Below are 117110 nucleotides of genomic sequence, written 5' to 3' on the forward strand. Positions count from 1 at the left end.
AGTGAATCAACAAATGCTCCTCATACATTAACCCTTTCATTTCTGGGATCATTTTTGTGAACCTCACCTGTACTCTTTCCAGTGTGTTTCTTACATGTGGGTCCCACAACGGCTCACAATACTCTGAATGTGATCTGACCAATGTCTTATAAAGCCTCAGCATTACATCCTTGCTTTTCTATTCTTATCCTTCTACCAAAGTACATGGCTATGTACTTATCAAACTATATTTCATCTGCCACTTCTTTGCCCATTCTCCTAATCTGTCAAAGTCCTTCTGCCTACTCTCTGCTTCCTCAGCACTATCTGCCCCTCCAGCTATTGTTGTATCACCCACAAACTTCATCACAAAGACATCAACCCTGTCATCTAGATTATTAACACATAGCATGAAAAACAGCCGATCCAAAACTGAGCCCTACAGGACACCACCAGTCACTGGCTGCCAACCAGAAAAGGCCACCTTTATTCCCCTTCTTTGCTTCCTGCTAGAAATGTCAATCTTCCATCCATGCTAGTATCTTTCCTGTAATACCACAGGCCCCTATCGTATTTAGCAGCCACATGTGTAGTATCTTTACGAAGAACTTTTGCAAATCCAAGTAAACAGCATCCACTGACCCTCACAATGCACTGGAGGAACTCAGCAGGTCAGTCAGCATCAGTTTGAAAGTTAGTCGATGTTTTGGGCCGAAACCCTTTGTCAGTACTGAAGGAAGAACTTTGGGGAGGGTTTGAAGAATGCAGGTAGTTGAAAAAAACAGTAATTTTAAAGACAAAGGGGTGGGGGAGGGGAAGCAGGGAGGTGATTGGCAGGAGAACAATGCAAAGTAGTAGAAGGAGGCGGAACTATGAGGGAGAGGATGTGAAATAGGGGTAGGGGAAGGAAGGGAGAGGGAATCACCAGAAGTTGGAGAATTCTATGTTCATTCCAAAGGGCTGGAGACTACCTAGACGGTATATGAGGTGTTGCTCCCCCAACCTGAGTTTAGTCTCATCATGGCAGTAGAGGAGGCTATGTATGGACATACCTGAATGGGAATGGGAAGCAGAGTTGAAGTGGTTAGCTACCGGGAGATCCTGTCTGTTGTAGCGGACGGAGTGGAGGTGCTCGACGAAGTGGTCCCCCAATCTGCGTCGGATTTCACCGATGTAGAGGAGGCCACACCGGGAGCACTGGATGCAATACATGACCCCAACAGATTCGCAAATGAAGTGCTGCCTCACCTGGAAGGACTGTTTGGGGCCCTGAATGGTGGCAAGAGAGGAGGTGTAGGGACAGGTGTAGCACTTACGCTTACAGGGATAAGTGCCGGGTGGGAGATCCGTGGGGATGGACGTGCGGATAAGTGAGTCGCGGAGGGATCGATCCCTGCGGAAAGCGGAGAGGGGTGGGGAGGGAAAGATGTGCTTAGTGGTGGGGTCCTGTTGAAGGTGGCGGAAGTTGCGGAGGATAATGTGCTGGATCCGGAGGCTGGTGGGGTGGTAGGTGAGGACAAGGGGAACTCTGTCCCTGTTGTGGTGGCGGGAAGATGGGGTGAGGGCCGAAGTACGGGAAATGGAGGAGGTGCAGGTGAGGGCATCATTGATCACCGTAGAAGGGAAACCACGATCATAAAGAAAGAGGACATTTGAGATGTCCTGGAATGGAAAGCCTCATCCTGGGAGCAGATGCGGCGGAGACGGAGGAACTGAGAATAGGGAATGGCATTTTAGCATGAGGTGGGGTGGGAAGAGGAAGAGGGTGACCCGAAACGTCGACTAATCTTTTCAACTGATGCTGACTGACCTGCTGAGTTCCTCCAGTGCATTGTGAGTGTTCGACAACAGCATCTGCAGATTATTTTGTGTATCCACTGACCCTCCTTTGTCTATCCTGTTTGTTACTTCCTTAAATAATTCCAATAGATTTGTCAGGCGATACTTCACCTTAAGGAAACTATGCTGATGATAAATGTAAGCTTCTTTAATCAATACATAGAGGTCCCATCTACAGAGAGCACAATACTGGATCTCCTCTTAGGGAATGAGACAGGGTAAGTGACAGAAATGTGAGTAGGGGAACATTTTGGTTCTAGTGATCATAATCCCATTACTTTCAAGATTATTATGGAGAAGGATCGAACCGGCCCTAGGGTTATGATTCCAAATCCCCAAAGGCCTATTTTGATGGCATCATAAGAGAGCTGGCAGGTGTGGATTGGGCCAGGCTGTCCTCTTGGTAAGTGGGAAGCCTTCAAAACTGAAATATTGAGAACTTGACATTTTTATGTTCCTGCTACGTCAAAGCTAATAGGGTTATAGAACCTTAATTTTCGAGGGATATTGAGACCTCGGTTAAGATAGAGAAGGAGGTGCAGATCAGGTATAGGCAGCAAGGAACAGATAAGGTGTTTGAAGAGTAAAATAAATCCAAGAGAAAACTTAAGAGAGAGAAGTGGCATGCCGTTGCCCTGGCAGACAAAATGAAAGAGAACCTCAAGGGCTTCTACAGATATACTGTATTGAGAGCAAAAGAAGAGCAAAGGATAAATAAAATTGGTTGTTTTGAAGATCAGTGTTGTCATCTATGGATAAAGCTGAAAGAGATGGGGGAGATCTTGAATGAATTTTTTGCATGTGTATTTCCTTGGGAGACATACAGACACAAGGTCTATAGAACTGGGGCAAAAAAGTAGTGATGTCATGGACTGTATCCAGATTACAGAAGAGGTGCTTGCTGCCTTGAAGAAAATGAGGGTGGATAAGTCCTCAGGCGTGTCAAGGCATCCACTCAGACTTCGCAGGAGGCTGGTGTAGAAATTGCAGGGGCCCTGGCAGAGATATTAAAAATATCCTTAGCCATGGGTGAGTTGCCAGAGGACAGGAGGATAGCAAATTTTGTTCTGTTATTCAAGAAGGGCTTTAAGAACATCAGTTGGGGGTAAATTTTTGGAAGGTATTCTAAGAGACAAGCTACATAAGTATTTGGATAGACAGGGACTGATTAGTGATGGTGGACACGGCTTTGTGCATGGTAGGTTGTTCCTAACCAACCTTATAGAGTTTTGTGGAGGATATGAGGAAGGCTGATGAGGGAAAGACAGTGAATATGTCTACATGGGCCTTCACAAGGCCTTGGACAAAGTCCCACATGGGAGGATGTTTCAGAAGGTTAAGTCGCTTGGCATTCAGGATGAAGTGGTAAATTGGATTTAACATTGGCTCAGCAGAAGAAAGAGCAGTAGTAGGTGGAATCCTCTCTGACCAGAGGCCTGTGATTAGTGGTCCGCCACAGGGATCAGTGCTGGGTCCTTATTGTTTAATGATTTAGATGATAATGTAGAATTTTGGATGAGCAAATTTTGTGGATGACAGCAAGCTAGGGGTATAGAGGAAGGCTATCAAAGGTCGCAGTTGGATCTGGACAAATGGGATGAAAAATGGCAGATGGAATTTAATACAGAGTTGCAATTTGGGAGGACACGGCAGGGTAGGACTTAGACAGTAAATGGTAGGGGCTGAGGTGTCCAGTACAAGGGGATCTGGGAATACGTACTCATAATTCCTTGAAAGCGGCATCACAAGTAGATGGGGCCGTAAAGAGAGTTTTTGGCACATTGGCCTTCATAAATCTGAGTACAATAGTTGGAATGTTATGTTGATGTTGCAATTTGAAGTATTCTGTGCAGCTCTGGTCACCTACCTACAGGGAGGTTACCAATGTGGTTTAAAGAGTGCAGAGAAAATTTACAAGGGTGCTGCTGGGACCTAAGGATCTGGGTTATAGGGAAAGATTCAATAGGTTAGGATTTTATTCCCTGAAGTGTAGGAAAATGAGGGAGATCTTCTAGAGATACAGAGGGTTTTTTTTTTTCGTCTGAGGTTGGGTGAGACTAGAATTAGGTTAATGGTAAAAGGTGAAATATTGAAAGGCAGCCTGAGTTGAACCTTCTTCACTCAAAGGGTGGTGCGAGTGTGGAGCAAGCTGCCAGCGGAGGTGGTGGATGCAGGTCCAACTGCAACATTAAGAGAAGTTAGTATAAGTACATGGATGAGAGCAATATGGAGAGCACTGATCAGGTAGATGGGACTAGGGAGAAAACAGATTGGAACTGACCAGAAGGGTCTGTTTCCGTGTTGTAGTTCTTTGTGACTCTATGAATAATGTACCGTAAAGCTGACCATTTGTGAAAAATGGAAGTTATCTGAAATTGCTAAAATCAATACTGAGTTCTGAAGACTGTCATCTGCCCAGGCAGAAGATGAAGCACTATTCCTCAACTTTACATTCGGCCTCCTTGAAACAGCGTAGGGTGCTGCAGTCAGAGTTGGGCTGGAATTGAGAACTAAAGTGAAAGAAACTTGAAGATTAGGGCTATCCCTGCAGACACAATAAAGGTACTCCACAAAACAGTCACCAAACTGTGTTTGGTTCTCCAGTGCTAACAGCATATTATGAAGACCAATGCAGTACACTTGATTTGAAGAGTTACAGATGAACTACAGCTTCAAGTAAAATGCTGCTTCATCTGGAAGAGCTACCTAAGCCCTTGGAGGTGTGCAGAATCAGCTACGGAATTGCTTCAAATCAGTGGACTGGGCTGTGTTCAAAGACTCATCTGTGGATCTGAATGAATACACCACAGTTGTCATGGATCTTATTAAAACAGTTGTCAAAAAGTGCGTCCCCACAAATTCATTCAGTCTCCCCCAATCAGAAGCCCTGGATGAACCATGAGATCCGTAATCTGTTAAGGGCCACATCAGAGGCATTCAGGTCTGGTGATCAAGAAAAGTACAGCTCTCCAGAAAGCCATCTCACGGACAAAGTGGCAATACCAGACTAAATTTGAATCAACAAAGGATGCTCAACAGTTGGGGCAGGGCTTGAATATTATTACCCCCTATAAAGTTAAATCACACGACATAGGAACAGGGTTTCGCTTCCAGATGAATTCAATGCCTTCTATGCTCACTTTGGCCAACAAAATGTGGAGGAACCATCACAGACTCCTGATGATCCTGTGATTTCAGTCACTGAGGCCAACGTGTGAGCAGCCTTCAGGAGGGTGAACCCATGAAATGTATCTGCCCCTGACAGGGTACCTGGTCAAGTACTAAAGACCTGTGCTGATCATTCAGCTGGAGTGTTCAGTGAGATCTTTAACCTCTCATGTTGGCAGTCTAAGGTACCCACCTGCTTCAAGCAGGCTTCAATTATACTGGTGCCTAAGAAGAACGTAGTAACCTGCCTCAATGACTTTGGTCTAGTAGCACTTACATTCACAGTGATGAAGTGTTCTGAGAGGTTGGTGATGAAACATAATAGCTTCAATTTGCCTTCTTGAGGAAAAAGTCCACAGCAGATGCCATCTCATTGGCTCTTCATTCAACCACGGAACATCTGGCAAGCAAAGATGCATACGTCAGGAATGTCTTTATCGACCGCAGCTCAGCATTCAATACCATCATCCCCTCAAAACTAATCTATAAACTCCAAGACCTTGGCCTCAATACCTCCTTGTGCAATTGGATCCTTGATTTCTTCATTTGCAGACCGCAGTTAGTTCAGACTGACAACATCTCCTCCATGATCTCCATTAGCACAGGTGAACCACAAGGCTGTGTGCTTAGCCCCCTGCTCCACTGTCTTTACACTTATGACTGTGTGGCTAAGCACGGCTCCAATGCCATACTCAAGTTTGCTGATGACACCACTGTCAGAGGTCGAATCAAAGGTAGTGATGACTCAGGAGGGAGATTGCAAATCTGGCTGGGTTGTGCCATTGCAGCACAAGAGGATCAGAGGTGGAGAGAGTGAGCAACTTTAAATTCCTTGGTGTTATTATTTTGGAGGACCCATCCTGGCCCCAGCATGTGAATGCAATTACAAAGAAATCATGGTAATGTGTCTACTTTCTTAGGATTTTGCTAAGTTTCGGCATGACATCTAAAACTTTGACTAACTTCTATAGATGTGTAGTGGAGAATTTATTATCTGGCTGCATCATAGCTTGGTGTGGAAACACCAATGCCCTTGAATGGAAAATCCTACAAAAAGTAGTGGATATGGCCCAGTCCATTATTTGTAAAGCTCTCCCACCATTGAGAATATCTACATGAAACACTGTTGCGGGAAAGCATCCATCATCAAGCACCCCCACCATGCAGGACAAGCTCTCTTCCTGCTGCTTCAATCACAAAGAAAGTTCAGGAGCTTCAGGACTCACACCACCAGGTTCAGGAACAATTATTACCCCTCAACCATCAGGCTCTTGAACCAAAGGGGATAACTTCATTTGCCCCATCATTGAAATATTCCCACAACTTATGGACTCACTTTCAAAGACTCTTTATCTCATGTTCTCAGAATTTATTGCTTATTCATTTATTATTATTATTTCTTTATTTTTGTATTTGCAGTTTGTTGTCTTTTGCACACTGGTGAACACCCCAGTTGGAGTGGTCTTTCATTGATTGTTATGCTTATTATTCTATTACGGATTTATTAAGTATGACCGCAAGAAAATGAATCTCAGGGCTGTATACAGTGCCACCTGTACTTTGATAATAAATTTGCTTTAAACTTTTAGTGAGGTGGACTATTGGAATAGGTAATAGCTGAAGAGGAAGCCAAAGAAAGTTAAGTTTTGCTGCAGCATGAGGACTTTAATGAGATGACAATCCAAGTCGTGTGCTACTTTGGTGCCAGCTACTCCTGACACTACAAAGCTTTTATGCAATCTACAAAGCAGAAGCTTCTGTGCAGCTCCAACTACTCTTTATAAAGCTCAACAACATCCTGGGCTTGACTTCTTTTGTACACACCACCAAAGACAATCATTCCCTCCACTATCGTCACAAAGTGGCTGCAGTGGGGCCTGTCGATAAAATGCACTGTGTTCATTCACTTAAGTTACTCCAACAGCACTTCCCAAACTTGTAATATCTATCAATAATGACAAAGTCATCAGGCAAATACAACCACCATCACAAGCAGGCTTCCCATTAACAATCCCATTTGCCAAAGTAATTTAATGGCTCCTTTTTTGCCCTGACATCAGTAGTGGGAAAGTTATCGGCAGGTATTATAAGGGACCAGATATTTGAGTATTTGGATTGACAGGGACTGATTAAGTATGTATTATTATGTCAGTAAGTCAGTATGACTTTGTGCATGTTAGGGAGTGACTAACCAATTGTACAGATTTTTTCGAGAAAGGTACCAGTAAAGTTGATGAAGGCAACGCATTGGATGTTGTCTACATGGACTTTAGCAAAACATTTAACAAGGTCTGCATGGGAGGTTGGTCAAGAAGGTTCAATTGCTTGGCATTGAAGATGAGGTAGTAAATTGGATTAGACATTGACTTCGTGGGAGAAGCCAGAGAGTGGTAGTAGATGGTTGCCTGTCCAACTGGAGGCCTGTGACTAGTGGAGTGCCACAGGGATAGGTGCTGGCTCCATTTTTGTCAGCCATCTATATCAATCATCTGGATGATAATGTGATTAACTAGATGGCAAATTTGCAGATGATGATACCAAGATTGGGGGTGCAGTGGACAGTGAGGAAGGCTACCATGACTTGCAGGAGGATCTGGATCAGATTTTTAAAAAATGGGCTGTAAAATAGCAGACGGAAGTTAATGCAGACAAGTGTGAGGTGGTTGCACAGTGAACAGTAAGACACCGTGGAGCGTGGTAGAACAAAGGGATCTGGGAATATAGGTCCATAACTCATTGAAAGTGGTGGCACAGAGAGATAGGGTCATAAAGAAAGCTTTTGGCACATTGGCCTTCAAAAATCAAAGTACTGAGTGCAGGAGATTGGATATTATGTAGCAGTTGTATAGGACATTGGTGAGGCCTCATATGGAGTATTGCGTGCAGTCTTGGTCACCTACCTACAGGAAAGATGCAAATAAAATTGAAAGAGTTCAGAGAAAACTTACAAGGATGTTGCGAGGACTGGAGGACCTGTCTTATAAGGAAAAACTGAATAGGTTAGGACTTTATTCCTGGAACATAGAGGATCGAGGGGAGGTTTGATAGAGGTATTCAAAATTATGAGGTCTATAGATACGGTAAATGCAAGCAGGCTTTTTCCACTGAGGCTGGGTGAGAAGCATCTTTCCTCAGAGGGCCTTGAGAATGTAGAATGAGCTCCAAGTGCAAGTGGTCCATGTGAGCTTGATTACAACGCTTAAGAGAAGTTTGGATAGGTACGTAGATGGCAGGGGTATGGAGGCCTATGGTCCCAGTGCAAGTCAATGGGACTAGGAAGTTTAAATGCTTTTGGCATGGACTAGATGGGCCAAGGGGCCTGCTTCTGTGCTGTGCTTCTCCTACTCTATTTCTGGAGTACAGTTACTTTCAAGTCAGCAGCTAATATATTTTTCAGTTCTGAGGAGACAAGGATATCCCAGGACAATAAAACTGAAGTAAGCCCACCATGAATGGTAGAGAAGGTTCAAAGTACTAAACCACCTTTACTTGCTTTGTTGCTTCCACCTCCAGAACACTCTGGCAGTCTGGCACTGATGTAGAGAGAGGAATTACAAAAGTCTTTTCAGAAAATATTTATAAATCTGATCTTTTGTACCATTTTAATAGTATTTTTTTCTTACACCAATTATTTCTTACCCAAAACTTCACAGTTAAAACATTTTTACATGAAGTCAGTCTTTCATTCGATCAAAAATACAGTCAGAACATTAACAGCCTTTGACACAATTATTTATAGTGTATTCAACAAGTCAAGCCAACTTTCAACAGATTAACTGTTAACACAATTCACATCTTAATACTGCATTTTTAAACCAATTACTTTTTACCTGAAAAAAAATCAGGTTAAGTAAATAACATTTTGCACTAAATGATGCAAGATGATCAACATTTCTATTTCAAAACAAAAGTGAAGATGATGCATGTATAATTCCAAACAAGAGGCTATTTATATGCAAGGTTAATTAATGAATGGCAGAGAGAAACAGGCCTTCATCACACAAATCATATTGCAATTTTACGAGGAGTGATTGATAAGTTCGTGGCCTAAGGTAAAAGGAGTTAATTTTAGAAAACCTAGCACATTTATTTTTCAACGTAGTCCCCTCCTACATGTACACACTCAGCCCAGCGGTCGTGGAGCATACGGATCCCTTCTTTGTAGACGTAGTCCACAGCAGGGGTGATTGATAAGTTCGTGGCCTAAGGAAGGTGCTGAGTTATTTACTTCAAACTTTCTGCATTATCATTCAAAGAGTTGAACTGCACAAGCGTGTAATGAGGTGTCTTGGACCTCCAGGTGGTCCATAGCAGGGGCGATTGATAAGTTCATGGCCCACAGTGGAAGGAGATGAGTTATACCGCTCTCGTTACATGCACGTGCAGTTCAACTCTTTGAGTGAAAATGCAGAAAGTTTGAAGTTAATAACTCATCGCCTTCTACCTTAGGCCACGAACTTATCAAACACCCCTGCTGGGGACCACTTTCTGGAGGTCCAAGACGCCGACTTCTACAAAGAAGGGGTCCGTATGCTCCACGACCGCTGGACTAAGTGTGTAAACGTAGGCGGGGACTATGTTGAAAAATAAATGTGCTACGTTTTCTAAAATTGACTCCTTCTACCTTAGGCCACGAACTTATCAGTCACCCCTCGTATTTTAATTGCATCAGTAATTTATATTTGAGTATTCATTGCAGATCCACTGGCCACTGACAAGACTTTTTTGTAATTGACAGGTTATCCGATTAATTATAACAAAATCTCAGGGTAGCTGGAGACTATTTTAGAGGCATCATGCTGAAGCTTTCAAATAATAAGACTTCTTAAGGAGATCGATTCAGAGTGGATCAGATTTCTTAATACACTCACAAAAAAGTATTCACATCTAATACTGTGTATCAACATACAAATGATATGTGCTTTTATTTTAAAATCTATTTAAACATTGTTATACAAGAGCATTGATACTGAATCAAATTCCTAACAACAAAATTGATCCAGAATGTAAACGGCAGCACAATCCCGAGGATTGACAAGTTATCTGTTGCCTCTTCTTGAGCTTGCAGAACTTTTAAAGGGATCATATTCGTCCTGGGTACAAACATAATGCATTGATAAAATTAGTCTCACTTTGTAGAATTTTGTACAATCAGAAATTGTAATCAGTTAATAGCTGCAACGTTATGATATCCAGAGTTTGAAATCTAAATGTATTAAATATCTGTATCTTAAAGGGACAACTTAAACACTGTGGTCATGCATGGTGCATGGTCAATCAAAGGTAGATAAGCTGTAACATCACTTCATGGAAAAAAACTGTATGTGCCTTAAAATAATAAAAGCAGATAGTGAGGAAGAGGCAAAGTGCTGAGATATGACAAGTCTCTTTACATCAACATTACTGTTTCAGTTAACTCAATTTATTCACAGCAAGTTAACTACATGCACAAATTTCCAATACACTCAAAAGTTTGATTAAGCCTATTAAAAGAAAAAAATTTATAAATCATTGTAGAAATATATTATTTAGTTCCAACAACTTCTAAATTATGTAACTTTAAGGGATAGCTTGAAGTTAACAGAATCACCCTATGACTGAAACATTTCTTTATATGGCTTCAAATAACAACTCTTCAATTTTGGTACTATGCCACTACAATTTGCATTTATGTCAGGCTTTAATATAGAATATTTAAAAATCTGGGTTTTTCACAGGAGTAAGAAAAACCGCAAAGCTGAAGGAGAATAGATTGGAATTAAATGACAAACCTTGATCGAATAGTTCGATTTTAAACAGGGCTTAATGCCAGAAATAACATCCAGTTATACTATCTTTTGCATTTGTAGATGTCCCAAAGTACACCATGATTGATTAAACATTTCTTAGCTGCCGCTGCTTATACTGGCAAATGTACCAAAGTTCCACAAGGGATGACAACATCAGGACAACCTTGATCTTATGGAAATAGCACAGTGGAAACATCTGGAAGACTTTTATTTAGCATTTCAGCTATAAGAAAGAATCACTTAATGTAATAATTTTGTTAATCCATCAGTTTGAATTCTGCACCTGGGTCTCAGGTGTGGGCACAGGAGATAAAAAAAAGGAAAATCATTCAGGTTGCAGTAATAGACCAGTGGACAAACAACAACCTCCCCACATACACTGCAAGTAAAAATTACTTCTGAGGTAATGCTTGGGGTGGTGGGGGAAGAGAGTCGTTTCCCCTTGTCTGGGAAGGCAAAAACTACATCTTCCCTCTCATGCTACGTCTGAATCAGTATTCAGGGAACATACTCGGCCCCCTCTAGATCATTGTTAAAATTCGTTCTCTCTGTTCACCACTCTCCATAGGTTATCTGCATTTAAGTAATCTAAACAGAGCTCTGTTTCCTTCCCCCATTTGCATATTTGTAACCAATGCAGAAATACTTGAGGCTCATTGCCCATGAAACCCAGCAGCACTGGGCAGCTCCCTCAATCGTAGGACTCTGCAGAGAGTGATGTGGGCAGCCCAGAGCATCTGTAGTTGTGAACTTCCCATGATTCAGGACATTTACAAAGACAGGTGTGAAAAAAGGGCCCGAAGGATCATTGGGGACCCGAGTCACCCCAACCACAATCTATTTCAGCTGCTACCATCTGGGAAATGGTACGTCAGCATAAAAGCCAGGACCTACAGGCTCCAGGACAGCTTCTTCCACCGGGACATCAGACTGGTTAACTCATGCTAATTTGAGTGTATTTCTATGCTGCACTGACTGTTCTATTTATTATAAATTACTATGATTGCACATTGCACATTTAGACAGGCGTAATGTAAAAGATTTTTACTCCTCATGTATGTGAAGGACGTAAGAAATAAAGTCAATTCGATTCAATTCAGCTCTTGCTAAATTAGTATTAAAGATTTCTAGATTGGAATTGTAAAGTGATCCTGAAACAAATTTAAGAGCCCAAAAGATAATTGGTGACAAATGATGCATAAATGCCTTCTCGTCCAGGCTAGTTGAAAATTAATGAAAACTACTGTATACATTTAATGCATCAAACTCACATACAAGGACTTAATTGATAAATAGATCCAACCACAATCATGGAGGTTTCTCTCAAGGCAACTGTTGTCTACACTGCATCAAAATAATCAGTCTAACATTGAGTCTAAATGTTGTGTTAAGTGTAAACACTGGACTCGCCATATAACAAAACTAAATGTGATACTCATCCAAATCTATTTCAAATATAGTACAGAAATACAAATATCTATTATAAAAGTACAGCTGCAAGCAATGGTTTGCACAGTCAATTAAAAATGCACTGTAAGAATACAAGTTTATGCACAGTTTATGATATACATTAAGTAACAAGATAAAGCAGTGGAAGGCACATGCCAAGTATCAAAACAGAACGAGGAAATCTGCAGATGCTGGAATTTCAAGCAACACACATAAAAGTTGTTAGTGAACGCAGCAGGCCAGGCAGCATCTCTAGGAAGAGGTACAGTCGACGTTTCGGGCCGAGACCCTTTGTCAGGACTAACTGAAGGAAGAGCTAGTAAGAGATTTGAAAGTGAGAGGGGGAGGGGGAGATCTGAAATGATAGAAGAAGACAGGAGGGGGAGGGATGGAGCCAAGAGCTGGACAGGTGATTGGCAAAAGGGGACATGAGAGGATCATGCGACAGAAGGCCCAGGGAGAAAGAAAAGAGGGAGGGGGGGAAGCCCAGAGGATGGGCAAGGGGTATAGTGAGGGGGACAGAGGGAGAAAAAGGAGAGAGAGAAAAAGAATGTGTGTATATAAATAAATAAACAACAGATGGGGTATGAGGGGGAGGTGGGGCATTAGATAGTCTCTAATTAATAGTCTCTATGGTTAAGAAGAAGTTAGTTTTCATTAAATGACACCATGAGTCAGTTATCTCACCCTATATTCTTAGGCAAAGGGTAAATTAATGACTAACTGAACTGTTTTCATATTTTATAATGACACATAGTTAACAATGCTCTTTTATTCAGGAATTTTAATAACACAACAATTTGTTCCAGGCTAACATTTTCAATTCCATATATTTAATTAAGTCTGGTTTGGTTTGTTGTTAAGTATAATTTACAGTTTATTGAACTTTGAGCCTTAAAATGGAGTTTGTTTTTAATATTAAAGTTAAGAAACTGAAATAAGACTCATTTATAAATTTAATAGGATATGTGTGCGGAAATTTGTGTTACTTATCAAGCTGGCATCTTTTATTAATGTAACAACATCAGTCATCTCATTCCATATTCACATGCTGGAGGAAATCCAGTCACAACTCACTAATTCCCTTGCAGCAGAGGATTATTAAAAAGCTGCTCCTGAGGGCAGAGAATTTAAAAAAGAATCAATGTTAAATTTGAAAAAAAAAATAGCTGTGTCACTCAAAACACCATAGTTGTGACCAGTGACCCAAATCAGAAGATTGTGAATGGCAAGTCCTGCTCCAGATATTTGAGTACAGATCTGTGCCGACAGTTCATTGCAGCACTGAGGGAGTGTTGCACTGTTAGAAGGGCGACCTTTGAATGAGACTTCAAACCAAGACGCCACATGGCTCAAACTTAAATGCTACGAACACAATGGGATTACGTTAAAGTAGAGCACAGGAGTTTTCCCCAAGTGTCGTTGTCACATTAATCCCACAACCAATATCACAAAAATAGATTACTTGATTATTATATCTCATGGATCTCATTGTTGTTTATGGGATGATTAAAATTCACCCTCATTTCTACAGACAATTTACTTCTTAAGTACTCCATTGACTCTACACCACTTTTGAGATATCAAGGTGTCATAAATGTTTTTGTTAACAATATGCAACTATTTTCACAGTGGTTCGAACATAGGAACAGGTTAAAATAATAGAGACTACAACACCCATATAATGTAAACTAAAAGACCCCTGAATTGCAGAAGTAAAATTATTTCTTTTCTACTGCCTGTGGGAAAAAAGAGATACAGGCAACAGAAATGAGAGACTTCAGAAGGCTCCTTGGCACCTCCTATACAGACCATGTCTCAAACGACGAAGTACGAAGAACCATCACCCAGCACATGAGACTCTACAAAGATCTACTGTCCACAGTAGAGAGGAAACTGAGATGTTATGGCCACATAACATGATCAAGTGGACTATAAAAGACTATTCTGCAGGGAATGGTGCAAGGGAAAAGAAAAAGGGGCAGACAGAGGGAGAAATGGGCAGGTAACATTGCAGAGCTACAACCAAGGCACTCGTCCACAACTGTGAGAGATGGAGACAACTCTCATCTGTGCAGCGCTCATCTGTACAGCAACCCCATGGCCCAGGCGGGTTGCGGGATACAAAACTGTAACGTAACGCAACCATAAAATTATTTTAATTGACTGCAGCCAAGGATCCTTTTAAATGGCACAGAAGCCACCTCATGTTTATGACACAATTAAAAACTAGTAACGGATCCTTCCCAGATTAAGACAGGGTTCTGTTCCCAATACATGCTTGTACCTCAAACAGTTCTTAGAAATGAAAGGAACAAAAGCATAATGTGGAAGAGGGTCAAATAAAAGTCATGGTAGAAGTGTGAGCAGGCATAGGAAGAGCTGGTACCAGCCAGCTTCAGCAGCTGACCGCGTGGGCAAGTGAGTCTTCTCGGTGCTCTCAACTCTGTTTGGACCAGTTGCTGCAGCTCAGGGGTTGGGTGAATGGGCAAAGAAGGCATGCAGAAATGCCCACTTCCACCCAACAGAAGACACCTGCAGCCATGCCGATCCATGCCTATCCATCCTGACAGTCTCCCAAACAGTTGTTCGTATGGATGGACTGTCTATAAATCAGGCATCCATAAACTACAAAGCAGGCAGAAGAAAAGTGGTGCACCCATGTACAGGGTGCAGAGGGCTCTCAGAGAGATCACAATCTCCAGATGGTCAAAGGCCAATTGGATTTGTCACCCAGCCTAAATTCCAACTGCCTACGTATCCAGGCTAAATGAAAGCATCTGCTTTCCATGTTATCACTTCTTTCTTATTTTTGAATGGAATGGGATGCCAGCACAGTGACAGGGTGGACATACGTCCCTACCAAAGGAGGTGTAAGGCACTCCTTCCCTCCACTAACCAGCAGGTCACCCTTGGGCAAGCTGCTTAGCCCCTCCGATCGGGGTCATGTGAGACCACGGGAGCAGGTGGTGGGTGGTCATATGAGCAGCTGGTGCAGATCACAAGTTGTACTAATGTGACTTCAGACGCCAGGCAGACAATCTCTGAAGAGTGTTAATGGCTGGAGTCATCCATCTTGTAAAGACACTGCCCAGAAGCCGGTAATGGCAAACCACTTCTGTAGAAAAATTTGCCAACAATCATAGTCATGGATAGATCATGATTGCCCACGTCATATGGCACAGCACATAATGATATATAACCATAATTTTGTGCTGAATTTGGCTGAGAAAAGCTACTTCTATTATCCTAATGCACTGGCTCAGTCCTTCAGGATATCGCAAAATATTTCACAGACAATGAATTACATAATTAATATCCAACTTTCAGATGGGAAGAGAAAGTCAGCTTTGGTACAGAAAAAAATCTGAAGTAGCAAAGGAGATGAATTTGCCAATTAATCTGGTGTAGGACTGGATAAGGAGTAAAACTTGTCCAGAATAAAAGGGAACCTGCAGAAATCTGACCCAGAATATTTCATATCCATCCAATTAGGCAGCCAAAACCTCAATTTAGGGCCTCATTTAAAAGATAAATAATGTAACAATGCAACCGTGAGTATACTTTTCAAGTCATTTATTCAATTAAACAATCAACGTGTGTGACAACTTGAGATAAAATGCACTGTTACATTTAAAGTTAAGTGATTCTTCAGCAACGTGCAAAGTTACTTATGCTTAGCAGTAACTCAGATTACGGGTGAAGGAATCCTTGATTAACAACTTGCCTCTGTACGTCAATACAAATACATATCACAAAGAACTTCAAAGGGGTTTTCAAACATTTTAAATTAAACTATAGAAGGAAATAACTAAAATGGCATAGGTTTTAAAGAATGATTTTTTTAAATAAACTCTGAAATAAAGCTGTAAATGCTGGAAACATCAGGGTCAGGCAGCATTCATGGAAAGAGAAAGGTTAACATTTTAGCTTGAAGACACTTCAGCCCAATTAGAGTGTATCAACCCACTTACATTAACCCACCCCCACCATCACCACATTCCACCAACTTCTGCAGGTTCGACCTCTCAATCATGCACCAGTTCCATTTGACCTACAAAGCCAGTGGGAGGAAAACTAGACCAGAGGAAACTCACACTGTCACAGAACGTGCTAACTTCACACCAGGTCAACACTGAGCCTAGGCCACTGGAGCTGAAGGAAAGCAGCACAACCAACTGAGCCACACTGCCATCCTATCAGAACCGGGAGAGTGAAAACAAAAACAAGCTAGCTTTAAGTTGCTATGGGTGGAGGGTAGGGTAGGACAGGACAGGATAATGGGAATATTTCTGACAGGATGGTTGTTATGGTCAGGTGCTGTATAAAAGGCCACCTGGCTGCTAAGATCAATGAGAGCAGTTGGAGAGAGAGAGAAATCAAATAAAGCCAGATATAAAAGCCATGAATTGCTCATTACAGGTGTTGCAGAGAGTTAAAACACAAAAAGAAAATGCTGAATACGCCACTTGCTATCTCACCTCTCGGCTTAATTTAATGTTTATAAATTTGCTCTTAAGGACTTTTAAAAAAATTATCTGGATTCCTTTCCATTGCTTTAAATGCCCTGATCATCTGAAACATTTAAAAACTGTTCAAATATATTTTTACAGCAATAAATTGCCAAAGAGGTATCAGGACATTTCAGGATCATGACTGCTTACCTGAGATCTAACTGCTTCTGTGGAACAACTTCTTTGTCAAGCTTCAGGGATGAATGGGTCCCACAGAACCAGAAAAATAAATCAAGCATGAACCAATCTCATGGCTTCAGTCTTCCTAATAGTTAGATAGGGGAGAATTCTATTCATCCAGGGCTGCCATACGCAATGTAACAATCAGAGACTGTGGCCGGATTGAGAGTGACATTGGTTAGTTAGAGTTTTTTTTATTATTGTCTAATGTCATCAACAGACAGGATGTGAAGTTGAAATAGGAGAGCGCCAAGGCACTCTGACTATGAAACGAATGGAACCAGGCAAAACAGAACTACCCAGCCGAGTGACAGGCTTTGGACCACAATGACATCAACTGTATCAAAGCCAGCACACAAACTGAAAACAAAGTTTACCACAATCACACCAAATAACTTCTGCAGCTTTGATAAGAATCAGGAACCTGCTTGGAGATATCCAAATATAAAAGCTGAAGGAAATATAGATTTTGGAGGATGGATTTATGGGATTGAAAGAGAGGCTGGAGACAGGTCAGTCGTTTAGAAGCTAAAGGAAACAGCAGTATATTTGAGGTTTTGAAAATGGAAAGCAAAATGGATGAGGAAGGTTTAAAACAGAAAAAGGCACAAAAGGAAACCATTACCTTGATTAGTTTACAGAGAAGATAAATAAAATTACCTCATCATCGTCTTCATCATCACAAAAATTTACTCCTTTAGAGGAGTTTTGTGGGCCTCTCTTACTGAAAGATTCTGACGTACTTGAAGTCCTTTACAAATGAAATAAGAACAGCAACTGTATTTAGTTTCCTTACCACATAACATTCAAAGGAGACTATGTTGAAGCCCAAATAAGATTAGGGTTTGAATGTTTTTGTTTTAATGCATGCACCTAACAGTTAATACTGTATATTGGCGATAAATGTACATCATGCAGACTTTACATTAAAAAGATTACTGCTTATGGCTATCAAAACATGAACAGAATTGCTCAGCAATCTGCACCTATCTGTAGGATACACTGATCATAACTTGATTTTTGAAAGAAAGCCGCAGGAGTAACAGCATGGGCAGAACTGCAATCAGAAACAAGTTATGTACAATTATGTCAAACTGAACAAAATATAAAAATAGAAATTCCTAGCTACCTTTTCCTCTTAGGTCAGAGGTTCTGACAAAATAGTCCTTGTGCCATTCTCTCATTTTATTTTCATAAGCTAGTCCAATTCCCATGAATGAAATACAAGGGCTGCTTTAAAATGGAACTATTTAACAAAACAATTAGTTCTATCGTTTACTCCTAAGTTAGTGTCTCTGGGAAAGAACCTCATTTTCTCCAAAAGACATGAAACTTGGAGCAGATTCATAACCCATCAACCATAGCGTCCATGTCAAACAACACCAGGTACTTGTAAAGAAAAATCTATTCTAAGATGCATGTCAAAGGACAGATGAAGGAACTCAGCTTAATAAAAACACAGACAATTTATGGAATAAGAATCAGGTGTAATATCTGGCATTCTATGTTGTAAGATATGTCGTTCTGCAGCAGCAGCACATTGCAATGCAGAATAACAAAAGCTATAAATTACAGTAAATATTATTGTGAAAAGAAACTGTAAATAACACATGTGTCTTCAAGCTCCTTTACCCCCTGCTTGATGGTAGCAATGAGAAGCCATGTCCTGGGTGATGGGGGTCGTTAATGATGGATGCTGCCTTTTTGAAGCATCAATCCTTGAAGACAGCCTGCTTGCTGGAGAGGCAGGTGCCCAAGATCAAGCTAGATGAGTTTACAGCTTTCTGATCCTGTTCAGTGGCCCCTCTATACCAGACAGTGATGCAACCAGTTAGAATGCCCTCCACGGTACACCTGGAGAAATTTGCGAGCATCTCTGGGGACATATTAATACTCCTCAAACTCCTAATGAAACATTGCTGCTGTGCTTCTTTGTAATTGCATCAATATGTTGGGTCCAGGACAGATCTTCAGAGATGTTGACATTGCTCACCCCTTCCACTGCTGATCCCCCGATGAGGACTGGTGTGTGTTTCCTCAACTTCCCCTTCCTGAAGTTCACAACTAATTCCTTGATCTTACTGACATTGAGTGCAAAGTTGTTGCAACACCACTCAACCAGCTGATCTAACCTGATCTGAAATTCTGCCAACTATAGTTGTGTCGTCAGCAAATTCATGGATGCCATTTGGGCCACACAGTTGTGGGTGTAAAGAGAGTGGAGCAGTGGGCTAAGCACAAATCCTTGAGCAGCACCAGTGTTGATTGCCAGTCAGGAGCAGATGTTATTTCTGACCTGCACAGACTGTGGTCTCTTGGTGAGGAAGTCAAGGATCCAGTTGCAGAGGAAGGTACACGTTTGGGAGTTTGTTGATTAGAATGGAGGGTATGGTTGTGTTGAATGCTGAGCTGCTGTCAATAAACAGTAACCCAACATAGGTATTGCTATCATACTAGGACACCATAACAATATTTCTGGGAGCTGCCAGAGAAAAGTCAGTATTATGAAAAACTCTTTAGTACGAAATCTGTTACATTTAAATTGCAAAATGCACACTCAGTGGCAACTTTATAAGGTAGATCTGCACACCTGTTCGTTAATGGAAATATCTAACCTGATAATCATGTGGCAGAACTCAGTATACAAAAACCATGTAGACACGGTCAAGATATTCAGTTGATGTTCAGAACAAACATCAGAATTGGGAAAAAATGTGTTCTAAGTGACTTTGACGGTGGAATAATTGTTGGTGCAAGACAGGCTGATTTGATTATCTCAGAAACTGCTGATCTCCTGGAATTTTCACGCACAACAATCTCTAGCATTTAGGAGAATGGTGTGAAAACCAAACAAAAACAATCCAGTGAGCAGTACTTTTGTGGCCAAAAACATTTTTAATGAAAGAGGTCAGAGGAGAATGGCCACACTGACAGAAAGGTGACTGTAACTCAAATAATCACACATTACAAAAGTAGTGTGAAAAAAAGCATCTCTAGATGCATAACATGTCAAATCTTGAAGTAGACATGCTACAACAACACAAGGTCACAAATATAAACTCAGTGGCCATTTTATTATATACCTCTTGTCTTTGTAGCAATTCTATAGGTAGAATTAATGCAGTAGTATATAGAATTTGGTGACTTTTCTTACACTGCAAGAAGTGGTTGAAGTGCCTATTACGACATTCTGGCAGATAAGCGAAGACTTTCTTGAAAATAGAACATATTACATTAATGCAAATTGACTGAACTCCTGCTTTTCCCACCTCGTGGGATAAGTTTCTGCTTTACTGACAACTGGGAAATATGGGGAAAGTTGCTCTAAATCAGCGGTCCCCAACCACCGGGCCACAAACCATGCGTTACCGGGCTGCGAGGAAACGATATGATTTGGCGATAGGAGTCAGCTGGACCTTTCCTCATTCCCTGTCACGGTCACTGTTGAGCCATTACGCACGCGTCATCCATGTCAGCGCGGGAAGGAGATCAACTCCTCGAGCTTGCAAATGGTGGCGGGCTGAAAAGCATATTTGACATAACATCTCTGCAGGCATTCTGGATCAAAGTCAAGGCTAAATATCCTGAGGTAGCCACGAAAGCACTGAAAACGTTGCTTCCATTTCCAACATATCTCTGCAATGAATGCAACGAAAACTAAAATGCGGAATAGACTGGACATAAGGAACCTCCTTCGAGTATTGCTGTCTCCCGTCACTCCTTGAAAGGACCGTCTTGTTGCAGGAAAACAAGCCCAGGGCTCCCACTGGTTCAGCGATATTGGTGTGTTGCAACGATTTTATATTGTCATACGGGGAAAATATGTGCTGTGTGTTTAATATCCAAACGTTACTTAAAATGTTATGATGCTATTGACTTATATAACCATATAACAATTACAGCACGGAAACAGGCCATCTCGGCCCTTCTAGTCCATGCCGAACGCTACTCTCACCTAATCCCACTGACCTGCACTCAGCCCATAACCCTCCATTCCTTTCCTGTCTATATACCTATCCAATTTTTCTTTAAATGATAATATCGAACCTGCCTCTACCACTTCTACTGGAAGTTCGTTCAACACTTACTTCAAGTTCCCCTGATAATTGACTTATCGCTATATTCATGCGAGGAAAATATGCGCTGTGTGTTTAATATTAAATTCGTTAGAGAAACCTTTTTAGAAACGAAATTGAGTGTATTAGCCACTTATCACCTATATTGCGTTCGTGATTAACAACCCCCCGAACAGAATCGCCAAAAATGATCTGTAGAAAAAATGGGCACATACACGCATGCGCAAATCACGCATGCACACTGGTGCCCACGCAAGGCTTCATGGTCATTGTAGTCTTTCTCGGGGGTAAACCCAACGTATTTGACTGCTACTCTTGTTCGTTGGCAACCCTACCACCCCCACCCCCCCCCCCGCCCCCCGGACAGCCGGTCCGCAAGAATATTGTCAATATGAAACCGGTCTGCAGTGCGAAAAAGGTTGGGGACCCTGGCTCTAAATAGTTTAGATTTCATGTTGTTCGCTTAAAAGCATTTATGACATCACAACTTTAGAATCTTCCATGGACCACAGCAACTTGCTTAAATAATCAAAATTATTTTTCTGCTTGTATTTAAAAGATATTCACTAATGTATTCAAGAATATTTATTAATAAAGTTGAAAATAACTTGATAATAAACAACTGAATGCACCTGGTCCTCCACCTCTGTGCAACTACATCTCAAAGTCACTGAAGCTAACAGGAACTATTCTGAATGTTTACATTTTACACTGGTGTTCTTAATTCAATTTCTAGGGATATCAGGTATTTATAACCTGTTTAAGTTCATGATCAATTTAAAAGCGTTCTTTATATGGTTTCAATCAACGAGCATTTGGAATTCTCATTATTACATTGAGGGATTGTTATTAATTTCATCGATGAGACTGATTTTTTTTAAATCATCTTTAAAGATGATAGAAAATCTGATTTAAACTCAACACAGCATGCCTTTAAAATCCAAGATGTGTTGTGGTAATTTGAACATTTTCATCTGGACTGTACAGATAAAACAAACACAAATCCTATCTTTGTATTTTGGTTCAGGTTTGCTGCTCATGCACATTTTTTATTCACAATATTTCACAAAAGCTGGAACCAGAACTTATTCTAAATTGAAAATGCTTTTCAATTACCTTCATTGTTCTTAAAATTATTACTATCTCCTCAAAACAGAATGTAAATTATATTACATTATATTTATATTAAATATCCTTCAGGGAGAGCAATGGAATACTATGGCTGCTGTGAACATCATCATCAGTTACTATGTTTTTTTTTGATATCTACTTGTTGTCATGCATGTTGATTTAATTTTAATTTGCATTAAGTACATGTAAAATATAACCACAATTTTACATTAAACCAGTACAATGTTATAACTTTTAATGTATCAGGAAGGATGTATCTCTGAATTTCCAGTAAAATGTACTTATCATTAAAAGTTATTACCCCACAGTTTTGAAGACATACATACCTTTGATTTGGCTTTGAAGAACTACATGAAGAAACAATTTCCATATCTGAATCATCACTACTTATAACCTGCAAAGTGCAAAAATTAACATATGCCCATTTTAAAGTTCTAAATATCTGTAAGTTTATACATAATTTTGATTATACTTAATTTTGTGTTTCTGATGCCATACTGCAAAAATAAAGTTTGATTTTAAAAAGTGTGGATTGCTAAATATAAAAGCTTTTGCAGAAAATTATTTGCCTCAATAATTACACTTTGAGTAAAATCTCAGTATGTTGCAAAATTCAGTACCAAAGTTAAATGTAGTGAAATGTTCACTTTGTAATGAATTATCACGCAATTTCAGTTCACAAATAGCTGATACTGTGGCAATATATGAGAACCCTGTAGTTTAAGTACAATCATTCCCCATCACCACCAAGGGAGGTGGATGTAATAGCCTCACGGATTGGATTTACGAACCATGGAGTATATGAAAAGAGAGCATAACCCTACGTGCTCTTAGTTTGCTATGTCAGCTGACAAATTTATTACTCCTGTGATTTTCCTTAAAAAAACATACTAGAGCTTTCTACACTTGTTTCCTACTTCTCTCTGAGGCCATTTCTTCTTTTCCCTTAACTCATACCTTTCAGCTCTTTTGTCCTTCACTTCAGAATCAGGTTTAACACAATGACGTATGTTGTGAAATTTGTTGTTTTGTGGCAGCAGTACATTGCAATACATAATCATAAAAGAACTAAAACTTGCAATAAGAAATACATCTTTTAAAATTAAATTAAATAGGTAGTGCAAAATAAACGAGCAAACAAAAATTGAGGTAGTGTACATAGATTAACTGTCAATTCAGAAATCTGATGGGGGGAGGGGGAGAAGATGCTCCTAAAACATAGAGTGCACTTTCTCCTTAGCTGTTACACTTCATTTTGCATTGTTGTTTCACCCTATTCCAGCTCAATGCACGATGTAATAACTTAATCTGTATAAACAGTATGCAAGACAAGCTTTTCACTGTCCCTTGGTACACATGGCAATAATAAACCAGTACCAATTATAAACAAAAAAAAAATTCCTATAGCTAGGTTTTGGCCTTTGCTGATTATTTGCTTATTCGTAAGGCCACTGTAGGAGCCATGCACCTGTTTTCTGTGTTGCGCATTTATTATGTGTATTATGGTATCTAGTCACGTGAGTAGGGGCATGGTAAAAGCAAGTTACATATCTGTGCTTTATTCTGGGCAATTTGGAGCTGGAGACCGACGGATGTCAGATCTTTTTCTGACTGCTTAATTTTCACTTAGTTACGCTTAATTTTCATTGCTTTAAGATTGGATAAGGGTGTATTTAAGGCAGAGCTTGATAGGTTTTTGAGTGGACACTACATCAAAGGTTACAGGGAGAAGGCTGGGGAGTGGGGCTGAGGAGGGGAAAGAAAGGATCAGCCATGATTGAATCGCGGAGCAGACTCGATGGGCCAAATGGCCTAATTCTGTTCCTATGTCTTATGGTCTTATGTATGTTTGGTAGTTGCTAATAAGGGATCAAATGCAGTTCTTCAACTTTTGTAACATCATTACTAGAGTAATTGGAGGGTGCGTCATACAAGGATAACAACTCGTGTTATGTCAGTAACAGTGGCAAATGATTTGCAATAATTGGCCGCTATATTCTGTCAACAAAATATTTCAATAGTTATACCAAACAAATATCAGCATTCGGACATGACTGCGAAATTAGAAGCACTGCAGCCAGTAGCAGCTTGTGGCAAGCAACCTTTTGTTGATTCATTCTGTGTATTTGGGTTTGGAACACAGTTTAGAATGGTGTTTCGAATCACTCAGGGTAGACACAGACCCCAACAATCAAAAACCTGCAAGTATGCACAAGCAAAGATCACCTCACAAGTAACTTCTTTTTTGGAAATGATCCCTAGTCTAGCAGACGACCTGGAGCATCATTGTGTCCACTTTAAAACATTAATCAAGCCAAGCAACTTTAGTTCACAAAGTGGAGGACACCAAGCTACTTCACAAAATGGCGATCTCCATCTCCTTTGACCTCATGGCAAGAACAAAGACAATTGGTCTGTCTGCTTCTACTGTCCTTGATTCATTCAAGTTCACTGATTTGTGGACTGTAGTTCTTTCTGGCCAACAGTCTGGTTCACACACTTGGAAAACAGCACAAGTCAAGCTGGATGCAGTGACCTTGAGGTCAGGACTAAAAGAGAAATTAAACTTACTGGGAAGCTTTGGGAACTACAACTGACAATGTTCGGAAGGACTACTATAAAATTGTTAAGAAGATTAAAGATTTAATGCCGTTAATTAGAAGTCTTTTACAAGAAAAGCAAAATGTCTCGCGAGTGCAGTCTCATTCGGATGATTTAAAAAAGTCTTCATGAAGATGTTGCTAAGCAACATAACTTGCTGTTGTCTTTAATGTCTACCTCAGAGCAAGATAAACAAAAAGCTATGTAAATATTGATACTCTTATTAATACAGTCACGGCAGCGGCTGAGCAATGGTTGAAACAAACATATGATGTTGAAGGTCAAATTGTTGGAGGAAATGAAAATATTTATAGAGCCACAGGGCATGCTTTGACTACGTATAAAACTGCTGATCTTCAGGATGACATGCACCCTGAAGACACTGCATCTAATGTGCGTGCTAGCAGAGCATCCCATACATCTGATACCTCCTTGGCACGCATTAAAATGGAGGCCAATTTATCTGCATCATTCGCACAGCAACAATTATTGAAAGACAAACATGCGTTGGAAGAGCAAGAGGAGCAGCTGTGAAAAGGAAAAGAGCAGCTGAAAAAACAGTTATGGAGACGAAAGGAGCAGCTTAAGTTGCAGGAAAAAATTGTAGCTAAGATGTTCAGAGTGAAAACGATGAAGGCTTTAAGTGCTACGGGACCTAAACGTGCTCCAGCAGGACAGTTCTATGATGTGAATTCCTATGTTGACATGGCACAGAGAAAATCCAACATACTCGATGTCAATGTGGATACACTTGCTCCTCAAAAGTCTATGAGCCCTGAGCTTGGATGCCTAGGGGTAGTTCAGGATGTTCACCCTCAGCCTGCACCAAGGAGGCACTCTGAACCTATGCCATATCCAATAGCACAAGGTGCTTCTAAGGACATTAATTTACAGTTTGATGACACTCGTGTTTCAGATGTCAAAAGTCTAAATAGTACACCGGAGGTCATAAGGACGAAAAAGGAAATAGCAAGCTTAGTGGTGCAATACCAACACACTACTAAAATACTGATTCAAATCATCGATGGCGATCCACTGCAGTCTCATTCATTTATGAGAGCTTTCAAGAATAGCATTGAAGGCAAGACTGATAATTATGACAACCGACTCTATTTTCTTGAGCAGTTCTTTACAGATCGCCCTAGAGAGACTGTCAGAAGTTGCTAGTAAGCCAACCGGATGTTAGCTTATCTAAAAGGCTTTTACTATGAGAACATTTTGGTAATGAGCATAAAATTGCATCAGCCTATGTGGAAAAGGCTCTTTCTTGGCTGCATATCAAATCAGAAGATGTGAACATTCTTCGAGACCACAGCCTTTTTCTTAAGAGGCTATTGTAATGCAGTGGGAGATGTTCGGTATATGCGAGAGCAGGACAGGCTGATTAGTATATCAAATGTAAAGAGGTTGCCTTATATGATTAGGGATAAAGGGATTAGGGATGTTCTGCCTTTAAGGCTACTTTCACCAACCTTGCTGAGCTTATCAAAAAAACAAGTGAAGATTTCTACACATCCGATGTATGGAAATATATGAGAGACTACACCACCAGCAGTAAGCAAAGGTATGAACAAGACTAGGTCACAAATTCGTTCGAAAGCTGAAGGGCAAACACAAGGAAATCTACAGATGCTGTAACTTCAAACAACACACATAAAAATTGCTGGTGAACGCAGCAGGCCTGGCAGCATCTCTAGGAAGAGGTAGAGTCGACGTTTCGGGCCGAGACCCTTCGTCAGGCCTTTCTCTTCACCATTTACACCTCGGATTTCAATTACTGCACAGAGTCTTGTCATCTTCAGAAGTTTTCTGATAACTCTGCCATAGTTGGATGCATCAGCAAGGGAGATGAGGCTGGATACAGGGCTACGGTAGGAAACTTTGTCACATGGTGTGAGCAGAATTACCTGCAGCTTAATGTGAAAAAGACTAAGGAGCTGGTGGTAGACCTGAGGAGAGCTAAGATACCAGTGACCCCTGTTTCCATCCAGGGGGTCAGTGTGGTCATGGTGGAGGATTACAAATACCTGGGGATACAAACTGACAATAAACTGGACTGGTCAAAGAACACTGAGGCTGTCTGCAAGAAGGGTCAGAGCCGTCTCTATTTCCTGAGGAGACTGAGGTTCTTTAACATCTGCCGGACGATGCTGAGGATGTTCTACGAGTTTGTGGTGGCCAGTGCGATCATGTTTGCTATTGTGTGCTGGGGCAGCAGGCTGAGGGTAGCAGACACCACCAGAATCAACAAACTCATTCGTAAGGCCAGTGATGTTGTGGGGATGGAACTGGATTCTCTGACGGTGGTGTCTGAAAAGAGGATGCTGTCCAAGTTGCATGCCATCTTGGACAATGTCTCCCATCCACTACATAATGTACTGGTTGGGCACAGGAGTACATTCAGCCAGAGACTCATTCCACCGAGCTGCAACACAGAGCGTTCCTGTCTGTGGCCATCAAACTTTACAACTCCTCTCCTGGAGGGTGAGACACCCTGAGCCAATAGGCTGGTCTTGGACTTATTTCCTGGCATAATTTACATATTACTATTTAACTATTTATGGTTTTATTACTATTTAATTATTTATGGTGCAACTGTAACGAAAACTAATTTCCCCCGGGATCAATAAAGTATAACTATGATTATAACTGAAAGAAGAGATAGTAAGAGATTTGAAAGCGGGAGGGGGAGATCTGAAATGATAGGAGAAGACAGGAGCGGGAAGGGATGGAGCCAAGAGCTGGAAAGTTGATTGGCAAAAGGGATAGGAGAGGATCATGGGACGGACGGGAGGCCTAGGGAGAAAGAAAGAGGTAGCGGGGAAGCCCAGAGGATGGGCAAAGAGTATAATGAGAGGGACAGAGGGAGAAAAAGGAGAGTGAGAAAAAAATTACTAACAATAATAAAAGATAAATAAGTAACAGATGGGGTACGAAGGGGAGGTGGGGCATTAACAGAAGTTGGAGAAGTCAATGTTCATGCCATCAGGTTGGAGGCTACCCAGACTGAATATAAGGTGTTGTTCCTCCAACCTGAGTGTGGCTTCATCTTGACAGTAGAAGAGGCCGTGGATAGACATATCAGAATGGGAATGGGATGTAGAATTAAAACGTGTGACCACTGGGAAATCCTGCTTTCTCTGGTGGACAGAGCGTAGGTGTTCAGCGAAATGGTCTCCCAGCCTGCATTGGGTCTTGCCAATATATAGAAGGCCACATTGGGAGCACCGGACGCAGTATACCACCCCAGCCGACTCACAGGTGAAGTGTCACCTCACCTGGAAGGACTGTCTGGGGCCCTGAATGGTGGTGAGGGAGGAAGTGTAAGGGCATGTGTAGCACTTCTTCCGCTTACAAGGATAAGTGCCAGGAGGGTGAGAGGGAAATCGGTGGAAAGGGGTGGGAGGGACAAATGGACAAGGGAGTTGCGTAGGGAGAGATCCCTGTGGAAAGCGGGGGGGAAAGATGTGCTTAGTGGTGGGATCCCATTGGAGGTGGCGGAAGTTACGGAAAATAATATGTTGGATCGGAGGCTGGTGGGGTGGTAGGTAAGGACAGGGGGAACCCTATTCCTAGTGAGGTGGCAGGAGGATGGGGTGAGAGCAGATGTGTGTGAAATGGGAGAGATGCATTTGAGAGCAGAGTTGATGGTGGAGGAAGGGAAGCCCCTTTCTTTAAAAAAAGGAGGACATCTCCTTCGTCCTGGAATGAAAAGCCTCATCCTGAGAGCAGATGCGCTGGAGATGGAGGAATTGCGAGAAGGGGATGGGATTTTTGCAAGAGACAGGGTGAGAAGAGGAATAGTCCAAATAGCTGTGAGAGTCCATAGGCTTACAGTAGACATCAGTAGATAGGCTGTCTCCAGAGATAGAGACAGAAAGATCAAGCAAGGGGAGGGAGGTGTCAGAAATGGACCAGGTAAACTTGGGGGCAGGGTGAAAGTTTGAGGCAAAGTTAATGAAATCAACAAGCTCAGCATGTGTGCAGGAAGCAGCGCGAATGCAGTCGTCGATGTGGCGAAGGAAAAGTGGGGGACAGATACCAGTATAGGCTTGAAACATGGACTGTTCCACAAAGCCAATAAAAGGGCAGGCATAGCTGGGACCCGTACGGGTGCCCATGGCTACACCTTTAGTTTGGAGGAAGTGGGAGGCATCAAAGGAGAAATTATTAAGAGTAAGGACTAATTCCGCTAGACGGAGTAGAGTGGTGGTAGAGGGGAACTAGTTGCGTCTGGAATCCAAAAAGAAGCGGAGAGCTTTGAGACCTTCCTGGTGGGGGATGTAGGTGTACAGGGACTGAACATCCATGGTGAAAATACAGCAGTGGGGGCCAGAGAACTTAAAATCATTGAAAAGATTCAGAGTGTGAAAAGTGCCACGAACATAGGTGGGAAAGGATTGAACGGGGGGGGGGGGGAATAAAACAGTGTCGAGGTATGCAGAAATGAGTTCGGTGGGGCAGGAGCAAGCTGAGACAATGGGTTTACCTGGACAGGCAGGTTTGTGGATCTTGGGTAGGAGGTAGAAATGGGAAGTGCGGGGTGTGGGAACTATAAGGTTGGTAGCAGTGGATGAGAGAGCCCCTGAGCGGATGAAGTTGGTGATGGTGTTCTAAAGCTGATGGGAGCAGCTTTGCCACCACTGTGGCCTCTGTGGTGGCCTCTGTGAAAAGTGAAGCTAAATCTGAGCCCAGAACTGATGAAAAGGGTGCAAATTCGATCTAAGTTGTGAAAGAATCAAACAAAGCAGCAAGAAATGCCCTGGTTTCTATTGGCCTTACAGGGGCTGGTGATCATGATTGTTATAGGCATCCATTAGTCTCATGAGACCATGGATTTGCGCCTTGGAAGGTTTCCAGGGCGTAGGCCTGGGCAAGGTTGTATGGAAGACTTGCAGTTGCCCATGCTGCAAGTCTCCCCTCTCCATGCCACTGATGTTGTCCAAGGGAAGGGCATTAGGACCCACAGCTTGGCACCGGTGTCATCACAGAGCAATGTGTGGTTAAGTGCCTTGCTCAAGGACACACACGCTGCCTCAGCAAAGGCTCGAACTAGCGACCTTCAGATCACTAGATGAACGCCTTAACCACTTGGCCACACGCCAACACACGATCATGATTGTAAACTTTCTATATCAGGTGAAGTCTAAGAGTAACAAGACAGTGGTTGCTTATGCTTTCCTACATCAAGGAAGTACAGCAGTGTTCTGCACAGTGAGTTTCATGAACAAGGTCGACCTGATAGGAAGAGGAACACCCATTTTCTTATCTACCATGGGTCAAGACAAGGTTGCGAATAGCTACATCGTTTCAGGATTGGAAGTGGCTAGCCTAGTGTAAACTATTGTGAACCGCCTAAAATCCGTACGCAGGAACGTATGCCTGTCCAGAAAGGAAACATTCTTGTCAGAAGATCTTCAGGAATGGTCTCACCAGAAGCATATTCATTTGCTGGAAATGGAGTCAGAAATTGAGCTGCTGATTGTGGAGAACGTGCCTGAAGCATTGGAGCTGGTGCAAGTGATTTGCAGTGTTAATGATGAACCCTATGCAATCAGAACAATGTTGGGATGGACTGTTAATGGACCATTGAAAGGAGACCGTGGTGGTGGCAGAAGAGACCACGCTCGGCCAGAGCTGACAGTTAACAGGATTTCAGTTTTGCACTTGGATGAGCTTTGGCAGCAGCAATTCAAGAAAGATTTTTCTGAATGTAGTCAAGAAGGACAATCTGGTCTGTCAAGAGAAGATCACGATCCAGAATAGACCACTTACCAGAAAGAAGATATTTATGTGAATGTTAAGATTTCATGTCTCATGTGTTTTGACAGCATGTAGCTGTAATTATTATTATAATAATTAGGGGGCTGGAATGTAGGAGCCATTCGTCTGTTTTCTATCTGCATTGTATTTGGTCTTGCGTGGTTATTACGTGTATTATAGTAACTAGTCATGTGAGTGGGGCTGTGGTATAAGCAAAGGGAGTAAGTTACATATTCGTGCTTTGTTCTGGACAGTTTGGAGCTGGGGACTGACTGATGTCACATCTTTTATTAACCACTTATGCTTAGTTACGCTTGTTTCATTGCTTCAAGACCGTATACGTTTGCTAGTTGCTAATAAAGGATTGAATACAGTTCTTTGACTTTTGGAACATCATTACTGGAGTGACTAGAGGGCGTGTCATACAAGGATAACAACCCGTGCTAGGTTGCCATCAGCGGCAATTGATTTGTTAGAACTGGCCGCCACAGTCATCATTAACCTTTAATGTCAGTGCCACTTTCCTGTCCTAAACCTACACCTGTAGTGACCCAGAAAGCCGTCTTGAACGTGCAGTGACTGTCCATGGCCATGGCCATGACCATGACAATGCTGGGTTGAGAATTCCAGATATTTACTATCCTCTAGGTTTCTTCCCATCTCAGTGCTGAATGACCATTGCTTTAATTTGAGATTGAGATCTCTTGTTTGAAATTTCGCAGCGGGGAAATAGCTACTTTTTCAAACCCTGTATATGTCAATGGAAGAATGAGAGCTAATCTTAAATGCCCAAACTGCTTAACTTCCCTATATAGGTCAAAATCTTCTTCCCAGGAACCAATCTAGTGAACCTTCATTGAAATCCCTCTATTGTCAACATAATCGGAGTTATGTAGGGAATTACCCTTACGCACAATATTTCAGGTGACCTCTCATCAGGGCTCAATATGATTGCAAATGCTCTTGCATTCAATTTTTTTTGCAATAGAATCATATAAAGATGACTTTTTGGTCATCTTTACTACTCCATCTCCAAAGAGGTCAGTTTCAAATCCCACTCCCTTCCCTCACCATCAGCCAATCCTCAGCCCAAACGAGTGAATACAAAGCCACTACTTCAATGAAAATGATGAAAACTATAGGACTGGAGGAATAGCTTCCCAAACCAAGATAAAAATTAAAGTCTGCAGGAAAGTAACAGGGCAGAGCTCAATGAAGAGGAGGACAGCTCAAAAGTACAAACAACTTCTTTCTTCCATTGCCCCTCCCCACTCTTTTTTTCTCCTTTTAGATCCTGCTTCACCCTGTTCCTTTCCCTGGCTGGTTCCTTATGTTCCCCATCAGCTGTCCAACTGACAGAATGACTGTACTTAACTCCTGTTTCCCAGCAACATTGTATCAAGTTGAAAGCATTAAAGATAAATACTAAATGTTTAACAAGAGATTAAATACTGTACCTCTATGGGTGGGGTCCATGCTTGCCGCTGGCTTGCTGCTTTAAAAGCTGGTAAAGAAAAATTTGGTTAGTGGTAATGTTCTGTACAATGGTGGAAAGTTGTATTCTGCAGCAGCCTTGTGTAAACAAGCAGCTTCAAAAACTATAATTATTTCAACAAAACTAGAATACATAATTTACATTGATGTCCGGCAAGACTGCTCAAGATTACCACACTTAAAGCAATAAACTTCAGTATTGAAAAGTATCTTTTCAGCATGATTTGTACTACTTCAACAACTCCACAGATAAAATTGGCACGCATCCCTTATGTGTTTATTTTAATGTAAGGAAGGAGTATTGTAGGAAAGGCGGATGAGCTTAGGGCATGGATCAGCACATGGAATTACCACATTGTAGCCATTAGTGAGACTTGGTTGAAGGAGGGGCAGGACTGGCAGCTCAGTGTTCCAGGACTCCGTTGCTTTTGACGTGATAGAGCAAGAGGGTGGCATTGCTAGTCAGGGAATATGTCACGTCTGTGCTCAGACAGGACAGACTGGAGAGCTCATCTACTGAGGCTATATGATTAGAACTGAGGAATAGGAAAGGGGTGACCACATTAATTAATATTACAGGCCACCCAACAGACTGCAGGATTTAGAGAAGTAACTTTGTAGAGAAATCACAGACTGTTGCAAGAAACATACGGTTGTGACAGTAGATGATTTTAACTTTCCACATATTGGTTAGGACTCTCATTCTGTAAAAGGGCTGGATGGGATAGTTTGTCAAATGCGTTCAGGAAAGTTTCCTTAACTGGTACATGAAGCTCTAGAATTCCTATTAAGGAATGAGACAGGGAAGGTGACAGAAGTTTGTGTAGGAGAACGCTTTGCAGCTAGTGATTATAATGCCATTAGCTTCAAGATACAGTAATTATGGAGGATAGGTCTGGACCTCAGGTTGAGATTCTAAATTGGAAAGCGGCCAATTTTGATGGTATCAGAAAGGATCTGGCAAGTGTGGATTGGGACAGCTTGATGTCTGGCAAAGGTTTACCGTACTTGGACGGCCTTCGAAAGTGAAATTTTAGGAGTAGAGTTTGTGTGCTCCTGTCAGAACAAAAGGCCTTCATAAACCATAAATCAATGTTTTGAGTACAAGAGTTGAGATGTTATGTTGAAATATATAAGATGTTGGCAAGGCTAAATTTGGAGTATTGTATGCAGTTTTAGTCACCTCCTATAGGAAATATGTAAATAAGATTGAAAGAGTGCAGACAAAATTTACAAGGATGCTGCCAGGACTTGAGGACCTGAGTTGTAGGGAAAGGCTGAATAGGTGAGGACTTCATTCCTTGGAGTGTAGAAGAATAAAGGGAGATTTGATAAAGGTCTACAAAATTATGAGTATAGATAAGATAAATGCAAGCAAGCTTTTTCCACTGAGGTTGGATGAGACTAGAGGTCACAGGTTAAGAGTGAAAGGTGAAATGTTTAAGAGGAACACGAGGGGGAACTTTTTTTACTCGGAAAGTGGTGAGAGTGTGGAATGAGCTGCGAGCAGAAATAGTGGACGTGGATTCGATTTCAATCATCTAAAAAGAAATTTGGTTCGATACATGGATGGGAGGGGTGTTGGGGGCTATAGTCCAGGTGCAGGTCAATGAGATTAATACGTTTGTAGTTTGGCATGGACTAGATGGGCTGAAGGGCCTGTTTCTGTGTTATAGTGTTCGATGACACTATGAGCCACATGGGTGAGTAAGGGCCGAATCCAAAGAACAAGAATCTTATGGTAACTAATTTTAAATTTACTTTCATTGAATCAGTTATTGCATATAATAAAAATAATGTTACGTAAACATAATTAATATCATGTTATGTAATAGCACTATTTTATACGTTCTATAATGAAGATAACTACATCAGGAAAACAATGGAAAACAAAGAAAAAGCTTGGCATAAAAGAATCACATATTATACTCCAATATACAAGGCATCTTCAGTGACTGGATTACACTCTTGTCTACCTTCTGTGATTAGTACACTTTTTGCTTGTGTAACTACTGGAGCCTTGTATGCCTTGCTGCTGCTGGGAGCCTTTGATTCTTTGCTGGTTTCCCTTCCACTGCTTCCTAGTGAGTCATAAGAGAAAATCATGTTAGCTTATAAATTTCAGATTATTATATCATAAGCACAAAAAAATGTTGTGACCCCAGAGTAGCCCAAAATTATTTTACTTTGACAGCAGCAGTTAAACAAGACAAAGAAATGTTTTACGTGCATGATTAAGCATTTTGCATATCAAATTATAAATGAACATACTGTATATATAGTTGGCCAGTTAATCAAGTTACAATTCTTTTAAATGCAAACAATTCTGATTGCTTTGGAAAATAATTAATAATGAATCAACTAATCAAAAGAAAACATATATAGACAATAGAAGTTACAAAACAATCTGATGTTTAAATTTCAAGGTAGGTGAGTGACAGTGATGTTGGTCTGGTGCTTGCCTGCTTCAGAAATCACTGTATATCTAGGATTTCACAGCACTTTTTCCAAAGGTGCAAAGGATGAAGTGCATTCTCGATAAAAAAAATATGCACAGTGCTCTTATGAGACAGAAAGAAATATATTTATATGATTACGACATAAAACATAAAATATATAACATTATTTATTATCATTGATATTTGAAGGCTGTATGTACTATAAAAATTGGATCACATCTGTTGACTGCTCTATGGATGGTAACACTGCTTCATGTGCAAATTGACAGAAGCTGTCTCTCAAAGAAAACTACAGTGCAAGACATTTTCTTCAATAAAACTTGTTATAAATACTATTTTCCTACATCTGAAGTGTGAGAGCAAGAGATGTTTGTACATGGCCATATGGACATGATTAAAATTGTTAAGACTTCAGATGCTGACAAAATTAGACTTGAAGCTGATATAGAAAACAGCCACAAAAGGTGGCTTATAATGTGAGAACTCTCTTCAGGCCTTCAAGTGGTATTTGAATCAGATCATGAGTTGGAAAAAGTCTGCATTAATTTGAAAGTACATAGAACAATCAGTACAGAACAGCCACAGGCCATACAGCCCACAATGCAAATCGAGACTGATCCATCTGTCCAGTACGTGGTCTACATCCCTCTGGTCACCACTGTCCATGTACACATCTAAATGTCTCTTAAACAGGCTATTTCATCTGCCTCTACCACCTCTCCTGGAAGAGCAATTCAGATATCCACTACTCTCAGTGGAAGAAAAATTTGCCTCATTAACTTTCCTCCTCTCTCCTGAAAGCTACATCCACTCCATCTGTTCCAAGCCCAGGCACATTTCGGGAAATCTGATCACTTGGCTGTCCTCCCACCTGCATACAGGCAGAGGCTAAAGAGCAAGGCTTCAGAGATCAGGACAACAAAGTTTCGGTCGGGGGGGGGCGTCGGGGTGTAGGGAATGCTTCAAGTCAGTGGGCTGGGCCATGTTCAATGACTCATCTGTGGATCTGAATGAAAACACCATGGTTGTCACAGACTTTATTACAGCAGTTATAGATGAGTGTGTCCCCTCAAAATCATTCACCAGAAGCCCTGAATGAATGATGAGATCGGAAGTTTGCTGACAGCCTGATCGGTGGCATTCAGGTCTGGTGACTAAGTAAGATGCAAGAAGTCCAGGTACAATCTCCAAAAAGCCATCTCATGGGCAAAGTGGTGATTCCGGACCAAACTTGAGTCACTGAAGGATGCTCAACAGTTGCAGCAGGGCTTGAATGCTATTACCTCTTACAAAGTGAAACCAAGCAACATAGATGACAACAAGGCTTCTCTCCCAGGTGACCTCAATGCCTTCTATACTCGCTTTGACCATCAAAACAAGGAGGAACCATCACAAACTTCCACAGCCCCCGATGACCTTGTGATTCCTGTCTCTGAGGCCAGCAAGAGAGCATCCTGCAAGAGGGTGAACACATAGAAAGCATCTGACCCAGACAGGGTACCTGGCCAAGTACTAAGGACCTGTGCTGATCAACTGGCTGGTGTGTTCACCAACAGCTTTAACCTCTCACTGTGGCAGTCTAAGTAAACACCTGCTTCTAGCAGGCTTCAATTATACAGGTGCCGAAGAACATAGCCACCTGCCTCAATAACTATCATCCACTAGCATTAACATCCACCGTGATGAAGTTCTTCCAGTGGTTGTTGATGAAATATATCAACTCCTGCCTGAGAAACAACTTGGATTTGCTCCAATTTTGCCTACTGTCACAACAGGTCCACAGCAGATGCCATTTCATTGGCTCTTCACTCAACCCTGGAACATCTGGATAGTAAAGATGCATAGATCAGGATGCTCTTTATCGACAACAGCCAGCATTCAGTACCATCATCCTCTCAAAACTAATCAATATGCATCAAGACCTTGGCCTCAATACCTTCTTGAGCAATAGGATGCTCCATTTCCTCACTTGCAGATCCTGGTCAGCTCAGATTGGCAACAATATCTTCTCCACAATCTCCATCAGCACAGGTACACCACGAGGCTGTGTGCTTAGCCCCTCACTGTACTTGCTTTATACTTATGAATGTAAGGCTAAGCACAGCTCCAATGCCATATTTGTTTGCTGAGGACACCATCATCATTGGTCAAATCAAAGGTGGCGATGAATCAGCATATAGGAGGGAGGTTGAAATCTAGCTGAGTGATGCCACAACAGCCACCTCTCACTCAATGTCAGCAAGACCAAGGAGCTGAATATTGACTTCAGGAGGAGGAAACCAGAGGTCCATGAGTCAGTCCTCATTGGAGGATTGGAAGTGGAGAGGGTCAGCTGCTTTAAATTTCTGGGCCCAGCACATGAGTGCAACTACGAAGAAAGCACGGCAGTGCATATACATCCTTACAAGTTTGCGAAGATTCAGCAAAACATCTAAAACTTCGACAAACTTCTATAGATGTGTTGGAGGGTATATTAACTGGTTGTATCATGGCCTGGTATGGAAACACAAATGCCCTTGAACAGAAAATTCTACATAATTAGTGGACACAGCCCAGTCCATCATCGGTAAAGCCCTCTCCACTACTCACCACATCTACATAGAGCACTATCACAGGAAAGCAGCATCCATCATCAAGGAACCCCACCACCCTGGCCATGCTCTCTTTTCACTGCTGCCATCAGGATGGTGGTACAGGAGCCTCAGGACCCACAGCACCAGGTTCAGGAACAGTTATTACCACTCAACCATCAGGCTCTTGAACCAGTTGGGATAACTTCACCGAAATGTTCCCACAATTTATGGATTCACTTTCAAGTACTCTTCATCTCATGTTCTCCATATTTATTGCTTACTTATTTATTATTTTTTTCTCTTGTATTTGCATTGTTTGTTGTCTATTGCATTGTTGGTTGTTTGTCCATCCTGTTGGGTGCAGTCTTTCATTGATTCTATTATGTTTCTTGGATTTTCTGAGTATGCCCGAAAAAAAAAATAAATCTCAGGTTGTACATGGTGAGATACATGTACTTTGATAATAAATTTAACTTGTTTGTTGTATATCACCTTGTTTTCGACATTTCCACCCCAGGAAAAAGACTCTTGACTCTCTACTCCATCTACGCCTCTCATAATTTTATACACTTCTGTCACAACACCTGTCAGCGTCCCACACTCCACAGAACACTATCCAAGTGTATTCAGCCTTTCCTCCAACAGTCTCAAATCCAGATAACACCTTGATGAATTTCTTCTGCATCCCTTCCAAGTCCTCCACATCGTTCCTGTAGTGTGTGTGGGAACCAGAATGCTCCAAATATGCCTCACCAAAGTTTTAGACAATCGTAACATGACTTCCTGACTGTTTAGTCAACACTCTAATGATAAAACAACTATGTCATTCGCCCGCTTCGTTACCCAATTTATGTGCTGCCACAATCAGGGAACAATGGACTTGCCAGAATAATCCTCTGTTAATCAGTAATCGTAATGGTCCAAATATTTAATGTACACTTTCTTTTTACATGAACCTCACAGACCAGAAGCATGTTTAGCCTATTCATGGTTGCCCGAAAGCCCATTAAAGTACAGTGCTGCTTATATACTATTAAAAGCAATTCCTAACATTTGGTCTGACTGATTATCTGGAGCGATTTTGATTACCTGAAGTGATACTGATTACCTGACTCAACCAGTTTAGAGGAATTCCCCGAACATAGCACCTTATGAGAGATTAATAAATGAAGTTATGACAATGAGGATGGGAAGAAGTGCTTGACAATGATGGCACTGTCAGCATGTTCTGGGGTCTGGCTTGGTGGACCAGCTGACAACCTCCAATCTGGCAATTTTTTGACATTTGTAAAAATGTAAACAACTCTTACTGCCCCCTCTTCTAGATCCTCCTCTTCCAGTGGAGGAACTCTGTTTTCTGGTGGTGCCTCTTCCACGACCTCTTCCTCGCCTGCTCGTAGATCCCAATACATTTTCATCAGAGTCTGCAACGTTTTCTTCAATAGTTTCCATGTAATCCATGTCATCATCACTCTGAAATGATGAGACACCTTTTTCTTCAACCCTATGTGCCCTAGTTCGAATGATTGCCTTTAAATAATGGAGGGAAAAATACTGAATCAGGAAAACTATTTATTGCAATGGCACAAAGCAAGAATTAAGCAACCAGATCATGACATTTATGTTCAATTTACATTTAATTCAATTTGAAAATAGCTTAAAAAAAGTTGATTTCACAATTTAATCAAATTTCCAATTAATGTGAAAGCAATTTTGATTACAAATTGAAACAAGTTTCCACATTGTCAAAACTTTGACTTAATTGATCAAAAGTTTATTTAATGCCGTGACTTAGAAAGTAGCCCAGACTGCTGGAGAATGCGGGAAGAGATCTTTGCATTATCCATTAGTACACAGGCCAGCAACAGGTCATTGTAAAAATCTGGATACATACTGCAGCTTACGAAGAGAAAATCAGCCCAGTGAGTGATGTCACCTTGCTCAAATTCAGAAGCAGGGAATGAGAAAAGTGCCAGATATATTATTTGAAGGCTAGAAAAAAACTATACCAATTCAAAACAAAATACATAATACATACTTCTTTAACTTCTTTATCTTCTTCTGCTGTGTTACTTTTTCTCATTTCACGAAATTGCTTTACCTGAAAGTTAAATTGATCAGAGACAAATCAGTCTGTGCGATACATTCCAAAAATGATCAAATCTATGCCTAGCCCAAAAACCAGACCAGGTATTCTCCCAACATTAAACCAGTCAAGTATTACCTAGATGTTTAACAGACAACTTTAATTATGCAACTTCTGAATCATATTAATCAACTTCATTTACTAATAGGCTTATTATATTAATAGACTTCTAAACATACTAATAAACTGTTTTCTCAGCATTGGAGAAACTGGATAATACAGACAATGCTGTGGACAAAGTATACAGACATCTTGAAGGGCAGAGGGGATGTAGGGGAAGGAAATGGAGTGAGCTGGGAAGATCTGATCAGAGGGGAGAGGAACATGGAAATGACTGATATGAAAAGGAGCAGAGCAGTCTACATGGAGCTTTAAACAAGTTAGAGGAAGAGGCTGGGGAAATCAGAATGCCAGGGACAAAACTAGGAGGACCAAGGAGATAAGAAGAAAACTCAACAAGAATACATCAGTGGGAGTGGTGTCCAATTCCCTGAGGAAGGGGCAGCCATTGGAATCATGCCCAAGTAGTTACAGGTCTAGGAACTCACCTCTCAAAAGTGCACCAGCAGGCTAAACAATTGCAACTGTACATCACATCCAAGCCTGAAAATGCCAACACCTGATATGCCTGTCTGCACAATGTCAGCACTGTCGTTTTGACAACAGTCATAAGAGAAAATCAAAACTCCACACAATTTTCCCTATAAAGAACTCAAAGACCAACAGAGCAAAAACCACATATCACATGTGAAACCAGCCAATGTGGCACCTCCTGCATTTTGCCAGAAAGGTAATATTTCATGGGATTCCTAGATAGTGAAAGCAGACTGGCAATGAAATTACAATGGGTATCAAACTAAATTAGATCATATCACCACCTAATACCTATACACTTTAAAGTCATCAGAAGTTGCAGATTACCAATCAGAGTGAAAGCTCTCCCTAGATTTGCCAGCATTCTCGGTATAATTCAATAGGCAATGCATTTATCAGCATTCATTGTGACAGTAATGAGATGTGCATCACAGTTTCAGCAATACGGAGTCAACCCTGTCCTCTAGTGCCATCTTTGTGGAGTTGGCACATTCCCCATTTGAAAGTCTGGGCTTCTTCCAGTCCTCCTGTTTCTTCCCATATCCCACAGAAGTCCAACTTGATTGGTTAATTAACTAAAGTTATAGGAGTAATAGGATCTGAGGGAATTTGATAGGAATAGGGGGGCAATAAAATGGGATGTGTCACATTGTTGTGAACTGATCCTTATTGGGCTGAAGGACCTGTAACCTTGTTGACTATCTTTGATTCTAACAATAACCCAATCTGGAAAAACTTGGCAGATATTCTAACTCCATTTGACTAATTCTGCTGACCCTATACACACATTTTACTGCAAATTTTCAGAATCATTTGTACATTTTACCTATAAATGAACCTGGGGACAGTAAGTTGGCAGGGTCTCTCTATGACTAAAGTGACTTCAGAATGGCATGCCTACAGAAGTAGGAATGTCAGTCCTCTGTGTCGGCCTCAAATCAGAGCCTCTAAACAAATGGATTTATAGTTGTGGGTCAAACATAAAATGCGAAAGGAGACCAGGATAATTCCTAGCTGGATCCAAATAATGCTGTAGATCAGGTAAGGTGATCTATCAGGGGTGCTCTGAAAACTTTTCAGTACAATTCAATTGGATATTGTTCTTTTGCAGTTTTTTTCTGTTAATCACTACATAATGCAATATTTATATTTAACAACTGCTCTAATATCTTGGAGAAGGTTCAGGAGCTTGAAGACTCGTATGGCCAGATTTGGGAACACCTTCTTTCCAACTGTGATAAGACTGCTGAACGGATCCTCACCCGGATCTGGGCCGTACCTTCCAAATATCCGGACATGCCTCTCGGTTTTTTTGCACTAACTTACTTCCCATTTTTCTATTTTCTATTTATGATTTATAATTTAAATTTTTAATATTTACTTATTTTTAATATTTAATATTTGTAATCCAGGGAGTGTGAAGCGCAGAATCAAATATTGCTGTGATGATTGTACGTTCAAGTACCAATTGTTTGGCAACAATAAAGTATGAAGTAAAAGGTCATGAGCAAAAGGACTGTTTGTTTTACCAGTTACAAAGCTCACTTGCATCATCTACTGGCACAGTCAGGTTACTACAACCTCCCTCATTGATTATTCTCCATGAAACTGAGCAATATTGGTATTGCTTTCTGATCACAGATACCACATTTGATTCCTATCCTGTCTTTATTCAAAATCTACTTAACTAACTGTGCACCAGACACACTGGACAATAACCAGGAACTGGAGGCACCACCAATCTTAGATCCAAGTAATTTATTGCGGAGTAATGTTTCTTTAGGAAGCTAAAGGCATAGTTTCTTTTATTGCTATCAACTTATATAAAAAAAATTAAACTGAAAATTATTAGTTTTCCAATCATATACCTCTGATGTAGAGCTTTTCCCACGTTGTTATGGTTCTTGTCTCAACTCCATATGACCGAAGGGTTATAAATTCTGGTGCAAAACTTTCTGAGACATCCATAATCAGACTCTGTGTTTCAAATCCTCTTACAAAACTGCAAAACTGATCATTAACTGATCACCCTTTTCTTCCTTCAGTTAGTCCTGACGAAGGGTCTCGGCCTGAAACGTCGACTGTACCTCTTCCTAGAGATGCTGCCTGGCCTGCTGCGTTCACCAGCAACTTTTATGTGTGTTGTTTGAATTTCCAGCATCTGCAGAATTGCTCGTGTTTGCGTTTTTAAAAAAACTGATCACTAATCCAGGATCATGTTGGTACCAAAAGTAAACCCAACTTGATTTAATTCATTTCAAACTATATTCTTAAATGCCTCTCTCTCTCAACTGACATGAACCTACTGCCTTGCTATTGCAATGGAGAGTATCCATTTAGTTATCTCTGCTGTTATTCCCATCAAGCTAATTCCCATCCTAGTTCTGATGTACTCTCTGTTTCTTTCTTATATAAGCTCATTTTCTCTTTTAAGCTGATGTTATCCTTGGGACACTGCTACCTTATAGTGTTCCAGACAACGTCTCATGAATGCCCTAATGAAGCACAACCTCCCTACTTTTGCATTCAAGTCCCAAGCCATAAACAGTAATAATTCTTTAGTTTTCCAAATTTTATGTGGTACCTGAGTACTCACCCTTTGTGAGTCATGCACTAGAATCGGAAATCCTTCTGCACCTCAGAGTACTATCATTAGTTACATTTTTTAAAAAATAGTTCCTGCAAAAAAGCTGGAGCTTCACATTTTTCTACTCGTTAAAGATTTTCTGGAGTCAATCATGAAACAATCTGGATTGCAACTTGTCTGGTATTTTGAACTGCTGCACAATCAGTTAATGTGCTCTTCATGAAGGCACCTCTTAGCTTTAGAGAAAAATTATTAAAATTAAATAAGGGCAATTGTATGAGCATCAAAATATCTAAAACTGAACTGAACAATTAATTTAAGGGATCAGTGAATTTCAATGAAATGGCAGAGGGTCTTTCAGAACTCACAGAACATAAACAGTCCAATAGGAAAGATAATTCCATGGGATGACCCATCATATGATGTTAGGTCTGACATGAAAATACCAATGCCCTTGAACAGAAAATCCTACAAAAAGTAGTGGACACAGCTCAGTCCATTATGGGTGAAGCCCTCCCCACAACTGAGCACAACTACACAAAGAAAGGTCACGAGAAAGCAGCGTTCATCATCCAGGAGCCCCACCACCCAGGCTATGCTCTCTTCTCACTGCTGTCATCAGGAAGGTGGTACAGGAGCCTCAGGACTCAGACCACCAGGTTCAGGACCCGTTATTACCCCTCTACCATCAGGCTGTTGAACCAAAAGGGATAACTTCATTTGCCCCATTACTAAACTGTTCCCACAACCTACGGACTCACTCATATTTGTTGCTTATTTATTCATTATTATTTCTTTACTTTTGTATTTGCAGTTTGCTGTCTTTTGCATATTGGTTGTTTGTCTGCCCTGTTGGGTGCAGTCCTTCATTGATTCTATTATGGTTCTTGGGTTTACTGAGTATGCTCGCAAGAAAATGACTTTCAGGGTTGTACATGGTGATATATACGTTTGTATGTATTTTGATAATAAATTTCTTTGAACTTTGAAGTAGCATCAAGCTTAAAAGAAATGTGATTGGGCAAACTGAGACAGTGGATCAAAAGATCAGATGGAATACAAAATTGACTATAAGAGTGAAGAAAAGAATTAAGAATATGAGATAAATCTAGCCTTAAATACAACACAGATAGCAAAAGTTTCTATTGATGTTAAAATTATGTTTAATCCTATAGAGAATGAGAATGGAAAATTAATAATGAACATCAAGTAGATAGCAGATGAATTAAACAGGTATTTTAAAGTAAAAGATTCAAAGTAACATCCCAGAAGTAGCATGGAAACGGAAGACAGGTAGGCAGTTTAGAAAATTCAAATCAGAGTAGCACTAAGCAACTAGTGCAGTAGTCTACATGAATATCTCTTCTCTGTACCTCTGTATCACTCTTATCCACTCAACTTTTGGCAGAGTGGATTCAGACATAGCTTCCTTTCACAATCTATTATCTCCAGAGGGTCCACAAACCTTTATACCTCTGCCCCACATATTCCAAATTCACCAGGGATCCACCTTCTGACCACTTTTCATCTGCAGACACGTCAGTTTTCATTGTCAAAATGAAGACGGCAAGCTCTACTCTCCAAAGTCCCTTATAATTGCCTGCCCAACGTTCTGTCACATACGATATTTTACAACCTATTGGCTCCTTCTACAAATATAGAGAATTTTGAACAATTAAAACCAATGCACCTTGTCACAATGCTACAATAACATCCAAGTAAAAATGGAAAGCATAGAAAGGCATAAAATCTGCAAACTTTATTTTTCTCCAAAAAAATCTCAGGCTCAAGCTGTTTGCAACCGCAGCATTCATTGCAAACCTTACTTCAAACTCCATATTCTCTAATATAAGTTACATATAGTTTCATAACCTTCCACATCTCTAACCTTGCTTTATCGGATTTTCTGCAGAAAGCTAGAACATACCAGTTTCAAATCTATTCATGCTCTTAACCCATTTCTTCATTGTCTTCCAATGGTTTCTTGTCACCAAAAACTCACATTCATTGTATTCATATGTATTTGATTTTCTGAACCATTACTCTGTTGGATCAGATTACAGACACTACACTTCTTTCTCCGTCTTCTTTCCTCACCAATATACCCTATTTCCTAGCTTTTTCACTTTCACCACCATTGGCAGCTATACCTTCAGCTTCCTCAGCTGTAAACAGTGGAATTCTCTTCCTAAACTTCTTCATAGCCCTCACTTTCTGTAAGACCCAGATTAATAACATAACACTCCACTGAACAAGATGTTGCTGATTTTCTGTGATTCAGGTTACATTTAGTTCACTTATGTTTACTTTGGGATATTTGTCTAAATTGTTGCATTAAAAAATGCAAACCAGCATTTTCTAGTGCAGATTGTTATGGTAAAGCAATAGAACTACTTACTACTTCATCAATCTTGTCCTCGATACCATCAATATGCCGCTCTTTCAAAAACTGTTGAGTCTTTTCCAATTGTAATTTTACGATGATATCAATAGCATCTTTTTCTTCCTTGTCAACAAACTCTTGCACTGCTTCTCCCATGCTCCTTTCTGTTAGCAGTGACAATTGGATACTCTGCAGTGGAGGAAAGGTAACGTAAAGATACATTTAAAGTTTAAAAAAACAAACAGAATCAGGTTTATTATCACTGACATATGTCATGGAATTCGTTGTCTTGCAACAACTGTTATGATTAGAACTGAGAGAGAGGAAAATGTTGCACAAAGAAATGAACAAACATGGTATTTGTGAACTTCTGGAAATAGACAAATGAGAGTTTAAGGAACAATTGGAGAGAAACTTCAAATTGCTCTGCATTACTTGTCTTTAACTCACATAAATAAGAAAAGCTGCACCTGTGCACCAACAAGCAGCACAGTGACTTTAAGCAGTTGGATAAGTCAGCTTGCTCCACAATGTTGCCATACCATGGGATAAAAAAAACATTTTTGTGACAGTCAGGCACTCCAGTTAATAAACGTGGAAACAATTCAGAAAGAAGCCCTGAATGTTCAAATTATTACCCCTTCTAAGAGATGGGCTAGAACATAACTTCACAGGAGTTACTGGGATTCAATTTTTTTTACTTTACCCAGTGATGCTCATAACATTGTCCTTGGCTTTTGGAATTTCAACAGATAGATACATCCCAGCAGCCTGCAGACATCCCACCTCTCCCGGAAGTTCCGGGAGTCTCCCACATATTGTGACGAGAATATACATAGATTAAGATGTTAGTTGTCCTGTGCTGGCACCAGTGGGATCAGCAGTTGGTCTGCCACCTGTCTTCAGGAGAAAGAGAGATAAGGAAAACAATGGAGCAGCATTTGGAGATGTTAATGAAGGGACGGGAGAGTTTAACGGAAGGAGAGCTGTCAAGATCGGCTCCCCCTTTGAACCCTGAACTGTTTGAAGTGATGGACAGGCGATACCCCAGCAGGGGGATAAAAAGGGACAGGTTCACTAAGGCAACACACACGACACCCCGAGGTAACGAGACCCTGGAAGCGGTGCGTCTCCCACAAGTCGGTGGGAAGTTTTGGACGGCTGGTCGCGGGACAAGCCATAGACACACAGGGTGGAAAGGCACGATCGGCGGGAACCTGGTGTGTGTCCACCCTTGCCTGGGTGCCAGGTTCACCGCAGAGAAATGATCGTATTTGGAAATGAAGGGGTCACGGTCGGTGACCTCAGATGACATCACAAAGGGCTCGCCCGAAAGCTGATTGCGAAGAATATCGAAGGTCTGTGTGGAAGCCGTTTGAATATTCATTCATTTTGCTCTCTCTCTCCTTCCCCCCACTGTCCATCTCCCACAGCAGCGATTACTGCGAACTGAACTGAACTAAATTGAACTGAACTTTGCGTCACTTTGAAACTGGTCATTTACCCCTAGACAACGATAGAGTTTGATTGATCCTGTTATCTTAATTCTGTGTACATGTGTCTTTATCATTGCTGAACTGTTGCATTTATTATCCTTTTGATTAGAGTACTGTGTTGCTTGTTTCTTTAATAAAACTTTCTAGTAATCCAGACTCCAACTGAGTGATCCATTTCTGCTGGTTTGGCAACCCAGTTACGGGGTACGTAACAATATTAATAGTGGCTCCCTGACGCCCACAAATTATATACAATGTCCCAGAAATTGATTTTTTTGAGAGCGCGCGAGAGAGCGCGCAAGTGAGCGCAAGAGCGAAAAAGCAAGCGCGAGAGAGCGAGCTCAAGAAAGCAAGCACGAGTGAGAGCAACCACGAGAGAGAGAGCGAGAGCAAGAGCGAGAAAGCAAGTGCGAGCGAACACAAGAGCGCGCGAGAGCGAGAAAGCAAGTGCGAGAGAGCGAGCGCGAGAGGGACGAGAGAGTGCACAAGAGAGCGAGCGTGAGCAACGAGCGAGAGAACGTGCGTGCGAGAGGAGAGAGCAAGAGTGAGAGAGTTCCAAAAGAAGTCAGAGTGGCAGAGTGTTCCAAAAAAAATATAAAACGTACGTCATCCCAGATGACACTAAAGTGTACCCCTGCCTGATAGGGGTCAAAAATAATGACAGTGTTGCTCACTGCACTGTTTGCAACAGTGATTTTTCTATTGCCCATGGGGGGTTAAGACTGTAAAAGACACGTGGACGTGAGTTTAACAGGTGTCATTCGTTCATTAGCATAGCTAACGTTATTTAAACTAGCTGGCTAGCTGCTAAGGAGCTACTCTATTGCAGACATTCCACCTCTCCCGGAAGTTCTGGGAGTCTCCCGCATACTGATAGTGCTACCTTCCTGAAATGAGTTTTTGCAGGGTGGGATGTCTGAACCTGTATTAATGTAGGCAAGGAGGGAGCCTGAGACAAATATCATTTTCAATCGAAGCTAGGAGGAGATTACCTTGAAAGACATCAGCATCACTGAAAAGTGTCATATCTGACCTCAATGGTTCAAATAGAAATAAATCTCAAACCCTTCACCTGTATGGATTTTCTAAAAAACGAGAGCCTACAAATTAACTCCTCTGTACAGGGTGCCTGAGCCAATTTTGTGAGAGCTCCTCAGATGATAGTCTGACACCAGAATCCCAAGTTGTTATTTACAGAATAAGCCTTGAAGTGGAAATTTGCTCTTTCATCAATAATCCACCACCATTGCAAATAAAGAACATCACAAAGGGAGAGAGGAAAGCATGAATGTGTAGCAATTAATGATGCTGCCTCAGTTTCTGAAACTCAAGTTCGATCCTGACCAGGGATGGTATGTGGAGTTTGCATGTTCTCCCTGTGAGAGCTTTCATCAGGTGCTCCAAATTGCTCCCATTTCCCAAAGATATGCTGGAAAATCAATTGGCTAAGTAAAATATCCCTTAATATATTTAAGTGGCGAAAAGAATTGAGCAAGATTTGAGAGACATGTGAGAGCAACAGAGAAATAAGGAAAGTGAGTGAGACTAATGAGACTACTCTACTGAAAACTAACATAGACATAATTAAAACAATAACCTTTCTCAGTGTTGTGCTAAGTGATGGGGTACATATAGTAGTGGAGGAGGATGGGGTGTCTCACAGGGGAAAAAGGGGATACTTAGGGAAATGGCAAAGAGAAGCAAAAGTATAAAAGGGAGAAAGCGATTAGGGACAAGGAGAGAAGATCTAAGGTGCACAGCTTAGAGGCAATCAGTGAATATATTATTATAGGCAGAGTGATACCAATGGATGAATGAGGGGAAGGAGGAAAAGGGATGAAATGAGGCAAGAAGGCATCAGTCAAGAAGATGGCTAAGGGTGAATGGGAAGACAGATGGTTATCTCTAACTCCCCAGCACTGGCCCAGAAGAAAGGGTACCTTTTAAATAATGCTGATGCAGTCCACAACATTCTAAAGACAGCTTTAATGTGCAAATCCCAAATCTCATGTCATTTTTATGACTCTATTACACTCAAATCAAAATGCATGCTGCGCAGCATTTCATGTATTGTGCACCTTCAAGAATACCCATACACTGGTACCTTATAAGTAAAAGGATCAGCCTTCCTTTACACATCAGCTACAACCATATTAATTACCCGATTACATCGCACATGAAAGCACTGCTATAAGAACCAAATCTTTGTGCTGTTGTTAAAGATTTGATATGTGTTTTTGTAACTTACCAGACAGGATGGATAATATGCAGTGAAGATTTTATATTAAATGTGAAATGAAATAGCAAATTGCCAAATATATTTGTTAAGGCAGCTGAAGTAAAGCTTCAGTATTCTAGTGGATTGCTCTAATACAAAGTGAGTTGATCACCTGTTCTACCTATTAGCATGTAAATACTCTACAAGCTAAGAAAATGGAGAATAATTCTGATTATAACCAATCATAGATTGTCAAATACTATCAAGGTTGACATGATGGAGATGAAATAAAGAAAAAAAACGACAGCTCTCTATGATACTGGAGGTCTATTTAATACAACCAAAATGCTGAACACTGAATCCTTTGCCTCATTTTTTCCCCACCAAAAATACACAAATTAAATAGAACGTGCCAAGGACACAGATGAATTGACAAGACTTCCCAGTCATCTGTCATCTCTGAAAAAAAACCTCACCATAAAAATCTAGCAATATTCTTGGAAAGGGACTTATACTGAATCCTGCTACTGTAATGCTTAAAAATGCTGAATACTCATGTTAAAATAGTTGGAATACCACACAATTTCAAAAATAGCTTAAATCCATTAATTTTAAAATACTAATGCAGGAAAATAACAACGCACATACATAAAACTGAGTTTTTGGGTAAAGATTGTAAACAGTAATGACTTGGTACATCTCTAGAAGTTCACGAATGGACTATGTAACAGCAAAAAAACCTTCACAAATCCATCGCAGCAGCTGCAGAATTTGAAGACAATATACTAATACAGAAAAAATTGATGAAAAGCAGCCTTTATTTGTATCTATATTGTTCTTGCTCTTTGCACAAAAAAAATCGGTTTTTCATCACCTTTACATGTATCTAAAACAACCGAACAAAAACAATGTAATTTCACAAGTACTAACTGCAAAAGGCCATTAACAAAAAATGGATTTTTTAAAAAATCAGTGGGATTAACTCTAATCGTTTTAAAATAGACTATTACTTTAAGGCAGATAAAGAAAACTATATCTTAGGGATTCACTTAATGAAATTCAAAAATGTTTTTTTAAACATTCTATAACTTTTGCTATGAAGGTATATTTATAATTGACAGAGTTTCAAAATGAGATTAACTTACTTTTTCGGCCGTCTCAAAATACTGTTTCACTAGGTCCTCCACTCTTAATGTCATCCCTTCTAAAGATGTATTTGTAATTTTCTCAAAATTAATCTCTGTATCTGCTGCAAAATCAAAATAAAACATTGTCAAACTCCATCACTCTCTTTCCATGAATAGCCCTCCATAAAACAAAGCCACTACCTTGAGAGGAAAAAGAGTTAAGACTACAACTACTTTCATGCCAAACAGAAATAAAACAATGATAATAAATCTGATTAACTGTAATTAAGATAACTGCAAGGCTTATGGAGCTCTATATTATTTAAGAATAAGTAGCACAGCAATGTTGAACAAAGAAAAGGTGGGCAACTAACCACAGATTATTTGAAATTATTGGCCAGTTTATACTGTTCCATTGTTTATTTCATATGATCAACACCCAACCTTTCATTTCTTTTCTTTTCAATTGTTCTATTTCTCTATGAAATACAAGTTCTTCTGGTAAGATGGCAGTGGGTTCGAATACAGCAGTCTCTCGGGGGCCAACCGAAGTTGCACTTTTCTTTATAAAATATGTTTTTTAGTTTAATTGTTAAACTATACTGCACTCTAAGAACAATGGGTTCAGTGGATGGACTGGGAGAGGGCGGCGCTGGCCGACAGGCTGAGAAAAGGCAAAGCTGGCTGACGAGCAAGAGAGGGCTTCATGGGAGCTGCCTGTGTTGCTGCTGCCTGCTACTCAGAGTTGATGCACGAAAGCAGCGTGCAGTGTAACTGTGACTGTCTTGGGTGTTTCTCTTGCAATTTTAAGACCCTGTTGGATGTTGATAATGTGAGATGCCGCAGACCTGTTTCCCTTGTTTGGTGGCTAGACAGGTGACAAGGCAGCAGCGTAGCCTAGGCTGTAGCGAGGACCAGGCCTCAAGCACGCTTGCCTGTTGCTGCAGTCTAAGTGAGACGATGCTGGAGGCGGTATGGCGTGCAGTCTGTGTTCAGTTGGGAGCTGGCCTCTCCTGTTGGTGCTGCCCTCCAGTGTTCGGCTGGTAGAAGGACAGGCTAGATTGCCAGGAGCTGTACCATCAATTTGCACGTTGCTTAGGAACTTGGTCCCTACATGTGTTTTCTTACGTAACAATATGTGTGTTTGTTTTCTCTCGCACTATTTTGAAAATACGTTAGGCACTTGGGCCCCAGAGGAACACTGTCTCGTTCGACAGTATCCATGTATGATAATAAATCTTCTCATCATCAAAAATTAAATATCACAACGATCCTTCCTCAAGTTTGAATATTCAAAAGACTGTAAAACTATTAGACTAAGTGTTACATTTTTCTTGCTTTTCAATCTCAGTGTACTGCTTTTTCTTCCCACTCTATTTCACTTTTGATAATTTGTTATTGAATTATCTCGTTTCTTAAGTTTATTTCTATCTCATTCAGTTTCATTATTTAAAATTACCAATTGTTAACTTTGCAGAGGTGTCCAAAAAAACCAAATATATTAATACAAGTAGGAAAGATGCCTTGTGTATTATGTTCCTGTTCAGCAGATGTTTAAAAATTTTAAAAAATAATGTACCAAGCTCCAAATGACACCATCAGCATGGTGCCAGACAGAAACTAGGAGGCTTTACTTAAGAACAAGCTGTCAAGATAACAACATAACTTGAACCATGTGCAAATCTTCATGCTGCCAGTATGAGCCAAAACATTCATCTTCATCCCGAAATTGGTAATACATTCTACAGCGCAGACCCTTAATTTTTTGAAACTAATAAAAATAGGAATCTATTAAAATCAAGAGATGCAGACTCTGGTTAATTGAAATAAAAACATAAAATTCAAGAAACATTCAGCAAATTAGGCAACATCTGTGGAAAGAAAAACTTAATAGCTCAGGATTGAAAACTAGAAACTAGGAAACAAGTTAGTTTTCAGTAGCAGAGGAAGTAGGAAAGGGATATATAGAACAAAGGGAATATCTCCGATAGAATGAAGTCAAATGTAATAATGTCAGATTGGATTAGCAATTAGGATCAAAATATGCTTCTTGTGTAAAATTTGCTAACTCAGGTATTCACAGCATACCAATCAAAAAAGGAAAACACAACCAAAATATTGACTGACAAAAACGGCCAGTTCTATCACCTTAATTTGGAGAATTTGGTATTGGGTTCTATGGCCAGAATGTGCTATGACAGAAGATGGGGTGTTGTCTCTCAAGCATATGATGTGCCTCAATGTAAAAGTGTAGGAAGCCAGAGACAGAGGTGAGAGTAGGAGTGGATGGAGACTTAAAGTGACAGGAAAATAGAATCTTCAGGAAACTCATTGTCTACACTTGAGAAAGCAAATGGAAGTGCTCTCCAAAATGATCACCAATCTACTTTGGAGAGGTCATATGCAAAGGAGACCACAATGAGCACCAAATGCAGTAAATTAGACATATTACCAAGATTAATTTTGCAATTTGATTACAATAAGCCATTACAAGCATTAAAGTAGAGGTGGAAAACAAGACATGCACCCAATGCCGATAAAGGAAAATACAAAAAAAAACAAATGAATAGCGATTCTAAAGCCTAACTTCAAAACCCAACACAACGGTTTAAAAATTGGATTTGATGAAAGAAAGAACTAGATAAATTGCTATCAGTAAAAGTGTTACTTAATCAGAACACATTCCATTCAACTCAATAAAGAGTTACTAAGGTAAGCAGTCATGGCATTTATTGCCAAATCTGTCCATCAAGTCTCAGTGAAATGCCATGTTATCTTAGTTTTATTGTTGAGATCTAGAAAAACTTAAGAAATTCAATTCCTCAATGAAGTGTCTTAATATTGTTGATCAAGCAACTAACAACTGAAATTGCCATAACATGTCTTTAAAAGGAGATTACCACACAACCCAATTCATTTGGATTAAATACAGTCAGCAGATTGATGCCAATTTTTTGATACAGAACATAGAAATCTTCAGCACATTCCAGGCCCTTCGGGCCACGATGTTGTGACAACCATGTAACTTACTCTAGAAACTGCCTAAAATTAACCTACTGCATAGCCCTCTATTTTTCTAAGCTCCATGTACCTATCCAGAAGTCTCTTAAAAGACCCTATTGTATCCGCCTCCACCACCATTGCCGGCAGTGCATTCCACTCACCCACCACTCTGTGTGAAAAACTTACTCCTGACATCCGCTCCGTACCTGCTTCCAAGCAGCTTAAAACTATGCCCCCTCGTGTTAGCCACTTCAGCCCTGGGAGAAAGCTTCTGGCTATCCACACAATCAATGTCTCTCATCATCTTGTACAACTCTATTAGGTCACCTCTCAACCTCTGTCGCTCCAAGGTAAAAAGGCCAAATTCACTATATTGACTCTTTTAGTTTTAAGCCTCTAAACTATTCCCAAACTCCTCCACTAACAGAAATATGAACGCCTCCTAAAAGTCTCAGAGAAGATTCTGCAACCCGATTGGATAAGGTTCTTCACCTCGACCAGAGGATATGTAGTGCCTTGTAAAAGTATTCTGCCCTCAACCCCTTGTTCACATAAATGAGCATTACAACCAGAGATTTTGATCAATTTAATTGAGTTGATATTTGTGAATCACATGCTCCCCCTCACCACAGTAGAGCCCAAAAAACAAGGAAAATAGTAAAGCATGAAAAATCAAAAATTCAAAAACTGAAATGTCAGCAGTTCAAAAGTATTCACCCCCACTCTGCTTAGTACTTAGTTGAACCACCTCTTACAGCTATTAAAATCAGTAGTTTAGTTTTGGACAAGTCTCTATTAGCTTCGCACAATGTGATTAAGCAAGATTTGCCATTCCTCCTTGCATAACTGCTCAAGCTGTGCCAGGTTAGTTGGGGAGCGGCACTGGACAGCAATCTTCAGATCTTACGAGATATGTTCGATCGGGTTAAGGTCAGAACACTCAAGGACATCAATTTTCTTCATTTGAAGCCACTCCATGATTGTTCTGGCAGTGTGCTTTGGGTCATTGTCCTGCTGAAAGATGAATTTCCTCCCCAGTTTCCTATCCTCCTTACTCTTCTCTTTGGGGTGACCTTTTAGGAATTTGTACAACCACAGGGGCATAGACAAGGCAAATAGTCACAGTTTTTTTCCCCAAAAGAAGATAGTCAAAATAAGGAAGTCTAAAGTCTAAAGGGCAGAGGTTTAAGGTGAGAAGGGAAAGATTTAAAGGAGACCAACGAGGCAAGCTCTTCCACACAGAGAGCAGCAGACCAAGCCGCCAGGTAAAGTGGCAAGTGCAAGTACAATTAAAACATTGAAAAGACTACTTGGACAGATTTATGGATAGGACAGTTTCAGAGGAATACAAGCCAAAAAAGCAGGCAACTGGGACTAGCTCAGGAAGGTACCTTGGCCAGCAAGGGCCAGTTGGACATGCTGTATAACTCTACGACTCTGTCACAGTTATAGGCAAATAATAGTGTACAAACTCCAGTAATAGGCACACACTAGTGTACAAACTCCACCACAGTTACAGGCAAACACTAATGTACAGACTCCATCATAGTTATAGGCACAAAATAATGTACAAATCCCAGTTATAGGCAAACACTAATGTACAAACTCCATCACAGTTATAGGCAAACAATAATGTACAAACATTTGTCATCAACTACAGAATGCAGGCTTACATTTTTTATCTTTATGTTCTCTCTGCCGGAAAAAGTGAATGACGTCCTTGGGGTTCGCCACTCTCTCAACAAATCTCTGGCTAAATCGAAGAGTATTGAAAGGTTCAAATCCACCACTGTAATCCACCTAAACCATATCAAGACAAGGAATTGCAAAGCTCAGCACAACTTATTTTTCATTATCTGATAAACTGCCTGGAGTATTTTTGAACACCCAGCACTCTGCTTTCTGATAATTTTAGATTCATAAATAAATTAGCTTGTTTAAAATTCCAATAACAGCTGCTAATAATAAATTAGATGCTGGATGTTGCATACAGCAGCCCCGCTGATAGGTTGCTTGTCAGCCAAATTAAAGCAATAGTGCAACAAAACCTCAATATTTGTACACAAACCAAATACAGCAAAATCCAAAATTATGAATCCAAATTTTTGACCAAGAGCACTTTGATTATAATTCTTAAAATTGACATAAAATTTCATTATAAACCATTATAATTCATTAATTTTCAAATGGTCCAAACTTTAGAAGAGAGGTGCAATTATACAATTCCCTTCACTACCTGAAGGCATGCCAGACATTAAATGTTTTCAAAGACACATTATTATTTGGAAAGTACATGCAGAGGTGTATTGAGGCAGGTGGAGGAAGGATGTAGGCCAGTTGTAGGAAACTACCACTAGCTGGGGCAGCATGGACTGGTTGGGCCGAAAGGCCTGTATCTGTGCTATACTGCTAAATGACTATGATGCTTGAAGTATAATCACTGTTGAAAGATAAGAAATTATTGACTTGGTTAATTTATTTAATGCATATATGTATAAGATCAATCCTGTGCTATTCTGACAAGATGCCATTATTCTCCTTCATCTTATTATGAAAACGCCAGAAAATTAGAGCATACAACTTTGTTCTACCAGCCAATAAGATCATAAACTGGCCAGCTCAGTTATTAAGGTCCGTTGATCATGAAAAGGCTTTCAAATTTTCTCCAATTTACTACTGCGAAGGTCAAAATGAAGAACTTCTTAGCATCAAATCTACTTTTGGATTTTCCCAATTTATACTTATTTCCTCAACTCCGTAACTTATCTAGATCAACTTGTCTAACACATTGATTAATTCAAATTCATTTATATTTTTTTCCAAAAGTAGTTCTTAGGGAAATCTCTTCAAAGTTTCATGATGTATCTCTCAAGATAAAAGCCCCAATATCTTATCCTGTTAGCTGAACGTCCTTAAACTGCTGGATCTTCCACTAAATCTTCACTAGGATTTTTATGTTTCTCATTAAAACAGAATTTGAAATGAGACCCAATCAAGATATTTTATCTATAAACAGACCAATGATGAAACAGGCCTTCTGGGAAAACTTCACATTAAATCATATATATGAAAGCATCCTATTTCATACCACATTGGAGTTCTTTTCCCCATCTCGTTTCCATTAATACCATAAAAGCTGATATACACCTTCAATGACACATGAACTCCAACACCCAGATTTTCTTCTAGAAACAACCTTGAACAACTCATCCTATAGAAAAGAGTGGTGATCCACTTAATACTTAATCAAAATGGAAAAATCCTTTGGCACCTCTGTTCTTCATAACTAGCTCTATTTTTTAGAATGTGTGTTTTGAATAGAAACTAAACCAATTAAGCAAACTAACCCTCAGTCTTATTAGAGGCTTTTCTGGCTGACGTGGATTCCCAATGCGTTCTCTTTCAGCAACATCCAATAATCCTTCCACCTAAAAGATAAAATACAACAACAAAATGAAGACTGATTAATGTTCCAAAATAAATAATTAAGAACCTTCCAACCATTCTCACCATTTTAACCTTATTCTTCAACTACTCACCATGAAATCATAACCACCTATGCTCAATATTCAATGTACTGCCATCACCTCCATCTATATCCAAAGTCACTGCTAAGCAGAAGCTCTACTAGAATGTACAGGAATGCATGCTGGCTTCTGCATGAGGCCTAATTCAGAGAATTGTGTACAGTTTTGGTCACCTACCTACCGGAAGGATGTAAATGAGGGTACAAAAAAAAAAAGGATGTTGCTGAGTCTGGAGGACCTGAGTTATAAGGAAAGATGAAAATGTTAGGACTTCATTCTTTGGAATGTAGAAGACTGAGAGGAGATTTGACAAAGATATACAAAATTATGAGGGGTATAGATAGGGTAAATGCAAGCAAGCTTTTTCCACTAAGTTTGGGTGGGACTATAACCAGAGGTCTTTCAGCAGGTCAGGAACTATCTATGGAATGGAAGGAATTGTCAACGTTTCAAGGTTCACTTGGACTGAATGGAATTAGACAGTTATTGAATGAAATCATTAACTTTGGTCAAAATAGTAAAATTAATCACATAATTCCAAATCTTTCAGTTCCAGTGCTTTGGATTTAAAATTAATTTGTCCGTTAATGTAGCTCTTATTATCCTTTTAACCATTTCTTCTCCTTGTTCTTGTATACCTTGCCAGCTACAAGAACAAGAAAGCTCAGGCCTTTGCTAAAATATTTCAAGAATCAAGAATCCTGCAACACCATAAAGAACTCTTGCTCCAGTTATTTTTTTGGTATATGATCAGCATCATCTTTTGTGGGCCGAAGGGCCTGTAATGTGCTGTACTATTCTATGTTCTATGTTCTATGAATGATGATGATGAAGTGGCCATTGCCTTACCTTTGCCTTACTCTCCATTGCCTTACCTTCTCTATACAGAAAGCTTCTATTTTCTGTGTGACTTTGGGGTGATCTGGGTTAAATATGGCAGGATGATCTGCCAGGACAACATCCTCAATAAAGAACTGACGAATTGTTTTCAAAGGAATTTTCTGCATATTCATTTTCTTTCCTTTGATTCGCAGCAATCCAATATGCCTATATGAGAGAAATAAATAGCCATAAATATTGGAAGCACAACATTCATATATGGTAACCATTTAAATGATATTAAATGATAGTTAAATGGTATTCCATATCAATATCACCTAATACCTGCACATAACTGAGTACTATGTGGATGAAGTTTAGTATTAATATCAGAAAGAATTATACAGTACATGCCACTGGTAAGAATAACAGCAATTTAGCACAGAAGTCAACGTATGTCACTGGATTGGCACTATGACTTTTGCAGCCAAATTATTTTTTGCTTAGTCAATGAAACTTTGTGGTAAGCACGCAGATACAACATCTGTTTTACTTTTGGGTAACAACTGGATGTTTAAGATGGAAAGCTCTGTAGCATTTAATAGAAATATTTTGCAACCAATGGATGGACCCAATAAAATAATATAATTAGTTTTTTGGACTGTGTCTGAAGAAAAAAGTGCAACATTTCCATTGATTCTAAGGAACCTTGACACATGACAGCTCAAGGTGAAAACTGAATATTGGGGATGGTACCGAGAACGAGTCCATGTACCGAGGACATACACAAACCTTCATAAGTATTGGAAAATGCACACCACCTCACAAGTATCTAACTGCCCTGTCAGTCATCTGGGCAAGAATTTGTATTTTCAAACAGGCTTCATCAGCCACCTCAGAAGCCACAAAAATAAAATGGAAGCAAATCATCCTCCATCCTAAGGAATTGCCACAAAATTAATTTTGTCCATCCATCCACTGACTTAACAACATATTCAATAAATCATGATATATTCATATCTCAGAACATTTTAATAATTATTGTGGGAGGACCATTTTGCATTGCAAATGGGCCACCACATCTATTTGGTTCAGTAATGTGTCTATTTTGCTAAATAATAGAATTATAAGCTTTAACCTGAGCTAAAACATTAAAATCTCATCTCAAACACAGGAATTAAAAAGGTCGTAGGAATATTATCATCTCATGTTATACTTTCACCTGTGTCAAGCTAATGTGCAGAGATTTCCAACCTAAGTACATCATGGAAGCTCTACATGAGTTCAAGAACTAAGCTTGGAACTCGTTCTTAAGGAAGTTAGCGATAGACCATAAAAATAACACTTCTAAATCATATTTTTTACACCTATTGCTAATGCAACAGAAATAACTATTAACTCTTCACCCTGTGCTAAAAAAGCTGTAACAATCAAAAACAAGATGCACACTTTTTTACAGCTTCTCCTGGAGAAAGGGAAGTGACAACAGAGCTTCCAGGCTGTGAAACATAGAACAGCTGTTGTTCATTTCTTGTGGGAGCTATTTTACATTCATGCTCATGTCCCCAAATGACAAGGTCAAGGAAGTCATCCAAAAATTGCTCTGGAATGTAACTTGTAGCTCCATGCTTGCTCCTGTTTGAGAAACACATAATTACAAAGTTAGATTGCGCTCAGTAGTAGAGATATTTGAAAGCACAATATTAACTTTAAATTATTTCACTCTTTTAATCTATCAGTGATAACTACTGATGAAAATAAAATTATTCTGAATTTTTAAATTGACCATAAGACAGGAGCAGAATTAGACCACATGGCCTGTTAAGTCTGCTCCGCTCGTGAACAAATAATGACTGGCTTATAAGCCTTTGATTTCACTACAGAATTTAAAAGCACATTGATATGAACATCTCCTTGAAGACAGTTTTTTCTCAAGTTTGAAATTGCATCAAAAAGAACAGTACTAAAGACAGACCCTGAAAATTACGTACTTCAAACTATTTGGGATCCTCTATATTAAATGATATTCCACACATCCAAACCCTACCCATGTCAAATTATCTATAAAATTTCTGAGTATATGTTCCTGTACAAAATGGCCCAAGATTGAAATCCCATGCAATGTTTTGTAAATCATTATGAGAACGAAGCAGGAATTAAAATTCCTTTTCACAAAGATGTTACTGAAAATCTCAACTGGAGCAGCGTTTGGGATTATACATTCTGTACTTGTACATGCTTTCACTTAAAGGAGAAATTTTATTCAGTCAAATTCTTTTAAGTTGCTTATTAATGTCACTTTTCACCAAATCATAAAATGATTGTTTTCTTGCCTATTTTGATGAATGACAAACATGTTAAACCAGCTGTCTTCCTCTTCCTTTGGCCTCAGCATTGTGACCTGTTTATTTACAAACATTCGGTAGAGACGTTCATCTGGAATGGCTCCTACGAATTAAAGCACATAAAGCACTTCACCAAACTACCAACAGAATTTCATGTTCAATGCGGTGTACATTACAAAATAACTTTGAGAACTACAATGGTATTAACAGCCTTATTTCTGCTTAATGTGTTATTACATATTATCCTGAATATCTTCAGTTAAATGAGTCTCATAAGCATTGTTGTCAATATTTGTTCTCCACTGACATTTGTTTCTTTTCCCCCTTACAACTTAATTAAAATGTTAGATATTGCAAAATCTTGATATCTTGACCCAATTTTCTTAAACTGGAATAGTTATCATTTGCAATAAATCTGATTCATGATTTATTAAATTTCAGTATTCAACCTGAAAAGAAAACTAAAATTAGTCTTCAGTCCCGAAGTGTTAGCCTAAAATTGGCAGTTGACACATTTTGAACAATGGAAGATTTGAAAATTTTGGTAATGATTAGTCAGTACATTAGAGTGAGTAGTACTTTTTTCTTCATACAAGTGATTTCAATTTCAGTCACGCAGATAAAGTGGTTGGCAAATGAGAGAAAATGAAGGCAAACAATGAGGAGCTGAACTGAACTGCAGTCAGTTACATCCACTGAGAAGACTGACAAGACAGCGATGACAGAACCAAGGTTTGTAGTTCAGGGAGAAATAAAACATTCTGATACCTGAAACATCAACTACTTTGCTTTCCACAAATACTGGCTGACCTCCTGCATGTTTGCAGCATTTGTTTTACCTGATTTCTAGCATCTATAGTTTACAGATTTTCAAGTTTGATGGCTTTGTTTAAAATAGTATAGCTTCATTCTTTGGACCAGCATCCAAAATCTCATTCCTCCCCATCTCCAGAAGAAGCAATCCAGACTGCAATATTACTAAGTGTTTGTGGGATGAGTGCAGTTCATAGAGATATCAAAAAGCTGGTGGTGAACTTTCTCTTTGAATGCATGTGGTTAAGGTGCTCCTACTATTTTGTTGTGAGTATAAAAATATTAACCCAATAATGATAAGGGATTGTGATTATGAGTCTGAAGGGATCTTTGAATGGCCATTGCTTTAATTTTACATTAAAGTTTTGAGAGAAAAATGCATTGAAGTTGTCACATAACAATGCACCAATATCTAGTGCACAGATTGCATCTACTCATGGGGATGTTCTATTCGGTTTCTAACTTGCTCTTTTGGATGACTACGAGACTTTGAGGGATAATTAGGTAAGATGTTCCTTGCATTTAAACAAGTTCCTACTATGCTTCAGTAATCTAATGTTGAAAAGTTGCTCTTTTTAAAACTCAGGTCAACTGTGAAAGAAATTGATATAGTCAAAGAAAAATCTGGGTACTTTATTATTTATTTATTTAGAGATATAATAAGCAACAGGCCCTTCCAGCCCAATAAGCCACGCCGACCAGCATCCTATCTATTTAACACTAGCCTAATCACAGGACAATTTACAATGACCTATCAATCCACTACTGGGTCACCTTTGGACTGTGGGAGGAAACCAGAGCACCCGGAGGAAACTCACACATCTCACAAGGTTGAACATACAAACTCCTTACAGTCAGGGCCAGAATTGATCTCCGAATTCTGGAATGCTCTGAGGTGTAATAGCTGCCATGGTGCCAGGAGTGAAAATGTAAATGTAAAAGAATTCTCACTACAGGTGCACATTCCTTTATCAGAAATTCTGAAATCCAAAAAGCTCCGAAAACTGAAGTTTTTTTCGCTAACAGCTGACGTCACTCAGGTGTGACGTGGCAGCACTAGCAGAGGCCCCCAGACGTCAGTTGTGGCTCAGCGCTCGTACTGGTTACACGTGCATTTGCTGTTCGCTGATATTTTGTGTTCACTGTTGACTTTCGTGTTTAATTTCACTATGAAAATGTCAAAAAGCGCAGCAGATACCCCTATGGGTAACAACGAGAAAAAGAGAAGGAATCTTCTCTGTCAATAACTTAGAAAGTGGAGTTATTGCAGAAGCTTAATCGTGGTATGTCTGTGCGGCGTCTTACTGAAGAAAATAGTGTCGGAATTATCACTGTACATGATTTAAATAAACAGAAAGACAAGTTACTGAAGTTTTATAGTGACAATGACAGTGATGTTCTACATTTATTCTAATAAGTCATTTACCATGTGTTTGATTCGGTTCGTTTGAAGCTGTATATTTTTATGTTTTATTGAATGTTTTTGTTGGAAATAAAATCTCTTCTTGTCATTATTCCCTAAACAATACAGTACAACAATTATTTACATAGCATTTACATTGTATTAGGTATTATAAGTAATCTAGAGATGATTTAAAGTATACTGGAGGATGTGTGTAGGTTTGGTGCGCCGCTGGGTCCTAAAGTCCACCGCACTTAGTCAGATTAAATAAGGGACTCGAGCATACATGTTTTTTGGTATTGGCGGGGCAGGGTTCTGAAATCCATAAAATTCTGAATTCTAAAATGTAACTGGCCCCAAGGATTTCGGATAAGGGATAGTGGACCTGGATTAATCATGGAAACTTCTTAAAAACCTATTTATGGTTGCATCTTTAACAACAGTGGTCCCCAACCACCGTGCTGCAAAGCATGTGCTACAGGGCCACAGGGAAACGATATGATTTGGCGATATGAATGAGTCAGCTGCACCTTTCCTCATTCCCTGTCACGCCCACCGTTGAACTTTAACGCACGTGAGATTATCAGTGACCCAAGATGTGCAAAGGAATAGGTCTGTGACCCATTTGTGAATGTTTCCGGTGAATCATCCATGTCAATATGGGAAATAGATCAACTCCTCGAGCTTGCAAATGACGGTGGGCTGAAAAGTAAGTTTGACGTAACATCTCTGCTGGCATTCTGGATCAAAGTCAAGGCTGAATATCCTGAGATAGCCACGAAAGCACTGAAAACGTTGCTTCCATTTCCAAAATCATATCGCTGCGAAGCGGAGTTTTCTGCAATGAAAACTAAATTGCGGAATAGACTGGACATAAGGAACCCCCTTCGAGCATCGCTGTCTACCATCACCCCTCGATGGCACCGTCTTGTTGCAGGAAGACAAGCCCAGGGCTCCCACTGATTCAGCGATATTGGTGTGTTGCAATGATTTTATATGTTCATACGAGGAAAATATGTGCTGTGTGCTTAATATCCAAACGTTACTTAAAATGTTACGATGCTATTGACTTACAAGTGACTTACAATTCAGTGGTCCCCAACCTCCAGGCCGTGGGCCAATACCAGGCCTCAAAGAATGCACCCAGCACATCTTTGAGAAAAAAGCCAAAATAAACAAGCTAATTAATTAGGTGCTGCCAGGCATGTAAATGTTGGCCCAGAACAGAGGCGGTTGCCGATTGCGTCGCCTCTGATCTGGGCCGACATTTATGTGCCGGGTAGCACCTAATCAATTAGCTTGTTTATTTTGGCTTTTTTCTTAAAGGTGTGCTGGGTGCGTTCCGACCACCGCTGTACCGCTGCATTCTTCGCAGTAATGTATCGGTCCGCGGCCCAGAGGTTGGGGACAACTGTTATAATTGACTTATCGTTATATTCATGCGAGGAAAATATGCGCTGTGTGTTTAATATTAAATTCGTTAGATAAACCCCTTTAGAAATGAAATTGAGTGTATTAGTCACTTATAAGTGACTAATAGTTGACTTATCACCTATATTCCGGTCGTGATTAATAGCACCCCCGCTCCCCCCCCCCCCCAGGTCGGCCAGTCCGCAAGAATATTGTCAATATTAAACCAGTCCGCGGTGCAAAAAAGGTTGGGGACCCCTGTTTAACAAGATAAATATTTAACACTTGTTTCCTGCTGTCTCAAAGTGTCTGAAGAATTCTTTTGCTCCTTGAGGTACAATTAAGTTCATTGCCACAAGTTTAAAGTTGTAATATCAAGTTTACTTGTTCTTTTTTGGTAAACTGGCTGCTCTATTACTCTATATTTCAAAAACAACTCAGTATAAACCATAATGGAACTTCAGGAAGAAAGAACTTAGAACCTAGAACAGTACAGCACAGGAAAAGGCCCTTTGGCCCATCACGCTGTGCTGAACCAGCCAAAAAGTAAATCAAAACCCCCCCCCAAAAAAAATCCCTTCTAGCTACACAAAGTCTATATCCCTCCATTTTCCTATCCAAGTGTCCCTTGAAAGCCTCTAATGTATTTGCCTCTATCGCCATACAGGCAGTGTATTCCAGGCATCCACCACTCTCCGAGTAAAAATTTACCCCTCACATCTGCTTTGAACCTACCCCCTCTCAGCCTAATTGCATGCCCTCTGGTCTCTCTCTCCTCAGCTCCAAAGAAAATAGCCCAGGTTTGTCCAGCCTCTCATGACAGCACACGCCCTCTAGACCAGGCAGCATCCTGGTAAACCTCCTCTGCACCCTCTCCAAAGCCTCAATATTCTTTCTATAGTTGGGCAACCAGAACTGTACACAGTACTTCAGATGTGGCCTAACCAGAGTTTTACAAAGTTGCAACATAATGGCTTGACTTTTGAACTCAATGTCTCGACTAATAAAAGCAAGCATTCCATTATCCTCCTTAACCACCCCATCACCCTGTGTAGCCACATACACGACCCCAAGATCTCTCTGCTCAGCAAAACTGTTAAGGGTCTTGCCTCTCTCTTTCCTACTCCCTTCCCTCTGAAATTCTGTATCTCTCCTCACCATTCAGTTTCCCCCCCCACCACTCTCCCCTACCCTCCCTCCTCATCCAGCACCTGCTCACCTCTATTACACCCCACTGTGCCATCTGCCTCACTCTTCCCTTTCTTGTTCTTACCCCACTATCTCTTCAGTCGCCCATACTGAGTACCCACACTTCCTTTTTCTCTATCTCCCTCTCTTTTTCTCTCTCCCTTTCTCTCTTCCTCTTTCTTGCTCTCTCTTCTCATTCTCTCTCTTGCCCTCTTTCTCTATCTCTCTTCCCCTTTCTCTCAATTGCCTCCTTCTTCCTCTCTTTCCTCAATATGTATCCAATCGGTTTTCTTCACTTGCTGACAGCCCTAAGCAGCAAGCTAAGATGGCAGACTACTGCTGGACCATATTTGGAACTTATACTACTAACAGAGACTTTGGAAAAATGTCCAGTAAGTATTATCTGGAGGGTGTGGGCTTACACGGAGGGTGTGCAATGCAGGTGATATTATGTTGCAGGGCTCTCAGCATTATGGTGGCTTTTCACTTGAGTGGACACAGAATGCGATGCAAGGCCTGTGCTACACTTTCCACTTCTGATCAAGTACTGCTGTTCTGTATCCGAAAATTTTAATTATGTACCCGCTGGATAAAGAAAGCAGGCTACTTGGCTTTCTGCAGCTTCTCCCATTCACAAAAAGCCTCCCTGTGAGGGAGATTACTCTCTAAATAATCGAGTTCACTGGCATTTGCAGTATTGGTGACATTTACAGAGGGAGCTTAAAGTCACAGCTTTCACTTTCGACAGAACTTTGCACTCACTGGAAAATACAAACCAATTGTCAAACTTGTGAGGCCCATCATTTAACAGGGCTATGAATTTCAATAGCTCTCCTAATATCATTTTCATATTTCTTTTAACACTATGCTGTACGATAATTTCCATATTTCTCCATTAAACATTATACATACCTGACCTTTCAGGACGACTTTGATTACACATATGCTAATTGATTAGACTGAATATTAAAATTCACCCAAAGACAAATATTATTATAATGTAAAATGTGAGTTCTATAGTTACAATAGTACTGGCTACACAAAGCAGCGACATCTTGGCAATAGGAAATGCCCCACTCCCTGCACCTATACCCCACCAGGAGGCATGGAGGCAAACTGGTGCCCAAGGGTGGGGAATGACTGAGGTGGGTGGTGGAAGCTGTGACTTTGAACCCGCATTTAAAGCACATCATCTCCCAAAGTCTGTATACACACTGTGCAAAGCTGTTAAGTTGGTATCATTTGGAGAAGCTTGCCTTTCAATATTTAAAAGACAAACTGCAAAACTGTATAAAATCCAAGTAATTTCTGTCTGCAGAGAGCAAGAGCAAACTTTCAGTTTATAATAAACCATGGTTATACACCTATTCAACTAAATCAATAGCTTTGCTTCCCTAAGCTCGAGACTCACCTAACCCATAGAGGGCCAGCTTGGTACCTCCTTTCTGAATCAGAATGGGGCTAATGTCAATCTTCTCAACTGACATAGAACGCCCAAAATGGTTCATTAATCCCACACAGCTCAAGAGATCCAAAGCACACAGTGCATCAGCCTGCAACAGAATTGAAATATAAAGAAAGTCTCAGCTGAAGATGGCATACATACACCAAGTGTAATCCCCAGTAGCAAAGCAAATGAAAGATCTAATCATCTCTCCTTTGCTTTAATTTCCATGATTTCACCCATTAAAGTGTAATCCCCAGTAGCAAAGCAAATGAAAGATCTAATCATCTCTCCTTTGCTTTAATTTCCATGATTTCACCCATTAAATAATGCCTATCTGGGTTAAATGTTTCAGAAATTTTAATAGATAAGCATTGCACTTACAATTTATTTCAAATAAATTCAGAATTGAAAAGTGCATTTAAAGAAAGAATCCAAGGCCTCCTCAACAGTTACGACTATTGAAAGTACATGGCACAGATGGGACAGGATGAGAGGAAAGGAGGTTGGAAGCGATGAAAACTCTGAATACATTCGGCACCCAGTTCCAGTCTGAAGTGGATCACAGGACACCTAATCCTAGCAGGTAGACCAGCATTTTAAAAATGTTAATGAGTCTAGCAGTTCATAATTCAAATTAAAAACAGAAAAAGCTGAAATACTCAGTGGATCTGTGAGCAGTTGTGTTAAGTTAACCTTTCATATGAAACATTCTTTCCACTAACTCCTTTGTAACATTGGCTAAAGCCCATTGATAGGACATTACTATTTCTTACTTAGATAATTAAACTCTATTCAACAAACCAGACTAAATTACTCTTATTTGCTACTATAAGCTGATGAGATGGACAATTTCTTCTTTTATCCAACTGGATCCATCAATATAATGGAGACTGCCCTGCTCACAGAAATAATCTCCTCAAAGTGTAGCTTTTAATGCGAGCGGTATCTGATGTACCAAATTTACAGCAGTAGGAAAGGACACTGCCAAGAATTGATTGATCATTTGATCCTGAATGTGTAAAATAATTAAAAACACAAATCTTACCCCTGTAGGGTCGTCATGGTTACCATGAATACTGAAAACAGGAATGGAGATATTTAAATTTCCATCTTGATAGTTTACCCAGGGAAACCTGAAAAAAGTAAAATAATTTATAGTTATAATTTGAGTAACACCAAGTTTCAGTTTTAGATTTAAGTTGATTGCCTTCTCTTACTCAATCTATTAAAGCTTCAATGGTATTCTAATAAGACTTTCCCAGCATTTCAGTCAGATCAACCATAAAGCATCTAGAGTTTTGACTGAGATTAGTTATAGCATACTTGAAAATAAGAACATCGCAAGTAAAAACAAAGTGAAAGTCACCTCATTCTCCTATATAAATGCACTTCTGACAGTAATGCCATAATCAGCCCACGGCACTAAAGTCAACTGCAGTTCATTGAACAGTCAGCTAAAATTAATTAAATACAATACAAAAGGGAAATTGAACCACAGAATCATTTTCAAACTATTTGAAATTAAAGTTTGTACAGTATTAAGTAAATGCAGCTGAAGTCTTAGTCTTATTTACAGTTCTGTGGATAAGCACTAGAGTAGTTGATTTCAAATGGATAACTTGCAGTATATATGAGAATACATTTAGGATTTTCTACCAAAATAAAGTGAACAGTAGGAGCAGTGGTTATCATTATTCAGAGGTCACTGGTAATCAGCCAGCATCAGTCAGTTGACAGTGCTCTCCAAATCAGAAGATTATGTTACTCCAGCAACTGAGTTACAACAAAGAATTTGGCACAACTTGTGCGATATTGTTAGAATGTTGCACAGCTTTTTCTCTGGTGGAGAAAATAAACCCCAGAAGGTATTTTGAAAAAGTACAGGGAAATTGTTTCCAATCTCTCAGCCAATTTTACCTTTCAATCAATATTATAAACTAGGTTAACCTGTCATTATTGTATTGTGGTACCTTGCTGTGTGTAAATTGACTACACATATGACTATATGCCAAAAGTAATTAAGTTATTATAAGATGCTACTGTAAATTTCTGAGGCTATGAAAACAATATATTCATGCAAGCTTTGTTTTCCCATTTCAAAATAGAGTCCTACCAAATTCATCTCCTGAAACTGTGAGTTTAAATTTATTATGTAACAAAATTGCCAAGTTTTTTGTCACTGTTCAAAACTCCTTTCCAAACATTCATTTGCTGAGAGTATTATTATACTTACTTCATATTTTGGAAAAAACTACAGTAAATAAATCATGTATAAAAATGTACTTACTTACTATAACCAAAATTAACTGACTGGTCACTTAATATTTCAAACTGTACTGGAGTGTCTCCCATGCAGTATTTCCTCATTAACTCCATACAGGTATGTAAAGTCTTCCGGGAAGGTTTGTTGTCATGAAAGAGATCTCCACCCAGCAGTATAAAATCAACCTAAGAGATGGAAAGAAATGCAAGCTAATAATTTTTTTTTTGGTTTAATCTTGTATCTACGTCAATAAATGTACATTTTCCAGAGCTATTCTTAGTGGGTACATGGATTGCTCAGGGAAACGTTTTTTGGCTGTGATACTCAAACAATGCCATGACAACATAATTTCATGCTTTAGCAGCTGGGCTGGGATCTACATATGGATTTTCACTGAGTAGAAGTCTTTCATCAAAGTTTTCAATGCAGAAACTAATTTAACAACTGATTTCAAAGCGGCACTTATGAGGACAAGTGACTATTTCTTGATGATACTCTAACAAAACCTAATAGCTTCTTATTACTATAAATAGAATTTTGGCATTCTTAAAAATGTGTTACATATGTATAATTAAGCATGAAAGTAACTAAACCTTACTTCATGGTAAATTTGCTTCCTAGCGGTCAGCCAGATACAGTACACTGCAGAATATATATCAATTAGATTGAAATGTAGAGAGAACAAGTTTACAAATGATACAACAATTGGCTACATGGATGATAGTGAAGAGAAGAGCTCAAGGAAAACATGGTATGTCTTGTCAACTGGGCAGAGTAGTACAGTAAATGAAAGTTAATCCAGGGACGTGCAACATAAATGCATTTGGCTGAACATAAGAGTTCTGTTGGGGGGGGTTTGAAATAGGTACCTGCAGAACAGAAGAAACTTAATTGAAGAGTATAAAACAGTGAAGGGACATTGGCTGAGAGGTAAGTTAACAGGCTCTGGACAGCAAAGGCACAGGTAAAGTTTCTTGCATTTTGTTTTCAGCCTCAGAGAATTCAAATGGCAATTAGGGCAGCGGCATTTCCTTCTGTGGGATGTGGGATATCAGGAAGACTTCCAATGTCCCTGGAGACTTCATCTGTACAGAGGTGCGTCCAGCTGCAGCTCTTGCCTGAACACATGGAGGAGCTGGGGGTAGATATGGACAAATTCAGGACCGTCTAAGATGTGGAGGGTTTCATAGACGAGTCTTAGCAAGGTAGTCTATTTTTATTTTATTTGGAGATACAGTGCGGAACAGTCCCTTCAGCCCAACGAACCGTGCTACCCAGAAACCAACCTATTTAACCCTAGTCTAATCACAGGGCAATTTACAATGACCAATTAACCTACTAATCGGTACTAAATGGACTGTGGGAGGAAACCCATGCGATCATGGGAAGAATGTACAAACTCCCTACAGACAGCGCTAGAATTGAACTCCAAACTACGACAACCCACACTGTAATAGCGTCGAACTAACCACGACACTACTGTGGCGCCCCACCTAATGTACAGGCAGAAAGCAGTTAGGCAACCATCAGGAAAGGTTAAAGTAGCAGGCTGTTAATCAAGATTTCTCTGCGGCTATTCCTCTCAAAAAAAATATACCACTTTGGATAGAGCTGGGGATAGTGACTGTTCAGGAGAAGGCAAGCAGTAGGTTTAGGCTTCCGCGGCTCAGAGGTTCAGTAGAGATGGGTGAAGGCAGAAAGGAGTATCACGATTAGGGACTCAACAGTTTGGGGCGGGGGGCAACGGGAGATTTTGTGGAGGGATCCCAACATTCTGGCAGGCAGATTTGCTGGTGTTACTAGGGTGTGTTTAAACTAGACTGGTGGTGGATCCCAAGCATCAGGAAGGCAGATGAGAGGCTAGAAAATGATGCAGATGTCAGTAACAACAAATTAAATAGATAAGACAGGCAGCAGAAAGGTCATGAGCGAGGAAAGCCTAGGTAAGGGGGATTAATCTGTTAGATATGTTAAGGAAACTTTTCTTGGCAACATATAGAGAGACCTACTAGGGAAGGGCACAGCTTGACCTAGTCTTGGGTAATAAGGGAGGGCAAGTGACTGAGGTGATAATGGGGAAGCAATTTGGGACCAGTGACCATAGTTCTATTAGTTCTAAAATAGTTATGGAAAAGGACAAAATTGGTCCATGGGTTCGAGATCCTAATTGGGGCAAAGCAAATTTTAACAGCATGAGACAGGAGCTTGCAAAAGTCAATTGGAGTAGGTTTTTTGAAAGTAAAGGGTCTACACACGTGGGAGACTTTTAAAGGTGATAGAGTGAGAGCTCAAGGTCTGCATATTCCTGTTGGAGTGAAGGCAAGGCTGGCAGGAGTAGTGAACGTGGAATAACAAGGGATACCGAGTCCCTGGCTGGGAAAAGGCAGCATGGATCAGGATGAATCAGGTACAGACAGCTGGGATTAAGCAGATTCCTGGAGGAGTACAATAGATGCAGAAGTGTACTCAAGTGAAATCAGGAGGACAAAAAGAGGGCACGAGATAACCTTGGCAGAAAAATTAAAAAGATTTTATAAAATATAAATTTTATAAAAAGAGATTTTATAGACATGTTAAGGAGAATACAGCTTCCTCTCACTACCACTAGAGTAGTCAGAGTGAGATCTGTGTAAGAGCAGAAACCATTGAAAAGAGCAAGTCTCACTGCATGAGTTACACTTGGGCCAATAAAAAGAAGCAGGGTTTAAGCGGAGCAGCCACTGTGCTAGCGGACAGAGTTAGAGTAGGGAACTGAAGCTTTGGCAAGAAGAGGCACAGGCTAAGGTTCCAGAGGCCATCTTGGATTGGCCACTGCGTGAGCAGGCCAATGTAAAAGTCCAAGGTTTGAGGCTTTGGCAAGAAGGCACAAGTGAGTAACAGATGAGGTTTTTTTTTTATATAAAGTAATCAACTAAAAAGATATCAAATTACAACTAATTAAATAATCTTGGGCTGCAGGAACAGGTTAAGTGTTGTTGCTGCATGATACAAGAGCTGGTGGATCCCATTGTGGGTCCTGATGGCCACATCTAAATCAGGTGTTGGTTGCTCGAGGAACTCAGGCTCAAGCTTGATGACCTGGAATCTGAGCTTCAAACAGTGATGCACCAGGGAGGGGGAAGAGTAACCTGGGCACTGTGTTTCAGGATGCAGCATACCCATTAGATTAATACTTCAAAACAGTCTGTGGCAACGGACAAGCTGCAGGTGAGACTGTGGTACCATAGTTCAGGGAGCCAAGAGGAAGGAAAGAAGAGAAATGTTGTTGTAACTGGGGTTATAATGTCAGAGGAATAGACACAATTCTCTGCAGCAAGAATTGAGTGTCCCGAAGGCTGTGTTGTCCGCCTGCTGCCTGGGTTCATTTCATCTGACGTGCAGAGGAATTTGGAGTGACAGGAGAAAGATGCAATTGATGTGGCACCAACAATGTAGGAAGAACAAGGAAAAAAAGGTTCTGCTGAGGGTACTTGAGCAACTAGGGACTAAATTAAAATGCAGAACTAAAAAGGTAATAACCTGGATTTTACCTGAGCCAGAAGCAAATTTGCATAATTAATAAGATCAGAGAGCTAAATGCACGGCTCAAAAATTAGTGTGGGATTTGACTTTGTGGGACATTGGCAACAGTAATTGGGGAGGCGAGAGTTGTTCTAATGGAATGGGCTCCACCTGACCCAGGCCAAGTCCTACCTAACAAACTGCGTAAGTAGGGTTGTGGAAAGGACTTTAAATAATAGGGAGATGGGTTCCACAGCTTGGAAAAGTGTGGATAAAGTAAAAGGGTAGAAGAGTGCAGGAGAGGTTACTGAAGTCTTTAGAATAAAGAATAATTCATAAAGTTGAGAAAGGGATAAAATTTAATTATAGGTAACATGGAGACAAAGTTGAAATGAAGGGTGGCGAAGGTCTGAAGGTGCTACATTTGAATGCATGCAGTGAACAGACTGCATGGAACAGTAGTCAGAAACTGTACCAGTATTCACATTTAGAAAGTACTAGAAGAGTTGTGACCTAATGGTAATAGACCTAGTGCTACAATGTGGCATTAGGCAGGATAGTTTCTTTTTGGTACATAGATTCATGAGTGGAATGGATTACAGTGGATTGCAGTTAATTGGGACACACTAGGGTCAGTACATTTTGGCCCAATTAAGCAGCTGCCCCAATTAGCCAAAGTTTCCTGAAAATAGTTAAAAAAATGAAAAAGACGAACTACAATTTAACTGACTAACAACTTACAAATTTAAATGAAACAAAAAAACAAATTAGAATACTGCCAACGCTACTACAGTACTATAAAACTGCACATTAGTAGTTCCTTATCGTTATTGAGAGGAATTCATCTGGTATACACTGCCATCCTCTTTTGATTGAACGCAAATGAACAAAATCAACACAGACACATAATACAGATAATCAACTTTCTTCCTTCAACGCTTTCAACAATTACATCCTCCAAATCTTCATATTCATTGTAACATTCAAGATCATCGTCAATACTTCCAAATGCTTTGTAGTCCATAACTTGAAGTAGTGAAATTGTTTCATTTTCACTCCCAGCCATTTGTGGCATCTCCAAGCCTGAACGTTTAAAACCACAGTGAGCAAAACCTTCAGAATTGCCTTACTGTTTATTTCTTGGCAAAAATCATTGTTTTGTGAACACACAGAACTGACGCTATTTAAAAACTTCATTCTAAGTACGGTGTAGTTTCTAATATCCACACAAGTGTACACAACCAAAGCTAGTTAGAAACTGGCAACCGTCTCTCATTCCAATTAAGCAGCACAGTGTCCTAAATAAACGAAGAGAATCCCGACTATTTTCTCAATTAGCTTTTTCTTCTTAAGAGTTGTCCCAAATAAGCAGCTGCCCTGATTAACTGATGGCCCAATTATCGAAATTTACTGTACTTCTGTTAAATTTTCTGTGATTCTGTAAATCCTGAATAGTGGAACTAACATCAGATCATAAAGCCATAATCCATTGCTGAGTTCCCCAAACATTAAGTGTTCCACTAGATTTCCAGCATCTACAAAATGTCTTGTGTTTATGATCCATTTCCAATTTATATTTTATAAATAAAGTTATATGTACAGGTACAACTCAACTTCAGCACATTAACAAATGTAGTGTTAAAATAAACACTGCAAAACAAACTATTTTTTTTCATACAGACTAATGATCAAGTTAATCACATCTCTGCACCACTGTTGCTCATGGTAACTTACCTCATTATCCTGTGCACATTTTAAAATCTCGTCAAAGGTTACAAGAGTATCATTTCCCCTTACGGCATCCTTTTCCAAATAACCAAGATGAATATCAGTTGCAATCAAAATTTTCAAAGTATCCTGATCATCTCTGTAATAATTATGAAATAGTCAGATAGATAACATTAGAGAAGTACAAGGTATTTTAACTAAATAGTTCATTTAATAAAGCGTCTCAAATATTTATAACAATTCAGCATATAGTATACAAAACTAGATTAATACCTCTACTTGTTGAAAATAAAAAGAGGACCCCTGCTTTAAATTGGAATTGAAAGATACAGTGAAAAGCTTGTCTTGTATTCTGTTCATACAGACCAAAAGATTACGGAGTGCATTGTGGTAGAACGCAGTAAAGAAGTGCGGGTAAACAATAAGGTGCAAGATCATAACGAGGTAGACTGTGAAGTCAATAGAGTCCATCTTATTGAACTAGGTGACCATTTAATAGTCTTATAACAGCAAGCAGAAGCTGACCTCAAGTCTGGTGGTATGTGCTTTCAGGTTTTTTAAAAAAATCTTCAGCCAGATGGAAGAAGGGAGAAGAGCAAATGTCTGGGGTGGTTGGGGGTTTATGATTAGGCTTTGGCTTTACTGAGGCAGCAAAAATTATAGACAAGGTCTATGCAGGGGAGACAAGTTTCCATGATGTGCAGTGTCCACAACTCTCTGCAGTCTCTTTGCGAAGCAGTTGCCATACCAAACTGTGATGCATCCAGATATGATGCTTTCTAACGTGCATTGATAAAAATTGGTAAGGATTGACAGGGACATGGCAAATTGCATCGATTTCAATGCACATAGATTTAAAAGGTAAGGTGGACAAACTGAGGGCAAGGATTACCTCAAGGCACAACGATATAGTAGCCATAACAAAAACATAGATAAGAGAAGGGCACGACTGCCAGGTCAATGTTCCAGGATCCAATGCTATGCTTTAGGAATGACAGAGGAATAAGTAGGAGTGGAGGGCTTGTTATGTTCTTAAAAAGGGAGGATATAACAGTCGTGCTTAGAGAGGATATTCTTGAGGGATGCCATTTGGGTAGAATCCAGAAATAAGAAGGAGCTAGTCACTTTGGTAGGGCTATATTATAGATTTCCTCCAATAGTTAGTGGGAATTTCAGGAGCAGATGTGTCAAGAAGTTACAGAAAGTTTTGAGAATGGTAGGGTAGTGCTAGTGGGAGATTTCCATTTGCCTGGTATCAACTAGTCACCCAGAGTACATAGGGCCAGGATGGGGCAGAATTGGGGTGGCTTAACAGTTTGCTCACACAATATATATTGGAACCTACCGAAGAAGGAGCAATAGTGGATCTCCTCTTCGAGAATGAGGCAGGCCTAGCAACTGAAGTGGCAGTTGGGGAGCACTTTGGGTCCAGTGAACACATTTTTCTTAGTTTTAAAGTAGCTGTGAAAAACAATAGAACAGGTCCACAGGCCCTAAACTGGAGCAGGACCAACTTTGAGGGCATTAGACAGGAACTAGTTGAGGTCGACTGGGCAACTCTATTTATGTTTGTTTGTTTATTTAGAGGTACAGCACAACATCAGGCACTTCTGGCCCAACAAGCCCATGCTGTACAATTACACCCATGTGACCAATTAACCGTGAAACCCATGCATCTTTGGAACATGGGAGGAAACTGAAGCACTCAGAGGAAACCCAAGCAACCCTTACAAACAGTGGCAGAATTGAACCCAGGCTGCTGGCACTGTACTATTATTATAGTAACTGCTATACTACTGTGCTCCACCTTTAAAGGCAAAGAAACAGTTGGCATGTGGGGTGCTTTTATAAGCATCATATCAAAAGTCCAGGGGCAACGTGTTCCCGTTAGGGTGAAAGGTAGGCATACCGAGTTCAAGGAACCCTAGCTCATGAGAGATATCAAGGCTCTGGTCAGGAAAACAAAGAGGCAGATTAGCTCATTTTAGGTAGCTGGGTACAAATGAATCCTTCAACAGTTATAAAAACTTGAGGAGCAGACTTAAGAGGGAAATCAGAAGGTCAAAAAGAGGGTACAAGATGGATTTGGCAGGTAGGGTAAAAGATAATCCCAAGATGTTCTTCAGTTCTATTAATAATAGAAGGTTGACCAGGGAAAGATGAAGTCCTCTTAAAGACCATCAGGGCTGCCTACATGTGGACCCGCAGAAGGTGACTGGAATTTGAATGTTCATTTCTCCATGGTGTTTACTGAGGGTGATAAGTACTGAGGAAGGAGGTATTTGCAGCCTTGAAGCACATTAAAATGAGCAAATTCCCAGGGCCTGACCAAGTGTAACCTTGGATCTTATGGGAGGCCAGAGGCACTTACAGAGATACTTACTTTGTCGTTAGCCACTGATAAAGTTCCAGAAGACTGGAGTCTGACTAATGTTGTTCCATTATTCAAGAAGGGTAGCAAGGACAGGCCACAGAACCACAGCCTGGTGAACCTGACTTCAGTTGTAGGGAAGTTACTGGAGGGAATTCGGAGGGTCAAGATCTACCATCACTTCGATAGTCAAGGCATGATCAGGAATAGTCAGCAGGTTCTGTGGATGGGGGGTGATGTTTGACAAATCATTTGGAGTTTTTCGAAAAGGTAACTAAGGGAATAGATGAAGGTAAAGCAGTGAATGTTGTTTACATGGACTTTAGAGCTTTGACAGTCCCAACTGGTAAACTGACTGGGAAGGAGGACCAAAAGACACAAAAAGTGGACAATGTTGAGGATGAACAACAAGCATTTATATTTGTTGTTAACGAGACAGATCTCTGAAAAAATTACTTTCTTGTGTAGGGGTGTAAATCTGTGCACATTAGTAGATTCAGGAGCCAGAATTAATATACTGGGTGAAAATGTGTGGGAAAACTAAAGTCACAGAAGATAAAGTGCCATTCATTTATTCCTAAGCAGAAGAGGAAGCTGTACCCATATTCATCCAGCACATCACTGGGGGTTAAGGGGGTGTTTGAATGTGAAATAAGTATTGGAAACGGAACAGACCAGGCAGAGCTCATCATGATAAAAGGGAATGGTGAACCAGTCCTGGGTAGAGAAACAGCTACAACTCTGGGTGTGTTAAAGATTGGAGAAAATGTGTCAGCAGTGACAGACGTTAAAGAGTCACTTAAGCTGCAGTACCCAAAAGTGTCTGAAGGGGTTGGAAAGCTGAACACTAAGCAGATCAGTCTGTACATTGATCCAAAAGTAAAGCCTGTGGCCCAGCCACTCAGACGCATAACTTACAACTTCAGGGAAGCTGTTGAGAAAAAAAAATGAACAGCTAATGAAACTGGACATTATTGAGAAGGCTGAAGGCCCAACTCCTGGGGTTAACCGGGTAGTAATTTTTACCAAAACTCGACAAGGGCATCAGAATATGCCTAGACGTGAGAAGGACAAATGAAGCAATTGTGAGGGAGATATATCCCATTCCAACTCTAAGTGAGATACTACAGAGTACAAATGGAACTACAGTGTTTAGCAAACTAGACTTGAAATGGGGCTATCACCAGCTGGAACTAACTCCAGAATCTAGAGAGATGATCACATTTGCTGTGCATAATGGGGTGTAGAGACTGATATTTGGTGTGTCATCAGCCAGTGAGCAGTACCAGCATGAGACAGCAAATGCTTTAGCTGGAATTGAAGGAGTTGAGAACATCTCAGATGATGTGATTGTACATGCACCTAACCAAAAACTGCATGATGCGAGACTGCATGCTGTCTGAAAGAGGTTCGCTGAACGTGGACTGACACTGAACCTGGAGAAATAACAGTTCAACATGGACAGACTAGCTTTCACGGGAATTCTCTTGTCACAGAAAGGCATCAGACCAACTGAGGAGAGAGTGCGAGCAGTAATGGGGGCTCCTGAACCACAGAAGTGAGGAGTTTCCTTGGTCTTCTTGGCTACAGCAGCAGATTCTTATCACAGCTTGCAACTTTGTCAGAACCACTGAGACAATTGACCAGGAAGGACACACAGTTCAAGTTCGGAGAAAAACAGAGGCAAACATTCAAGGCACTAAAAGAGGAGCTAGCAAGAGCAGGTATATTGGCCAATTTTGATAAAGATGCACCAACTAAAGTAATAGCAGATGCCAGCCCAGTCAGACTGGGGGCAGCACTCATACAAAAACAAAATGAAGAAATGGTATCTTTCTGCTATGTGAGTCGTAGTCTCACAGACAGTGAACAAAAATACTCACAAACAGAGCAAAAAGCATTAGCACTAGTGTGGGCCTGTGAGAGACTTCATCCTTATTTGTAGGGAGGAAAATTTGACCTGATCACAGATCACAAACCTTTGGAGATGATATACAGCCCAAGATCGAAACTACGCACCACACAGAGCGGTGGGTCCTGAGAGTGCAGTCATATGACTACAAAGTCATGCACGTGCCAGGAAAAGAGAACATTGCAGACCCACTGTCGGGGCTACTGGGAGAGGATGCTCAAAAAGAGAAAGACACGCATTACTCAGAGAAATGTCAGGTTCATAGATGTGAGTGCTACGCCTAAAGCCCTGACAACATGAGAGGTGGAGGGAGCCTCAGCCACAGATCCAGAGCTGCAGGAAGTGCGTAAAGCCATCATGAATAGCCACTTTGAGAACTGTAGGGCATATGCGTCCATTGCAAATGAGCTGTGTGTAGCGGGCCAACTTATCCTCAGAGGGACACAAATTGTGTTACCTTGTGCCTTACATGCTTTGCACACATGGGCACTCGCCAGAGCTCATGAAGGACACTTGGGAATAGTTGGTACAAAACAGCATCTCAGAACCAAGGGTTGGTGGCTTGGTACGATTAAAGCAGCTGAGAAATACTGCAAAACTTGTCACGGCTGTCAAACTGTATCTAAACCTGACCCTCCAGAACCACTAAAACTGACACCGTTGTCAGATGGCCCTTGGCAGGAGGTAGCTGTTGATTTGTTTGGACCATTACCAACAAACATTCCATTCTAGTAGCAGTTGATTCCTACAGCCGATTTTATGAATATGACATTTAGACCTCTGCAACTGCACAGAGAGTTACTGACAGTCTGGAGAACATTTTCGATAGACATGGACTGCCCATATCTATCAAATCAGATAATGGACCTCAATTCAGACCTGAACAGTTCAAGGAATATTGTAAGAGTAATGGAATCAAGCACCTGAAAACAACACCAAAGTGGGCTCAGGCAAATGGTGCAGCCACAAAATGCATCACTGATGAAAAGGATTAGGATTGCTTACGCAGTTGGACTTGACTGGAAACATGAACTGAGAAAATATGTGACCGTGTACAGATGCGTGAAACATACCACTACAGGGAAAAGTCCTTCTCTATAACCGCAAAATAAGGGGAAAGGTACCAGATATCAAGGAGGTACACATAGAAGAACTGGAGGTATGAGATTGGGACGCAGAACAAACAAGAAAGTACAAGCTGATCACAGAGGAGCTCAAGAGTTGACTGTAAAAGTTGGGGACACTGTGCTTATCCATTAAGGAAAAGTGAAAAAATTCACCAGTCTTTTTAACACAAAACCACACAGGGTAGTGAGGAAAACACGAAATCAAGTGGTAGTTGAATCTCTAACTGGAGTGCAGTATGCAAGGAACACCAAACATATAAAAAGGCCCAACACAAGGAGACTTTTGACAAACAGGAGGAAACTCAAGGATTTGACAATGGGGTACCGAGGCAGGAGGACAATATGATGGACAGTTACAGACAAGCTCAGATTCAGTGAGCAAAAGCCATTACCACACACTGAAACCAAAGAGAAACCGGTAGAGAGACCTCAAAGGGTTAGAAAACAACCTCTGAAGTTTAACGATCTTGTACTGAAGTAGAGTTTTAAGTTGTGGGTTTTGAAACAATGAAAACTGTTGTAAGTTGAAAATGCAGTTTACAGTTCCAGAGTTATCATTAAGTTGAAACAGAAAATGTTTTGGTTACAGTCATGCATATTAGAGAATGTGTGTTGAATTGAAATGGTTAAGTCTGTGAATTGAATGTGTTCTAAAACATTCAAATTCATTTCTCAGGAAAGGAGGGATGTCATGTACAGTATTGAAATGGTAAGATCAGTTAATGTAGTTTGACACTTGTCAAGTACAGTGATGATGTCATCAGTCAGGGACAGAACAACACGTGATGAGAGGGAGCACGGGAGCGAGAATGAGAAATAAAGACTCGTCCAGTGCATGAAGCACCGAGTCATCGTATATCCACTAATTAAGTACTAAGGCAGGCTGTAAATACATAATGTATGTACGAAGACACAACAGAGCGCTGATGATGTAATACGGAGCAGCAATTTGCTGCAGGAATTTAGCAGGTCAAGCTGCATCTGTGAGGGGAAATGAACTGTCTAGGTTTCGAGTTGAAACCTTACATCATGACTGTCTTTTTTTAAAAATGGGAACCTTCATGAGAGAGGCGAATGGCAAATGCAACCGAACTGGAAACTGGGGGGAGGGGGGAGCCTGTTGCAAACTGTGTGGATGGAACCAGGATCGGGAGGGAAAGGGGACTAAAATTAGAAGACTGAATGAACAGCAGAGGGATTAAGGCCCTGTTATAGGGTTTCAACACAGAACATCAACAATTTTTTTTCCTTCCAAAGATGCTGCTTGACCCAAGTACCCGGCAGATTGTTTGTTGTATGTGTATGGAATACTTTCTCAGACTTTCTGATAACAGCATTTGGCAAATCTATCATTTTAACTCAGTCAATAAGCCAACCAAGTTGTTTTGAAATGCATCCAATTCAGCAGCAAATATCACTGTAACCTATCAGTCATAAAACCTGTATGTGCCCTTTGAGGACATCTTAGTAATATTCAGGTGTCATCAGCTATAATTAGTAAAATTTAAAATAATTTCCTTAAAAATATCCTTGTACAGGAAAAAATGCATTAAGATTAAAGTTCATGATTTTGTTGTCTTTAGTCAGAATAGAAAAAAAAACAATACTCGGTATATTTCCATCTCTCTGACACAGTGGTGTCAAGAAAATAACTTTACCCTCAATGTCGCAAAAACAAAGGAGCTGGTTGTGGACTACAGGAGAAATGGAGGTGGACTAACCCCTATTGACATTAATGGATCTGGGATTGAGAGGGGTAACAGCTTTAACCCAGGCAACCTGTTAATATTCTATACCTTCACAGTATGTTCTGGGTCAATTTTGACCCGGCCCAAGAATCCCCTCATAACAAGTGTCTATACCAAATTTTGAACCACAAATCTATTTAAAACGCATATCTGACATTAATAAATGAGTGATTAATCCTTAGTTAATGTTTCAGAGATCTAAAATCCATTTCAATAGATACCGGTCAAATTTGACCCGGAACATTCCCAATGTACAAAATTTTGTAGCACCTGTACAAAAGTATAAAATTTTTAAATATTTTCATTTTTGTGCATTTTGGGTCACTTTAGGAAAATTCATCAAATTTCGGCTAAAAATGGCATTTAGGCTGTTTTTACTGCTGTCAAATATCAAAATGAGTCAAATTTGCCCCGAATAGTACGTTGGGTTAAATTCCTCAGCATACACTTCACCTCACGTGGTCTCACAATAGCGCCTCTTTCATCTCAGACGGTCGAAGAAGTTTGGTATGAGCCCCCACATCCTAAGAATTGGCTGCATCACTGCCTGGTGTGGGAACTGTACCTCCCTTAATCGCAGGACTCTGCAGAGAGTGATGTGGACAGCCCAGCACATCTGTAGATGAAAATTTCCTATGGTTCAGGACATTTACAAAGACAGGTGTGAGAAAAGGGCCCGAAGGATCACTGGGGGTCCGAGTTACCCCAACCACAAACTGTTCCAGCCGCTACCATCCGGGAAACGGTACCACAGCATAAAAACCAGAACCAACAAGCTCCGGGACAGCTTCTTCCACCAGGCCATCAGACTGACTAATTCACGCTGATTTGAGTGTATTTCTATGTTGTATTGACTGTTCTATTTATTATAAATTACTATTGTTGCACATTTAGATGGAGACGTAACGTAAATATTATTACTCCCCGTGTATGTGAAGGATGTAAGAATAAAGTCAATTCAGTCTTAAAATAAAACTGTTATTTAAATGACATTGAGAGCCTGCACGTTCCTCTAAATGGCCTTGCAACGAAACTGACAAATTTTCCAAAATCTCAAAAGGGCTAAAGAAAACTAGACGTGAAACCTTCACAACTTACAAGGTGTTTCCAGCACTCATCTCAACAGGCTGCTCAGCTCCACTCCACTCCACAGATTCGCGTGCACCTGGAAACAAGGCTCGGATTTCCGCAAGATGGGAAGGTGAATAAACGATCAGTCCTCATAAATGGGCAGCGCAGTCGGGAACTGCTGCAACCCCACTTCACCTTTCTTTGGGACTTAACGAGACACAATGCCTGCACACTCAGAACTGCAGCACTACCCCGAACCGCCAATTTCACCACTAACTGCAGCCGGAACCAAAAGTCGGGTCAACCCGGAAGCAGAAGCGGGAGGAAGCTGGACACGGCGGCGAGCGACTGCAGTGAGTACTCCGCTGGTTTCGGGCAGCGTCCGAGTCTTCGTGTCCCTTAGTTACGCCTTTGTCCCTGGGCCCTTTCTACTGAGGTCTTACATGACTTTTCCTTGCATCAACATCTACATTCCTCGAGCATCATTCCTGATGCAAAGTCACGATCAGCCCTTTGCCTCCATAGATTGTTTCAGATTCCAGTATTCGCCGTTTCTGCGGTAATTTGAACCCGCTGCTTAATTATGCCCAACATGCTCTTTATCCCCTTTGACAATTTCCCAAGGAAACGCAGGTCTAACTGCCGTTTTGCATACTCCATTTGCAGAGCCCCAAATGGTGGTTTCGGGTTAAAAATGATTTCTTTTCAGTAATGTGCCAAGCAGTGAGAACAAATGGAAATTATTTGCCCGCCTGAGTTGCCAATTGCCTCCACCCTACTTTAAATTTCTGTCCCATCTTTTTAATCATCGGGCTTCTATCCAAAGTCCAGAAACGGCTCTTTTTTTTTATTTGAACCTGTCAAATCCGTAACATTGTGTTTAACTATCGTGAATCATAATAGACGCGTTCAGAGAATGACTGCCTTACCATTCTAATGATCCGGGTACGATTCTGACCTCTAGTGAAGGGTCGGTATTGTGGTGTAGAGTTTGCACGGTCCCTGTGATTTTCGTCGATTCCCTCTGAGTGCTCTGTTGCCAGTTGCTTCCCCAGTTAAAAGATGTGCTGGTTGCCTGAAGTTGCTGCAATTTGCCCTTAGTGTAGACGGTTTGTCTGGGTTATATTGGGCATGTGCAAGAAAATAGATTACAGACAAATGTGGAGTTTGGGGATAGCTTTGAGAGCTGCCCTTAGATTGATGGGCTGAATACTCTCCCATGTATAAGGAATATGAACATAATGCGAAATGAGTTGTTCTACTATTATAATTTTTGTTTCTTCCAGACACCATAATACATTTCTTTTCATGACCGAAGCTATACTACTTTGACTTTCTCTCTTATTCTTACTGTCATCTCTATGGTGTTGCACCCAATCACATACCTATTCCTTTAATTCTTCTTCCTACACCATCCAGCCCCCACTATACTTAAACTTGTGAAAGGAGATTGATCTGAAATATTGTTTCTCTCACCACAGAGTACTTAAAGCTGATTGTAATTTTATTTTGCTTCCCTGCACCTTGATTGCATTTCCTTGTACATCGGCTGGCTGAGGCAAACATTATGTTGGCAATTTCAATTGTGAGTAGCTTTTTTTTTTACTCGTCATGAAGGATATTCACTTCTATAACTGAAGTACATGAGATCTTGCCAATGCTGGAAGTCTTGAACAAAGTACAGGGAGTGCTGGCGGAACTCAGCAGGTCAGACAGCATCTATGGAGAGAAATAAGTAGTCAGTGTTCCAGGTCAAGACCTTTCAGCAAGACTGGAAAGGAGGAAGAAGCCAGAAGAAGGTGGGGTGAGGTAAAGGAGTACAAGGCGAAAGGGGAGAAGGGTGGGTGGGTGGGGAAGTGAAAATGAATTGACTACTTACATCCTTCAAATACAGGAGGACTAAAAATCTTTATATTACGTCTCCATTCCAATGTGCAATTATAGTAATTTCTGATGAGTATTACGTACAACAGGACAGTCAATGTAACATAGAAATACCGTAACATCAGCATGAATAAGCCGTCTGATGGCCTGGTGAAAGAAGCTGTCCTGGAGCCTGTTGGCCCTGGCTTTTATGCTGTGATACTGTTTCCCAGATGGTAGCAGCTGGAACAGTTTGTGGTTGGGGTGACTCGGGTCTCCAATGATCCTTCAGGCTCTTTTTTACACACCTCTCTTTGTAAATGTCCTGAATAGTGGGAAGTTCACATCTACAGATGTGCTGGGCTGTCCGCACCACTCTCTGCAGAGTCCTGCGACTGAGGGAAGTACAGTTCCCATACCAGGCAGTGATGCAGCCAGTCAGTCTTAACCCCTATAGAAAGTTATTAGAATTTGGGGGGCCCGTACCAAACTTCTTCAACCATCTGAGGTGAAAGAGGGGCTGTTGTGTCTTTTTCACCACACAGCTGGTATATACAGAGCACGTGAAATCCTTGGTGATGTTTATGCCGAGGAACTTGAAAGCTGTTCACCTTCTCAACCCAGATCCATTGATGTCAATAGGGGTTAGCATGTCTCTATTCCTCCTGTCGTCCACAACCAGCTCCTTTGTTTTTACGACATTGAGGGAGAGGTGGTTTTCTTGACACCACTATGTCAGGGTGATGACTTCCTTTCTGAAGGCTGCCTCATTATTATTTGAGATTAGGCCAATCAGTGCAGTGTCATCAGCAAATTTAATTAGATTGGAGCTGTGGGTGGCGCCACAGTCATGGGTATACAGAGAGTAAAGGAAGGGGCTTAGTACACAGCCCTGAGGGGTAGAGGTGAGGGGAGCCCACTCTTACCACCTGCCAGCGATCTGTCAGGAAGTCCAGGATCCAGCTACACAAGGCAGGGTGAAAGCTGAGGCATGGGAGGTGATAGGTGGAAGGGGTAAAGGGCTGAAGAAGGAGGAATCTGGTAGGAGAGGACAGTGGGCATAACAGAAGGGGAAAGGGCACCAGAGGGGGGCGATGGGCAGACAAGGAAAAGAGAAAGGGTGAGAGGGGAACCGGAATGGGGAATAGGATAGAGAGAAGGGGAGGACAGAGAAATTGATGTCCATCAGTTGGAGGATACCCAGATGGACTATGAGGTGTTGTGCCTCCAACCTGAGTGTGGCCTCATCGTGGCAGTAGAGGCGGCCACGGACTGATTGTTGGAAAGGGAAGTTGAATTGAAATGGGTGGCCACCTCATATTCTGTCTGAGTAGTCCCCAACCTGATTCTCCAACTCAAAGTAATTTCTCACCCCTCCCCCTTCTGGTTCCTCTCTCATCCCTTCTCTCCTCACCTGCCTATCACTTTCCTCTGGTGCCCTTCCTCCTTTCCTTTCTTCCATGATCCACTATCCTCTCCTATCAGACGACTTCTTTCAAACCCTTTACCTCTTTCACCTATCACCTCTCAACGTCGTTTCCACTTATCCACCTTCCCCTGACTTGGTTTCACCTATCACCTGCCAGCTAGTACTTCTTCCCCTCCCCTTCCCTCACCTTCTTATCTGGCTTCTTCCCTTCCTTTCCAGTTCTGATGAAGGATCTGAGCCTGAAACATCCACTCTTTAAAACTGAAGCACTATCTAATTCTATCACGGCACTGATCTAAATCACCAGGCACACTTTTCATTCTTTAAATCAAGTGCAAACCCAATATATCTGAAATCAACTTCAAACACCCATTTTCTTTCCATTTCTTTCACTAAGCTTTCCTTTAGGAGTTGTTGTAATTATTTCTCCTCTTCCCAAGAATTTTGTTATACTTTTGCAATTCAGATGAAAAGCAGCATAATTGATACACTTCCCAGATAATCTATTTTAACCTTTTGGTTTTATTTTTAAGATTTTTGCGTTCACCTCATGTAGTTAAAGTGATTCTTTTTCTGGTCTATAATAGTTGAGTACATTGCTGCATAATTTTCTGTTGAAGTGACTATAGCAGCTTTCATAATTTGTTATTTCATATTTAGTCTTCAGTTGTCTTACATGATAGTTTGGGGACAATGAAAACGCTACAGCAAAAAAGTACAAGAAAATGGGAACAGAAATAGGCCACAGGCCCCTCATGACTGATCGACTTCCCACCTGTGCCATAAGACCATAATTTTTCAAATAACCATATAACTATTTAACTTGCCGTATAAGTGAAAAGGGTAAGTAATTGTATATCATCTTTACCAATGAAGTTTAAGGTTTGTAAAAATGACAAATCTAGTTTAGAATGCATTCCTTTGTCAAACCTGCTACAGAAAGTGAAATAACTAGTGATAAAATACTGGATTCAATTGGAGAAAAAAGAAATGGAGTTAATCTATAATAGCGGACATGAGTGAATCTCAATGCTTGTACTAGTTAATTATTAATGATAGAAAAGTTAATGTTCAAGAACGATGTTGAAAGGGCTATTGAGAGTGAAATGGAAAAGATTTGATTTCAACGTTCAAGGTAACTTTATTATCAAAGTACATATCTCACCATATACAACCCTGAGATTCATTTTCTTGTGACATACTCAGTAATCCATTAATAGAATAATAACCATAATATAATGAATGAAAGACTTTCTTTGGTGTGTTTTGTTTGTACCCACTGTGCTTCATGTGCTGTGTATTTGATCCAGCAGTAAAATGTTGTCATATCATGCACAGCAGCTTGTGGATTTCTGATTTAACTCCACATTTGAAGATTTTCCAAACAATTTCTTCTGACTGTGTCATTGTTTAGATGGCAAATTATGGCTTAATGTGGGTAGGTCACAAATCATCCTTCATATTTCTTATCTCCATTTTATTTTTGATTATTTTTGTATTAATGTTATTTGTAATACAGTTTATACTTGTTTTTCTTTGGTTCTGTACAGTTAGGTTTTTGCATTGCATCTGTACATACGTGTACTTGTGCATATGACAAAAGTTGGCCTTTATTTTGAGTCATTCTCCAATGTTTGTGCTTTGTTTCCTCTAATCTCTGTTGTGGCTTGAATTTTAATACTTGTTCTCATTTTAATAATTAAATTGTAATTACACTTATGCTTATTTTTATTCTCTGTAAGCGTAATGTTTTGACTTTTTATTTGTGCTTTCTGTTTGTCCTCCATTAAAAGAGTACTGATGTAAAAATCTCAACATGGTTGATGTAGATGTATTAATCCATTACTGTATCTCATAACATCGTATCCTTAATGCTGAGGGGAATAGGACCCATCTCCTTCTGTGCCTTTGGAGGAAAACTCTTAGTGTCCCACCTTTACAAAACTGCATCACGTAATTTACAGCAGAAGAATGTTCTTGCTTCTCCAAAAATACTTGTGAAGTAGAAAAGCTCATATCGTCCATTCAGTCTGCAGTCCTTGTTTCTTTTTATATTCAAATCATCTTTTATATATATCTACTATTGTGTGTTCTACGAATACATAATCCTTTTAATCCATCTGGACTCCATGAAAGTGTTGCAATCAGCACTACTGTCCAACTTCCATCATTTTCAAGTACTATTGACACAAAAGTAAAGTGTAGTTATGTACAATATCATGTATTCACCAATATGCACGTTTCAGGAACAGCTTCTTCCCCTGTTTCATCAGATTTCTGAATGGATGACGAATCCAGGAATGCTACATCACTATTTTCTTTCCTCTCTTTTAGCACCTAATTTTTATATACTGGTTGTAATTTATAGTTTATTATGTATTACAATGTGCTGCTGCAAAACAATGAACTTCATAACATATGCTAGTGATTCTGATTCTATAGCTGCCAAAGTATAATTAGTAAAACAAAACCCTCCACTACACCGTTTACAAAGATGTAAGAATGGTACCAGGTCAGTGCTAATTGCGATTTTTGTTTGTTTTTCATCACAGTGGATCTTATTCAATCACAATGTTGAATCAAGATTTATATTTTGAAGTCATGAAAATTTAAGTATTTCAGAGAAAAATGAATGTGGAAGAGAAAAATAGCCCTAAAGTGAAAAAGTCCTTTGTTGCAAAACCTTCAGAAGAAAATAAAATACTTGAAGAAGATGAAAATCAAGAATGTGACCCTGAAGGAATTGCTGACTTTGCAAACTACTTCAATCAACTTGATTTATTAGAGACACATAGACATCTGATACCTGTGGGAACACACAGTTTGTGGCATGGAGAGTCCGATGATGAAGAGGAGGAAGCTGAAAATGATGCTTATTTTAAAGTGAAAGAGAAAGAGCTGGAAAATGACCCAGCAAATCTATTACTTTGGGCATCTGAGAAAAACCAGGTAGGTGTCTGACAGGATTGTCTATTACTGAAATCTTCAAAATCATCAGATCCAAGATCTAAAGGTGCAAAATTACAAGATAGACAAATAGCATGGAAACAGATTCTTCAGCCTATCAAATCTGCACCAGTTGTAAAGCACCTGTTTACAATTCATTAGTCCTATTCTTACCTTATCTAATTCTCCCTTGTGACTCCCTATAAACTCTACCACTCACCTGCCCACCTGAGGCAGATTACTCTGTTCAATTAATTTACCAATCTGTATGTCTTTGAGATGTGGGAGGAACCTGTTCAGAAGTAGTTCACCGAATATGATAAAATGCTGCTTGGATTCAAATTCTCTTTCTCAGAATTTTCTTATTTTCCTCTTACAGCTTTAAAAAAACCTCCTTTTTCCAACACACACAAAATGAAGCACAGTCAACGTTTCAGGCCGGGACCCTTCGTCAGGACTAACTGAAAGTATGTTCTCACCCCATCCCTTATTTATTTATTATTATATTTTTTCTCTTTTTTTTTTCTCTCTGTCCCTCTCACAATTACTCCTTGCCTGCTCTCCATCTTCCTCTGGCACTCCCCTCCCCCTGTCTCTCTCCCTAGGCCTCCTGTCCCATGATCCTCTCCCTTCTCCAGCCTTGTATCGCTTTTGCCGATCAACTTTTCAGCTCTTAGCTCTATCTCTCTCCCTCCTGTCTTCTCCTATCATTTCGGATCTCCCCCTCCCCCTCCCACTTTCAAATCTCTTACTATCTCTTCTTTCAGTTAGTCCTGACGAAGGGTCCCAGCGTGAAACGTCTGGGCTGCTGCGTTCCACCAGCATTTTGTGTGTGTTGCTTGAATTTCCAGCATCTGCAGATTTCCTCATGTTTGCTCCTTTTTCCAAACTTTCTTTATATCTATAAATGCTCATAAGATAGAGAATCTTCAATTTTCTTCCTCCTTGGGATTAGTTTTTAAGGAGATATCCAAAATGACATGCTATAATCCATTTAAAGCACTAACTGGTACAAATTCAATGACTTTTTTTGTATATCCAATGCCCTTTTTAATCGAGTTTGCTTTGGAATGGTTTTAATGTGCAATCAGCTTTTAGTAATATAAGCTGCATTTTAACATGTTTCATATGCTGCATGTTTTGTGTCTCCAGGTATTTTCCTAATCGAGTAGCCCCTTCCAGAAACCTACCTGTTCTGTATCCTGAAATTTACCTTACCTGACTTAATTTATCACAATTCACAAAGTCCTTTCATGGTTCATTTTGACATTTATATGAATAAAATATAACACCACCCCACCCCAAATGAAATCCTGGGGCACATCATTTTCAACATTTTGCCAGTCTGAATTTTAAACATAGTTTGGAATTACTCAGTTTATTTTTCTTCTATATCTTAGAGTTATAGTGAAGTACAGGACAGAAATAGGCCCTTCGGCCCATCTAGTCCATGCCAAAACCATTTAAACTGCCTACTCCCATCAACTTTCACCAGGACCATTGTCCTCCATATCACTACTATCCGTGTACCTTTCCAAACTTTATATTGTTGAATCTGTATGTTCTCTTGCACGCTTGTACAGCATATAGATACATGTTAATAATGGCAACTTCATTATGTTTGTATTTAAGAAGAGTATTCAAAAGGGTTATCAATAGCTATTAATGATTTTGCATTCTATAGTAGGTTCAGTATCTAAAGAACACTCTGCATTAAGGAAAGGCATTACAGATTGATGTGTATGTAATAACAACTGTTTTGTCTTTCTCATAGGTTTCTATAGTAAGCAGACTTCTCTCAGAAAACCCAGGTCTTGTTAATGTTAAAGACGATGACCACTACACACCACTTCATAGGGCTGCCTACAGCGGTCATATTGAGGTGGTTCGGAAGTTGATAGCTCAAGGAGCAGATGTGCATGCTCGTACTATAGATGGCTGGACACCATTGCACAGTGCTTGTAAATGGAACAATGCAGAAATAGCTTCATTTCTTCTGCAGCATGATGCAGATGTCAATGCCCAGACTAATGGTTTACATACAGCGTTACATCTTGCTTCAGGAAGTAAAGACACCAAGGAAGTTATTGAATTGTTGTTAATGAATCGCTACATCAATTCTGATCTAAAAAATAATTTGGGTGAGACAGCCTATGATATTGCTTGTCGAACAAATATTCATTATTACCTCTTTGAAATTGCAGAACACTGCACAAATTCAGTACCTGGGCCAAAATGACTCACTTTAAAGTACAGTCATCTAAACACAAACCCGCGGTCATTTTTATTGAGTGGAAATTAGGTACATCTCTAAGTTTAAATTAATATTGTAACTGTTACAATATCAATATGAAAACCATCAATTTCCTATTTACCCATAAATTAGTGTTTAGTCAACTTATTGAAAACGTGTTGCTATTTTTGGTGAAAAGATATAACTTTTTTTGAAGTGTCTTTTACTCTGTTGTAATGAGTTGAGTAAAATAACCCAGCTACTTTCCATTAGCTGTAATATTACTCTGATCTGAATCCTTTGCTTCCTCCATGCTGTAGTATCAGATTCTCCATCTATGTAGCTTGCAAAATTCTAAAACGCTAAGGGAGATGTTAGAGCATTGAAACAAAAATCAGTGTGTTACTTACAATAAGTTGGGATTTCCATTGGTAAGGTGAAAAGGAAGTAATTTTAGTGGAATGCCTGAGAGAAATATTGGATATGTGTATATAATATTACACTGGAGACAAGCATTTACTGTTGCACTATTAATGTTACTGGGACGCTTGCCCTAAAGGTTCCCAGCACAAGGAAAATGCTGAAAGCTGGTGATCAAATTTTAAGCTGGTCACAAAAATGCCCACAAATGGATGTGATTTTACTCTCCTGCAAGTTAAACCTGTTTGTAAGTGAACAATGCTTTCTTTCATCATTGTGTGAAGGAATTTCTTGGCCCCAGTATCTAATAACAAAAAAGATGCAGGAGTAGGCCATTTGGCCCACTGTTACCGCTTTGATATGGCTGAGATTTGCAGTTAAGTGTCTTCAGTTTTGCTGGAACTATTGATGCATTTGTAAGTTGTTTGCTGCAGACTAGGCACAGTGAAATAGGGGTTAATAAAATATCTTGAAAAAGACATAATGAATAAATAAACAAGAAAACCACAAAAAATACAAAAACTTCACAATACAATAAACTTCTACACAGTCCAACAGCAAAGCGGCAGGCTAGCAGCTGAGTCACAGTGCATAAAAATTCCTCCCTTAGAATGAAAATTTCACTCCAGTTTTCTACTACACCGGTAGTTTGTTCGCTCCCATAAGTTGGTCAGCAGCAAGCAAGGGGAAGTTGGGAGGGGTGGGGGGGGGGGGGGCTGATGTCACAGCTCAAGTTGGGCAAGTCCATTCAATGCTCAGAAAACGCACTTCATGCTCGTCAGCCTACCGTCCTCCCCTCCATGCAATACGCTGCTCCCTAATTATCAATGGCCTCCCTTCTGTGCAATACAGCACTCACTAATTATCAGCCTACCATCCTCCCCTCTGCAATATAGCACTCACCAATTATCGGCCTACCATCCTCCCCTCTGTGCCATACAGCGCTCACCAGTTATCAACAGCCTCCCCATTTCACATCAAAAACTAAGAATAAGCATGTTCCTACTGCGCACTGCCATACTGGACTGAGTGACCTAATGAGATTGTGAACGGGGCCACTCAGTCACTGCCCACCACTGCAAGCGTGAAGTTCAAAAAACAATGTTTTATTTCTTTTATCACTATTTCTCGGGGAATCCCTAGAGACCTCTCAGAAACCCTGCTATATATCAACTGATTATTGGCATAAAGTTCATGGCTATTTTAGTTACTCATCACCTGGCTAGAGCTGATCAATGTTAGAAAAGTTTTGATGATCCCTTTAGAAGATCAGGAAAGTTCTGCTGTTTTCCTACCAGTTAAAAATAGGTGTGGCTTGAGTTTCTCTAAATGTCCAGGAAAATGTGATGAGCTCCAAGTATACATCTCCCTAGTTTTGCAAAGGTTGAATGAGTCGGTTTGCTGGGAAAGCTCCTGTTCCTTGCTACGTGGTCATCAGGTAGTTTTCCTGCTCTCTGAACGTTGTTCATCCGTAGATGTGGAATAAAATTATGGACGCAAAAATGGCCCAAAATTTCCAGTACCAAAGACCTATGTCTGAGTAAAAATAGTGGTCTCATACAGAGAACATTTCTTTGAACAAAATCAAGATTAAGCCACTTGAACGGCACAACAGAAAACTTTGTATTGTCCAAATACCTGAATCATGGACTTGTTGGCACTACTGATGGTGCGGAGCAATGTTCCCTCTAATTTTTTTTACAGTTGCACAGACCAACCATTGCTCTAAGCAGGAACTTATTACATGGCCTGAAAAATATGCGGCACTTGGAATGTTTTTTTCCTGTAATATGTGTTCTAGGATTATTTAGAATGAAAATCTATATATTATGTACTTCTATTTATTAATTGAAGGGTATAATGAAATACAGTACAAAGAAAATCTCATTTTTCATAAACTTAAACTTAGATGGCATCTCCGTTCAGCGGGCCGGCAGTTTGTCAACAATGAGCTATGGAATTCTATTCTATGTTTATTGTTACAATTTGTAATATTGTTGTAACTTGAAACCCTGACAATATAAATACTCTGAAAAGTCTCAAAGTAAAGGTTTTGGTACATTCATTATATAGAAAGTTTATGGATTATATTCATTAACACAACTAATAACAGGGTATTTCACAAATATACTAACAGATTTCAAAAGCATATTGGCTTAATTTCAAAATTATATTAACATTATATAAAAGCATGGCAACAAAGGCTATGCACACGGGAGCATAATAATTACTGTATGGCTGTGCACCCACACAGCTTAGAGTGAAGGCTGTACCTGTGAGGTAGGACAGAATACACTACTCCCTACAGCTTCTTACTTTCCAACCCATTGGAATTGCCATACCAGACCATGATGAAACCAGTCAGAATTGTTTCAAGAGTACATCTGTAGATGTTTGTTAGAGCATTCAATGATAAGCGGAACTTCCTTGACCCCCCCCCCCCCCCCCGCCGAAGTAAGTAAAGATACTGGGGCAACTTTCTTGCAAGCCACCTGAATGCAGTATTCATCCCTTATCTCTGTTAAATCTCAATCCCTCATCCTGGTCCAAGACTCCTTAGCAAGGGAAAATATGTCCTTTACTTAAAAACTGTGTAACCAAACCCCTATACAATTGTGATTTGACTTCTTTATTTAGCTCTATAATAAAAAGTATCATACTATTTGTCTTAATTACTTGCCACATCTATTGACCATCAAAAATATATGTGCCAACACACTTGATCTGCTGTCTTTCCAGTCCTGATGAAGCATCTCTACCCGAAACCAAGCTGTCCATTTCCCTCCATAGGTGCTGCCTAGCTTACTGAGTTCCTTCAGCATTATGTATATTTTACTAGCACATCTTCATCTTTGGGACACCGTCAGTTCACCATTTATCATTTCACCATCTATTTTTGTGTAACCTGTACCAAAGAAGATAACCTGACATTCTCCCACATTACATGTCATCTGAAGGGTTCTGGTTCACTTATTCTCTGTCCTTATCCCCTTGAACTCTCATCACATGCTCTTCCTTGGGTATCTACATTGGTATCATCAAACAACCTACAAATACACATCTTATTAATAGAGCTAGAGGCCAAAAGCATGGATCCCTGTGACAAAGCAATAGCCACAGCTTGCTAAAAATTTGTAAACACAAGATTCTGCAACTGCTAAAGCTCTAGACCAACATGCAGAAAATACCACAGGAACTCAGCAAATCAGCATGCATCTAAGGAGGGGAATGCACTTATCAATGTTTCAGGCTGAGACCTTCATCAGGACTAAAAACAAAAAGAGGCAGAAGCCAGAACAAAAAGCTTGGGAAAGAATAATGAGGGAGGAGGGAGAAATTACCTGAAGTTAAAGAAATCTATGTTTATAGCATTCAAGTTGGAGGCTACCTAGATGAAATATAAGATGTTGATCTTCCTATCTGAATTTGACTGCATCATGACTGTAGAGGAGGCCATTGACAGATAAGAGAATGGGAAGTGAGAAGTTGATTTGAAATGGGTAGCTGCTGGGCAGATCCTGTCTTGCAGTAAACAGAGCAAAGGCCCTCAACAAAGTGGTCCCCCAATCTCTGTCGGGTCCAACCAACGTAGGAGGCTGCACCAGGAGTATTGGATACAATAGATGACCCTGACAGACTCTCAGCTGCTTAGGTAAAGTATTGCCTCACCTGGAAGGACTGTACTGAATGGTGGTGAGCGAGGAATTATAGGAGCAGGTTTAGCACTTGTCATATTTGCAGGGATAAGTGCTCGGAAGGAGATCAGTGGAGAAGGATAAGTGACAAAAGAGTCAGGTGAAGTGTGATCCCTACACAAAGCAGTGCAGGAGGGAGGGGAAGAGAAAGATGTGCTTAGTGGTTGGATCCTGTTGCAGAAAGCAGAAGTTACAAAAAGAATAATGTTCTGGATACAGAGGATCTTGGGGTAGTAGATAGGGACAAGGGGAACCCTGTCCCTGGTATGATGGGGTGAGGAAAGATGTGTAAGTAATGAAGGAGAAGTGGGCGAGGGCAGCATTGAAGGTGGTGGAAGGGAAACCCCTTTCTTTGGGGAAAAAAATATCAGATGTACACGTAGTACCCTGGTTCACATCTTTACTGTTTATGCTGTAGGTATTTCATTTAGCAGATCTGTAAGAGCTGTTTGTTCTGCTTTCAGCCTGTCTGGGTTATTGTTGAAGATAAAGGATGATGTGGAATGTGTGCCATCCAATTAGCAGGACATTTTTCTTGGTGAGGGACAATAAGGTTGGCCTTGGGCTTTTGTTCGGCGGGAGATGAAGAGAGAAGGTGCTAGGGAGAACCGGTCGTAGCATACGATCCAGTGGGAGACCTATTTGTTTGAGATGGATTGCGAGCGACATTCAGAAGAAACACAGAAATATAGAAAACCCACGGCACAATACAGGCCCTACAGCCCACGATGCTGTACTGAACATGTACTTACTTTAGAAGTTACCTAGGGTTACCTCTATTTTTCTAAGCTCCATGTACCTATCCAGGAGTCTCTTAAAAGACCCTATTGTATCCACCTCCACCACTGTCACCGGTAGCCAATTCCACGCACTCACCACCCTCTGTGTAAAAAAACTTACCCCTGGTATCTCCTCTGTACCTACTTCCAAGCACCTTAAAACTGTGCCCTCTTATGTTAGCCATTTCAGCCCTGGGAGAAAGCCTCTGACTACCCACACGATCAATGTCTTTCATCACCTTATATACCTCTCAGGTCACCTCTCATCCTCCGCCGCTCCAAAGAGAAAAGGCCGAGTTCACCTGACCTATTCTCATAAGGCATGCTTCCCAATGCAGGCAACATCCCTGTAAATCTCCTCTTCACCCTTTCTATAGTTTCCACATCCTTCCTGTAGTTAAGAGACCAGAACTGAGCATAATACTCCAAGTGGGGTCTGACCAGGGCTCTATAAAGCTGTAGCATTACCTCTCGGCTCTTATACTCAATCCCACAATTGATGAAGGCCAATGCACCATATGCCATCTTAACCACACAGTCAACTGCACAACAGCTTTGAGTGTCTTATGGACTTGGACCCCAAGGTCCCTCTGATCCTCCACACTGCCAAGAGGCTTACCATACATACTATATTCTGCCATCATATTTTACCTACCAAAATTAACTACCTCACACTTATCTGGGTTGAACAACATTTCCTACTTCTCAGTACAGTTTTGCATCCCATCAATGTCTGACAGCCTTCCACACTATCCACAACACCCCAACCTTTGTGTCATCAGCAAAGTTACTAACCCATCCTTCCACTTCCTCATTCAAGTCATTTATAAAAAATCATGAAGAGAAGATCCCTGAGGCACACCACTGGTCACCAACCTCCATGCAGAATATGACCCATCTGCAACCAGTCTTTGCCTTCTGTAGGCAAGCCAGTTCTGGATCCACAAAGCAAGGTCCCCTTGGATCCTATGTCGCCTTACTTTTGTTATGTAACCGGCAACAATGAATATCAATTGAGTTAGGTTATATAAAAACAACCAATACATTCATTAATCACTAATAAACAATGAAAAAAAAACGAACAAAAACCTTAACTGGAAATTAACCGCTATGCCGCCATTCCACAAACCACCACTCAGTACGTACCAGTTCATAAAGCCATAAATGCAAAAACAGTTCTTAAAGTGGTAAAGTCAAACACAGTTCTTAAAATGGTAAATTCAAAAGTCCAAGAGATTTATAGAGTCAATTAGGAGAGACTTCTCTGGAGAAGGATTTCTTCATAGATGCAACTTTCCTGCTGGTTCTGTCCAAAGGGTTCACGACGAAGGAAATAAACGGCTTAAAAGCAACTGACCTTTCTTCTCGCGAGCAAATCTTGCAGGAACTACCTTGTTCTTTTGGCAGGAGTTATCCTCGATGCAGGTCGCTACTTCTTCAATGAAGATTCAATAAGGTCAATCCTTTATTAAACTGCTGAATGATATCAACTTCTTTTAATCCTTCCAGTCCTGTACTTCAATAAAGTCTTCACTCTCCAATACTACTGAAAAGGGAAATCAACAAATCTGGCAGAAATGGGTAAACCGCCAGTCCAGCACTATTGTACCTTACAATAGAACGTAAAACTCCGTTTTAAATCGAAACTGTGTCATAAAGCAAATACGCAATGGAACGGAGTCTCTGGCTAACGTTCTAGCTGGAAAACTAAACTGCGTCACTGGAGTCTCCCTTTTATATACCTGTTGAGAACAGGTCATCATGTGACCTCACATCGGTGGGAAAATTACATCAGGTGACCGCCAACAAAAAAAAAAATTACTTCATGCTTATAAGACAGTTACAAGATATCCATGAGGTATGTAACACCTCCCTCCAAAAAAAATTTTTGGTCTTTTAAGAAAAAACTTTTAACAACTATTTACAAAAAAAAGGTATAAAATTTACAACATTCACAATATAAACAGTATTATCGTTCAGCACTTTACAGTAGGAGGGTTACAAATGTTAAAATACCACTCCAAAAAAATTTCACATTGTACATGTAACATCTAGATAGACAATCAGCGATCACATTATCTTTACCTTTAATATGAGTGATCAAAATATTATACTCTTGTAACATTAAACTCCAATTTAATAATCTTCTATTTTTGTTTTTCATCTTACTCAAAAACACTAATGGATTATGATCGGTATAAACTGTGAGTGGTTTATGAGTAGTACTAATATACACTTCAAAATGTTGTAAAGCCAAAACAAGAGATAATAATTCCTTTTCTATTGTTGAATAATTTCTTTGATGGGCATTAAATTTTTTAGAAAAATAAGCTACCGGACGATCAACTTTATCACCCTCATCTGTTTGAAGTAACACTGCTCCTGCAGCTTCATCACTAGCATCTACAGCTAATGAAAATTGTTTTTCAAAGTCAGGAGATTTGAGCAGAGGTTGACTACATATTATAGTTTTCAATTTATTAAATGCTTCTTGACAAGGCTCTGTCCAAACAAGCTTTTCGTTTTTCTTCAAGAGATTAGTTAATGGAAGAGCAATGTTTGCAAAATTCTTACAAAGTTTTCTGTAATATACTACCATACCCAAGAATCTTCTGAGAGTTTTCTTACCAGCTGGAGTGGGTACTTCTAAAATTGCCTGAACTTTCACCTGAACAGGTGCTAATTTTCCTTGACCTACGACATAACCAAGGTAGGTCACTGTGGCATGGCCAAATTCACTTTTAGCTAAGTTACTAGTTAAGTGAGCTTTTGAAAGTCTCTCAAATGGTTTCTCCACCACATTAATATGTGCTTTCCATGTATTATTTCCAGTAACTAAATCATCAATATAAGCATCTGTATATTTTAATCCATGAATCATACTATTAATCATCCTTTGAAAAGTACCTGGTGCATTCTTCATCCCAAATGGAAGAACATTATATTTATATAACCCAGATGGAGTTACAAATGCAGGAATCTCTCTACCTCTATCCATCAATGGAACACACCAATAACCTTTTAACAAATCAATCTTTGTAAGGAATTTGGCTTGTCCAACTTTATCCACACAATCATCTACCCTAGGGATTGGATATGCATCAGTTTTTGTCACAGCATTCACCTTCCTATAATCTGTACAAAACCTAATACTATTGTCTGGCTTAGGCACCATAACACATAGTGAACTCCAATTCGAATGAGAAGGTCTAATAATATTATTTTCTAACATATACTTAATTTCTTGTTCAGCAAGTTCACATTTTTCCCTGTTCATGCAATACAGATGTTGTTTTATGGGTTTTGCATCTCCAACATCTACATCATGTGAAGCTACGGTGGTTCTTCTAGGAACGTCTGGAAATAAATCCCTATATTTCAAAATTAACTGTTTCATCTGCTCTCTCTGCTCTGGCTGTAAATGAGCTAATTTCTCATCAATATTTTCTAGAATTTTTGAATTTGGTAATCAGGCTGAAATAAAGTTGGATTTAAAATGAGTTTCAGATGAATTATCCATTAAGTTTTTATAAAGATCAAACTGATTATTAACCACAACATAGTAGCAGCTACTCTCTCAATATGGTTTTATCATATTTATATGACACAGTTGTAGATTGTTTCATCAATCTGGGATTTTTATCATGTAATCCACATCATTTACTTTAGATTTAATCTCATAAGGACCATGACATTTAGCTTGTAATGGGTTCGTTTGCACCGGGAAAAGAACCAACACCTTATCTCCAGGCTTAAATGACTTCATTCTAGCTTCCTTATCATAGCAAGTTTTCATCTTCTCCTGAGCCGATTTTAAATTTTACTTGGCTAAACTACAAGCTTTATGTAATCTTTCTTTGAATTTGAAACATAATTCAGCAAATTAGTGTGTACCTCTTTATTAATCCACTGTTCTTTCAACAAGGTCAAAGGTCCTCAAACTCTATGCCCAAACACAAGTTCAAAAGGACTAAAACCTAATGATTCCTGTACTGCCTCCCTTACTGCAAAAAGTAGTAAATGTACGCTTTCATCCCAGTCCTTTTCATTTTCCACACAATATGTCCTAATCATAGTTTTTAGGGTAGAATCTTCAAGGCTCTTTGCAATTCTGGATGATAGGCTGATGACGTAATCTGTTTTGCTCCCAGTTTATAAACTATCTGCTGAAACAATCCAGACATAAAATTACTACCTTGATCCGATTGTATTTTTTTCGGCAACCCAAAAAAAGTAGAAATTTATAAGAGTCTTTGTCACAGTTTTGGCTGTTACATTCCTAAGAGGTATAGCCTCTGGAAACCTAGACGCTGTGCACGTAATAATCAGCAAATATTGATGTCCAGTTTTAGTTTTTGGCAATGGGCCTACACAATCTATAATAATTTTGGAAAACGGCTCACCAAATGCTGGAATTGGTTGCAGTGGGGCCACTGGAGTAACTTGATTGGGTTTACCCACAATTTGACATGTATGACACGTTCTGCAAAATGTCGCTACATCTTTTCTTAAACTAGGCCAGTAAAAATGTTTAAAAACCTTGTTCATAGTTTTCTTTACACCTAGATGATCACCCAAAAGTATACCATGAGCCATGGTTAAAATCTCATTTGGATAAACTTTAGGAATTACTACCTGGTGATTAACTTCCCATTTCTCACTAGCAGGAATTATAGGCAATCTCCACTTTCTCATTAATACTCCCTTTTCAAAATAATATCCTACAGGCACCTTCTCAATTTCACTATCTGGAAGAGCTTGTTCCTTTAATTTAACTATCTCAGGATCTCTACCCTGCTCTGCTATCATCTCCTTCCGAGATAAAGACAAATCTTCATGATCAGGCTTGCTACCAAAATGCTGATCAAATAATGTAGGTAAGGAAGTTTCTGACACATCCTCAAAATTCACATCCCGAGTTGAACAGTCATGAGTAACAACCTCATCCTGTACATCAGACTTTTTAGCCATAGCTCTTGTTACAACACAGGAAGAATCTGTGTTAGAATCCCTCCGTGGTTCCTCAGAATTAGGATTTATTGTCAAGTGCACTTCAGGAAAAACTTGTCCACCTGCCAAGTCATTCCCTAACAAAAGAGAAACATCATTCACAGGTAAAGTGGATTGTAGTCCTACTTTAACAACCCCTGTAACTAATTCTGACCTTAAATTTACTCTATGTAAAGGTACTGGCATAAGGGCACTCCCAATTCCTCTTATATAGTTCACCTCACAATGTCAGACTCATCATTAAACTTTAGCACACTGTCCAATATGAGTGATTGAGAAGCTCCAGTATCCCTAAGTATTTCTTATTGGTACAGGATTGGATCCCTCTTTCAAGGATACAAATCCTTTGGTTATAAAATGTTCATATTCCCTCTTAACTTGGTCAGACTCTAACAAAACTTCATTAGTATTTATCAAACTCTGTGAATTTACAGGTGTTTCAATATGCTGCACACAAGCATCTGGAACTGATTCCTTCTCTTTCTTTTTCAATCGAAAACAGTTAGCTATTACATGTCCAGGTTTCTTACAATAATTACAAATAATACCAAAATGTCTTTTCTTCACATGTCTCCCTTCATCCTTACCTTTCTCACTAACTTCAGATTTAATCTCTGGTTTACTTTGACTCTCCGTGCTATTTTTCATTTTAAAAGTTCTACTCGGAGAAAATTTATTCTTATGAACTAAAGCATACTCATCAGCTAATTTAGCAGTCTCCTGAAATATAGCAGTGTCCCTTTCATTTAAGTATGTCCTCACTTCAACAGGAATGCTCCTTTTAAATTCCTCCAGTAAAATCAACGCTTTTAATTTATTATACACCCCATTCACATTTTTAGAGGAAACCCATTTCTCAAAACACACAGATTTCTTGTAGGCAAATTCCACATAAGTTTTTTCCACAGATTTCTTCAAATTTCTGAATCTTTCTCTATACGCTTCTGGAACCAACTCATATGCCTTCAATATGCACTGTTTAACAATATCATAATCCAGTGCTTGTTCAGCATTTAAAGCTGTATAAACTTGTTGTGCCTTGCCCTTAATTACACTTCGTAACATCACTGGCCATTGCTCTTTCGGCCACCCTAAACTCAGAGCAACAGTTTTGAAATGCTGGAAATATTTGTCCACTTCAGCTTCATTAAATGGAGGAGCCAAAATAACCCCACGACTAGCAATAAACTGTTTCTTAAAACCAGAAGACCGATTCTCGGACTTTAATTTCTCCATCTCTAGCTCAAATTTCCTCTGGTTTTCAGCTTCTCTTTCTTTAAATTCCCTTATTTTATGGGCCTCTCTAGCCTCGAATTCCTTCTGTTTATTTTCAACTTCTAACTGACTTCTTTCCAAATCAGCTTCTGATTGCTTTAACTTTATTTGTTCAAGATGTAACTGCATTTCCAGATTACTCATTGGAAACCTATCTAACACTTCTTCATCAAACTTTTCCAAACTTATATAATACTCAGTGATTTTTCTTTGAATTAAGGGCTTTGTTGTACCCTTCGTAATTTCTTTAAGGTTCAACCTTTTAGCAATCTCCAATACCTCAGGTTTTCTCACATTCGCTAATTCCTCTGGGTCAGGCGAAGCCATAAAGTCATCAATATCCATTGCTGTCGAATACCACGCACACACCAATCAAACTAAAAAAAAAATTGGGTATTTCCCTTTTCCAAATCAGAATGGAAATTAAACAAGCACTTAAGCTCAAAATTTGGAACAAAATCTGGACGAGCGCCCACAATTTATGTTACGTAACTGGCAACAATGAACACCAATTGAGTCAGGTTATATAAAAACAACCAAACATTTATTAAACACTAATAAACAATGAAATAAAAACGAACAAAAACCTTAACCAGAAATTAACCACTATGTGGCCATTCCACAAACCACCACTCAGTACGTACTAGTTCTTAAAGCGATAAATGCGAAAACAGTTCTTAAAGCGGTAAAGTCAAACACAGTTCTTAAAATGGTAAATTCGAAAGTCCAAGAGATTTCTAGAGTCAATTAGGAGAGACTTCTCTGGAGAAGGATTTCTTTATAGACGCGACTTTCCTGCTGGTTCTGTCCAAAGAATTCACAATGAAGGAAATAAACGGCTTAAAAGCAACTGACCTTTCTCCTGGCGAGCAAATCCTGCAGGAACTACCTTGCTCTTTTGGCAGGAGTTATCTTAGATGCAGGTCACTACATCTTCAACAAAGACTCAATAAGGTCGATCCTTTATTAAACTGCCAAACGGTACCAACTTCTTTTAATCCTTCAGGTCCTGTACTTCGATGAAGTCTTCACTCTCCAATACTACTGAAAAGGGAAATCAACAAATCTGGCAGAAATGGGTAAACTGCCAGTCCAGCACTACTGTATCTTACAAGCGAACGTAAAACTCCATTTTAAATCGGAACTGCATCATAAAGCAAATACACAACGGAATGGAGTCTCTGGCTAAGGTTCTAGCTGGAAAACTAAACTGCGTCACTGGAGTCTCCCTTTTATATACCTGTTGAGAACAGGTCATCATGTGACCTCACATCAGTGGGAAAATTACATCAGGTGACCTCCAACAAAAAAAACCATTACTTCATGGTCATAAGACAGTCACAAGATATCCATGAGGTATGTAACACTTTCTCAATAAGCCTTGCATAGGATACCTTATCAAATGCCTTGCTGAAATCCATATACACTACCTCTACTGCTTTACCTTCATCAATGTGTTTAGTCACATCCTCAAAAAAATCAATCAGGTTCGTAAGGCATGACCTGCCCTTGACAAAGCCATGCTGACTATTCCTAATCATATTATGCCTCTCCAAATGTTCATAAATCCTGCCTCTCTGGATCTTCTCCATCAATTTACCAACCACTGAAGTAAAACTCATTGGTCTATAATTTCCTGGGTTATCTCTACTTCCTTTCTTGAATAAGGGAACAACATCTGCAACCCTCCAATCCTCCGGAATCCCTCCTGCCCACTGATGATGCAAAGATCATTGACAGAAGCTCAGCAATCTCCTCCCTCGCTTCCCACAGTAATCTGGGGTATATCTCGTCGGGTCCCGGTGACTTATCCAACTTGATGTTTTCCAAAAGCTCCAGCACATCCTCTTTCTTAATGTCTATATGCTCAAGTTTTTCAGTCCACTATAAGTCATCCTTACAATCGCCAAGGTCCATTTCCATAGAGAATACTGAAGCAAAGTATTCATTAAGTACCTGCGCTACCTCCTCCGGTTCCATACACACTTTTCCACTGTCACATTTGATTGGACCTATTCTCTCATGTCTTATCCTCTTACTCTTCACATACTTGTAGAATGTCTTGGGGTTTTCCTTCATCCTGTCACCAAGGCCTTCTCTTGGCCACTTCTGGCTCTCCTAATTTCATTCTTAAGCTCCTTGCTGCTAGCCTTATAATTTTCTACATTTCTATCATTACCTAGTTTTTTGAACCTTTCATATCTTTTCTTTCATCTTGACAAGATTTTCAACAGCCTTGTACACCACAGTTCCTGTACTCGACCATGCTTTCCGCCTCATTGGAACGTACCTGTGCAGAATGCCATGCAAATATCCCCTGAACATTTGCCACAGTTCTGCCGTACATTTCCCTGAGAACATCTGTTCCCAATTTATGCTTCCAAGTTCCTGCCTGATAGCTTCAAATTTCCCCTTACTCCAATTAAACGCTTTCCTAACTTGTTAGTTCCTATCACCCTCCAAAGTAATGTTAAATAAGATAGTGATCATAATTCTATCTCCAAAATACTCTCCCACTAAGAGACCTGACACCTGACCAGTTCATTTCCCAATACCAGATCAAGTACAGCCTCTCCTCTTGTAGGCTTATCTACATATTGTGTGAGGAAACCTTCCTGAACACACCTAACAAACTGCACCCCATCTAAGCCCCTTGCTTTAGGGTAGGGGTCCCCAACCTTTTTTGCACCGCGGACCGGATTAATATTGACAATATTCTTGCGGACCGGCCGACCGGGGGGCGGGGGGGTGTTCAAGTAGGGTTAAACTCACCTCAACATGTCTTTTACAGTTAGGGTTGCCAACTTTCTCACTCTCAAATAAGGGACAAAAGTAGCAGTCAAATACAGGACACTTGGGTTTACCCCAAGAAAGACTACCATGACCATGAAGCCTTGCGCGGGCACCTGTGTGCGCATGCATGACATGCAAATGTGCCTACATGCCGATTTTTTTTCCCACATATCGGTTTTGCCTTCATTTTCCTGACTACACTGTACATACATTATTTCTACTTTATATAGGCTGTGTATTTATCATATCATTCCTGCTTTTTACTACATGTTATTGTTATTTATTTTTGGTTTATGTGTTAATTGGTATGATTTGTTAGGATATTTTTTGGGTCTGGGCAGGCTCAAAAATTTTTCCCGTATAAATTAATGGTAATTGCTTCTTCACTTCATGCCATTTCGGCACGAAAGGTTTCATAGGAATGCTCTACCTTAGCGGGGGAAATATGGGACAAGGGCGGTCCCGTATGGGACAAACCAATTTAGGCCAATATACAGGATGTCCCGGCAAATACGGGACAGTTGGCAACCCTATGTTCAAGTTCAACAGTGCGTGACAGGGAATGAGGAAAGGTGCAGCTGACTCATATCATTTCCTCACGGCCAGTTAGCACATGCTTTGCGGCCCGGTGGTTGGGGACCGCTGCTCTAAGTAATCGTTCCTGCCCCTGAGCCATCCAAGCCTCTGTAATGGCCACGACATCATAGCTCCAAGTACTGATCCATTCTAAGCTCATCCACTTTGTTCATGATACTCCTTGCATTAAAATAGACACATCTCAAACCATCAGTCTGAGTGCATCCCTTCTCTATCACCTGCCTATCCTCCCTCTCACACTGCCTACAAACTTTCTCTATTTGTGAGCCAAACACCCCTTTCTCTGTCTCTTCAGTTCAGTTCACACCCCCCAGCAATTCTAGTTTAAGCTCTCCCCAATAGCCTGTTGTGCGTTTTCACGTTGACTGAGGGCCCAGCATGTGAGTGATAGGGAAGTTCAAGATGAGCTCCAACTTGTGCATATTTGACTGGTTAATTAGAATGGGCCATTTTCTTTTTGTTATTCTTTACCAACCCTTTAGTTAAGATTCATAAATATAATTCCTGTAATTGTATGCAGTGTACTGTCTGTTATTTTGTGGCATTAATTTGTAACAGGGTAGCGAATTACACAGCATCCACACAAACCAGGGGTTTGCGGGGGGGGGGGGGTGCGGCTCGAGCTATCTCATATTTGGCAGGGCCGGAAGTTGTCTTTCCTAGGCTTACGCAGCCAAGGAAACCAGGGTGTTTCATTGTGGGGGCTTGTCTGGGATCACTTTGATTGGATGCTGTGTGATTGCCCTGAACATTGATCCAGTGGGTTGTGTGTTTAAGTCTGTGTTAAACTATTGTTCGGTAAAGTGATTACGATACTTGGTGAAGGATGCTGCAGGGGTGGAATGGAGGTTTGATAAAAGGGCAGGCAAAGACTTTGTTCTGGTTCAGACTAGCACTGACATAACGGCAGTAGAACTGCCTGGTACTATCGGAGCCCCAGGAGAGGGGGGCCGTGGGCTGTCCATACTTTCCAGGAGGAGGGAAGTGAAGGCAAGCATGTCAAATCAAAAGCTGAGTTTCCCCTAACTGGGGGCAGAAACTTTAAAGACAAATTGCTCTCGTTTCTGTTGAGCGAGGGGAATGAGTGGTCTGATGTAGAGGGTCTAATGAGTACTCCAGCGAGGGCTGAGCAGTCTGAGTTGGTAGTGGCCCTTACCTCCCTGAGGAATAAATGGCAAAATGCCCGGGTTCAAAGTCCCAGCTATCATAGGCTCAGCCTGTTCTCAGGAATGAACCCACCCCTAAAGGGGAAGTGGAGTATGGGACTTGGCAGAGCAGACCTCTCTGTTGCTGGATGAGGGGCAGTGCTCTGATGACAAAAAAGACAGCAGCTGGTTAAAAGTTTGAAGGAGATGTTGACATAGTGAGATCCGTAAAGACACAGAACCTCTTTGTTACCTCTGCAGCCTACATACAAGCGCTAGAAAAGGTGTCTGGTGTGACAGGAAGCCCAATGGAGCTTAATGACGGGGTTTCAGAACATGTTTCAGGAGAAGGGAGAGAAGCTTCCTGCCTGCACTTTTCAGCTAGAGAGGCAGCTAAATTGCTTGTGGCATAGAAGGGCCATTCAGAAGGCTGAGGTGAATCAATTAAGAATGGACCCCCTTCGCCGGACCTGATCACTTGGGGTCTCCAAATGTCTCATGAGACGCAACCCCCTCTCTCGTTTGTTGAGCCGATCAGAAAAGTAAGAGGGGAGGAGAATGCGATGGAGGCACAGGAGGCCTCCATTTGCAGGGTATAGTCCTTGGTAGTGGTCCCCTTGGCTGAGTTGACCACTGATGACCCACCCTGGGGAGTGGTGAAGAAGCTCATGGCAGAGTTTAGGACTGAGATGTCCTGGTTGTTATCAGCGGGTCCCCCACACCCACCCCGGTACGATAGAGCTGATATGGAGGTGGGCCCCCTAAGGGGACAGACTACGCAGAGGGCTGCTAGCGCCTGGGGTCCCACCAGAAGGGGAGCGGCCGGTGTTGTCTGCTATAACCGTGGTGAAGAGGGACACTTCAGCTGGGAACACAAATGATGGGAAACCCCTCGGAAAGTGAGCCCCCGGGTACCCAAGCAGAGAGATCCAGTGAGAGAACGGCCTGGCATCTCGGGAGGAACACTTTCCCAGCAATTTATCAAGGTACACCCTAAAACAAAAAATCCTATTCCTGAAGGCTTAGTGGGGCCAAGCTCCAGTGTAGCACTATGGATTGAGGGTATTTATGTTAGAGCCATACTTGATACCGGCTGTCAGGTTACTCTGCTGTACCATTTGTTTTACAACTGGTATTTGACGCATTTACCATTGACGCTACTCAGTGCTCTAGAGATCTGGTGTGTTAGTGCGGGCGACTATCCATATGATGGTTACTTCTCATTGAAGCTGGAGTTTTCAGAGGCAGATATGGGAGTAGCTTACGTCCTTAGTACATTAGTGTTGGTTTGTCCGGACCCGGTCAAGAGGCACTAAGCTTCAATTCTTGTGGGGACAAATACTCCTATTGTGAGGAGCCAGCAAGGAGAGAGTTGGAGAGGGCCTTCTGAAAACATTGTCCATTCACCCTGTGTTCCAAGTTGCTTTTGAGGAAGTGTGTGAGCGTAAACGAGGGACTGTGTGGTTCACCCAGTCAAAATCAGCTGTGTTACGGCCTGGGGAAGTAGTGAGAGTGATGGGAAACCCAAAATTTCCCAGAATGCCTGAGGCCGAGGCCCTCTTCAGGGATGCTCTGGAAGACCACAAAGAGGAGTCAGGCTTACCTGCTGGGTATTGAACTGCAGAAGCTCTCGGTTGCACAGGTGAACAAGATGACAGTGAGTGTCAGGAACACTTCGGAGCAGGAGGTCACCCTCAGACGGGGGATGCCAGTGGTGCACCTCTTCCCCATGATGGTAATGTCTAGTGTCCCTATGAGACGAGCCGGGGAGAAAGTCACTCTGAAAAGAGTCATTCAATTGTGGGGACTTCCCGGTACCTGGAGGTTGAAAGAAGAGGTTGATAGAGGAAATGTTGAAGCTGGAAGGTGTCGTTTCTACTGACGAGTTTGATGTGAGTTGTTCCAAGAGAACTCACCACACCATCTGGGTGACAGAGGACATCTTGTTCAGAGAAAGGTCACAGCGACTGGCACCTGCAGAGGTGGAGGATGTTTGGCAGCATCTGTGGAAGTTGAAGGAAGCTGGGATCAACACTGAGTCCAGAATCCATTACGCTTCTCCAATAGTAGTGGCCAGGAAGAAGAATAGGAAGATACGGATGAGTGTGGACTATTGGACTCAACATGCATACAGTCCCTGACCAGTATACAGTCCCAAGAATCGAGGATGCACTGGCTTGCCTGCATGTTGCGATGGGGTTCAGTGTGCTGGACCTGAGTGGGTGTTACGAGAGACCCATGAGTGAGGCTGATAAAGTGAAGACTTATCAAAAGTATGTGTCTGATATGAGAAGGCAGCTGAAAAAGGCCTATGAATTAGCTGAGGTCTCGGCTGCCAAGTAGAATCAAGGAAACAAGAGGAGGTATGATCAAAAAGTCAGGCTCTCCCAACTTGTCCCTGGAGACTGAGTCCTCATAAAGAACTTGGGGCTACCTGGGAAGCATAAGTTGGCTGACTGCTGGGCGGCTACGCCCAATGTGGTGGAAGGTCAGATGTCAAATGTTCTGGGTGAAAGCAGAGAATGGGAATGGGGGTGTCAAGATTCTCCATTGGAACCACCTTCTACTCCGGGACAAGAGATGCGTGCTGACCCAGAGCCTGACCTGGACCCTACACCTAGTAAGAGAACTCTGTGATGACGTGGAGAGACTGAAGGATCAGCAGCAGGAAAGAGTGGACCAGCCCCTGGCCCCGAATGGGATATGGATTCGGAGGATGAGGAAATGGGGGTGTGGCATATGCTGCCTTTTGCTAACTCCCCAACAATTGAGGAAGAGATTCCCAACCCTTCTCACGCTGCCGGTGGAAACGGGGGGACTATCTGTGGACAGGCAGGTTTGCAGCTGGATCACAAGGGAGGGCTGGGCTCTAAAGTAACTGGGAATGAAGCTGAGCTCAGCAAAGTGGCAGAGGGGCCTGAGTTGCCAGAAGGCACAAGTAATAGACAGGGAGGCCTCGCCAGGTAGACCAGAAATATCTCAAGGAACGTCTGAAACTGAAGACGTAGATGATGGGATACGGAGGTCTCAATGAGTCAGGAGACTCCCAGATAGGCTGGCCTATGTAGTATCCGGAGAACAGAAGGTTGCAACTATCCCCCTAGTGAGGTATGTCACTACCATTTACAAATGAATTGGAGGTTCTGACATCACAAAGTACCTGTGAAAACAACGTCATTAATGACAGCATGATAAATTATTTCAAAGTCGTGGGGACGTGGCTATTTGTGGGGGGGGGGAGTGTAATGCCCTGGTTCACATCTTTACTGTTTTGCTGTAGATATTTCATTTAGCAGCAATGTAAGAGCAGTCTGCTCTGCTTTCAGGCTGTTTGGGTTATTGTAGAAGATAAGGGATGATGTGGAATGTGTACCATCCAATTAGCAGGAGGTTTTCTTGGTGATGGGCAGTAAGGCTGGTCTTAGTCTTGGGCTTGTGTTCGGGGGGCGATAGAGAGAGAAGACGCTGGGGAGATCCGGTTGTAGCATATGATATGGTGGGAGACCCGATTGTTCAAGATGGATTGCGAGCGATGTTCCGTGGGGTGTGCTTTCATGTTGACCGAGGGCCCAGCACGTGAGAGATAGAAACATAGAAACATAGAAAATAGGTGCAGCAGTAGGCCATTCGGCCCTATGAGCCTGCACGGCTATTCAGTATGATCATGGCTGATCAACCAACTCAGAACCCTGTACCTGCCTTCTCTCCATACCCCCGATCCCTTTAGCCACAAGGGCCATATCTAACTCCCTCTTAAATATAGCCAATGAACTGGCCTCAACTGTTTCCTGTGGCAGAGAATTCCACAGATTCACCTCTCTCTGTGTGAAGAAGTTTTTCCTCATCTCGGTCCTAAAAGGCTTCCCCTTTATCCTCAAACTGTGACCCCTCATTCTGGACTTCCCCAACATCGGGAACAATCTTCCTACATCTAGCCTGTCCAATCCCTTTAGAATTTTATACGTTTCAATAAGATCCCCCCTCAATCTTCTAAATTCCAGAGACTATAAGCCTAGTCGATCCAATCTTTCGCCATATGAAAGTCCTGCCATCCCAGGAATCAATCTGGTGAACCTTCTTTGTACTCCCTCTACGGCAAGTATGTCTTTCCTCAGACTAGGTGACCAAAACTGCACACAATACTCCAGGTGTGGTCTCACCAAGGCCTTGTACAACTGCAGTAATACCTCCCTGCTCCTGTACTCGAATCCTCTTGCTATGAATGCCAGCATACTATTCGCCTTTTACACCGCCTGCTGCACCTGCATGCCCACTTTCAATGACTGGTGTATAATGACACCCAGGTCTCGTTACACCTCCCCTTTTCCTAATCGGCCACCATTCAGATAATAATCTGTTTCCCTGTTCTTGCCAAAGATGAGCTCCAACTTGTGCACATTCAACTGTTTAGTTAGAATGGGCCCTTTATTTTTTGCTATTCTTTACTAACCCTTTAGTTAAGATTCATAAATATAATTCCTCTAATCGTATGCAGTGTACTGTCTGTTATTTCATGGCATTAATTTGTAACAGGGTAGCGATTGACACAGTATCCACACAAACTGGGGGTTTGGGGGGAAGGGCTCACGTCTCAATGTCACACATATGGCGTGGCCGGAGACTGGCTTCCCTAGACTTACACGGCCAAGGAAACCAGAGAGCTTTATACAATTTGTTTGTACCTACTCTTTGCTTTCTGTCCAATAGCCTATTCTCATTCCATGAATATATTACACCCCTTTCCCGTGCTGCAAACTTGTCGAAGGTGACATTGTGTTGCTGTCGATAGTGCAGCCATCTCGCACCTCCAGCAATCCCCATCAATATTGACTTAGAAACTGTGTGGAATTCACAAATGCTTCTTATGATTCAAGTTCAAGTTTAACTTTCATTCAATCATACCCGAATACAGCCAAAAAAATCAGCGTTCCTCTGGGGCCACAGTGCAAAACACAGCACCAACAGTCATACGCAGCACAATTCACTTACAGCACATATAAGACAGCAATAAGATATGGTCACACAAAAATGTTAATAGAGTCCAAATCCCTAAGTGACATGGCTGTAGATTGATGGAGCATGAATACTGTTGGTGTACGGGGTCTTTCTTTTTTGTATGTTAAATTTAAAATGGCTTCTTTGTTATGTTATACTTGGGAATGCTTCTTTGTTATGTTAAATGCTGAGAAAATCTCTAGCTAGACAGTTGCTTGGGTTAATACAGATAGCAGAGTGCTATCAGCCAATGGGCGTTCATATTAATGTTTTTTCGGATGATAATGCTGTCTCATATGACTGGGAACGGGGTTTTGACCGGGAGTCGGAGGAGAGACGGGGAGGACGGTGGACGGGGTTTTGGTGGGGAGTCGGAGGAGAGACGGGGAGAACGGTGGACGGGGTTTTGGCGGGGAGTCGGAGGAGAGACGGGGAGTCGGAGGAGGGACGGGGAGTTGGAGGAGAGACGGCGAGGACGGTGGACGTGTGGGGGTTTTTGGCGGGGAGTCGGAGGAGAGACAGGGAGGACGGCGGACGTGCGGAGAGGCTCCAGTTGATCACTTCGGGTGGTCCCGAGCCATGAGTTGACAGGATCCGGGTGGTTGTCAGGAATTTATTGAGCTCCAACGGTTGCGCTCAAAGAATTTGGACTTTGATAAGTCTTGGCGCCTTTTTTTCATTACTTCCTTTTCTGTATCGAATTTATATTAATGTCATAGACTTAGTAATAGCTATAAAGTGTACTTGGTAAAACGTACTGGGTGTGCTGGCTGATGATTGATGTTTGGGATTGATTCAGGCGGCAACCGACTCCGTGGGAAGCGTTGAGGCGGGTGCTGGGTGGGATTTCCCCTAGACATATACGAGCCAATATAACTGAGTGTTACATTGGCAAGAACAAGCCCTAAGCAGTCCAGAGACAAATACGCACAATCCAGCCTGTCCTCTAACGAGTGAGCACTGGAGAGCAGCACCTCCAGGAGGGGACGCCATGCCACACCACCCCCAGCATCCCCCCACCTGGTGCTTGCGACAGGCAACTCCATGGCGCGAGGTGTAGCGCTCGCTACAACCAAGGCCATGCAGCTCCCCCGCCACTGGTCTCAGTAATAAACTAGTGAACCAGTCACCATGTCACCAATGTCCTGCGATCGCAAGGAAAACATTCAAGACAACCATTCACTGTTACGCTGCCCACTGACTCGGACACCTTTCTGTAGCAGGCAGTACCAAATCCAGCCCACCTAGCTAGTCTGCAAACCAGCAGCTTGTTGATGGGGTAGACCTCCGGTATTTGAAGTTCTCAATATCCAGCAGTGTCTTGTAATCATAAAATGGATGTTCAAAAAAATACAAAAACACCTTTGGTTGGCCCTGAAGAGGCTGCTGAGTCCAAGTGCACTGCCATCTTATCAGAAAATCCAGTACTGTATGAGTTCCTCCATGTTCCTTCTCATCCCAAGGGTATGTTGGTTATGTTGATATTCTATTATAGCTTAGGTATCCTGTGGGAGAACAGGAGGTAGAGGGCTATTATAGATATCTGAGAGATAATAGGCTACAAGAGATTATGAGAAAATGGAATTGATGGGATTGCTCAAAGAGCCAGCATATATTGATGGGCCAAATGACTTCTTACATTGTGAGGAGAAACAAAACGTACCTTATTTATTGCCTTCTAAAAATCCAGATACACCTCCTCCATCTAACTTTTATCTCAATTCTGCCGTCTCAAAACAGCCGTCTCGACTCTGTCTTGCCACTGGATCCAGGTGGGAATTGGGAACAGAGAGTGAGGCTGACGCTGCGCAACTCTCCCTCACTTAAATCCAAATCACGCGCTAGTTTCGACACCATCATAATGGTGTCGAGGTCCTCATCGACGTTGACAATAGATGAACACTATCTCAAATCTTCAGTCTAATTGGTCAAAGTACAAACATTGTAGAATTAAATAATCTCTTACTTATAAGAATGTCATAAGGTTTTCCCTGTGAGTACATCTTACTTTTTGACCTGTTAAGGAGTGAACAGGCTTTGGTATCTAAACATCAGGTTGTTTTATTGACTGACTCCTGATTATAAAAGGTCTCTTCTCACCTAGGGTAGAATGAAGCTAGTTTTGGATCACATACAAATTGAAATTTGTTTATTATTGTCACACGACTTAAGGATTGAAAGGTGCCCATTCAGAACAGAGATGCGAAGAAACTTTTTTAGCCAGAGGGTGGTGAATGTATGGAATTTGTTGCCACGGGCGGCAGTGGAGGCCAAGTCATTGCGTGTATTTAAGGCAGAGATTGATAGGTATCTGAGTATCCAGGGCATCAAAGGTTATGGTGAGAAGGCGGGGGAGTGGGACTAAATGGGAGAATGGATTAGCTCATGATAAAATGGCAGAGCAGACTCAATAGGCCGAATGGCTGATTTCTGCTCCTTTGTCTTATGGTCTTATGTACTGAGGTAAAGTGAAAACCTGTCTTGTGTATACTGTTCATACAGATCAAATCATTGCACAGTGCATTGAGGTGGAAAAGGTAAAACAATAACAGAATCAGAATAAATTGTAACAGGTACAGAGAATGTGCAGTGTAGGTAAACACTGAGGTGCAATATCATAACAAGGTAGAATGTGCAGTCGAGTCCATTGTACTATTAAACTATTCGATTGTCTTATAATATGTGGTAGAAGTTGTTTTTGAGCCTGGTGGTACATTCCTTCAAGCTTTTGTATCCTCTGCCAGATAGGAGAGGGGAGTGGAAAGAATGTCTGGGGTGGGTGGAGTCGTTGATTATGCTAGCTGCTTTACTAAAGCAGTGAGAAATATAGATAAAGTCCATAGAGGGTAGGCTGGTTTCCGTGAAGAGTTGAGTTGTGTCAACAACTGTCTGCAGTTGCTTCTGGTCACATGCAGAGCAATTGCCATGCAAGCTGTTATGCATCCAGATAGAATCATTTCTAAGGTGCAGCGCTAAAAATTAGTAATGGTCAAGAGGAACGTATCAAATTTTTTTGGCCTCCTCAGGAAGTAGAGGCAATGCTACGCTCGGCTGCATGTCTATGGGGTTGAACGAGGTTAGCTAACAGATTGATGTTCACTCCGAGGATCTTGAAGTTCTCAACCCTCTCAAACTCAACACCATTGATATAGACAGGGGCATGACTTCCTAAGATCAATGACCAGCACTTTAGCTTTGCTGACGTTCAGGGAAAGGTTGCTGTCATGATAGCAAGTTACTAAGCTTTGAAGAAAGCTATATAGGAAAGTCAGTTAAAGTTCCCTGGGGAAAAATCGAAGGTGTGCTTATACTTCCACATATTTAGCAGTGATGAAATATTTTTTCTTAAACATATACTTTCTACAAGTTTGTTAATGATAGCTTGCATTTTGTTACAGTTTTGCACGGTCTCATCTATACCTCTCAATTTGGAATTGTCAGTAGGCTTTGGAAAGTGTACCTCATGAGCCCAAATTAGAGATAAAAGTAAAGATAACGATACAGGAGTTTGCAGAAGAATTGGATGATGTAGAAAAAGAGAGAAATTGTCACTTGAAACACTTAACATTGCATCAAAGTTGATTGTTTTCTTGTAAACTGCAACAGAAGTAAGATAAACTTATTTTAGAACACTATTTGTATTAGAAATACTTTTGCAATAAGCAAGTGTAATAAATTTCTTTCATAGAATTGGTAAATTTTAATATTGTTTTATTAGCTTTAAATTTGGATTAAGCATTGAACTTTAGAAGGAACATACCTTTAAATTAAAATCTGTAAAATCTTTATCTTCTACTACTATGAAAGGATGTAAAGAACAGCTGATAATAGATTCTATAATTCTAAATCAAGTCTGGCAGAATAGCAGAAATCCTTCATGTTGCTAACCTGAGGACCAAAAGGCATTTCACTCTGTCCCACACTCATGGTTAATAAAAGTTCGTAATAAATATAAACTACACCCAATGCTTGTGAAATCCCTGCAACATCTGATGAAGTGTACTATAATCACCCGACCTATTAACAACTACCGTTATCAAAATAAAACAAAGCATTTTCCAGAGCGACTCTCCAAGTCCACTAAGGTTCTGTATAGCTTTAATTTACTGAATTGGATGAAAATTGGTATCAAATCAGAAACAATGAAATGAGGTATACCTTAACACACCTTTTACACATGAATGATTTGAAATTACATGCTAATTCATCAGTTAAGCTAAAGTGATTAATTCAAATAGTAGAACCATTTTCGAAAGATATAAACATGTACTTTGGACTGGCTAAATGCAGAACATTAAACATAAAGAAGGGTGCAATAGAGCTAATAGAATACAAAACAGAGCAGCAGGATACAATACAACCGATGGATGAATCTGGGATAGATAAACACATGGATATGAAGGGAATATGGATGTATGTGAGGGATATAGATGAACTCAGAAGGACATTTAGTATAAATTGACATCAAGATCGGCACAGTCACATGGGCCGCGTAGCCTGCCTGGTGCTGTACTGTTTTGTGTTCAAAATTCCCACTTGTCTAAGTTCTTCTGGGGAAGCTGCCTTGCAACTTCCTGCCAGGAGTACCTGGCTGTACCTCGAGAAGTTCTTGCATGATGAACGTGTCTCCCCTGGTCACCCTATTCCACCTTCAATCTGCGCAGTTTGTTCTGAACCCTTGGGAGCATACTCCCATCTTTGCATCATCCATTCTTGAAGAAGAAACTGAGTGACTCTGAACTCAAGTCTTCACAGTCAAAGCTGTTCAGGCACCCATGTGAAGGGTGAAGATCTTAGTAAGGATTACCTTGGTGCAGTCTGGTTCATATAATCACCCTGCAGTAGCTGTAATGGTGCTGCATGTTGTAGGCTTGTGTTCCTTTTAAGGGCTGATTCCTTAATTCAGAACAGCGAAACAGCAGCTGCTAAAAAGCCTGTAATAAATCAATAGAAAAATACACACTGAAACTGACACAGTTAGACAAGGAAGCAACAGCACTGTGTGGAAACGACAACTGGGTACAATACCATTAGGATGCTTAAATTTAAACAATTTGGAGGGTGGAAAAGAATTTTTAGTCTAATGTATTGTTGCTGGAGGAACCCAAACTTTCAATTATATTTGAACTGACCAGCTTTTGAAACATTTAATTTTATTCCACAAAATTGTCACAGATTTGCTGTGACAGTGATAATAAACCTGATATTCATATTTAATTTTTGAACAATGATAAGCAAAATTTAGAACGTTAGTTAAAAAGTTTTCAGAAATTCACATTTGGTAAAACAGATTTAAAATAAAGTTTTACACAAAGTTCTTTAATCATTAATTTACAATTCAATTAAAGATAACATTTGTTTCCTCCCTTTACAGAAGCAGGTCCTTTATGAGGAAGTTGTTATCTTTATTTGCAGTTAATTTTTTTATATGCAAAAAATTTGTTCCTGTAATCAAAGTCCAAATGTTACCACAAGGTTAAATCTGTTTTAAACATGACGATGCTCACTATATTTGCTCTTTATGTTGTCAATTTATAGATGCACAACCTCCTACTTCAATCTATACTCTAAATTACAATTTCACAGCAGCCTGTCCTTTCCACTTCAGATCATTTTGTACAATTGCTCAAATCTGTACTTGGAGTTAAAAATGATCCAAATCACATGTCCTGAGACAAACTGCAATCTCTGCAATGCATTGCTGACTGGGTTTGCACTATTCCTTAACAACTCAGTGCTAACTTTCACCAACACACACAAAAATACTTTTCTGATTTCTCTCAGCCAATTTTTCAGATTATGTCACCGACTTAAAACATACACAATGAAAGTAAATTATGTTACCCTTTGCTGAACTGCAAATTTCATTGGAAGTCAGCTTCAATAAGTAGTCTGTATTCTTACACCAATTTATAGATTTTTATGCCATCTTTTGTTCATTGAAAGAGGCCACATATTTTCATCATTCTAAAGTCAGACTTTGTTCTGTGTAGTCCAGAAAATTATATCTTGTTATTTAGTCTACATTCCTCATATGAGGTGCAACAAAGAATTATTTATTTATTCAGGTTAATAACCCATAAGTTGCATTCACCAACTATCAGTTTTATTTTCTTACCAAGCCTAGAAAAACTGTAAGCCATACTTTGGCTGGGACATATAGTGACAGATTGTACCCGTAAGGTATAAGATACAATTTACAATTCCTACAATTGAATGATTAAAGCAAACAATTATTAAGCAGAGGTCCCTTTTTTTATCTTTACTGTTATCTTCAGTGATTAGACCATAAGACATAGGAGCAGAATTAGGCTATTCAGCCCATCAAATCTGCTCTGCCATTCCATCATGGCTGATCATGGATCCCACTCAAACCCATACATCTGCCTTCTCACCATATCCTGTGATGCCCTTGACCAATCTGGAAACCATCAACTTCCACCTTAAATATACTCACGGACTTGGCCTCCCTCCACTGCATTGTTGCAGTGCATCCAACAGATACACCATTCTCTGGCTAAAAAAAAATTCCTCTTTACTTCCATCCTAAAAGGTCACCCCTCAATTCTGAGGCTGTGCGCTCTAGTTCTGGACACCACCCATCACAGGGAACATCCTCTCCACATCCACCTCATCTAGTCCTTTCAACATTCAATGAGATTCCTCCATATTCTTCTAAATTCCAGTGT

General features: G+C 40.5%; 2 protein-coding genes across 5 annotated transcripts; one reads left to right on the plus strand and one right to left on the minus strand.

Annotated features, from left to right (window-relative positions):
- Positions 1-9105: 9105 nt before the first annotated feature.
- mre11a (MRE11 homolog A, double strand break repair nuclease) lies at positions 9106-81536 on the minus strand. The gene is made up of 19 exons (XM_072263393.1): positions 81269-81536; positions 73019-73151; positions 67808-67968; positions 66566-66653; positions 65485-65626; positions 59249-59363; positions 58365-58550; positions 56972-57143; positions 55917-55997; positions 54243-54369; positions 49585-49688; positions 44741-44914; positions 39054-39116; positions 38326-38545; positions 33960-34064; positions 31947-31993; positions 22452-22519; positions 17579-17669; positions 9106-10079 (listed from the first exon to the last, which is right to left on the minus strand). The coding sequence occupies exons 1-19, from the start codon at positions 81286-81288 to the stop codon at positions 10026-10028; spliced, it is 2151 nt and encodes a 716-aa protein (XP_072119494.1). The 5' UTR covers positions 81289-81536; the 3' UTR covers positions 9106-10025.
- Positions 81509-92562, plus strand: ankrd49 (ankyrin repeat domain 49). 4 transcript variants are annotated; one of them, XM_072263398.1, is made up of 4 exons: positions 81509-81594; positions 85194-85376; positions 87086-87482; positions 89254-92562. In XM_072263398.1, exons 3-4 carry the CDS (start codon positions 87162-87164, stop codon positions 89716-89718), a joined length of 786 nt encoding a protein of 261 aa, XP_072119499.1. In that variant the 5' UTR covers positions 81509-81594; positions 85194-85376; positions 87086-87161; the 3' UTR covers positions 89719-92562. The 4 variants fall into 4 exon arrangements, with proteins under 4 accessions (XP_072119499.1, XP_072119500.1, XP_072119501.1 ...); XM_072263399.1 differs by lacking the exon at positions 85194-85376 and having other exon boundaries at positions 81525-81594; XM_072263400.1 differs by lacking the exons at positions 81509-81594; positions 85194-85376 and adding an exon at positions 82654-82826.
- The last annotated feature ends 24548 nt before the right edge of the window (positions 92563-117110 follow it).

The sequence above is a fragment of the Mobula birostris genome, chromosome 7, assembly GCF_030028105.1.
Source record: "Mobula birostris isolate sMobBir1 chromosome 7, sMobBir1.hap1, whole genome shotgun sequence".
NCBI classification, from domain to species: domain Eukaryota; kingdom Metazoa; phylum Chordata; class Chondrichthyes; order Myliobatiformes; family Myliobatidae; genus Mobula; species Mobula birostris.

Excerpts from the sequence above, each read along its gene's own strand:
- mre11a (XM_072263393.1), bottom strand. The coding sequence starts at position 81,288 with ATGAGTGCTGGAAACACCTT. Across the intron at positions 38,546-39,053 it reads AAGATAAAGAAGTTAAAGAA|GCAATCATTCGAACTAGGGC; the intron begins GTATGTATTATG and ends CATTATTTAAAG. Across the intron at positions 10,080-17,578 it reads ATGATGAAGACGATGATGAG|GACGAATATGATCCCTTTAA; the intron begins GTAATTTTATTT and ends GTTTGTACCCAG.
- ankrd49 (XM_072263398.1), top strand. The coding sequence starts at position 87,162 with ATGAATGTGGAAGAGAAAAATAGCCCTAAAGTGAAAAAGTCCTTTGTT. Across the intron at positions 87,483-89,253 it reads GGGCATCTGAGAAAAACCAG|GTTTCTATAGTAAGCAGACT; the intron begins GTAGGTGTCTGA and ends TCTTTCTCATAG.